Raw genomic sequence first — 121,896 nt, forward strand, 5'->3', positions numbered from 1 at the left:
ACCGCAGTTCGGACAGGATCAGAATTATATTTAACAAAATTTATTAAACTTGTCAAAAATATGTATATTCAAAATAACAAGCATTTTAAAAAACTTTTTTTTATTTTCTACGAATTATATATAAATACGCTCCTTAAAACCAACTCCGATCTGCACAGTACATGCAGGGTGTTATTTAAAGGTACGTACAACAAAATTGACAGTATACTGGAGTTTACCAAAAAGTAATTACAGTAATATATTGTTTAACACGTTCGACAATATAAAATAAAACAAGAAACGTATTATAGTTATGTACCTAATTTTTTTTGTTATTTTAAAACTTTTTTTTGTATGAAATAATTCAAAGCACGGTGTTGCGCATAAAGGAGGGCAATTATCACAAATTTTGCAATAATATTTTGTGTTTTTGCGTTTGTTGGACTGTAGGCATTCTTTACATCTCATAAAATAGGACTTGCGTGGATGATTCCAAAAAACGCATTTGTGTAACATTTGGAATTGACTCCACTTAGGCGACCACGAAAAAGCAACAAGGGTTCGTCTAAAGACAATTCTTCAGAGGGATAGTATTGACTTCTAAAATTTGATAGTAGTTTTTCAAATAAAGGTGTTACTTTATGTAATCTGTTCTTGTGATCAACTAGTTGCCCCTATGAACACCTAAAGCATCTCAATATTTCCTCAAAATGTCTTCCCATGCCCATATGTGGGACATTTTACAAAATTGAATCTGACCTCCTGGGACAGTAAAGTTTGGTGTACTTGAACCTATATGGACTTCTTGACGGCGAATCCCGCTTTGATTTTATACGGAGCTCACAACATTGACGGCATATCCTGCTTCGTCCCTAGACATAGAGCGGCATTAGCCGCTTTGTCGGCGAACATGTTAAAACTTTCTTTTCAAATATTTCAAAAAACTATACATATAATGCTTGTATTTGACTAAAATTTGGTTAATTTCAGTAAACGACTCGATGAGACCGAACACTTCTTTGACGCCATTTTATTATCACAGGTCTTGTTCATTTATCAGTTATAATATATTAAGTGCATCGCAATGTTATCGATAATTTTGAGCAACAATAACTCGAATGCTTGTTGCATTGAAAACGCACGAGTGCTTTAGCACGAGTGCATTTTTCTTAGGCAACAAGCATGAGAGATTATTGTTGTTCAAAATTATCGATTTCATTGTGATGCACGCAATATATTCAACAGATTATTGCAAGAACAAACATTTTAAAAATAATTTTATAATGATTTACGAAGTAGTTTGGTGTGCGATACTATGGCGACGCAAGTAAATAAGAACAGCCATTTTGCAAAATTTGTGTGGGTTTAAAAAACCATGTCCAATTTTCGTTTTGGTCGTAACACGCCAAAAGAAATTGATGATTCTATTACAAACATTACGCCGCTAAATACGAAGAACTCACGAAATTCAATCTGGAGGCAATTTGAGAAGTTTTGCGGTGAACGCAAATATGTTTTTGATGGAAACACTTCCACGGAAAAACTAGCATTCATCCTCAAAGATTGGGGGTACAATATGAAAAAAGTCGATGGTAATGACTACAAAGAAGCAGTAATAAAAACGATGTGGAATGTAACGGCAAAGCAGTTGCAAGAACTGTATTTCAATAAATTTGGTATAAAGTTTGATCCTTTTGTTGACCTGGAATTCAAGGGTAGTAGAAATGCACGCGACGCAAAACGCCGGAACCTACAAATACAACCGGAAAAACGCAAAACTAGTTCCTCAATTTTGACTCTAGAAGAATACAACAAGATTCTAAAGATTTATAACGAAGACACGCCAGATGGTTTACAGAAAATGTTTTTTTATGTGGCTGGATTAGAATTAGCTTGGAGGGGATGTGAAGGTGTTAACGTTACTATCAAACATTTTAAGGAAGAAAGTGATAATTGTGGTTTGCCTACGGGGCGAATAGAATACAATTGTATTTTTTCCAAAACAGCTCAAGGAGGTAGCCATAAATTAACAGACAGCAAATGGCTTGCAACAAACACCACAGATCCTAGAATTTGCCCTGTTAGGTAATTAAATACTGTTTCAAATACAAAATAATAATTATTTTATTATTTAAGGCTCTACAAAAAAATGCTGAGCAAGAGAGGTAAACATATAACCACCGATCGTTTATTTTTAACGCCAAATCCTGCATGGAGAGAACCTAGTTCTGTAGGATGGTTCAAAAATTCACCCGTTGGAAGGAATGAAATGGGGAAATGGACAAGAACCGCCGCAGAAGAAATAGGCATCGACATAAAGAAAAAGAAGATTAGTAATCATTCATTACGGTCAACTGCAGTGTCGCAACTTGCAAAAGCGGGAGTCGGTGAAGAACAGCTTATAAAGATTACCGGTCATGCCAATACTTTCTCCATCAAACCATACCTTCAGCTCGATGGAGATCATCATTATCAAATGATTGACAAATTACGCGCCAACTCAACGGCTATGGAAGAGTCTAATAACAAATCCACAAATTGCGCACCGTCTGCTTTGGTACAAATGTCTAAAAATATAGTTACTACTTCACCAAGCACACAAACCCCTGTAAATTACTACAACTGTACCATAATTAATTACAATTCTTAGTTTCATAATTAAATATTTGGTTAGTAACCTCTTGTTTTTTTTTGCAATTAACTGGTACTTGCTTATCTTATAGTTGGCACATCTGGCTAGTGATAATTATCGGTAGTGGTAATTGCACAGTGTGCAATTATCACGTAATTGTATGCTGATTGGTTGAATTTACAAATATTGACGCGTTTGATTGGTCAGTTGACATCATGTGACATGTGAGTGCAATAATCTCCATAAAAAACAATACCAGAATAAACTTCTTTATCTTTATTAGGCGCTTTCACAGCTTATCTTTCACTGAATTTTGCTAAAAAGGGTTTTCCTCGCATGTGTATCCCATACTCCGATTCCCCCGATTACATTAAAACCCACAGTGACACATGGTAATGCACATTGTACAATAGTTAAATATTCTCCTTCAGTTCTAACTAATAGACTAATAGACTAATAGACGGTTTTCTTTGCTAATCTTTCTTCTAAAAGACTTGACAAGCAAGAAATAATTTTTGACCTTTTACTTGTCATTATCGACATACCCCCATCACCTTAGCCAATTGCTAGGAAACAATTAATTATGTACACCTTACACCTAATTAATATTTGTCAATGGCGCAGAAAAAGTGTGGACGGGGTAAATATTTTTTTGTGAGATTTCTACAATGAAAAATGTTTTACATATGTGGTTTTTGGAGGTGGTTAAAAACACCCTGTATATTTAAAAGAGAAAACCAACGAAAAAAAAGATGTATTTTGAGTACATGCTTAACTTCGACTGTTTATGTTTATACATCGAAAAAATTCTATTGCACGTTCAGAGAACAAGCACCAGTAGCGGCATTTATCTTAAAAGCAAATGAAATTTGATTGATTTTGTCTTTTCAAAACAGAGGAGAGAAGTAATTAGTTATTAAAGATGCAGTGGAGCAAAACGGTTTGAATATTTTTTTGGGTGAAGAGCTCTTGTTATGATAATAATTGTTTCATTATTATTAAATATAGGCAGCCGTGATATTACTGTATTCTCACATTTTCGAGAAAATGAGGTGAACCGTTCTTGATTTGATCAATAAAAAAATTGGAAACACTGCGGGATTGAACCGCGGGCCATTCGTCTGAAAAGCAAACCGCCCCACCGCACGTCCTTTAGGCAGGTTTGGTTGGGTACGTGACTAAAGAAGAAGAAGATTTAAAAAATAACAATTATAACAATAATAAACAAAAACAGAACGGATTCATAAAACACAAGTTTTGGTAACAATCGGTCCAGTAGTTTCGAAGATTATCTGTCTAATTAAAATCTGGACAGACGGTAGACAGACAGGCAGACAAACAGGTGAAAACGGAAGACCTATTGTTTCGTACTCTTCGAGTCATGTAACGTTCAAAAACATTATAGGTATCATTCGTCGGATGGACCTTTTTACGATATACGCCCAGAAAGTATAGTATTTAACATTATATACCAGCATGGTAAAAGGGTTTTTACTGGCGGACAGAAGGATATGACTGGCCAGCCGCAGGCGAGCCTGCACCTTCTGGAGCCAGTAAAACCGTTACCACGCGTATATTGTTGAATATTTTATTTGTTCCTCACTTGTAAATAACTATTATAAATTATTAAAAACTCTATAAATTCCGATATTTGAAAAAACATCGTATGAGCTTTAGTTGTGTAAAAAATAAATAAATTTGGTTGATCATGTTTGCATGATTTATTTCGGTGTCATAGTTACATTTTGTTATTTGCTCAAAACAATTTTTTTAACAGAATTACAAAAATGATGGATTTAGGCGACGTATTGCCCGAAAATGTTAAAAATGCAGCCAGTCAAGCATTAAACAGTTTAAATAAAACCGGTAAAATTACTTACATTATTGCTTTTCACATTCATTGTTTTTCAATTCCTTGACAAATGTTGACAATTGACATTTCGGTAGGTAATACACGTTGTCTTCGTTGATTCACTATTGAAGTCTCTCCAATTGGTTATTATCGTCCGACTTGTCAAAAGGGAAAATATCAAAAGATGTCACTCCCTTCGGGAGTTACAGGAACCTGTAATTAATCCGTTTTGTCACGCGCCAAAACAGTTTGTGCTTGAATTGATATTATCAAAATGTCCAAAAAATATTGCTCTGTGCCCGCTTGTGGGGTAATCAAGGATCCTAGAGACCACAAAATAATGCACAGATTCCCTTCAAACACTGTGAACAAAAGGTTGTGGTGCAAAAAGGTTTTTAATGCTACAAGTAGGTAGCCCCACATGAATCTTTTACCTAAGGGAATGTATAGCCATTAAAACCATTTCAGGTGATAATATTGCAAATAATTTATACATTTGTGGTAAACACTTTGAGAAAAGTTGTTATTATACAAATAAAAGACTTAAACCCGGCTCTGTTCCTACTTTGTTCCTCCATGGTTCCAAGTCACCGCTACCTGTTTCTACTTCTTCAAGCTGCCCAGCAAGTTCTAAACGTGATCCAGAATGCAGCTTCATAATTCCTGAGACACATTCAGGTACCAATGTAAACACCTCAAAGAAAAACTTTCCTACTGTATATTCCTTTGAAGACCATCCACGCCCATGGCGTTGTGGCTTTGGCACCGGTACCGAAATTTTGCCTTTTTTTCAAGTAAAAACCGAAATACATGATGTCAAATTGTGTCAAAAAGTCAGACCACGACAGACATTTAGCCGACATTACAGATTCCTTCCCCTCCCGACGTATGCGCCCACACATGTCACATTTGAGGGATTGGGGAGACTTTAATAGTGAATCAACGAAGACGACGGTAATATAGTCTTTGCCATTTCTATTGAAACACTACTTGTTGATCGTAAATTTGGCAACGTTCACATTCAGACAATTTTCTAACTAATAGCCGTTGTCAATCAACCGAAAGCTGTTACCAATTGCTAAATTTTAAGCAAAATCAACAGGTGGTGTTTCAATAGAAATGGCAAAAGCAATACATTACTTTACAGACAGAATACAATTATGACTTTCCTACCATCCAACTTTTATAAATGTAAACAGGCGTTTAACAGACAGAAACCGGTAAATAAATTAACATCATTAACATTAACATTAGGTATTGTATTCCTAAATTTTAGGGAAAATGGAGTGAGTCATTTCTGATTTAATCATTAAAATTAATTGACTCATGAGCAAGGCGCGGATTAAAATCTCACGCGCTCGATCCAGTGCTACCGCGTCGATACTTTGATTATAAATGTATTTTCCTTTTGGAAATTACCACATAATATAACATTTGACGATAACAATTCTGTGGTCCTGTGGTTGAAAAATTAAAAAGGGCACCGAGTATTATTATTTGAAGTAATATACTCGTAGTAATATAAAAGTAGTTTTTTTTGTAGCCGTAAACAGTCCTAGAGATGCACTGCTACGATCTTGTGGACCAGATCAAAGCGTCCCCGCTATTCGCCGTGAAACACACCTTACTACTTACTTCAACTGGGGGATTGCAGCCGTAAGATTTAATTCCGCGCACTGTTCATGAGTCACCTTGTATAAGTAATTCTAAAAACTATGAGGGCGTTGATAAACCACAAGTAGAGAGTCATAATATTTTGGATATTTCAGAAAGGATTTATTCGACAAAATTTTGAGATGACGTCATCAATTTTTTAGGAAGGGATAAACGAATAAATTTTGATTAACGGTTTACCATGATAATGGTAACCTTAAAACGTTTGCAAGTTTTCAGAGCATTCGGTTTTGCAGTTTCAAAGTTAAATTGCAAAATATTGTTATAAACTTTTACTCCTAATTTTTTTCCAAAAATCTGGATATCTATGTTGAAAATTCGACACGGCTTCATACACCACAAGTGCAGGAATATTATTTTATATTATGTTTTATAAAAAAAAAAAACACTATTGTAAATTTTGAAGATGGCGTCATCCAAATGGCGGTAGGGATGATTGGCCATATTTTTGTTAGCGTTTTACCATCTACATGATGTATGCCTAATTTGTTGTTAAATTTCATATATATATATGAAATTTAAGAACAAACGGTTCACTAGTTTCGGAGATTATCTATCTTATAAAAATCCGGACAGACGGCTCCGGCGTACAGACAAACAGACAGGTAGACAGACAGACAGACGGAAGCGAAAGACCTATTTCTTCGTACTCTATGGGTCATGAAAAGTCGAGCGGATGGACTCGATTACAATATTTCCTTAGCTTACGCTCGGGAAATAAAAATTGAACATTATTTTCAAAACCTCTAAATACTTAAGTTTATCTGATAACAGGAAGTAAACAATTTCATGAAGTACTTACCTTTTAAAAATCTAGATAAACTGCAGTTACTTATTTGGTGTTGTTGATTGGTTAATTCAGGACTGGTGACGCTTTTCCATAAATCCGCGTTCGAAAAGAATAAATGTATCAAAGAATAAATAACTGTATATGTTTGTGCAAAACATTTAAATGAAAACAAGCTATTCTAATTAACTTACTCATTTGATGTTTTGTTTTGACAAAATTCCTGATATAGACTAAACATCAACAGTTTCAATGACGCTGGAGGGTCACTAAGCTAAACTACGATATTTAAAATTACCAGGAAGTCTTCCCAAGAATGAAGCATGCGAAGTCAAAGCCAAGACGATAGACTACGGACCTACTTCCCGAGAATTAACGCCAACATCAATCAACTGATCAAAAAAATCATTGCAAGTTTCTTAAAACATGGTAAAAAAATGGGTCTAAAGCTATTTAGATAGAACTTCCAATGTCCCTGTATAAAATTTAAGCTTGTAAACTATATATTTTTATGATAACCTCTATTATTTAAAATAAAAATATGCGTGGACTGTTAAAGTATAGATACAGAAGCATGCTATGCGTGTGTTTTAAGTGAGTTTTTCCATTACAAAATGTTATGATGATGTCATCAACATTTTAGCAAAGACACGTATAGCATTTTAAATAGGTGCAGTGTAATACTAAGACTAACTAAGAATAACACTGTAACTTAAATTTTCAGAAAATTGGGCGAATTGTAGAAATAATTCTAAAAACTATGAATACACTGATAAACCACAAATATATTGCATAATATTTTGTATATTATAGATAGAATTTATTCGGCAAAATTTTGAGATCACGTCACAAATTTTTTGGGAGGGAGTAAACATATAAATTTTGATTAACAATTTACCATGCTTACGTTAACCTTAAAACGTTTGCAAAATTTCAGAGCATTCGATTTTGTGGTTTCAAAGGTAAACTGCCAAATGTTGTTATACAGTTTTCATTTTTTTTAAATCTAGATATCTCGGGAAAAACTCAACATGGATTCATAAACTACACGTGTAGTAGTATGTTATTTTATAAAATTTAAAATCCATTAGTATGTACAATTTTGAGTTAATCTCCTCACATTGTTGGTGGTGATATTTAAACGAAGGTTGGTTAGCGTTTTTTCCATCTATACGATGTTCATAACACACATGTAGTAGTAGTTTCGGTGATCATCTGTCTAACAAAAATCCACGGAGATGATGGACGGACAGGCAGGCAGACAGACAGACAGACAGACAGACAGACAGACAGACAGACAGACAGACGGACGGAAACGGGAGACCTACTTTTTCGTACTCTAGGGTCATGATACATCGAGAAAACATAAAAGTCGCCACTCGCCCGATGAACTCAATTACAATACTTCCTTGCCATACGCTGGGAAATAAAAATTGGTGGAAGGTTATTATGCAGAGTTTCCCTAGTCTCTGCAGTACAGTTCAACAAATTTCTTCGAAAAATTATAAGATTTCATTTTGCTATTTTTATTTGTTTATGATAACTCCTGTAAGTTAAAATAAACATATGTTTGGATTGTTAAAGAAGTACAGGTAAAGAAGCATATATTTGAAGTGAGTTTTTCCATAAAAAAATTTTGTGATCACGTTGTCGACATTTTACGGCGAACCTATTTTTTCATACATAGTACCTGCATAAAACGCCGAGAACTTGAAAGTAGCCATTCGTCGAATGGATCCTATTACATACAATATTTTCTGTATTAATTTTTCATGAATTGTTTTTACTTAGATGAAATACATTACATTCAAATAATCCCAGTATAGTTTAGTGACTACATTGAAATTATAATTTTTTTATCAGTTTTTCATGTTAAAGTAGAATTTGCCAAGTAGTGAACATGCGGCTTCTATTTATTGCAAACCTTAAAGGAGCAAAGGTTCCATGAATTAGATATGCATGATCACATTTTAGGTTTTTTCAGAGACGTCCGCTTCGCAAAACTTTGTTCCGTTCGGACAAGGCAAAAGCAGGCAAGCGTTGTGAATCATCACATCACCATTATAATTCCGAACAATTTGTTGACGGCTTCCAAGCACTTTTGGAAATAAAAAATCTGTTCACTATTTAGCGAACTCTGTTTTTGTACGAAAGCCAGCGAGCCACCTTGATCGATGTAGCTGCATAAATTGTTTCCAAATTTGCTTGTGATGTAGTGCACACAAATAATGCAATCTGATGCAAAACACTGATTCCTGTATCACTGAATCCTTCCAATAAGATTCAAATTTATTAGAAAATGAAAAGCACTCGCACGTCATGCCGCTCCTGTGCGGCAGTTCCTAGACAAAGAGATGGTAAAATTCTACTTTGTCTAATCGTCCCCACCAGCAGTGTCATAACGTAACCAAAAAGATAGTATATTATTTAATTTTTTTTAAATAACACAATCCTATAGATGTGATTTATGATTTTATGTCCTATCAAGAACGGCTCACCTCACTTTACAGAAGATTTGGAAGTACACTATCCTTATTATTGGTATTGCACTGCACCTATATCTAAAGGGGGTTATCACAAAAAAGAAACAAAATTCGCAATCAAATATTATTATTTATTTAAGAAATTTAATTTGTTTTCGTTGTACCTACTTCAAGGTAGGGGGAGGGGATTCTGTGAAAAGAACCTTAGGTACGCCAGATTTTTCTCTTTCTATCCACGAACTAAAACTTTAAATTAGCACCACCTCTCGAAAAATGTTTAACTAAAAAAGATGTGTAATATTAATATGTATTACTTACAATGTAGTACCTAGCAAATTCGTGCAAATGCACTCATCACATGTAAAACCATAAATAATTAATTGCAGCCACTGGGCTAGCGGTAATTGAACTCTTGACGAAGTACTTAATTAATATACCAAATGGAACGGTTCTGTTGATATAATGTATTGTTATAGCCAGATAAAATAAATGATGAACCTACACGTGAAACATGCAAAGCTGCGTAGTGAAGAGTGGCTCACTATTCGCCGGAAGATTTGAAAAGTAAGACTGAGGGAAGAATCTTGATCATTTCGATCGTAATTGAAGCAGTGTGTTTCAACTCAGTCACTGAATGAAATGGACAAGTAGTACTTACCACCTGAATCAACTGCCTGTCGTAATGTTTACATCTGTGGGCATGATCTACATTCTCGATTACAACGGTTGTTTGAATGTTTACTAGTTCGGCAGGTCGTTATTGGAAGGATCGTACGTTGGCAAAGTAGTTAATAAGTGTTGGCTTAGAATGAGAATGCAATAACAACAAAACCAGCGAAAAGTCCACTTATAATTAGCAAAGGTCGCGGAGAATGCCGCGAGGTGTGCAGGTGTTCCACAGACGATCGGGCGCCCATCTGCATTCCACTTCTTCTCACTATCCACCTGCACTTCTCCAATCCCTGATTTTTGATGCACGTATAGATACACGTCATCCTAAACTCGTGAACACTCCCACTCGTAATCTACTTTATCCGCTTACTCCGGAACAATCCTACTAATTAAACCATTCAAATCTCAGATTACCAGAGAGTCGACTGGCAAACAACACATGTGCGAATGGAAAGTAGGAAAATGTAGGAAAAACCAACGTCACATATCGTATGACTAAGTTTTTGAACACTTAACAGGTGTGAAATCTAATTAAAAATATTACAGGTATAGCAGCGAAACTTCTGGTGTTAATATCTTTTACCGGTTCAAGTCTATCGAAAGTTTTGAATCAGCGATTTAGCAATCACTCATTTTATGCACCTCATTTAATAGATTTCGAAAAAAAATTGTCGGTCTTTTTGTAACAGGAACTCAAAAGTCTACTTTATAATACTTTATTTTGGCAAAGAAAATGCTAACATAAAATCAAAATCCAAGATCATAGTGTAATGAATTAACGATAATGAAGATATAGTGGCGACATTCATAATAGTGTGGGTTTGTTTTACAATTCGGGCCATTAGTTCTTCCCTCTTTTATCTACCTTTTAAAAATAATCACTAAAATAATTCTTAAAAAAACGTAAGTGCTTTCTTTCTTTTTCATGTTATATAGATTCTTACTGCAGCGCTACAAATTTTTTTCAGATGAACAAAATTTGTCAATACCATTTCAAACTGTCACTTTTAACATTTTATCGGCCGTCACATACAATATCCCTAAGTTTTTCAGTGCGATCACGGTGGTACGACTGACATTCTAATGGCATTGTTGACGTAATTCAGTTGTCAAGTCGTGCTCTATCTTTTAGAATACTTACGAAGGACGCACACCCTTACAAAAAACAGGCATACCAAAGGTTTCATTCATAAATAGGCTAAGAGTCTGCACTTCCTTTCTAACCGTCTTTCCTAATACTAATGGGCCGAAAAAAACGTATTCGTAGTATGAATTACAAGTAACAATTAAAAGTTCTACAGCAACAATTTTGTAAGTCAACCATTCATAAAATTTTAAAAACAAAAAATGCACTAGATATGTACACTGCTGAACAAAAAACCCGGACACCTTCATGTTGTAACTTTAATAATATTAATATTACATGAAACTTTAAATTAATATTGAGAAAATCTACATTGATTTCTGAACATTTCTCTATAACTTCCCTTTCATTGTTTTCTCCTGGAACTTGCAAAATAATGTTTACGAAATTTTATTTAATTCCAGAAATTTGTATTAACTTTTGAACTAGTTAGTTTAGTATCCAAACTAATTAGTAGTAGAACTGTGAATTTTGTTTTTCTGGTTACTGCCTGTCGAAGTTTGTATAATTAAAGACCAAATGTACGATAAATGTATATTGATAGTAACAAGTGATGTGACAAATATGAATAGAGTAGTATGTGAGAGATAGATAAATGTTAGTGAATGAATGTTAACTGAATGAATGATGAATTGTGAATATGAATGAGTTAAGAAATATGAATGAATATTACCCTGTGTTCCAAAGTGGGGGTGGCTCTGGCTACCACCCTTACGGGTGAAACAGGTTCCCCGCCAGAGGCACTAACACTGCCATTATTGTCAGTGGTAAATTAATCTGGTGTTGTAACTTTTGCGTGTGAAAATAAGGCTTGAGGAAATGGCCTTCAATTTAGCAAAAAGTACTGTCCATGATGAACTAATACGATGATGGTTCTTACAACAGGAAACAAGAAACCGAAAGAGGTGTACCACAGGACGGGAAGATCGATTTATGCTGATTTCCGTTTTGAGAGAACGTCGTACGACATCGAACATTGTAGCATAACGATTAAGAAATCTGCATGGTTCTACTGTCTCTGCAAGAACAGTCTGTAGAATACTACGGTAAAATAATGTATCATCTCGAAAACCTGCAATGGGACCACTGGAAAAAAGTTCTTTTCTCAGATGAGTCCAAATTTAATTTAAGATCAGCAGATGGGCGAGAACGGGTTTGGAGAAAATATAATAAACGTTATGCGCAGTGCTGCTTTGACGAAATAACACCCTATGAAGGTGGAGGTGGTATGGTCTGAGGAATCCCATAGGACATATCTGGGACGAAGTGGGAAAACACATTAGGAGGCGTGAAAACATTCCAGAAATAATTCAGGAACTGCAACGTGCGACTTTATCTATCCCCCAGAAATTCGTTCTAAACAAAAAAAATATATAAAATTTTAGCTAGTATACTCTTTTTCACATAACATGGGTGACATTTGGTTGTTTTTCTTACACGTATAGTGTACAGTAGAACCTCGATAATCCTAATAATTGGAAAAAAGGTGTGTTCGGATTAACGATTTGTTCGGATCAGCGATTTTTCCAAAAATCTGAAAGGGAATTGAAAAAAAATACACAACTGAAAACAAGTTTCAAGAAATAAACCCAAATTTTATTAAACAAAATTAAAGAATTCTTAAACAACAATGGATAATAATAGATACTTTCTAAAAAAATATTACTCCGTGACCATAAACACGCAATTTTTTTGGAATAAAGACGACGGGATCTATACCCTGAATTTTTTAGAATTTTTAGATGAATTTTTCAAAAAGGAAATTTTCCATTATGTATTCGTATTACCTCCATTATGCAAATTTCGACCCATTCTCGACGATTTTCGAAACTTAACTAAATATTTTCTCTTATAGATTTCGGGTCTCATTTTTTCGATAACTTCAACCTTTTTTCCAGAATTAGTTAATTAATTCAGTGCATTGAAATATCGCAATTTTTAAAAAATTCTAAATATTCCATACAACATGTGCAGAAAGATCTTGCGTCATTTTTGCAAGTAGGTGCATGTTTTCAAGTGCAGTTCGAATTACAGAGTTTTTGTTCGGATTAAAGAGGTATCGACTTCAAACAGCCTCGGTTCGGATTACTGGATGTTCAGATAATCATGAGTTCGGATTATAGAGATTGTGGTGTAATTACAAAATGAAATGCGATTTCAAAATTTTGAAATTGGTCAAAATAAAGTACCTCGATCGTGTGTCAGGGGATCCGCGCCTGAATACCCGGTATAGTTGATTTGCCTTTAAGCAGGAGTTGTGCTGAAGAAATCTAAACCTGCACTACTGCTTGGTTCTGAGGGATGAGTTCTTCAAGCATGACGAATTCGTTGAATTTTTATAATAAACAAAAACGTCCTAAAGTTAGTATTGGACGAGTAAGTCGTCTTTCCTCTTGTTTACTTCGTATAACGGGGAATGACTAATAATAAGACTATAAAAAGTCAGCTCTATTTGCTACTGTTTGATGTAATTTCGGCGAGTCTTTCGTGTATCACTAAACAAATTGACGAACGCTAATTTGTTAATACTGACAAGTTTTATTTTGAAAATAGTTCTATATTGCGGAATAGATTAATAGTGAGTTCGAGTCCCCGTTAACGATAGTTTTGTTTATACTTGGTTGACTTTACTTTTTCTAATTTTCATATCCCACAACGAAGTTTCATTTTATAATATTGAGCCGTTGAAACGCAAAGTGGCGTATGTCAGTTTTGTGAAAAAACTGCAGATTTGTATGCCAAGTGGACACTGTATAAGCAAGATACATATTGAAAGGCAAATTTTTAGTCTCTTTACGAAATTTGCCAAAAAAGTATACTAAATATGTTTACTGTATAACAAAGAACGGATTTCAAACTAAGATAAAGTGGCATAAGTCGACATAAGCCACGTTAAGTTTCAAACTGACTTACGCCACTTTTCCTTCCTCAAAATACATTTGAGGGCAAAACATCAGCAAATAACGAAGGTAGTTGTTAGAAGTGGTTAGATATATAACAGTAGTTTCAGCTACTAAAACCATATCACGCTTGGAAGCTAAAAGCTCAAACAATGATCTCAATCTACATATGTATTTATTTTATAAGCATTAACATCATATTTGTTTTTTGTGTATATTTTTGTGCAATATTACCAATGTTTTGAGGTTTTTTATATTAGAGCCTTGTCAAATAACAAATAATTTAAAGGGCCCGTGAAGGGCGTGGCATTAAAACGCAGGGTGTTTTGGGGCGTTATTGACTCATGAGCCCTCTATAATAACAAACTTAAACCCACCAGATACAATCATTTACAAGTGGCTTCATCGGGTATAATACGGGGATTGGAGTTTAAGACGGGTTAATTTGTCTTCAGTTAAGTAGCTAAATTATAATAACACTTTAGTTTGTATAGCAAGAGTAGAAAATGGCCGTATTATTGGCAAAATGTCGTCACCAAAAAAAAAATGGTTGAAATTATTGAACCATGTGATGCTGTTGGAATTGTGTTTACATGAACAGACGTTGTCGATGTAAAATTAATTCTAATTCGCCAAATATCTCCAAAAAACATAACTTCTTTTATAGTCACTGATACAAATATGTAGCCATCCAAGAGTGTGCATTCTAGGACGTCATTTACCCAAAAGTGAAAAGTCCCAAAACCCAAAGTTATTTGCACAACGTATTTAAAAGAAAGAATAGGTTTTTGGAAAACGTTTATCTAAGTTAGTGGATAGGTATAAAGATTTGTTCACGTAAAACTAATGACTACATAATTTTTAGAACAGTAAAAAATATTGAATATGTACTTTCACCTACCCTTCCTTCTGAGTCAAAATTCATATAAATTTAGCGTAGAAAAAAGTAACCAAGCAAAAAAAATAACGTGGGTTAATTATGAACACGCAGGGAAAGGTAAATTAAGATGGGGTGTCAGTGTTCACGTTCAATAATACCAGTTGTGTCAGGTAATCAAGAGTAATTGTTTACTTAAGGGAGCGGTGCACTCTAAAAATAAATTTTAAAATAATTAATAAAATTGATAATACATAATGACAACTTAAATAATGTTTTACTTTTTTTATTTTAACTGGGATGTGTCGTAGCTCAAAACACATGTTGTTCCTCCCAAGATACATAACACGCCTTCCTAAACAAAATTTTACATTTCACGAATATTTAAGGGTGCGATATTGTGAAGTTACATTGTGTGAGATGTCAACAACATTTGGAACTCGGAAAGAAACGATGAAATAAAATTAATACTTATCTTAATTGCCATACTTGATCAAATCTACTGCATTGTTATTATCAATAATGTTTATATTTGTACAGTATGAGAAAAAACTGGTGCCGTTTTGTCAAAAATGCAGTTGCTGTTACTCTGGATTAAATTTACATTTTATACTACACAACACTTTTTTACTAAATGTGCTATAATTCTACTCACATGACTAATTAATTAATTTATCTACGACTTGTTAATAAACTTACTCTTACATAACTCATTATGATATTATACATATTTGCTGGCCTTATGTTCAGGGATGACCGCCTTTTCCTTTATCCACTAAATAAAAGCCAATTCTCTTTTTGAAGTTCACGTCTTTTATTTTAGCGAAAATTACTGGTTATATAAAGAGAAGTCGCAATTTCTTAAGCATATTTCATATTTTTGCATGATATTCAGGATGATATTATATATAACGTATTTAAGAATACGTCTGCAGTTAAATGAAGCGTATGTACCAGAACATAGTACCATACAACATTATAGATTAGACGTCGACATAATAAATATTTTGAGTCCATTCATCGATACTTAACTGTTATTAACACGACACATATAACAACGCTGTTTATTTTTGCAGTAACGTTTGAGATCTGGCTGTGAAAATGCCGGTGAATGTAAACTGCAGCAGTCGAACAGAATATTTTAACCCGACTACATGTAAATTGCAGCTTTTAAAAATCATGAACGCTGTTATCTTAAGGTTCACGATCAGATCATTCTGTATCTACTGTCGTTCCATCCTTGTCATTACAGCAGTAACCTTCTGTGACAATTAAGTAATAGATTAATCAACTATTGAACAGGAAGTATCGTCTGGAAACTTATATAAACTGAAACTATATAATTATCAATTCATTAAGTTCATTGACAAATAAGAGAAAAAAAGTTGGTCCGAGCTTAGAACCTCGTGGTATCCCTTACTTAATGTCCGTAAACGTAGAAAAACAAAATTAATAGGACAATTTGTTTGTAGATGTTATAGATAAGTTTTGAGCGCTGCTTGTCAAATATGAAACAATGAGATCGTTAGCTTTGTAACGAATTCCCAATCTTCTGAGCGAAATTCATAATGTCGAATGGTATTAAATACCCTTTTATTTTCTGGAAATGAAGTTAATACAAATGTTTGAAGTAAAAAATAAACGAACACTTTGATTCTCACAATGTAGATTGTGGGTTCAGCGCTAAACGCTCTTTAATGCTAATTATTGCCTTTTCATTTTTTTTTTGTTTAAATTATTATTTTCTTTTCGAAAGTACTTCAAATATCAGAAATGCTCTCGCAGCTATTCAAAATCGCATAAGCTTAGCTAAGGAAGTATAGTAATCGATTCCATCGGCCTTTCATGTTTTCTTGATGTTTAGAGTACGAAAAAAGTTTGTCGCCTGTCTTCCGTCTATTACAATTTTAATTATTTATTTTTAATTTTCTACCTATATCCCATGACCATCTACATGATAGTCCTTATCATGTAGATGGTAACACAATCGTAAGCTTGTTTTTAATTTTATAAAATAAAATACTCTTCCACTTGTAGTATATGAATCGATGTTGAATTTTCATCCTAGATATCCAGATTTTTGAAAAAAAAAAATCAAAATTGTGTAACATCTTGCAATTTAATTGTAAGATTGCAAAACCAAATATTCTGAAATCTTGCAAAAGTTTTGAAGTTATCGTAATCATGTAAAACGTTAATCGAAGTGTATTCATTTATCCCCTCGGAAAAAATGATGACGTCATCTAAAAATTTTACCGAAAAGCCCTTCCTGAAATTTGCAAAATATTATGACTCTATTCTTGTGGTTTATCAATGCATTCATAGTTTTTAGAATTACTTGTTCAGGTGACACAAAAAATTAATGAATGAGGTTATTAATTTGTTGATTAAATCAAGAACGACTCACTCCATTTTCCGAAAATTTGGGAATATACTACTGTTGTTACACTTCATCTATTTAATATATGTACGAGATTTGACACCTGATTGGTGGATAGGGGATTGCGCTGTCCGTTTTTTTTTTTGTTTTTTTTTTTTTTAATTTGACCGATTTGTTACTAGACGACTTGACTGATCCAAACTAAAGCTCTTTTGATCTGTGAACTTCCATATTAAGATATTTTAAATTTAGTACATTTTGTGGAATGCACGTCTTCATACATTTTAATTTGCAAAAATCCCGGGTGATTATTAATGGCTGACCCAAATTTATGTGTTAGCAATTCTGAATTATTGGGAGCCATGCTAGTATGTCAGTTCTCAGTTGCGCCTAACAAACGTGTCGAAAAGATGGCAGTTACTGATTTGGTATCACAAATGTCAATTTGACAATTAGGTATGTCATCATTAAATGCTTATGGTAGCAACTTGACAACAAGCAAATCACAAACATTAATAGTCACTCGGTACTTTCTTGGAATAATCACATTTTATTGTGTATCATAATTTTTAACAAAATTTTGTTTGGAGAAATATTTTTTGTCTCATTTTTAATTTCTACTAGTACGGTTAGAAAATTAACATAATTAAATACTGTACTGTGCTGGTATTTAATATATGTGTGTATTGATTTAGATACAAACGAAGATTTCAAAAACTTTGCAACTAGCAATTTAAAACCTACATTGATTCCGTTGGTAACTAATGCGTTATGATTCAGATCATAGTAAGAATAAGCAATAATAAATAAGTGACAGGGAAATACTTTGTTAAGTCTCGAGTTGTGGAAACTTGTAATTACCATGTTTACGTATTTTATACATGAAGGTTTTCTGTCGACCTTGTCTGGTATTCACATCATTACTTTATTTTCATAGAACGCTTGTTCCATACTAAACCGGTTACTTTTGGAAAATGATATCGATATAGATACTTATATGCTTACATACATGAAGAAATACACTGTTATATTATTTAAATTAAACTTATTATATTATTTGTTGCTGACTTTTAAATTAGACAATAGCTCAAAAAAACAATAATAATATGCAAAATTATTTCAGTAGTTTTAAACAAGTTTTCAGTTTGACCGTTTCAGTAATCCAATTGTACTATAATGAGAGGTAGTTGTCAAAAAAATGGATCAACACTTCCCGAGTCTTTGTACACTTGGCACCGAACGAGTTGAGATTGTGACCGCTTTCAATCACGTTCTTAAATATCCGTACATTCTAAGTACATCAACAGGTAGAATAGGATTTGCCGCATTCTCCGACTGGATGTCGCCACATGTCCATCTTCTTTCCTCTTTTGGAAATAAAATAATGTTATCGCAGTCGGCGACACAGGTGTATATGCTATACTTTTGCCTTCTTCGGCACACTAATAACATGCTATATAAAGCTATTGCTTTTTACGCGTTTAGAATTTAAACCGCTTTGGGTTCCCATTTCACATTATGTTTACTGTAAAATACTTTTGTTATGGGACACTCACTATCCAATCATATATGCAATGAGCGGCAATTCTTTAGTAAGTACATTACAAATCGCAATTATAAACACAAGTTCAGTATTATAATTTGTAATAACACTGTACCTGGGTCAATTCGACCAAATCATATTAAATATTTAAGGGATTATTATTTTCTTAATTTACAAGACTTTTATAAATTGATTCTAAACATTGACACTGTTGACTCATCACTGATCATTTTTATTACGTTGTCGCGTTAAACTACGAGCATAAGTAACTTCAGATCAGCTGGTTCCATAAAAAAATGTAAAAGTAATAACTAGATTTTATTTTCTATGAACTGTGCGTCTAAGCTTTTGGTGAATGTCATTACAAAAGACTGTTTCTTGCAAGATCTGAAAATAGTAACGATAGTAAGTGAATGCAAAAAAATTATTTTACATTTTTAATTTTACTGTTTTCATAATTTATTCATAATAACAGACGATATCATTATGTTTTTCTAATGAAATAAACGACTACATTAATATGATATTTCTGCAAATGCAGACTGCAACTTAAATTTTTATTGAGTTTATAAATTCAAAAGTGTATAGTAAATGCAGACAAACTTATAAGACAACACGCGTTCTCTCTCTCTCTCTCTCTCTCTCACACACACTCTCTCTCCCTCTATGTATATAAAATGTACTATAAAATAATAATTAAACTAGATAAAAATAAATTAACCATTTATTGAATACTGGTCCAATTTATGTAAAGGTGTGTCAGTTTTAACATCGAAATTTTAATGTTACGTAGAATTTCAGTTTTATAACCATATTACGTATTTTAGTTTATTTTGCTGAAGAATCCGTCATCTGTGCTTAGTGAATTATTAAATTATCTTTTGAAAAAAATTAGATAGCCCTAAGGATTAAACGATTCAATTTGTCAATTTAAAGGAGTCTGCACATTTCATTTATTTCTTCATACATTTACTTTATTATTTTATCGTCAAGTAACCGAAGATTGCGTGAATTAAATTTTATTTAGGGTCAATATGTGTCATGGAGCTGATTAATAAACGATATTACCTTTCCCACTGATCATAGTGTAGTAAAATAAGAAATTCTTTGTAAGTAATATTTTCACTGCTGATAACTAGGCAAACGTTACTTTTTGCCTATGCGGAACATTAGTTAACGAAGAAAAAAAATACAAAACATGCTTAATGCAACATTCTGCCTTCCCTTAAACTGATTTCTAGGTATACGTGAAAATATGCGAATTCCGTTGCCAATTTTAAAATTCCAGGTGCAATACCTACTTTTTGTTGTGCACGATAACTGGAACGCCGAAAACTGTGTGGCTTTGTGAGCTGACCAGCCAAATTTTGTCGGAATTTCTCGTAAAATTGTTATGAAATGTTAGTGTAACAATAAAGCAGATGTTCCAGTTATCTTAACAATTAATAAAAAAATCCATAAAAGACAATGTGTTATATATGTATTAATCTTCGTGAAAAACAAATTAACGGTTAGAATTTAGAGAGACCACCTGTAGTTAGCAAGGTTAAATTCAATGCCAATTCCTTCAAAAATGTAAAAAACTAGTCGACCCAGAGGAATTTTTGTTGCCTTGACTGTGGATAAATGAATATAAGTAAGGATGCAATGTTATAATTTATTCAGCAGTGCAAATGCAAATACACATATAATTTAAAAAAAGAAAATCCGTTATAACAGTTATAATTATTACTAATAATGATATAAATAAATTCTTGCACGTTAGCATACAAACATACTCTACAGTTACTATCATTTCTACATTATTCACAATTACACAATACTCTGTTTAGAGTATAAAATACTATTAAAAATACAATAATTATGTATTATCCATTCACGATTTTCTACGTAAAGTAGATCCTGATATTTTTTCTTCATGATGGACAAACTGATTCGATTATAACTACTTATTTTTGTTTATCTGACATAATTATCCTGACATTTACTTCGAGGTGGTTTGTTAGTTTCTACTTCATTTATTGAATAAATTTTTAAATTAAATAAACAAAAAGTTCAACCTTGTCGATCTCAAATAATTTCAGTAGAAAATTACAAAAATTTTCTTACTACATACAACAAAAAATTGCAATAAAATAGCTATTTTTGTTAATAAGTTGCGAAATGGTAATGTTTTACGCATTAAAGGTGAAGTTTGTCTGACGAGTTTGGACACCACGTCGCGTGCGTAAGACTCATTTCGCATGTGTTACAAACAAGATTTTTTCTACAACAGCAGCAAAATTTAAAAATAATTATTTCAAATGACAGTTCGAGACAATTTCTAGTAAGGTACTAGTAATAAATGAAGCATGCATGTGCAAACACTCACAATCAGTGGGGAAGATTTTAATCAAATTAATCCACTAAAAACAACAAAGTACAAACTGAGCATAACTTATTAAAAACTGTACCGTTTTGATTCCATAAGATGAATCCCTGGGATAAACAATTGGTACAGACAATTAAATCAGCGATTCTCAAACTATGGAGCGCAATCTCTCATAGACTTCGGAAGAACTCTATAAACGTTTTATTTTTAACTTTTCCAGTGTATGCTGGGAAAATATTGTAATAAGGTCCTTAAGGAACAAATAAGTAGGTCTTCATGTCCATCTGCCTCCCGTCTCTCTGTTTGTCTCATGATTTTATTAAGGAAATACTTGTCAAAACTACTGGGCTGTTTTAGAAATCGACTTATCAACATTTACATAACGTTATCTCAACATTCTGATAGGTAAACCCTATTTATCTTTTATAAAGTAATGTGCTTCTATACTTGTGGTGTATTAATCCGATTAGTTTTTTGAAATAAATTAAAAATTTGCAATGTAATTGAGAAACTATACAAAAAGGATTGCCCTGAAATCTTGCAACCACTTAAAAGGTTATCGTATCCACGGTTAATGACTAATCAAAAATCATTTCAAAATGTTACTGTATAAATGTAAAGTGTAAAAATTATATGGATCTACATTCGTGGTTTATCAATGCACTTACATTGTTTAGAACTACTCATATCAAAAATCTCGAGCGCAAGCGACTGAAATATAGTTTTGGAAATTTCTTTCTACCCTATAAAATTTCACTGGCAATAACGAGGCGAACAGTAGGACAATAGCAAGAGATATATATTTACAACTTAAATTTGTTGCGTGCCGATAATTTCCAGATGTAAGAAAGCAGAATAATCCAGATCCGGACAGGGACCATCGTTACTCACGAACAAAAATGACTATTTTTTTATGAGTACAACTACCTGCTAAATGTTCTTCAACAAATTCGGATGCACTGGTGTGAGCCATAAATATTTCTTACCATTGTACATTCATTACTGTCCGTCTCGTTATTGTAAAATAGGTCTCCCGTTTCCACCCGTCTATCTGTCGTCTCTCTGTGTCGATTTCTATGCTTTACATGCATGTCAGGCATATCATGTAGATGGTAAAACCGAGGGTATAACGCTAACGAAAATTTGTCTATTCATCCCCACCAACACTTTGATACCGTCACCTCTAAATTGTTTATAGTACCAATAAGTATCCAGATTCTCGCAAACAAAATCCAATTTGAATAACAAACTTACAAACTTTTATATTAATATATGTATTAAGGGGTCCTTGCAATAGCTAGACAACGTATAGATAGCTATCCTGTTCGCAATTCAAAGGTCGTGGGTCAGATTACCTTATGTGGCATTTTTTTATTTCACTGTGACTGATATTGTTCATATTTTTACTCCTCAACCTAAGCAAACCAAGGATTGTAATCGGGTCTAAAGAAGGGAAACTTTCATGTTTTGTCGGCATTTCAAGAGGCTCAGAGTACGAAAGCATAGGTCTCCCATTTCTGTCTGTCTGTCTGCTGTCTGTCGTCTGTTTCGATTTTTATTAGACATAATCTCCAAAACCACTGAACCGATTGTTTTACCACACTTTAGAAGCATGTTATAGATGGTAAAACGATTTTGTGTCTAATCATTCCCACCAACAAGTTGGTGACGTCATCTGCAAATTTTTGCAGCAATAAATGTTATTTAAATTTTATAAAATATTATAAATTCCCGTACTTGTTGTTTATGAATACGTAGGTATTAAGTTTTTACTCTAAACATCCAGATTTTTGAAAAAAAAATAACATTGTGTACCATTTTCATCTTTGAAATCGTACAACCGAATATTCTAAAATCTTGCAAACCTTTTAAGGTTATCGGGAAGATGGTAAATCGTTAATCAATATTTATTCGTTTATGCCTTTTACCTAAATATTCCTAAAATACATATAAAATTTGACAACAATTGGTCTGGTAGTTTCGGAAATGATCTGTCTAATGAAAATCGACACAACCAGACAGACGCAAGACAGACGGAAATGGGAGGGCTATTTTATCGTTCTCTAATGTTTCTTTAGCATACGCTCGAGAAGTAAAAATCGATCCAAGATCGAACCCAGGATCCTTCACATTGGAAGTGTTTTATCACTGCGCTATATCCTACTGGAAAAAAAAGTTAATGAAATGCTGCATGCATTTACTTAATGATTATACAACTGTTGCAGTTTGTTTTCGAAATAAGGACTAAAATATATTCACTCTTCTGACGATTTTTATTTCCCGAGCGTAAGCAAAGGAAATAATAGAGTCATTTGGACGAATGGTTATTTTCATGTTTTTTCGACATTTCCATAATTACAAAACCGAATGGTTTGAAATCTTCCAAACGTTTTAAGGCTACAGTAAGCACGGTAAATTGATATTCAAAATGTATTCGTTTATCCCGGAAAGAAATTGATGACGTCATCTCAAAATTTTGCCTAATCCTATATAAAATGTTCAAAATACTTATGAGTCTGTATTTGTGGTTTATCAGTGCATTAATAATTTTTGGAATTGCTTGTACAATGTGACTCAAAAAATTAATTAATGAGTCAGTTTATTTTATTGATCAAATAATGAACAGCTCACTCCATTTTCTGAAACGTTGGGAATACAAGTAATGAAAGTCTTAACTTGCAACATGCACATCGCACGCTTCTTTACCTTTACTTTCACATTACATGCATATTTGTATTTTAACTTATAGGGGTTATCATAAATAAATAAAATTCGCAAAATCAAATGTTATAATTTTTCGAAAAAGCTGGATATGTTGTACTGTACGTACTTCAGGGGCGAGCGAAGTACTGTCTAAATATAGACCTTTTTTTTTTAATTTGCAGTCACTGTATTGGCACAGTGGTTGACATTATACGACCAAAATTATGGTCTTCAAGAAACAACTTGTAACTCCAAACAGTCTCAGCAGCATTAGTTTAACTGTGTATGTTAATTCTCACAGCAAAACATCCTTGCTGGATAGTATACAGTGAACGAGTAGGCCTTAGAATAAAAAATTAGTCTAAACATATTTACATAAAATTTCCCTCACCCCTTAAATATAAGATAAGCAAACAAATCCAGTTTCTTCGATAAATAAAAAAAATTGATTTTGCAAATTTTATTTTCTTGTAATGATAACTTCTATAAATTCAAATTAATATAGAAGCGGATTATTAAACTACTCGCACAAGTAAACAAGCATGCCATGCATACGTTTTATTAATAAAATTTTGTGATGACGCTTTTGCTGGGCATAAATGTATCAGTTTGGATAGGCAAAGTGTAATACAATATTAATTTTTGAGACATTGTGCGTAAGCAATTCCAAAAAATAAAAGGCTATAAAGAAAATATGTGTATAGAAAAATGATGTCCTCCTAATTTTAGATGAGATTCATTTGGAAAATGTTTGAGTTGACGTCATCAAGTTGTTGGAAGGGATGGACAGATAAACTTTAATTGGTGATGTATCATTTTCACGATTAACTTAAAAATACCAGCACAATAAGTGTTGTAGTTTCTAACATAAACTGTCAAATTTTGTTGCATAATTTTATGTATTTAATTTTTTCCCGAAACTCTGCACGAGCTAAATGGAATAATGAACTATAGGTATACGAGAATACTATTTTACACACTTTTAAATACTTTGGATTTACTTGACAAAATTTGAAGTTTCGTCATTACACTTTTGACCGAAATAAACAAATTGGATGATCATCTATAGGCGATTTTATTAGTCAAATCATTTCCGAAGCTACTACTCATCTTATGAAGGAATGCATTTTCGTGGTAATTTTTTTATTATTATTACTATCATTTAGTAATATTTCCTACTCTCCTTTTTATAAATTTCCTAGTAGAGTTCCCTGAAAGATATAAGGCGTTTATGACTTCACACCAATTTGACTCCCATTATAATTCAATAGGCCGTCACAACCGGATGTCTTAAACCCGCTCACCGATACCTACCTGAAAAGACCTTTTCTGGTAAAAGCACAGGGCAGGACTGAGTTTTGCATTTACCGACAACTGCGCCTTTCAATTTACTTCTTTTAAGTAAAAACAAAGTAACTTTGTACTCAATCATTTTTTATTACAGCAAATTAGTTAGAATTTTGACATACACAACTATTTACTTATTAACTACTACTGCTTATTGATCGAAATAGTCACTGTCATCATCACTCGACTCTTCTAAATTAACAATTAACGGTTTTATCAACCGTGCCCTGTACTGGTCTTTTCCTGAATTTATTCTTCAAGAAGGCACTGTGTTTTGTAGCTTCTGCTACAAACCGGATTTCTATTTACAAATACATATGTTTCCGGATCATCGGCAAAATTTTTTGCTACAATATTTCGAAAAGTATTTAAAAATAAATTGCTACAAAAATACTAATTAAATGGCCTATTATTATTAATTTTTATTTATTTGTCACTATTTAGTGTAAGACAATCATTTTTTAAAATTTTATTTATCTATGTATTTTTTATTAAAAAAATTAAGCTTGATAAACCTGTTTTTATAATTTGTAAATAAATTTAGTTGTGTTATTATACTTCTTTTCAATTTTTGGAGGATATGCAACTGCATATCTCTGCATATATTAATAAAGTTACAACATATTTGCATAAATTTCAAGCATATTACATGATCATATTTCCCAAAATTTTGCTGCATACTTTTCGCTCTCTAGTCATGTATTATTTTTAATATAACAGCAATATGAATGTACCCTCTGGATTTGAAACAAAGGACGGTGACATCGTCAAAATTATTTGATTTATCAAAAAACTTAGTGGACCAGTTTTCTATGATTGCGATCGTTCTTATTATAGATGTTATGTTTTTTGCTTTCAGTATCTCAATAATATTTTCAAATGTGCAGAATAATGATTAAATAATTAAGGTACGGAAGAAACGTTAAAAACAAAATTACTCTTAGTCCGGTCCTTCGCGTCTCGGCCGTCCCTGGCACGTGGCATAGTTTACATTTACTAAGCTTTATGAAGGGTCGGCTGTAAAGTACTTTAAACGTCAAAGCCATAAACGCCTTATAGGTTTGAGGAAACTATACCTACTGGGTTTGTCACCTGTTTGGAAATAAACCATTTATTTACTTATTTTTTATTATTTATTGAAGTTCCAATATATGCAGTGCAGATTTTCAACGCGTGAAAGATCTACACTGACCGGCAAAAAACCGGCCACCCTGAAAATATGCATAACCGTGACTACGACCATTCTCGATCAGAGCGACAATTTGAGGGACGTCTGTATAAGAGTTAACGGCATTGTTTTCGCGTGAAAACGTTTACTAACTGCCAAACTTGTAATCAAATGATGAAAAACACTGTTTACAACAACAGCCTCCTGTATTGTTTTAATTAAGAAAATATCGTACTTGGTCTGTTTCTGTTATTTTGTTAAATTTAATTTAATTCTGCGTTTATCTGTCTTCTTTTTTTGCTAATTTGTACAACATTCTTTAATAAAATAACGATCACTAGTTAAATTAATAATTTTTAAACTGGTTTTGCGAAGTTTTTCAGGGTGGCCGGTTTTTTTTTGCCGGTCAGTGTATTTACACCAATATTTTTCTCAACAATAGTATAAAGAAAAGTGTAATACAAAAGTCGTATTCCAGTCCGCACCATTTTTATTGCATGCTGTGGGCAACGAAGGATGAACAAGGTGCTCATCAAGCTCACTTAGTACACAAATATTCATGTTTCACGATTCTGCACTGTCATATAAAAACGCATTTTTTAAATTTTCATCAAAGTACCATGACGGTGACAAACGGGATCAGAAGATGGTGAAAATTGTGAAGCGAAAGTAACTAACTAAAGGCTATAATTAATAATCATCATCTTATAAAACACTTTCAAAGTTCAGAATAGACCAACCCTAATTGCCTTCGAAGCAATACGACAACAGTTCTGTTCGGTACTGTACCACGTCTCTGATATCCACCGGCAGAAGAAATAAAGTGGGTGAGGGAAGTCCGCGAGCAAGCCGGAGCTATCTGTCGATGTCCGTGGGTGGCACACACGTGGGAACCACGTCGATCGTCCAGCCACTGCACCTGAGTATGCAAGAAGCCGACAAGCCGGCGCCATAGCCCACAACCACTCACACGACCTTCAAATCATTTTATATTCACGAAAAAGTCAATCCAGCTTTGCATTGAATCGTCCAGTCTAGTTAGTTTTGCACAGTTGAAAACGTTCAACATTTGTTGCTAAAGCATTTTGCAGTGGGAACATATTTTTTTTATTTCCCTAATGTATTAGGCATTGGCATGTATCAAAATTTTAATAAATACGTACGCAGTTTAAGTTAGCATATTATTTGTACTTCCCGAGCGTAAGCGAGTCCATCGGGCGACTGGTTGCTTTCATATTTTCTTGATAGGCCATTACTCCTAGAGTTCAAAAAAATGGGTCTCTCGTTTCCGTGTGTCTGTCTGTCTGTCTGTCTGTCCTCCGTCCATGATGATTTTTGTAAAACAGATAATCTCCGATTCTCCGAAACTACTGGACCGATTGTTGTCAGATTTTATATGTGTGTTATGAGTATTATGTAGGTGGTAAAACACCAATCAAACTTTGTCTAATCAGCCTCACCAATAATGTGATGACGTCACCTCAAAATTGTACATAGTAAATGGGTTTTAAATTGTGTAAAATAATGTCTTACAGGTGTAATTTATGAATCCGTGTTGAGTTTCTACCGGAAACGTCCCTATTTTAGGGGAGAAAAATCAAAATCATATAACAATATTTTGCAATTTAATTTTTAATGTGCAAAACTGAATGCTTTGAAATCTTGCAGATGTTTTAAAGTTATCATAAGCATGGCAAATTTTTAATCAAAATATATTTGCTTATCCCCCAACAAATTGATGATGTCACCTCAAAATTTTGCCGACTAAATCCTATCTAAAATTATGATGAGTCTATACTACCAATTTTTGAAGAAGTGCATGATAACGAGCTATAACATAGTTACTTCTAGCAAGACGGAGCTACTGCTCATTAGATAAGGGAAATGATTCAGTGGACCTGCAAGAATTCTATGGTGAACGAATTATAAGCAGAGGACAACTAGGACCAGTGTTCACCTGGAATGCACTATGCACAATGTAGGCGCTCTTGCTCTTTTACTTTGTTTAAAAATAATTTGTCTTGAACGGATTATCCAAAAACAATATGATTTTACATTTAAATTTTACAACAATTTATCTAAAAAACTACCTCGAATACTTCGTTAGAATTCTATGTGGAAGATAGAACATTAAAACTGATTTCATCTGAAAAATTTATTAACTAAAATAACAACTATGCCCCAAAATGCAGTATTACTTATGCTGTAGCAATATACTTTATGTTTTTACAATTGATTGCAGAATAATATACAAAAAAAGTAATGTAGGGGCCGATTTTATTGGATGTTTTCTGACATTATTCATAAATTTATATTATAACTAGTTTTTGGTACAGTATGACAAAACATTTATATCGTCTCATCAAAAACTGTTAAAAGTAATCTAATACTAAATCAACTGTAACCAAATTCAAAAACAGTCTACTACCATCTTGATATAAAGATACAAGTTTTTACTATAGTGTACATCCTAAAATTAGACAGGTCATCTTGACAGGAAATTGTTGACGTTATTAAAAAATATATATGTATATAAATAAAAATTAGCAAGTTTTAGCTAAAATGTATATTTGCAAAAACAACTTACTGTCACGTGATTTATTGTTCTGTCGTTGTTTGGTACTTTTAATTAACGATATGTAAAAAAATATTTATGATGAAGTATGAAATATCACACTAAACTGCCTATCAGAGGATCATCGGTTTTAATATTCTTTGCTCCACTATACAGAGCATATTTGAAAAAATAAAGAAATTTATATATCGGCTCTACCAAATTTTCCTCTCCTCAAAAGGACAACGAATGTAATGAGATTCTATTACAATACTTACTTATTATCAGATATTTCTCGGGGCGCAAAAACTAGCATACTTTTGTGTCTAATCTAATTAAAGTTAAATTATAATTGGTTTACTATTTATTTTCGGATATTTTGGACAAAATAAAGTTGTATGCTTTCATTTTAAATTAGCGAAGTGCGAGGCCAACTACAAAAAAATATTTTATTTTGTCCATATGCTCAAAAATAAAAAATCAAGCAATCACGGATGCTTTCGAAAAATATAGATTTTTGGCGGCAAAAGTTGAGTATTGCCATTCTCCGTCAATCTCTTTAGAAATAAACATTAAAATTTGATTCAAAGTTGACAAATAATTGACAGATTAATTAATTTAGAAAAAAGTCAAATGAAGCGGCACATTAATAAAGGAATTTCATTGCACATTAGATGTGAACCATTTATTAACAATCACGGTTGTAATAATGTGTACAATGTGTTAGAAGTTAGAATAATCATTTAAAATGTTTTATCAAGATAAAGTTATTAAAAAAAAACTGCTGAAACATCAAACTGTGTATTTCCAACTCTTAGACGAATGGGTGAAAATAAAAGAAATAGGATGGGTTTCATTCTGGGGTCTCGTAGATCTAGTTGAGAGAAACTCGAACACGTGCAATCGGACCAACCATCAACATGAACTACAGGAAAGGTGCACACCTGCATTTTTACAATGAGCTTGGACACCTGAGATTTCAACATTCCGCGACTTCTTCCAGAGGTTTGCTCATCCGAAACTCATAAACGGCTTCACCAAATTATCAACTCATTCGAATAAAATATTGAAAAATCCGTTCTTTTTGAGAGACAAGAGAAGTAGGGACAATAAAAAAAATCCAAACTTGTTTTTAAAAACGTATATTTAACATGTGAGCCAAAATGTTCATTAAAGCGAAATCTCGGGGTCAGTTAATACTACCGCTGTAGTTGTTATTATTATGGATGGCAAATTAATTGATTATAAAAACAAGTACCGAAATAATGAGATTAACGAGCCGAACCGAGATATTGTCCCACAAAAAATCGAATCATGCATGTTATTATTATTAAAATTTAGTTTCAATTAAATATCACATCAGGTGCAAAGATATATGTTAAAGGGACCACATAATACAAATATTTAATTATTATCACATTTGTTGTTATATAATTTTTTCAGCTGCTTTAAAAGTAAGAATTAACTCATACAAAGGTATATACTTAGAGTTTTGAACAGAAGCAGAAGTTAAAGTATAGGTAAGTCAATATGTCCCATAATTAGAAGAAGTTCGATCAGCTGCTGATAAGATATGAAAACATAATTTAACCCGTTAAAAAAAACTACGAAATGGAGCAATCAAACGATCTGTATCTTGATCGATCTTTATCCGAAATGTGATATCTAACACGAATAGGCCGACTATTTTGCACCTAAAAGTATAGATTTTGGAAAGTTGTTGACAAAATTTGATTTAATGTTTCAGTGTTAGTATTACTACAGCCTGACTCATTGTTACATATTGCGAAGTGTCAAGAAAAATGTTATAATAATAGATATTGTTATTAAAATTAATTTACAGTCCGTTCAAAATTTTTTTTTCAATCATATGTTTATAGTACTGACTTTTAAAAGTAGATCACTTCTTCCAGCAATGGGGGTGGTGTTTGAATTTAATTAGTTATTAAATTTGTTTTTATTGTATTCCAATGTTTTCAAACGTAAATGAGAAATCACGTGTTCAAAGAAGTCTGAAACACCAATTTCTAAGAATTTTTACTTCCTTAGCGTAAGCGAAAGGATTACTGTAGTAGGGTCTATCGGATGACTGACTACTTTCATGATTTTTTGACTTTTCATGAAGCCTAGAGAATGGAAATAGTGGTCGCCCATTTCCGTCTGTCTGTCCTCTGTGTCGAATTCTATTATATAGATAATCTTCGAAACTACTGGACCAATAATTGTCAAATTTCATATTTATTTTTTATTTTATGAGTATCGTGTAATCATCCCCACGAACAATGATGACGTCCGATCAATATATTACGTAGCTAAGGTTTGAAATATGTAATTTGTAACCTGTACCTACTTGTGTTTTATGAATCCTTCATGATTTTTATCACAATTACTTCACAATTTTTGTTCAGAGCTATTTTTTCCACGTGCTTCATGTATACGATATCTCTTTCATGCATGAAATGCGTGATGGTGCGGTAGATTGTCGAACTTGTGCTCTTCCCCCCGTGGGTTCCAATCCCATCTTTACCGAATGATTTTTAAATCACCTTGATGAATTTTTTGCCTACAAATGCAAGTTTACAATTTACGTGTCGCTCACTAGGTCCTCCTACAAATAGAATCTAAAAATCCCAAGACACTGGAATTTTTTATATGTAATTTCAAGTTTACGACTATTCGATTGTGCATCAGTGCGACTGAGAATATTTTAATGAGAAATGTGAAGTATGTTTAATGTTTAATAATAATATTGCAAAACTACAAACTTTATTTTTTTATGTAATTTTTAATTCTTGCATATTCAACTTAGTAGTTGTGAACGTAACACAGATCTCGGACTACAAAGGGTTAATATGCATGTATTTACCTGGTACTTATTTAAGTATAAATTTTTGTTGTTAGTCATTAGTAGTACAAATGCATGAAAACACGGACTTTCTTTCGGTATCCTATCCTACAATTTCTTGGCGAAGTAAGTACCTGTTTCGCTTTGGAACTAAATGGCTCGGCAAGGAAAATGTGACAATCACGGATGCATAAAAGCAATAGTCATTGCAGACAGGTAGGTTGGAAAGTATTATTCTATATGTCACGTCTCGACTTGTATTGTTTCTTTGCGACTATGAGGCGCCAGAGTTACCTGACTGTCGCGCACTTCGCATAGCAATTAGCTTCTTGCTCATGAGCTAAAATCAGATTACTAAGCGCTCATTCTTTTCTGTTAAAGTACGATTAAAAATAGTGAAAGTGATAAAAATCATTTATTATTTCTAAAAATGTAAAAAAAAAATATATGCAAACTTAATGTAAATAGCCGTGAATTGCTTTCACGGCTATTCTGAGATTTTAATGTTTTCACGACCAATTTCATTCTCATCCATCCATATAACTAATGACCACCCATTGACAAAAAAGGTGTTTCTATAACACTTTGCCTACCTAATTTCTACTAGAGCAAAATTTCCAAATATGTAAAGGGTTTCATGTTAAGTACTCATATACAGCCTAGTTCATTACCTAATAAAAATGGGGTGGTCATTTATTAGATAAACATGAATAAATTAGTGGTGGTATTTTATGCATGCAGACAGTACCCAATACCACTGGACAAAATGCCATGATCTATGAGTACGTACACGTACGTTTAACCCTTCACTTTGTAAGTTTTTTATAAGTTACACAGTTTGTGCCATCTGACGGCAACTTCTTAAAACGAATAGTCTCATAAATTGCCGCCAGTTGTTAATACATATTTTGCTGATCTCTGTTCTGATCGAAGTGATGGAATAGAGCACTATTGCCCTCTAACCATGAGTAGATAAATCTACTTAATAAAATCGTGATAAACCAAAAACACCTGACAGATAACGGATAGTACATAGTCACAGAATAATATAGAGATCATTGAGTAAGGACAACACATGCCGGGGCCATTGATGTTTCTGACCCGAATGTTAAGGCGTCTTCGGTGGACGTTGCCTAAACTATTTCTAGATGTCGCCACCTAATTTAAAAAGTATCACAATCGCTTCATTTGAAAATTTAAAAATTGATTCCTGTACGCAATTTACTACACACTAAGTACTTTGCTCAAATCGTAATATCGTGAATCACAAAAAGAAAAGAAAGAAATCTATCTTTAATCTATATAAACGCGATGATTTGTTCCAGATTTTAATTTATTACTCGCACAATTCATAATTCTTTCTCAGTATACTTGTACAGGGTGATTATTTAATCTGTTCACGCCTGGATAAGTCTGAATAGGCAACACATTTTGCTTTCCATAAAGGACAACGCAATGACTGCGAAAATTATGACAAATTAATTCTAGCAGACAAATTATTTTCAACTTTTTGCTAAAAATATTTTTGAATTCCGAAAAAAACGATATGCTTTTCATTTTGAGAAAGTGTGATGGAAATTTCGATCCTGCCGTTCGTCTATATGTATATGTCAGGCGATACAATTCCTTCTAACCAAACATTTAGAAAACTTGAGAAAAAAGTTAAGTTAGGCGTCGTATAGTAATAATGCCAGAAAATGAAGCTGCCCTGATTGAAATTATAGAAGAAAATCCTCACGTGAGTTAACGGGACAACTGCAGATTAGTTAGAGTTCGGTTTGTAACATTCTGATGGCAAACAGATTTCACCCACGTCATTTCAGGCGTTCCAATTCAAAATGAAGACCATTTGATGTCGTACAAATCTTCACATAACACCCAAGATAAGAAACATAAGGCGGACAGTTTGAGCACTTATCATAGGATACCTATTTATTTATTATATTTCCTTTGTATTCGTTTGATGGAATAAATTATTTTGTATTTAGTTTGAATTTTGCCAGTACTAGTTGCTTGACGTCTTTGTTGTCATTTAAGACTTCGTGTGATTTTTGTGTATTTTTATTTACTTACTACACACTACATTGCTAATTTTAAAAGATTAATTGATTGATCAAAGTTGCTTAGGATGTATAATGTGTTGCCTACACGAAACTATTCAAAAATAAAATAATCACCCTGTAGTTTTATGATGATTATCAAAATAATGTAATAAATACCTATAAAAACAAAAAAGTTTATTTCCAAAAAAAAAAAACCTTGCGTAATTCATTCTAATATTTTTTTCATCTTTGGGATTTGTAAATTTGAAACTAGCATATTATATTGTTATATGCCCAATTCAGAACTATGTAATTAGTGACGGTGTAGATCAGAAAACATCTTTAAAAACTAAATGCGTGGACAATTAATTTTAAAAAGAACAGATAAATATTTTGAGCAAGTACAAGTCCCGTTTTCGGAAAAGAATTAAAAATAGTGTAATAACAATAACATTTTGTTCAGTGGCGTAACAATCAAAGTGCGGGCCTGTGTTCTACAACACTGTGGGGCCCCTAATGAACAGCGAAATAAAAATATTTAAAAATACGAGTATACAGTATAGTAACAAAATACAATAATTACCTGAATACTATAATTAAAATATATACTATTATACATATTAGAAACTAGCCGATCCGGCAAACGTTGTTTTGGCATTTCTAGTGAATATTTGGTAGTTAAATAAAAAATTAAATCAAAATAAATACATATATAATATAATTAAATTAAATTATAAATTATACATAAAAATTTATCGTACGACAATGATTATATTCAATAGCCATCTTGCAACCCTATTGCGCATCTGTGGATGAAAGCAAAGATATCGTTATTAAAAAATGGGGGTTGGTGGTAGAAGGGTGAAAATTTAGAGTTATATGTATTTTTTGATGCCAAATCTTAAAAAAATAAAAATAAAAAATGTTGTCTAAAAAATTAAAAAAAAAAAATTTGGTGGGCCACCCTTATCACTTAGGGGTATAAAAAATAGTTTACTAGACCTACCGAATATACACAAAAAAGTTCATAAAAATCGGTCAAGCCGTTTCGGAGGAGTTTGGTTACGAACACTGTGACACAAGAATTTTATATTAGATTATTTTAGAACAAATTTCATTACCATAAAAATGGTTATACTGAGTCGACCTTAAAAGATAGACATGCTGTCGCAGACTTTTTTTTAGAACTTTTATAAGGGAACAATTCCATCATATATGATTTTTATGTAACTTTAACCGTTTAAGCAGCGTAAGCAACAGAAGCTGTCAAAAGAGGAATAATTTTCCCGTTTTTCCGATATTTTTCATTGCTGCTCCACTCCTATTGATCGTAGCGATGTTATATAGCCTATAACCTTCCTCGATAAATGGACTATCCAACACAAAAAGATTTTTTGAATTCGAACCAGTAGTTGCTGAGATTAGCGCGTTCAACCAAACAAACTCTTCAGTTTTATAATATAAGTAAGTATAGAAATATAGATAAAAATGCCCATTTTTTTTTTAATCTCAAAATTGTTTTCTTGTTTTCCAATGGGCACAAGTTGATACAAAATTTGACACATCTAAGCTTCTGGCAATTTGATTTCCAATTGAGAGATTCAGTGAAGATAATCTGCATTAACCCATTGTGTTTCTTAAAAAATTTTTAGTCATTTTTAATTTCGAAAAAGATCTTTCTGCTGAAGCCACCGAAAGAAGTATTGTAAGAAAAGTGAAACATGCTGTGATAATTTCAGTGAAACTAGTGCAGGTAGGTCATTCTGTAATAATTTCCCAGTCCAGTTTTTTATTCTACTTAAAAAATTTGTTGTAAGATACATCAGATATATTTTATTATTCCAAAAAAAAACACCACAAGTACAAAATTAAAATAGTTTTGAAAATAGGAAAGTTTTCATAAAACACAACTGAAACTGCATTTTTTTCACGTCTTATTACAGCATGAAGTTTCACTGTAGATCTGAGGACAAAATTTAGGTATTTTGTTGTCTTGCATCATAAATTAGTCATACTTTTGTCGGATAAAGATTGGTAATTTACTATATGGGGTGTTAGATTTGCCACAATGGGATTGCGACACTGCGACAGGTTTATTAGAAACAGATGCTGTTGCATTTTTGACCGCCGGTGCCGGTCGCTAAAACCCGAATTTATTGAGTCTATGATATTGAGATGCCGCTAAAAGTCCAGCCCTTTGCAGCAAAAAATTTGTAAATAGCAATGAACGATCGATCCTGGGATTACCGCACATTTTCAAATTTTTTATTTGTAATAAAATATATAAATATAGATTGAAATACATATATGAATTTTAATTCATTTATACCGTCTCAGTATATCCACCTGTAAGCAATACCGCGTAATTTTATCAGTTTTTTTCGGTGTCTTATTTGTTATTGGTGTTTTTATTTGTAATAAAATAAATATGGCATGAATTTTCATTCATTTATACCGTCTCAGTATGTCCACATATAAATAAGCACTACCGCCTGCGCTGCCGGCCTGCTAATCTACTATCTGTAGCACAATCGCATACGTGTCAATTTTTCAGGGTCGGCTGACTGAGACTCTATTCAGCCCCGTAGCTACGGGGGGGCAAGATGGGGCTGAGCCCCCCCTAGCAGTTTTGGTTGCCCCCCTTGGAAGACTTACACATTATAAATTTCAAATTAGTTAGTACTAAAATTTCAATATAATGCCGATTGCATTGCCTAAGCAACTTTACTAGCCCCACCCGCCCGCCCTTTATTTTCTTACAGGGTATGTTATTTGGCAATATCACCCTAACGTTGATGTTGACCGTATAAAAAAAATGAACTGTCAGGTCACATTTTATTCCATAGCCTACTACTAAACATGCAAAAAAATAAACTCAAACAAATTGATTGTTACTTATTAGTGTTATTGGCCACTGTACGAATTTTTGACTGCAGTACAGCTGTTTGTGAATCTACATTCTCTGTTTTAACCAGAATAGATCAATTTAATAGCGTAAAAATCGACATTTACAATTATTTTAATGCTCTTTCAAATGTAAAAAAGTAGTTATCTGAGTGTATTATTAAAATATATACCGGGCATTTTTAAAACTGAACATAGGCCTGTGTTCAGTTTTAAAACGACGCTGTCAATGCAGGAACATTGTTGGTTGCATAACCACGAGAAATCGTTTGAGTAAAGCAGAGCTTTTTCACCGAAACTACAGCGTGTTATGCACATGTTCAACAATAAACAAAACCATAAATACGGCAAAAATTTTATAAAACAAAAACTAAATTTTATAACAAATATTCGAAATGACCGCCTCCCTGTTCCAAGCAATAACTAAGTCTGTGATGGAATCCTTGCACTGCATTTCGTACGAAATTTGGATTCAACTCTTGGCAAGCTCTGACTATTCGTTCCTGTAACTCCTGAATTGTTTGAATTTCTACGTGATCATAAATTGTATTATGTAGGTGTCCCCAGACAAAAAAAATCATTTGGCGAAAGATCTGGTGATCGTGCAGGCCAAGCTACAGGACCAAATCTGCCTATCCAACGTTCACCAAATACATCATTTAAATAATTCGTAACTATTCTACACGAATGTGCTGGTGCACCATCCATCTGCAACCAAATATTCTCAATATTTAGTGGTTCAATTTCAGGAATAATATGGTTCCTTAAACTTAAAAGTCTAAGAAATTTATTTGCATTTAAATTGCCATCAATAAAAAATGGTCCAATGAACCTATTGTTTATTAAGCCAGCCCACACATTTAGTCTTTCTTGTACTTGATGGCGAATTAAATTTTGCACATGAGGATTTGTGCGGGCCCAGTATCTGTAATAAGAACATTTTGGCATAAATAGCATTGAATAATAAAATTGTAGAAAATCTGACCGATAATTTTGTGAATTAACTTCGCCATTCCTACTAAATGATGCCTCGTCTGTAAACATAATGTTTTCTAATAGTTATTTACATTACAAGCTGCGTAAGTAAACTTTTTTGTCGAGGTGGATTTGACGGGTCGAGGCAACGCCGAGGCCCGGCAAACCTCCGAGACTTAAGAAAGGAGTTACGCAGCGTGTATTGTATTACGTTTTTTCTGCTACCGACACCAGTAACACTAAAAAGTAATAATTCTAGTAACTAAAAAATATTTAAGAAATTATCAGGAACTCATTGAACGTATTCATTTCCGTTGCAACAAGATAAAAAAATTTGTTTACAAGTAAAGTTTTCTAAAAAGTAGTTGTTCAAAGTGAAAAATGAGTGATTCAAGTCATTTACAGGCAATAGAAGAAGCTGCCAATATTGCTTGCGCATGTCTGTTACCTGAAAAACCGAAATTCCGTTATAATGAAACTTACAACGCATTTTCAATTTGGTATACATCACGAAACATTCAAGATGTTAATGAAACCGTAATGCTTGGTTATTTTAAGGAAAGATTCGAAGCCCGCAAGTCTCCTAGCAGTTTATGGTGTGAATCATGATACAAGAAACGTTGTTTTCTTGTATCATGGTGTGAATATTCAATGCTGAAATTAACGTCGTGTCAGCAGTGGCGGCTCGTGACTATCTGATGTGGTGAGGCGATGATAGAAGTTTGACAATAATAGTAATATTACTTGGTCATACTAGTTAGTAATAATAGAAGTCTTGCCTGAATACCGGTCATTCCCGGGTCAGTGGTAGGTCCCAATAATAATAATAATAATAACACCACCCATAACACATTGAATCAACAATGTTTTCACAAGTCAAAATTTTGTTGAAAGTAGCACTTTCTTGGAGGGATTCGGGAATAGTTGTTGTGTTCTTTTCTAAACGTTTTAAGCCCATGAAATTTTTAATGTGTACTTTGGAACTTTCATGTAATTTTGCACTTCGGATGAAATTCTTTAAATCGTTATATCCCGGGATGCGGGATGTTGTGTAAATATTACGGCAGAGCCATTTATATGTTTCGTAGGTACCAAGTTGATTTAAAAAACTTGGAGTACTGACGATTCTGTCGCTTATCAATGGAAGTTAAATGAATTAACGGTTTTGACTGCTCGATATTTAGCAAAATTTGCCGACGTTCTAGCTCGGTTCGCCGTGAAAACGGCGTTTCAAGAAGCAACATGACGATATCGTACTCGGGATTCATTTTTCACTCACCTGTACCTATGAAAGAGACAATAACACAAAACACCAACACGTGGGTTTTTATTCACGTTCATGCTAATTACCCACGCACCCCGCAACCCTACCGTTCTGTAAAATAAATGGAAAAATGGTTTCATAAGTACGCCGAAATTGGCCGAGAAGCACCGAAGATATCGCCTCAGTTCCGAGCGAACGCATGTATAGGAGTATAGGAGCTGAGCCATGGAAATCCGTGTCTGTGATTGGGCTTCGCTGGTTCAAGTGAACCGACGTTCTGGCCGCTTCAGTTAAAGAACTAGGGGCATAGATCGTACGGTATTCAACGAAAAATGTCAGCAGGAACCGTAAAAAATAAAAAATCATGTACAGATTTCCCATTTCAACATATTTTTGTAACTAAAAATGCATTGAAAACTCTTTTTTAATTATAAATTAAGTCAATCTGTTCTTAAGCTATACAGGCTGACTGCGAAATACATGCAAAAAAAAAATGGGCAATAGCTCACAATATGATTATGTCACTGGCAAAAATTCACGGTCCTAAGTGGTAGCAGTGTCTAGAAAAAATTATTTGAAATTAAATGTAAATTGTTATACGCGCCGCTGGTAATGTTTCGTGACCTACATAATTACTGCAATGAATGGGTAGGGGACTCGGAGTAAGAACCAAAAAAGTAACTTAATCAGGCACTTTTTTAATCGCAACGTGAAAAACACGAAAAGGGCCAGTCATTATCGAGCGGTCGTTGAAATCAGTGTATGGTCCAGTTTTCCAATGTAGAGTGTGTCGATATGGTGGTACAGCATCTCCGAGATCATGGTACCTTCAACCCCAAATTCACGATCGTGGTCGTGATGGGGCAGAAAGGAGAATTTGGATTTTCGCAGCTTGAAGTGCATCCTACATTAAAAGAACACGGTCACATCCATACCATGTTGACAAAGTGCACGGTTTGGAGCCCGCTGATTGTCCACGTTGTGTAACTCACTTTTTGACCGATGGAACTCCACATAGTCGTCAACAAGTACGATTTCAAGAGACGGTTTTCGAGAAACGTGTATTGGTTGGATGAAACAATTGGTTTGTGGAAATCAACAGTGTCCAGAAATTATCGAAGAGCTTCAACAAGTGAAAGTGGCTGCCGCTACTCCGGTGTTTTTTACCTATCAACAAACCTCTTGCGATGCTCTGACGCCTGCATTGCTAGGCAAGGACAACATTTTCAACATTTCTTGTAAAAAGGTAGTAGCATTCTAAGTTGCTCTTATTTCTGTTTCAATAAAGAATGTAAAATCGTTGTGACAAGGACCAAACATCCGTCAGAATCAAAATTACCAAAAAACTTTCACACTGACCTTTAACGATGAATGAGTAAATGAATGAACGAATGATAAGCAGCAAAAAGTCGGTTTTACTTTTAATTGAAACTGAAAGTGTTTGGGTCGTTTTTAGTCGAACGTTTTTCCAACTCTGTTTACAAGGTGGCTCAGTGCCTTCGTGTCGAGGGTGGTTCATGGGGGTTTTGCCCCATTCGATTTTTAATTTGTTTTTTCGATATTTCGGCTCTACTAGGGTGGGGATGCCGTGGTTAAAATATTTGCATATATTTCGCAGTCACCCTGTATATGCTGTGAGGCGCCGCCTCACTTGCCTCATCTGACGAGCCGCCACTGCGTGTCAGTTCTTCTGTTGTTACCTCAATTATATAAGAAAATGTTGGAAGCTCATGCAGTTGATGAAAATGTAACAGTTACTAATTTTGAAATAACTTCAAAGAATAATCCTTTAATAAATATTACTGAGTGTAGTGTTACAGTTAATATTAATAAATAATTATAAAACAAACTATTGCTGTAAAATGAAATTATTGACATTTCTCTGACATTCTACTACTTTCATTACTTTTTTATCCTGGCAGCGTAAGTAACACTTATGCCCTTAGTAACCTACTTATGGAGCTAGCAACGAGGTTGCCCTATTTACTTCACTTACGCTTATATCAGTGTCACTGGAGCAATAAGATTCATTTACGCTATCGCTAGCAGAAAAAAGTTGTTCATTAGTGTTCAGTGAGTTAAACGTCAATTCACAAAAATCCGTCCTCCTAATTTTATCCTCTTCAGTGAGGTATTGATGATTCCTAAATTTATATGGTTTAAACCGACATTCCTTCAAAACTTTTCGAATTGAGAATCTGGAAATACCGAAGTAGTTACTCATTTGCGTTATGGTGGATATTGGTTCCTCTTCAGCGTAGCATAATACGTTTAATTTCATCTCTTCGGTTAAAATGTGACATCAGTGGCGGCTCGTCAGATGAGGCAAGTGAGGCGGCGCCTCACAGCATATATCTTAAGCAGTGACTATGTATTTAATATCTATACTCACTGTCTTAGCAGGGCTATGAAAGTCTCAGCTGACTCCATAAGAAATACATGGGGAGCTTACGGAACGACATAAAGAGGTCACTGGCGTCACTAAAGGTGCTCCGACCTTGAAGAACATAGTTTCTTTTTCATTTTAAGGTTTTCGGTGAACGTTTTGTCTGGTTTTGTCAACAAGAAATGTCATATTATTTACGGAATCATACGGGATGTTGGGTTATGGGGTTAAAAACAAACGTAAAATTTATTTTAACAAAGTAATAGATACTTACGACACAGTCTTACGATAAATGTAAAAAATACTAGAAAATTCCAGGCTAAAGAGGTCAACAAACTGCAGGTTAAACGAAATAGTTTAATTTTCGCTGTGTGCGTGTTTGAGCGGTCCAAGATTTATTTTTAAATTTTAGTGTGTAAAAAATTCTAACTCTAATAAAAACTGAGACGAGGTAATCAAGAGGAAAGTCTTTGCAGGGGTGATGGAATGGTATTTTTGTATGGTTCGTTTTTTAGCCGCAAACCAGTTAACGAATACAGTGCATAAATTGGGAAAAACTCACAAAATATATTACCCACTACCGGAGTATAAACTGCAAAATGTTTAGGTGGCATCATTAAATCGCCAAAAGTCACATCTTCATTGAAAACTTTAAAATGTCACACAATTAAAACAGGATGTACCACTTCGTAAGAATGTGCAAAGTTCACACAAACTTCGCAGAAGTGGTGGTGTAAGAATGTTCGTATTAATGAGTATCCACAAACATACCATAAACAGTTGTGTTCTTTCAAGGTGAGTTTCCGGTAACTCACATCACTTAATGATTGTTGAAGAGGCCGGAATACAGGGAAGATGTGTTGTGGAAGTTTGTTTAAAAGAACACCTTAGCAAATTTTTCATTTCAAATAAAATAGTATTTCACAGTTGGTTCTTGCACTTGTATCGAAATAATCTGTAGTAAATAGTTTCCGAAACGTTCTTTGGAATTCTATTGGTGTGGGATTTATACAATTCCCAAATTGACGCCTCACAGAGCCAAACAAATATGTCAAACAATACTGATTTAGTTGCAGCAACCTTTTAGTGAAAATTGTAAACAAATTGTATTCTGTGAAAACTATTAAAAATAATAAGCAAAATGTTTATGTTCCTGAAGTTGTTTTTTATTTTTTTGTGAGTGATTTAAAAATATTAAGAGTGAATTAAAAATTTTGCAATTCACTTGTGGATAACAACTTATTTGTCAGACTTGTTAAGGCTTTAATAAACGCAGTTTAAAACGTCAAAATTGAATAAAAATGTTTTGCTTGAATATATTAATAATTTATAACAAAGAAAAAAATGACCAATGTCACTAATACATGCCAACCATTTTTATTTTTGTGTACAATTATTATTAGTATTATATGAATCACATACGAATGCTACGAAATATTTGAATCTTCGTGTTTCCCGGGAACGGGCTCCCAAGGTCACACCCGTTCCGCAAATATTGCTGAAGTTTCGTTACTGATCTACTGTGGTCTTAGGAACAGATTGACTTAATTTGTAATTAAAAAAGAGCTTTCAATACATTTTTAGTTACAAAAATATGTTGAAATGGCAAATTTGTAGATGATTTTTTATTTTTTACGCTTTCTGCTGACATTTTCGGTTAAATACCGTACGATTTATGCCCTTAGTTCTTTAACTGAAGCGGCCAGAACGTCGGTTCACTTGAACCAACGAAGCCCAATCACAGACACGGATTTCCATGGCTCAGCTCCTATACTCCTATACATACGTTCGCTCGGAACTGAGGCGATATCTTTGGTGCTTCTCGGTCATTTTCGGCATACTCATTAAACCATTTTCCCATTTATTTTACAGAACGGAAAGGCTGCGGGGTGCGTGGGTAATTAGCATGAACGTGAGTAAAAGCCCACGTGTTGATGTTTCGTGTTTTTGTCTCTTTCATAGGTACAGGTGAGTGAAAAATGAATCCCGAATACCATTTCGTCATGTTCCTTCTTGAAACGCCGTTTTCACGGCGAACCGAGCTAGAACGTCGGCAAAAAAAACTTCCATTGATAAGCGACAGAATCGTCAGTACTCCAAGTCAATTTGGTACGAAACATATAAATGGCTCTGCCGTAATATTTGTACGACGTCCCGGGATATAACTATTTAAATAATTTCATCCGAAGTGCAAAGTTACATGAAAGTTCCAAAGTACACATTAAACATTTCATGGGCCTAAAACCTTTGGAAAGGAACACAACAACTATTCCCGAATCCCTCCAAGAAAGTGCTAGTTTAAACAAAATTTTGACTTGTAAAAACATTGTTGATTAAATGTGTTATGGGTGTTATTATTAATATTATTATTATTATTATTAGGACCTACCACTGATCCGGAAATGACCGGTATTCGGGTAATACTTCTATCATTATTAACTAGTAAGACCAAGTAATTTGCATTAATCACATTAATTTAATTAATTTGATTATTAATATTGTAAGGATCCAATTCGAATTTTTAAATTTCAAACGAATTCCGCGCGCACAAGAAACGGTTAGTGAGAAGAAGGAGAGGTTGGCAACCAACCACCCCAAAGAAACAGAGATGCGCAAAGCGAGGGTGATATTGTCTTGAAAACGGTCACTTCGCTTTGACCGCTTGGAACAAACGGTCGACTTCTTTTCGAGCGCTTCGAGCAACAGGTTGTATTTTTAATTGTGAATTATTCTGTGCCTTTTGCTGTTGTGTTTTGTTTTTCCAGTGTTGATCCAGTTCCGTTGGAAAACCTAGTAGCCCCGTTGAGCCATTGGGTGTTCCTGATTTCTCATCGTTCTTACGACGAGGTTTTTGTGTTCCTGTTGGCGGTAAGCCGTGTCGAAATCTTCGCATCTTTGGAGAGGTATGTTTTGAACACGTTTTCGACTGGGACCTGTTTCGCCGCGAGATTCAAGCCCCGACGGTGCTTCTGACCTCGTGACACTTCGACGCGTGCGCCTTTTTTTCACTAATCTCGTTTTTTTATCTTTCATTTAAAATCCATCGCAGTAGGGCTTTACAGGAAGTGATTTCTAGTTCGGGCCATGCTTTATTTAGCTATATTTGTGAAATCTGTATTTTGGATGGCAGCAAACGAATTGTTATTTTCACCGTTCTTTGTTCAGGCAGCAGCCATTTTGAAGCGTCCATTTTCTTTCTTTTAATCGAGCACATGTTTTAACTGAATCTATTGAACAAAATAACAACATTGTGGGTCATGGGGGGACGTGCCTTTATTCTTTGGATTTAGCACATCGTTTATACAACGCCACAGGATTCATCGTATTTTTGCATCGCATATTTTCGACGCCTATTATTTGGAATGACGAATTCGTCCAACGCCATTTTGCAACTGCAGATTGTCTGCCATGTTTGTTTATGTGTTTTGTTTGGGGGAAATGTATGTGTAATAATGGCCCACAATGCAGCTAAATAATTTCACGTTTGAATTTTAACCAATAACTTGACTGGACACGAATTAATATTAATCACATGTAAATCTGTTAACTTTACAATCTTTCACCTCATGCAATTTGTCTTTGTCTCACAATTTCAGTTTCAGTAATTTTCCTTGTTGTATAATTTGAATTGAACGTAAATTTCCATGCTCTGCAATTTTGACCTAACATGATATTTAATTTGTACAAGCTTATTTCACACCAGATCTTTGTTTTATAAATCTTTGCTAAGTTTTGATCATGTAAATGGTTTGTTGATGAATGTTTCTCTCATATAAATTATCGGATGTCCAAATTTGATCTCAATTAAGAATTATTTGTTGTTGAATGTTCGTAAGAGTGTGTGGCGAATTTAAATGTGGTTTATTGCTCTTTGTTGAAACTTTAACGCTTGTTCGGTTGTCATTTAATGTTAGAGTCATAGAGTTTGAACATTTAAATGAAATTGAAGGTAAATAACACATAACTCGTAGTGTACGTGGGGCGCGCGACTTCTTCTCAAACTGACGGGATTAATCGCGTCACCTGCACAAGTCCGCGGGTTTTGTATAGCTTCAGGGGGCGGTCGCGGGTTTTTAACGCTGCCGGTTTCGTGATAGCCGGGACCCCACTACGGATCTGCGATCGTAACCGCCTCGTTTCGCAGGGCACGTTCGTAATGGAGATGTGCGTGTGAGCAGGCTTTGGTGTAGATAGAATCACCGTCGTGAGGGAGAACAGTGACGATCAGGAGTCCCAACCTCCACTTGTGCTACAACGCCCCCTCTGGGTATTTTGCTGTGCTCGTAAATGAAATTGATATATTTTGTTCTATGTTTGTTCGATCGCCACACTCTCATAATGATTCGGGTTCTGCCATCCAATTTACATATGTGTAGGGTTTTGTATTTGTTCGGTTTTCATATGTGTATGTCTGTCAATTCGCGAGTGTTTTTCTTTCACATATCTTAAGGTGTCTGACATGTAATATGTCGGTGAATAAAACCCCAGGGGGTTTTGGGGAATGAAGACCGATGATGCCTTGGCCCTGCGGACTCGCCAGAAGGGCAATTCGAGCGTCTGTCGTTCTTCGTTTCTTTTTCCTCCTTAGGAAGGCTCCTAATTTTGTCTATTATTTCTTGCGCTCTCGACAGTGTATGCACTTGTATGAAAGAACGTCTTCCCGCCACTTTTCAAAACCAAAAAAAAAAAAACACACAACGTAGGTTCTCATTAGTTAGACGATCACAGCCAAGGCCAAACTTTGAATTTTTGAATTTTTCGCGGGCCTTTCAAACTGTTTCAAGGTCAAATTTTAAGGCGGGAAGTTTGGGTTATCACAGAATTTGTTGCCGCGTGACCAGCATACAATGTTGCATACTGTGTTAGAGGAGCGCATTTAATGTTGCATAAATACTCATGTGTTTTGATTTAGAACAGGCAAAGTGACCAGCTGAAGAAATGGCCGAAAGACGGGAACGCAGCAGCGATAACCGTGACGACCCCGACTTCCGGATCACGGACGTGTGGACAGATCACACGCAAGCCACGACCTCCAAGGGTAGCCGAAGAAGCCCTAGCAGGGAACCGGAACGTTCCTCCGAAGGACGTTCGAGGAGCCCTAGCCAGGAACGCGGCAGACGCCGAGAGCGACGCGAGAGGACCCCAGAAGAACGACGCCACCGGTCCTACGAGCGAAGCCGATCCAGGTCCCACGACAGGGGCTGGAGGCGATACGCTTTGGACCTCGAGCGACGATTGGCGACGACATCTTTGCCCCGCCCTTCTTTTTCAGGCACGCGAAAGAAGACGCTGGAGTTCTTGCGGGAATTCGAGGATTACTGCGCCGAGACGCACACGCCCTCCTCCAGCAAGCTGGGAGAGGTGTTGAAGTGCCTCAAGGGAGACGCGATGACATGGGCGACGGCCAGCCAAGACAGCTGGAGCACCTACGAAGACTTCCGTCACGACTTCGTGGAGTTGTATTGGCCTGCACACCAACGCAGGGCCGTGGCTGAGGAGGTCCGGCGAGGACGTTTTGACCCCCACCGAGACGGACTCATGGTGGACTATTTCATCAACAAGTACGGGCTCCTGAAGTCGCTGATGTTACCAGACAGCGAGCTCGACACCATAGACAGCGTCATGAGGGTGTTCCCGGACGACGTCTGGAGCGCATGGAGCACCATTCCACCGAGGGAAAGGAGTTTTGCCAGGGCTCAGGAGTTCCTCCTTGGACGTGGGTCCGGTCGAGAACGCAGGGACTCTGACAGGGGTTCGCCCCATCGAAGGCGTGAGCGCCGATCACCACCACGCAGGCGTCGTGACGATTCCAGGTCACATGCTCCCGTCCCCGCGTTGCCTGCTCAGGCACCCTTTAACCCCTTTTCGCTTCCTCCGCCCAACACTTCGGGAAACGCCCGGAGGACACGTTGGTGAGGCAAACGTGTCTTGGTACACTTGGAATCGGGGGGACGTGTCTAGAAGAAAGAAGATAAAAATTCGATTGGCCTTCCTTTAGGTTAGCGTTTCCAGTCGCTACGCGTAGCTTCGCTCCGAAAACGCTGGGGGACGACTGTAAGGATCCAATTCGAATTTTTAAATTTCAAACGAATTCCGCGCGCACAAGAAACGGTTAGTGAGAAGAAGGAGAGGTTGGCAACCAACCACCCCAAAGAAACAGAGATGCGCAAAGCGAGGGTGATATTGTCTTGAAAACGGTCACTTCGCTTTGACCGCTTGGAACAAACGGTCGACTTCTTTTCGAGCGCTTCGAGCAACAGGTTGTATTTTTAATTGTGAATTATTCTGTGCCTTTTGCTGTTGTGTTTTGTTTTTCCAGTGTTGATCCAGTTCCGTTGGAAAACCTAGTAGCCCCGTTGAGCCATTGGGTGTTCCTGATTTCTCATCGTTCTTACGACGAGGTTTTTGTGTTCCTGTTGGCGGTAAGCCGTGTCGAAATCTTCGCATCTTTGGAGAGGTATGTTTTGAACACGTTTTCGACTGGGACCTGTTTCGCCGCGAGATTCAAGCCCCGACGGTGCTTCTGACCTCGTGACACTTCGACGCGTGCGCCTTTTTTTCACTAATCTCGTTTTTTTATCTTTCATTTAAAATCCATCGCAGTAGGGCTTTACAGGAAGTGATTTCTAGTTCGGGCCATGCTTTATTTAGCTATATTTGTGAAATCTGTATTTTGGATGGCAGCAAACGAATTGTTATTTTCACCGTTCTTTGTTCAGGCAGCAGCCATTTTGAAGCGTCCATTTTCTTTCTTTTAATCGAGCACATGTTTTAACTGAATCTATTGAACAAAATAACAACATTGTGGGTCATGGGGGGACGTGCCTTTATTCTTTGGATTTAGCACATCGTTTATACAACGCCACAGGATTCATCGTATTTTTGCATCGCATATTTTCGACGCCTATTATTTGGAATGACGAATTCGTCCAACGCCATTTTGCAACTGCAGATTGTCTGCCATGTTTGTTTATGTGTTTTGTTTGGGGGAAATGTATGTGTAATAATGGCCCACAATGCAGCTAAATAATTTCACGTTTGAATTTTAACCAATAACTTGACTGGACACGAATTAATATTAATCACATGTAAATCTGTTAACTTTACAATCTTTCACCTCATGCAATTTGTCTTTGTCTCACAATTTCAGTTTCAGTAATTTTCCTTGTTGTATAATTTGAATTGAACGTAAATTTCCATGCTCTGCAATTTTGACCTAACATGATATTTAATTTGTACAAGCTTATTTCACACCAGATCTTTGTTTTATAAATCTTTGCTAAGTTTTGATCATGTAAATGGTTTGTTGATGAATGTTTCTCTCATATAAATTATCGGATGTCCAAATTTGATCTCAATTAAGAATTATTTGTTGTTGAATGTTCGTAAGAGTGTGTGGCGAATTTAAATGTGGTTTATTGCTCTTTGTTGAAACTTTAACGCTTGTTCGGTTGTCATTTAATGTTAGAGTCATAGAGTTTGAACATTTAAATGAAATTGAAGGTAAATAACACATAACTCGTAGTGTACGTGGGGCGCGCGACTTCTTCTCAAACTGACGGGATTAATCGCGTCACCTGCACAAGTCCGCGGGTTTTGTATAGCTTCAGGGGGCGGTCGCGGGTTTTTAACGCTGCCGGTTTCGTGATAGCCGGGACCCCACTACGGATCTGCGATCGTAACCGCCTCGTTTCGCAGGGCACGTTCGTAATGGAGATGTGCGTGTGAGCAGGCTTTGGTGTAGATAGAATCACCGTCGTGAGGGAGAACAGTGACGATCAGGAGTCCCAACCTCCACTTGTGCTACAACGCCCCCTCTGGGTATTTTGCTGTGCTCGTAAATGAAATTGATATATTTTGTTCTATGTTTGTTCGATCGCCACACTCTCATAATGATTCGGGTTCTGCCATCCAATTTACATATGTGTAGGGTTTTGTATTTGTTCGGTTTTCATATGTGTATGTCTGTCAATTCGCGAGTGTTTTTCTTTCACATATCTTAAGGTGTCTGACATGTAATATGTCGGTGAATAAAACCCCAGGGGGTTTTGGGGAATGAAGACCGATGATGCCTTGGCCCTGCGGACTCGCCAGAAGGGCAATTCGAGCGTCTGTCGTTCTTCGTTTCTTTTTCCTCCTTAGGAAGGCTCCTAATTTTGTCTATTATTTCTTGCGCTCTCGACAGTGTATGCACTTGTATGAAAGAACGTCTTCCCGCCACTTTTCAAAACCAAAAAAAAAAAAACACACAACGTAGGTTCTCATTAGTTAGACGATCACAGCCAAGGCCAAACTTTGAATTTTTGAATTTTTCGCGGGCCTTTCAAACTGTTTCAAGGTCAAATTTTAAGGCGGGAAGTTTGGGTTATCACAGAATTTGTTGCCGCGTGACCAGCATACAATGTTGCATACTGTGTTAGAGGAGCGCATTTAATGTTGCATAAATACTCATGTGTTTTGATTTAGAACAGGCAAAGTGACCAGCTGAAGAAATGGCCGAAAGACGGGAACGCAGCAGCGATAACCGTGACGACCCCGACTTCCGGATCACGGACGTGTGGACAGATCACACGCAAGCCACGACCTCCAAGGGTAGCCGAAGAAGCCCTAGCAGGGAACCGGAACGTTCCTCCGAAGGACGTTCGAGGAGCCCTAGCCAGGAACGCGGCAGACGCCGAGAGCGACGCGAGAGGACCCCAGAAGAACGACGCCACCGGTCCTACGAGCGAAGCCGATCCAGGTCCCACGACAGGGGCTGGAGGCGATACGCTTTGGACCTCGAGCGACGATTGGCGACGACATCTTTGCCCCGCCCTTCTTTTTCAGGCACGCGAAAGAAGACGCTGGAGTTCTTGCGGGAATTCGAGGATTACTGCGCCGAGACGCACACGCCCTCCTCCAGCAAGCTGGGAGAGGTGTTGAAGTGCCTCAAGGGAGACGCGATGACATGGGCGACGGCCAGCCAAGACAGCTGGAGCACCTACGAAGACTTCCGTCACGACTTCGTGGAGTTGTATTGGCCTGCACACCAACGCAGGGCCGTGGCTGAGGAGGTCCGGCGAGGACGTTTTGACCCCCACCGAGACGGACTCATGGTGGACTATTTCATCAACAAGTACGGGCTCCTGAAGTCGCTGATGTTACCAGACAGCGAGCTCGACACCATAGACAGCGTCATGAGGGTGTTCCCGGACGACGTCTGGAGCGCATGGAGCACCATTCCACCGAGGGAAAGGAGTTTTGCCAGGGCTCAGGAGTTCCTCCTTGGACGTGGGTCCGGTCGAGAACGCAGGGACTCTGACAGGGGTTCGCCCCATCGAAGGCGTGAGCGCCGATCACCACCACGCAGGCGTCGTGACGATTCCAGGTCACATGCTCCCGTCCCCGCGTTGCCTGCTCAGGCACCCTTTAACCCCTTTTCGCTTCCTCCGCCCAACACTTCGGGAAACGCCCGGAGGACACGTTGGTGAGGCAAACGTGTCTTGGTACACTTGGAATCGGGGGGACGTGTCTAGAAGAAAGAAGATAAAAATTCGATTGGCCTTCCTTTAGGTTAGCGTTTCCAGTCGCTACGCGTAGCTTCGCTCCGAAAACGCTGGGGGACGACTGTAAGGATCCAATTCGAATTTTTAAATTTCAAACGAATTCCGCGCGCACAAGAAACGGTTAGTGAGAAGAAGGAGAGGTTGGCAACCAACCACCCCAAAGAAACAGAGATGCGCAAAGCGAGGGTGATATTGTCTTGAAAACGGTCACTTCGCTTTGACCGCTTGGAACAAACGGTCGACTTCTTTTCGAGCGCTTCGAGCAACAGGTTGTATTTTTAATTGTGAATTATTCTGTGCCTTTTGCTGTTGTGTTTTGTTTTTCCAGTGTTGATCCAGTTCCGTTGGAAAACCTAGTAGCCCCGTTGAGCCATTGGGTGTTCCTGATTTCTCATCGTTCTTACGACGAGGTTTTTGTGTTCCTGTTGGCGGTAAGCCGTGTCGAAATCTTCGCATCTTTGGAGAGGTATGTTTTGAACACGTTTTCGACTGGGACCTGTTTCGCCGCGAGATTCAAGCCCCGACGGTGCTTCTGACCTCGTGACACTTCGACGCGTGCGCCTTTTTTTCACTAATCTCGTTTTTTTATCTTTCATTTAAAATCCATCGCAGTAGGGCTTTACAGGAAGTGATTTCTAGTTCGGGCCATGCTTTATTTAGCTATATTTGTGAAATCTGTATTTTGGATGGCAGCAAACGAATTGTTATTTTCACCGTTCTTTGTTCAGGCAGCAGCCATTTTGAAGCGTCCATTTTCTTTCTTTTAATCGAGCACATGTTTTAACTGAATCTATTGAACAAAATAACAACATTGTGGGTCATGGGGGGACGTGCCTTTATTCTTTGGATTTAGCACATCGTTTATACAACGCCACAGGATTCATCGTATTTTTGCATCGCATATTTTCGACGCCTATTATTTGGAATGACGAATTCGTCCAACGCCATTTTGCAACTGCAGATTGTCTGCCATGTTTGTTTATGTGTTTTGTTTGGGGGAAATGTATGTGTAATAATGGCCCACAATGCAGCTAAATAATTTCACGTTTGAATTTTAACCAATAACTTGACTGGACACGAATTAATATTAATCACATGTAAATCTGTTAACTTTACAATCTTTCACCTCATGCAATTTGTCTTTGTCTCACAATTTCAGTTTCAGTAATTTTCCTTGTTGTATAATTTGAATTGAACGTAAATTTCCATGCTCTGCAATTTTGACCTAACATGATATTTAATTTGTACAAGCTTATTTCACACCAGATCTTTGTTTTATAAATCTTTGCTAAGTTTTGATCATGTAAATGGTTTGTTGATGAATGTTTCTCTCATATAAATTATCGGATGTCCAAATTTGATCTCAATTAAGAATTATTTGTTGTTGAATGTTCGTAAGAGTGTGTGGCGAATTTAAATGTGGTTTATTGCTCTTTGTTGAAACTTTAACGCTTGTTCGGTTGTCATTTAATGTTAGAGTCATAGAGTTTGAACATTTAAATGAAATTGAAGGTAAATAACACATAACTCGTAGTGTACGTGGGGCGCGCGACTTCTTCTCAAACTGACGGGATTAATCGCGTCACCTGCACAAGTCCGCGGGTTTTGTATAGCTTCAGGGGGCGGTCGCGGGTTTTTAACGCTGCCGGTTTCGTGATAGCCGGGACCCCACTACGGATCTGCGATCGTAACCGCCTCGTTTCGCAGGGCACGTTCGTAATGGAGATGTGCGTGTGAGCAGGCTTTGGTGTAGATAGAATCACCGTCGTGAGGGAGAACAGTGACGATCAGGAGTCCCAACCTCCACTTGTGCTACAACGCCCCCTCTGGGTATTTTGCTGTGCTCGTAAATGAAATTGATATATTTTGTTCTATGTTTGTTCGATCGCCACACTCTCATAATGATTCGGGTTCTGCCATCCAATTTACATATGTGTAGGGTTTTGTATTTGTTCGGTTTTCATATGTGTATGTCTGTCAATTCGCGAGTGTTTTTCTTTCACATATCTTAAGGTGTCTGACATGTAATATGTCGGTGAATAAAACCCCAGGGGGTTTTGGGGAATGAAGACCGATGATGCCTTGGCCCTGCGGACTCGCCAGAAGGGCAATTCGAGCGTCTGTCGTTCTTCGTTTCTTTTTCCTCCTTAGGAAGGCTCCTAATTTTGTCTATTATTTCTTGCGCTCTCGACAGTGTATGCACTTGTATGAAAGAACGTCTTCCCGCCACTTTTCAAAACCAAAAAAAAAAAAAACACACAACGTAGGTTCTCATTAGTTAGACGATCACAGCCAAGGCCAAACTTTGAATTTTTGAATTTTTCGCGGGCCTTTCAAACTGTTTCAAGGTCAAATTTTAAGGCGGGAAGTTTGGGTTATCACAATATTATTATTATTGTTATTATTGTCAAACTTCTATCATCGCCTCACCACAACAGACAGTCACGAGCCGCCACTGTGTGACATCTCCTATTTCTTTGATGATTGCTATTGACGACACATCCTCTTGCATTAAAATTTTTAATTATGTTCCAAATTGTTGCGAGAGACGGAATTGGCCTAGTAGGGTACTGTATCGAAAATAAATCCCTTACAATTCGTATGCTACTACCAGCTTGGTACCATTGCAGTATTTGAATTTTTTCTTCTGTCGAATACATTGTGTGCAAGCAGCTTTGACATTTTAGAAAACATTTCAAAGCATTCTATTTGATTCTACTTTTTTAAACGATGGACTTGTTGTAATGTTGGTTGCATTACAGTTGCAATTGACTGCGTCGTTTTAAAACTGAACATAGGCATATGTTCAGTTTTTAAAAAAATGCCCGGTATACATATTTACATGAAGCTCCCTCTGTCGACAAACTTGCCCCCCCTGAATAAGTTTTCTAGCTACGGGGCTGCTTCAAATACCTGTTAGGTATTGTATATCGCGGCCCTCACTGAAGCTTGGCTGCCTGTAAAAATTCAGATTCGCCTTGCAGAGAGAGTCCTCTGCATACATTGTGTCAGACTCGGTGTCAGACATTCAGTTAAAGCAAATATTTCTGCTGGTATGCTTATCCAGTGACATCGACAAATTGAGATTTGCCTCGTCCAAGTAAGTATACGTTGGAGCCTAATACTTTCCTGGAGACCCAACCGTTCGCATAGCAGGTGATCCAGCCCTTTTGCATCATGAATTCGGTATGTTCCTTCCACTCTTCCACTGGAGGTATCAGCACTTTGTATGAGTGGTCTGTCACTACAACGGAAATGTTGCCCTCAACATCCATCCTGAAGATGGAGTTGGTTTCCACTAACATTCTGGCAATGGTCCCATGGCTCCTCTCGTTGTAGTGTCTTTCCACTAACCAGAGCTGCAGAGTCTTAAAAATCCCAACCTAGCCGTCTCTATCACCGACAGATGAAGAGCAGACAGCCTGACTAGTAGGTATTTCCATTACAGCCGCTGGTGTGGTTCTCATTGCACCTGTTACAATAAGGCAGGACAGACATTGTGTTCTGTTCGAGCCAAAAAAGTTTCAGCTCACACTTTCATCGTCGAGTTCTTCCAAATAACGACACCGTAGAGGATCACCGGCCTTACCATACTGGTGTATAGCCAATGCATTACTTTAGGTGTTAAACGCCAAGATATTTCTACAGTTTTTCTGCACGTCCAAAGTGCTGACGTTGTTTTCTTCATCTAATTTGTTACGTGAGTCCACCAGGAAAGCTTGTAGTCCAGACAAATGTCTAGATACTTGACTCCTCTGTGTATACGCAGTGTTTTTCCAAAGAGTGCAGGGTCAGATTACTTTGTCAAACACCCCCTCTACATCCAGAAATGTTCCAAGTGAGTAAGATTCACCTTCGAACCTCGCTTCAATCGCCGTGGCGATTTGATACAGGGCGGATTCAATATACTTTCCCACCTAGTAAGTATGTTGATTAGGATGCAGGGGTATATTACCTAGCAACTCCCCCCGAACATGGCTGTTAATCAGTCGTTCGTAGTAAGTTAGTAGGAACCACAAAGTGTCTTCTATAGACACCATTAAGTCCCTTGATGGCGTACGCAGCAATCCCAGCTTTGCAGACGAGTCCTTAGTAAGGGTCTTCTGAAGTCTTGCTGCTTATGGAAGGTTGTCTATCTTCTCACAAAAGTCCTTCCATCTGTCTGTTTTCCTGCTTAGAATTGCAGATTTGAATTCTTTCTGAGGCCCTTTGTAGAGTTGGATGATTTGTCAAGTCAAGCCCTATTCCAAAGCGTCCTTGCAGTGTGTTTCAACGTACTGAGAGAGCCTCGTTATCGCTGTTCCATTTCTAGGCTCCCGTTCCGACTGTCATTGAATACTAAATCGGATGTATCGATGATCCAATGAACTTAGTTCTTTCGATATGTCAGTAATCCTTTCCCTCATTTTAGTGACGAAAGTAGGTTCGTTTCCATGGTTCAGAATGTCCAAATCCGTTGTAACAAGGTAATTCAGAAGAGCCTCCCCTCTGGAATTGACAACAGAACTTTCCTACACTGTGTGGTGTGAGTTCGCATCGCATCCTACGATGAGAAGCCGTTTCTTACCTTTGTTAAAATCTAGTACCACCGTCAGCTCAATTGAGGGTGGCAGCATGGGTGAGTTATAAGCACTGAACGTCAAAAATACCAATTTGCGCTCATTATTAACGTCCGCCCTAAGCGTAGCAGAAACGAAGCCATGCAAATACCTACGATTTTACGGAGATACAAAGTAAAATCGGTTCATCTTTTTTGGAGTTACAGTGCAACAGACAGACACGCAGACATCAGCTGACGATCTTGCAATGGCTGAGGGGATATCATGAAACATATCAAACATAGCTAAGAACAATCCCGATTAAACCAGCTTTTAAATAAAAAAAAACACGTTAAATAAAAAAATTGGTCTAAAGAGTTTAGACAGTACTTCCCTCGCTGTGGGAGACGTGACGACTGCATGCCCATTACTCCTATGTTTTTTTTCGCATTACATTATTGTAGCTGGGCATTTTAAAATAAATTGAATTAATTTTTTCAATTTTGTCATTTTTTTTCTGTGATTGCTATGATTGCGTATTAAAAAAATTGGTCTAAAGAGTTTAGACAGTACTTCCTTCGCTGTCGGAACTGTGACGACTGCATGGCTATTATGTTTTTTTTTCGCAGTAGATTTCAAAGCATTCGGTTTTGTAGTTCCTGAGTAAATCAATAAAATAAATTTACGCATTCATTAATTTCTTTTGAGTCACCCTGTATATGCAAATCCAAAAAAGATGAATGGAGTGATAAATCACAAGTACAGACTCATCATTTTTGTACAGTTTAGATGGGATTTATTCGGCAAATTTTCGAGCTGACGTCATCAATTTTTTGGAGGGGATAAGCAACTATATTTTGACTTTGACTAAACATTTATTATGCTTTTTGTAACCTTAAAACATCTGCAAGATTTCAAAGCATTCGGTTTTGCAGTTCCTGATTAACTCAATAAAATAAATTCACGCATTCATTAATTTTTTGAGTCACCCTGTATATGCAAATCGAAAAAATTTGAATGATGATAAATCACAAGAAGAGACTTACCATATTTTGTACATTTTAGTTAGGATTTATTCAGCAAAATTTGGTGGTGACGTCATAAATTTTTTAGGGGGGAGACCAAAAAAATTTGGTCAAAAATTTACCATGCTTATCATAATTTTAAAACATCTTCAAGATTTCAAAGCATTCGGTTTTGTAGTTCCTGAGTAAATCAGTAAAATAAATTTACGCATTCATTAATTTTTTTGAGTCACCCTGTATATGCAAATTCAAAAAATATTAATGGAGTGATAGATCACAAGTACAGACTCATCATATTTTGCACATTTTAGATCGGATTTATTCGGCAAACTTTTGAGCTGACGTCATCAAGTTTTTGGAGGGGATAACCAAATATATTTTGACAAAAGATTTATGATGGCTCTTTATAGCCTTAAAACATCTGCAACATTTCAAAGCATTCGGGTTAGCAGAGTAAAAATTAAATTGCAAAATGTTTTATAATTTTGATTTTTTTTTCCAAAAAGTTTCGGGTAAAAACTCAATTCGGAGTCGTAAACTACATGTGTAGGACTATGTTATTTTATACAATTTAAAACCCATTTACTATGTACAATTTTGAAGTGACGTCATCTCATGAGTGGTGGGGATGATTAGACAAATTTTGGTTAGCGTTTTACCATCTGCATGATATTCCTAATATAAGTACAAAATTTCCTATATCTTCGTCTTCTAGGGGTTATGAAAGGTCGATAAAATGTAAAAGTAGAGAGTCGGCCGACGGACTCGATTACAATACTTCCTTTGCTTACGCTCGGGAAGTAATAATAAACAATACAAATTCAAGTCTTTTGTTTTGTTGCATTTTGTACAACTTGTGTCGGTTGTAAAATGAATATGATTCTATTATTATTATTATAATACTAATACTATTTATTTTGAAAGGATGATGCAGCCATAAAATTGTGACAACTTTTTGTAATTAATACACTACCAAATATTCGGCTAATTCACTATACCTACAGGTGATCAAAAAATCACGGACAAGCTCAATGGTATATTGTTGAGAAACCACTGAAGATCCGAAAAAAAGATTAAAAAATTGAAATTAAAAATATCACTGAATCAAACTTTTGAAAACATTAAACTTCAAAGCTGAAGAATTAACTTCGTAATTTTATGTTTTAATGTGAATTTAACTGAAAGTCTAAAATTCCAGTACAAATTGTCTAAAATCACATCTGGCAACGATAAAAATGAATTCATGCTTTATATGTAATGAAGCAAATTATATTAAATTATTAATAAGTAAACATTTAACATATACTGTGATTTAACTGTGTATTAAGACAGGCAGAGAACCTATATTAAAACATATCGGAATTAATGTGTTAACTTTTCAATTTTGAAGTTAAATATTTTCTAAAGTTTGCTTCAGGGATTTTTATAACGATTTTTTCGAGTTCTTCAGTGGTGTTTCAACCACGTACTGTCAAGGTGATTCCCGATTTTTTTATTATTCTGCAAATTATCCATTCCATTATATTAATAAATCTCAAAAACAACTGTGGTTTCGTTTTTCTTACTGTTTAACTCTAGCAACGCATGCACAAAAAATCATACATGATGCAGTTGCTCAATTGTTTTATCTTGCTCATACCATTTCTTATTCTTCGCTTTATACACCTACTGCGTTCACATAAAGAAATAAGGTAGTTGAACTATGAATGTTCTTTGGAATAGAACTGTTTTCGTTTGTTCTTATTAGCGACAAGTATGTAGTTCAATAAAACATATCAGCTTTTCAGTGTTACTCTTTCTGGACTGCTGGTTTGTAAGTTGAAATATTAGAAATTGTCATTCTTTAACGGTTAGGTTAATAAAAATACATAACGTCAAAGACTCAAAATATTTAATACTAACATAATTAAGGCATATTACAGTAATTATGAATTTTGCCTTCAAGCATGACAGCCTCATAGGAGAGGAAAGGCACTGTCCACTTGGTCTCCATCATTTCATATGAACATACTTGCTTTACATATACTTCATATGTATTAGGTTGACGCAAATATTATTACAAAAATAATAATATTTGAATTAAATTTAAAATAAATTCTATAAATAATTAAAGAAATCCTACATATTAGTGATTCATAATAATAAAGAACTGTTCCTGAGTGCAAAAATATAAATAATAAATTGGATCATAATACAACCCATAACGACTAAAATATTGACTAAAATAGACCAGGTATTTGATGCTAAAACACATTTTCATGATAATCCTTTCAGCTTGAAGTGTTGCACAATATACATAACAATAACAATAACCTTTAAACAAGTGATTTTCTAGTTAGGCAACAGGAGAATAAATAGAATGAAATAAATAATGATAAAAGATATTAACATTAAACACAACGCTAGTCATGCTCATTAAAAACCCTAATTTTTAGTATACAATATTGGAAAATTCCTAAACAAGAAAGACATACATCAATCAGGACAGAACAAAGTCTACCTCGACTATTATATGCAGCAATAAAGAAATAAAAATAAAAACACTTTCGAAGATATAAAACTTTACATAATAGTCAACATTATTTTAAGCAATTCTGTAATTGAGAACACTAATATATATTTTAAGTAAGAAATGTTAACTATTTAATTGCAACCATTTATATAATAAAATTTCTTTAAATATTGAGACCTGTATAAAATCATTACACCGACAAAAATTTTATAAGTTACAAAAATCTATATACTCTATGTACAAATTTTTGGTATTTTAATTAATTAAAGATTCAGCCTAAGAAGTGCACTTAATGATAACGATTATTCAGCTAAATGGAACTTAGAGTAAATGTGATCATCAAACAAGGTTATCAGCATTTTAGGGTAAACATTTTATCACAATTACAGTAACAGTGAACCTAAAAATTCGTTTTTCTTTAATATTATTGCATAATAAACAATCGTATATACACAACACAATTATTAAAAAATCCTTTGCGGTTAAAAACATAATGTTTAGGTCCACTGATAATGTCTTTTGAAAGATCACATTACTAATAAAACTAAAGTGATGTACAAATTTTGTTAATAACCTATCGATTAATCTTACTCTTCTTTGTCTTACTAACAGCAGTTGAATCTACAGCTTTTTTTCTTTTACTTGTCGAAGCTGAAGATTCTATACTTGCCTCACTTTCATCGATTTTTCTTTTTCTATTATTTTTTGATAAAGGAACTAAAGGCATAGGATCTAAATCGATTTCTTGTCTTTGTCTTCTCCTGATCCGTTCACTTCTTCTTGTCTGAACATAAACTTTCCGTTGTCGGCGCCTAACAACTTTCGTATCTACTGAATTTTTATCAGACAACACAATTCCACTTGAACTCGTGGATTCTCGCATAACATCACATTTAGAGCTGGAATCTGATGTCCTTACAATCACAGAATTAGAGGGTGAAACAGTTTCAGGATCTAGCGGATTTGCACTCATCGTTTCCAAAAATTCAGTGACTCTCTTCTCACCGAAATTAAAAACGTTGTCTACGCGCTCTGCCGAATTGACTTTAGTTTCTTTAGAGTCATCAGTCTTTTTGACGTCAACAGACAATTTTGGTCCACTTTTAAGAGAGCCTTCGCTCGTGAAACTTGACGAAGAAGTGCTATTATTATCAGACGAACTCTTCTTCATTCTCCTCCTTTGAGCGAGTTTTGCACTTAGAACGTCTTGCAGCCTGAAGCCCTCCCGCTGGGCCTTGTGGAAAGCATTGAACGTTGTTTGGAGGCTTTTCTCGGCAGCGGTTCCCAGCAGGATATCTGGTGTCATAAGAGGAGTCGAAATGAAGTTCTGGTTACCTTGAACCCAAGTATTCGTTTCCAAGTGGGTCATTCGTAACCTCTGACTAGGATTGACCGTAAGCAAGCCTCTTACCACCGATTTGGCTTCGTTACTTACTCCATTCCACGCAGCAGAATGAAAGCTGAAGTCGCCCTCTTTAATGCGTTCCATTATGGACGAGACGCTTTCGTCTCTCGACCTTGCGTGGAAAGGAGCTTTTCCGCTTAGCATGGTGTACAAAATGACACCTAAACTCCACAGATCACAGTTTTCGTCATATCCCTCTGGATCACCTTTCAATACTTCGGGGGCTGCATAATGCAACGTGAAACATGGAGTGTGAAGCGACTCCTTTTCTTGTTTCAACCTCGCAAAACCGAAATCTATCACTTTTATCTCTGCGTCGTCATCTTCCGATGTAAAGACGAGATTTTCAGGTTTTAAGTCTCTATGTACAACACCACGCGAATGCATGAAACTCACAGCCGATACAAGTTTTCGAAGTATTCCAGATGCTTCCGATTCCGTAAACCTTGATTTTTTACGTATACGTTCGAACAATTCACCCCCTTTTAAATATTCTAACACCAGATACGTATGCGCCTCGTCTTGAATTACATCGTATAAACTCACAATGTTGGCATGACCCTGACACGCTCGTAGCAGATTGATTTCTTGAGAACAGTCTTTCTTTCTACTCACAATTTTGACGGCGTATTCTTTACCCGTCTGCAAATTAATACACCGACGGCACACTGAGAAAGTACCGTCGCCCAGAATCGGTTCATTTAAATCGATATCGTAAGTTTGGAAGAACGGGGAATTATTTATTTTACAGTTAACCAATTTGGTACTGTCGTGTTGCTTGGTCGGTTTCAGTATTTCCTCTGAAATCGCGTTCTTAGTGAACAAGACTGAAGGTGCTACATACGAATATCCTTTAAATATTTTATCATAGTTTGGTGGAACTACAGCTGGTGAATCTGTAGGAGGCATTTGAGTGAATTCTTCGCTAAAGTTTGACACATCTAACTCGCTCCTGAAATTAAATGTTCATTGTCACTACCACAATTAACAAAAAATACTGCAGACATACCTAATTACCGGTTTAAAGGGAGCGGGTATTTCTTTCCGTGCTAATTTGCTCCAGTCTAAACTTTTAAAGAAAGGGTGCTTTTTTAATTCTTTAGCATCTCCCTCACCACCGCCAAGTCTTTTTCTGGGGTCTTTAACTAATAGTTTGCTTATAAAATCTGCAACTTCTTTGCCTAACGCTGTAAAAAAAGAAAACATTAAAATAAAAACACTGAAATAATATTTAAAACACTTACTTTCAGGTATTGGTGGAGTTGTCTTTAAAATTCGTCTGGAAATTTCTTGCTGTGTATTTTTTTCACCTTCCACAGTGAAAGGGGACGCTCCTGTTAATAATTCGTAAGTAAGTACTCCTACCGACCACCAGTCAACGGCCTGAAAAATACAAACATATACATATATACAAGTGAATTAAATAACATAATTATTATACCGTAAAAAATGAAAAACCAGTAAACAAAATAAAATGATTGTAACTACTTTAGTAAACAGGTTAATTTGGTAAACAGCTAGACTGATTTTTAATCGGTTTATTTTTTATATCGTGTTCTTTTCTTTCCTTTAGTAACAACAAGTCAAACAGGTATTTTTAACAGATTAGTGTCTAAAGCATTCCATTGTTTTAACAAATTATGTTTTGTAAATGACATATTTTCCTTTTACTGTTAATTATTATCAATTACTGAAGTTATTTCATGTTACTAAGTATTAAATGGAATTCTATTTTGATAATATAAAGACAGGTTGTTAATAATTATTGCACTAAATATTAGCCTTGGATTAATAAGTGCCTGCATAGGTCATGGTTATTATTTAGATCAATTGTAGTTTGTAATATTATATACAAGGCCCGATCTATCGTGATAACGTTACCAGAGTTGAAATGATTGAAATTAAATTTAAAAACGCAAAACCTCAAACTAATGGTAGAAAAAAATAATTAATTGATACGCTTTGGTGCGTCAATATATATAGATATCACGAACACAGCTTATTGTACCAATACAGTAAAAAATACTGATTAGGTTTAGTACTTTTGGTATTTCTTTTTGGGTTATTAATAAATAACGCAAAAAATGGTGTAGGACCTCATATAAACCACAAGGTGAGTTGGTACAATGTTTAGCGTTTCTCGTTAAATTATGATACAGTTTACGGCTCAAGGAATCTTCCAAGGAAAAGAGGCTAATGGGACAATGTGCATATATACGTAACTCAAATATTTTTGTAAAATGCGTGACGCCTTAGCGTACCACTAACGTAAAGAATTAATAACTAATTCATTTAATTCATGATCACAACACTTTCATTGTGTTCAAAATGTCGTAATAAGTAGGTACAATAAACATTGCGTATAATATGGTTCGGGCTCGATCAATTGCTGACACACTTTTCTGACCCAGATTTCAGCAGGATTGCAAATGTTTTGCACACTTGTTATTTCATGGCAGCACACACATTTTCAATATTAGCTTAAATATCACGACAGACATTCTATAGCGAAATATGCCAAAATGTCTTCTCATAAAATACAGACTGTGTTAATACTGTGTCTTAAATATCACTTGTTTAAAATTTTATGCAGGTACTTGGCTTGACAACATTCAATACTGAAAGGACACTTTTTACTTTATTGTAACATAGTGTAGTAATGGTTCCTGTATTGCATAACCCAATACACATCAAGGACTTTCTAATAATAAAATACGCTCTTTCTCTCTTGTTTACACGTTTGTAAGTAGTTCATGATTAGTATAATAATTTATTTTATTTTATATAACATGTCTGCTCTCGTGGATGCAACAGTTTCATTTAGTCTAAATTGATAGGATTTCTCGTAAAAGGAGTAAACTATTTTATTTAACTTTGTATTAGCTGTGCACTCTACAGGTTAATGAATGATGTTAAGGACCTCACATTTGGTTAAAAACATTTCTGGGAAACTACACAAAAAAAAGTTATCAATGGTTAATAATGCTTTATCCAATCATAGACAATAGTCTGATAATGTTTGATCCTATCGGGCAAAATTATTTTTAGACTAACGAACTGCTGGCATGTGGTGCGAATTATTTTTATCCGTGCTTTCTATTTATCGTTCAACTGTAAATAAACATTTTTTCGATCCTTGGGACGACTGGCATTCGCGTGTGCAAGTGACTGTGGACGATCTGCATATAGGTGGAATTAACACGCCTAAAGTCTACAAACTTAACTGTATGGAAGAATAACAGTTAACTAAATTGATAAAAAATCCACTCGATTCCGGCCTGCAAGTACACTGTAAAACGACAGAAGTGGGTCAGATTCGAAGCCAGCCAAGTGGGACGACGATAGAAACAGACACTTGAGAAATGCCAGACGAAGAAGGAAGATTGAGCACTGTTAGCAGTGAAAGTAGGATATGCTGTTTAACAATATTTACATTACCTGAGTAGTTCCACCATTACTGCAGCTGTTTTGAAATTCGCCGGTAATTATATTCGCGAATACTGGAATCGCGATTAAATCAAAAATAAAATTAATTGAAGTGATTGTACGGTTTCTCATTTACTTGAAAAACGTAGGTATGATAAAAAATAATTACGGACTTCTTGTTTAAAAAGACAGTCAGTCGAATAACGCATCTCCAAGATTTTCACTAAAACAATTAAACATTCTGAGTATGATCCCACGTTCCTCTGTAACTGTTCTTTTGCTCACTTCCTGAACCTGCTTCGATACAAGCAAGAATTGCTGTTATGAAAAGAATTTACGATTAACTGTCGTAACACTTTTAGAGAGGTACAGTGAATTTACTCTCATTTCTCGTAAGAAGGTGTCGTCTAGCCGTAGGCTAAGAATACCCATTAATTTACACATCAAACGATGCACAGCATGGTTGGTTACAATAAATTGGTGGTTCAAGGACAACACATGAATCTCTATATGAGAATCGCGACAACCGCTATAAACTCTAAAATTATAAACATGAATAGTTTCTTAATTTGTGCTTAGCACGCTTAAGAGGAAGACAGACACTCGATAATGTTCATCTACGTTGCAAGTTTTTATTATGTTTTTTCGTACATTTAACCGTTTTCGTTTCTGAAAATTACATTATTAAACTGAAACTGTAACGCAACGTGAATTTTCATAAAAGTGATTTTAATTAAGAAATGTGTAACTATGTTTACGCTTGTACAATGTGCATCTTGCTAAGGCATTAATTTACCTGTAAACTCCACCTATAGAGGTCGACATTATCTAACTAGGTTTCTAGGTAACCAACTTGCTCAAATGGGTAATAAGTTGTTTTCATTAATTCAAAGTGTAAAAACAATTAGTTAAAACACACATTTCGAAGGAAAATGTTTTTAAATAAAAAAAAATTGTCAAATATTTAGTACACTTCAGAAGAAAGAGCAAAACAGCTGTCTACCTGCGAAAATCTTTCGTGCTCGTGAATCATCAGAAAGACATTGAAAGAACGTGTACAAAGAAGGCCAGGTGGTTTATACAGTGGCGGATTTTATTATTTGAAGTTTTACTTGCGCACCATGTGGTTTATCCATGTTACCGATTATTATTTTATTTAGATTAATAAATCGATAATTGGGAAGCACGTGCCCGCAATTACTAGAATATAATCATTAGAGGTCAATGTTTAATGTATTTTACGAAGGCAGTGGTGAAAAGTTAAAATAAAATCAAGCTGGTGATTTCAACAACTAGTACGACGAAATTATATATTAGTGAAAGTGAAATTGACCGCGACTGATAGCGCATTATTAAGCATTAAATCTTTAAACCAAAATCTAACCTAGTTTTCATTGGCTACCGATTTGGGTCAACTTTACCCAAGGGGGATGGTTCGGTCACGCACGTAGATTCTTTGAAAGACCATGTTAAGCAATATTGAAACGACGTTTCCAGTAGTCAATACATTAATACTATTTAATTAAATTGGATGGTAATTATTATTGACACAATGAAATTATTATACACATACAGTTAAAGCTTTAGAATTTTTTGTTATAGTTAGAGAATTATTGTGGATAGCTGAACGGTTTATGAGACGAACAAAACACAGTTTTTTATTTGCAACTGGTCTGCTGTCAACAGATTTTTAGTCCGCTGTTTTTGCATAATGGAATGGTTTAACGAACAGATATGCCGTTATGCGAGGTTAACATGTATCATTGTGCTAACATTTATTTCCATATGTATTTTTGTGTCAGACTTGGGAAGTTAAAGATGTTCTTTTTTTGTCCTACCAGAAAATAATAATAATAATAATAAAAAAAACTCTGTTTTGGGCTGTAATTTTTATGTATAAGTATATTGATGTTTTAAATAAGTTTAATATTCTATAATGTAAATGACAAAAAAATACTACATTTACATACTACAAATTAACATTTGTTGTAGGCGAAGCAGCTACATGTTATTCCGTGTGAGGTGAAGAATTAATAATAGTAGACTCATAATAATTATTATTATTGTTATTACTTTTAATCAATAATATCTGATAGATGTTTCTCGTTAGAGAAAACACAAAATTAAATTGTAAAATGTCTTGTATGTAATAAAAAAGTTTTGGGAACCCTGCATCTTATTTATATATGTTCTGGAAAAAATTCAAAATTGATAATATTTACTATTTTTTACAAATAAAAAAGGCAAGTCAATTTATTGCAATAACGTCTCTAAACTCTACTAAACTGGCGGCAGTTATTTTAATGGCATTTTGCCTAAATTTAACAGGATACAATAATTTATTGTTGTGCAAATTTAAGTCATTTCAATAAAATAATTTTGTTATCACATAACTTTGTAGTTGGATTGTAAATAAATGTTCTAAATGAAAACAATGATAAGAGCCACTCTCCATCCAGTGTATCACATATGTAATTACATTTTTTGAATTATGGCGTCATATTACTACATCAAACGATCGCTAAAAAATAAGAATTTAAAAGAAAATCTGGAGATTATCTGTCGTCCAAGCTGATTAGCGATAAACCACAAACTGACTACTGTCGACAAATCATGTCTGTCGTCATCTGCTGCTGATAAAACTGTCATTCGAGAACGATGTCAATTGGTAAACTTACGATATCATGTCCCTGAGTTCCTCCTTTGACAACTTCCGGTGCCATATATTCGATTGTGCCACAAAATGAATAGGCGCGCTGATCACTATCTCCTTCTCTTGGTAATTCCTTGCTTAGTCCAAAATCTGTTAGAACAATGTGGCCTGATTCATCGACTAAAATATTTTCTAATTTGATGTCTCGGTAGATTATTCCCAACTGCAAAGAGAAAAGAAAAGCGTCACAAGAGGTAGAAAAGTGTACTTACTTTAAATTTTATTACGCTAATAAAACAAAAAATAAAACTTTCAAGGAACACTTTTTTTGCTAAAATAACACTCAATATGTATTTGCGTTACCTTGTAATAAGGGAAATTAAACAATTTTAGTACAGGTGTCCGTTAAATGATTCATTGTGGTAATTTATTGCGATTGTTAAGTCAATTACAAAAATGCCGTTTAACATGAGTACGTCTAATTTTTTAAATTTCTTTAATACATATGCCCTCAATTATTTTTTGACTGTTTATGGTTACATTGAATCAAAGATAAAAAATATGTATAAACTGTACTATATTATGTTACAGTATATGTTTCGAAGAATACAATGACTACAGTTGGTAGGTGCCTGCTTAAACGTACCCCTGTTAAATGTCTTGTGAACTACGACTAGACTACCAGGTGTTGCAACGATTCAACAGGTTATCGGGCGATTTTAGTCTTTATATGCATTGTTTATAAGTGCTGTGCATATACCATATTGCAACAGCTGTGGTTTGGGTACCCGCTTTATGTGCTGTTAGAGAGTGATGTTAAACTCTGCTGTCCGTCCGTCCGTTGGGGAATACATTTTAAAAGTGCATAATGTTTCATTACATTATGAAAGCCGATGATGATATTTCGATTGCTTGCTAATTATAACCACTGAAACGTGATACGAACCTATTTTCCACTGTTTCGAGATTTTATCAAACTGACAAAGATTAAGACCGTTAAATATAAACGGGGACTACTCGTTACTGGTTGTTAGTTTACAATTGTTTAATGGTCTGTTTACTATCATTGTTTGCCGTTTTTATATTGTCAAATCACACAATTTCAAGTCCAAAATGTGACAATTAACCAGTAGTAGTAATAACAAACCGTTTATGCATACCATCATACCAACGTTAAGAATGTGTTTCGTCCGGACAATAAAAACCAACACGTGTGTGACTACTATGTGATATACTTAGTCCGTAATAAGGAGGTCAACGACATGATTCTAATAAATTCTTTAATTTGTTGTCACAAAAACTTTACCTATCACACTATGTACATGTATCAACTAACAATAATAGCTAGGACGGAAATATGTACAATAACATTAGAATAATAAACATACATGTACACATAAAACGATTTTCCTTATCATAATGATACACTTACCGTATAAACAAAACATTAAATCTCCTACAAAATAACGGTTTACTTTTAAATAGCTAGATGTAAAAACTTTCAACAGAAAAACGAAATTAATTATCAGTTACAGACAAAACTAAATGTTGTTGTTACTTGCAACAGTAATCCTTAATACAAACCACTACACAGTTATTCTGTCGGTAATGGTCTATGTCAAAGTGCGTTGTGTTGACATGGAAACACCAGATTTCTGTTATGGTAACTGCATGTCTTGTTTAAACAAAAAGGCAACAGACATATAAGTCTGAGAACTCATTAAATGATGAATCTGGTTGCGATTTAAGATGAGTAGCCAGGTGTTGGAAGCAACAGTTATGCCATTCAATAGAAATGTAAAAATTTGTACAGTTAATAATTATAACAAAACTTCCTTGGCTTAAAGTACAACCAATACCGCGTATATACCTATATACATATTTATCTGTGTCTTTTAATAAAGTTTTATTTAAAGTTTTGAACATATCACCAATATTTTGTTGCGTATAAAAATGGCAATTTTGATATGCATCGATCAAAGCTAATCATTACGTTACTGATTTGGAAAAATTTGCCGAAAATAAATGGGACGTTTTTGAGAAAATTGGTTCACACATATTTTTTTTGGGGGCAATTGTAAAACTCTAATGGGGTCTTTAAAAATTAAAAAAAAGTCCAAATTATAAAACATGGTTCTTAAACTTTTGTTATGTTACTTCAGGGCCGAGGGAAGTTCGGTCGAAATAACGTTAAAACACTTTTTTAATTGGGACAACAGATTCATTAGGTTTTAGAATTTTAGGAAATTTAGGAAATATGTATACATTAATCATAACCACGAGTGTCACTACAGATTTTGAATTTTTTTTCTAAAATGTACATAGCCCCTATAAGTATTATTGACATTCGTCATACAAATTACATATTACATCAAACTCGTAAAAAAGCGTTCAATTTTTAAATTTAATGCTGCCAATATGTTAAATATTTGTACTTATTAATTATTATTACTATTATTATTTATGTTTGGGTTGTATGGTTATAAGGATTTAAGTGCTGTTGCAAATTAGTTTATCGTATTAAACTATTCAATAAATTAATTGTAAAATTACATTTCTTTTACAATCTGGTGTATTTGTCTGCAAATGAATAGATGCACAAAATTTATTGCCACTGAAATCAATTTAAAAAAAGTTTAACGCAATTAATTTTTTCTCGATTTTGGTTGAGAATATTTTTCAGGAGTGTCGGCTTTACGGTGTACTTCAGTGTGTGTACCATTAAACTACATTTGGTTTTAAGTCTACCACCTGAGGTAATAAATTATAACTACTCCTATTACACTAAACAGTAGTGTTTACAATTTAAGGGTTAACGACCCAACGAGTTAGACCCATATGTTAAACACTAACATTAACTATCGCTGTAGGGGTTGATGAAACATGCGGTGTAAAACACGACACTCCCAATTTTGTGAAAAATTTATTAGATATTATCATTTTCACTTCAGTCTTTTTATAATTTTGTAACCCGCCGTTGTATAAAAAAGGGGGTTAAAAATTTGAAATAAAAGAACGTGACTAGGGAATATAACTAATATTTGGATTATCTTTATCAAAAAAAAAAAAAAAAAACTATGGCACTAAAGGAACAATTTCGGTACAATATTTGCACAAAATATAGGTAAATACGGCGTTAAAAAAGGAACAACCCTGCATTTTGGGTAGGCAGCGATTTTTTTTATGGATCGTAAATGTAAAACTGAGTTTTCGGCACTGGGGCCACTATATTGAAAAGAATAGTGCAATTGGTTTTTTGATTTATTTCCGTAAGCGTGAGTACGACAAAAATTTTCTAAGGGGAATTTTTGTAGACATGTAAATTATCTATAAGTTTTATTCCTAACTTTTTGGCGCATTAACAATAAAAACGTTATGGGCAGAAAAATATGAAAAATTTTGATGGAGTCTTCTGAAATCAATTGTGCAAAACCAAATGTGGAGATGTGGAAGCTGGCCCCTCAAAAAGTTGTAGATAATTGTATTATCTAAAAAAAATTTCGATTGCACCCTTCTTTTCAAGATGACGGCCGAAGGACTGCACTCCCAGTTTCAAAAACTATGTTTTAGACTCATGGCCCTTACGAAACCCCCAAGAAATAGCAGCCTATCCAAAATGCACGCTCTCATGCCGAATTTACTGTACTAATAGGTCGTCAGCAAAAGCTGCACGAATAAACTGCATTGATGTTTGCTTCAAATTATGAAATGCAGTTAGAAATGTAATGATGATGTCGCTTTTTACCTTAAACCAATTTGTATTGATTGGCCTAATCTTACCAAGTTGCGTAAAAAAGTAATTTTAAACGCGGTATTGGCATACTCTCAAGGCCTTTTTTGATCGCGTGGCATTGTTCATTTTATTGAGAAGGATTAAACAGCGAATTAAATCAGGTAATGAAAAATCATAAATCACAATGACCTCCGATATGATAATAAATAAAATTTTGTTGCCGAATCATAAATATATTATTAGATATGCAGTAAGTACAGTTCGATCATGAGGTATTTCTAATTAAGTTTATACTTAATAACTGCGTATATGCAAGTCATAAAATAAACAAAATTTCATTTCATACAATTCTTAACTGAAACGTAAAAAAACATATTCATGGCTTGTACAATTCAATAATAGCGTATTAATATTGCTTCAACTAAGAACAAAAACTGTAAAATGAAGAGTTTATAAGTGAAAGTGTGATTTCACCGGCTTTTGACAATAACACAGTAGTCATTTATAAGAAATCCTAGCGAAGAAATTCCACTTGCGTTAGGGAATTTAGAAGGCGACCTTGGTTTGTGGCATTATAAGAACATGTTATGTTTACCGTTGCCATATCAGTTTGGTATTTTCTCTTAAGGTCTTACTTAACTTAAAACCGATAACGAAAAAAGCACAACATTATGCGGTTTAAGTAGATAAAGTGACATCTTGGTTCAACGTTAATCAATTATAATAGCTGTTTTTCTGTAGACAAAGTATATATTCCAATAATTGAATTACATTCAATTTACAATTTAATTCAAAGGTTAATGTGTTATGCGCCGGCACCGTAGAAAATACAGAACAAATTGTCCGACTGTTAGATGTTGTTCAAATTACAAGCTATCCCAAACTTCAATAAGAAACCAAATTACAGAATATATTAACCGATAATTTTAACTGCTTACTATTCAACAAGTAAAACTGAACTTCGAATGTAAATAACTTAATTTGTTTTCTTTGTCATCTACTAACTGAAGGTTGATAAGCATACTACCTGACACAAACAATTAATAAAAATGAGTTTACTTAATTCGGTAAATGACTTCTGTTTATCAACCAGATTCAAAAACTCTTTTGTTCTATTTGTGAATAACCTTTGATTGCTGTATTACTTTTATTGCGAAGGACATTCTATTTATATCTCAACGTACGGTCAAAAGCAGACATTTTAAACAAATATGAAATGTTTCTTCTTTTTGCTTTGAATTTGTATGAAAAATATTTGCGTCATTTTTCCTAAGTAAACACAATATAATAACCACAACAAGCAAAGGTCACCGTGCATGTGTCTACAAAGAAAAACAAAATTGGAACAAGGTGTACTTACACTGTGGAGGCGTTCTAGTGCTAAAATAATTTCTCCTATATAAATGCGTACTTCGTCTTCTGTGAAATGCTCTCTTTGGTATAAATGTGTAAACAGTTCTCCACCGGCCACATAATCTGAAAAGAAAAACATATTTTTAAACGAAGTTTTCAGGAATAAACAATAATGGATAAACATCACGGGGATTTACAAAAACAAGTTGGTAATAATAAGTTTCAGCAAAAATACGTGACGTACAACTGCGAAATATTCAATATTCCACTGTTTGTTATAACGTCAGTATTAATAAATTCATTGTTATTACGTAATTACGTTCGCATTTAACTAACAACTGTAATACAAACTTCTAATGTACGTTGGAGGAGTACAGTTTTTGAGTTCTTCGGAATAAAACAACACGTTATAGTCATTAGTATTCGTTTTAAATAATGTCCGCAGTTTATTCACGCATCCTGGTATCAACGACCATTTTCAATTGTCGACATTTCACATTTCAGTAATAATTGTTCGTAAAGACTGCATACTCGCGAACTGTGTTATTACGGATACATAGCCTGAATTTCTGGTTGAATATCCTTGAAAAAATTCCGTGTAAACAGTCAGTTTCCATGTAGCTGCGATATTAATATAAAATGAAGAATTGGTAATATATCAACAAGTAAGGACAGCAAGGTTCTTTCTGCAGAAAAGTTAGGTTATTCTTCATGCTCAATAATGATTTCAATAAATATGTACTCCCAATTTACAAATTTCTGTAACTATGCTTTTCTCCGACTTCTTGAACCTTAATTTGTTAAATGCAGTAGATATGCGCGTCTATATACTTGGCTTTTTAAATGTAAACGATAAATAAAATTCACCTAGTATTTTTTTAAATGAAATCTTATATGCAAATATTTAGAAAGAAGCTTTCTCTAAGCGAGTGCTTTTTATTCTCTGCAGCGGGTTTCTTTTATCTACTACTAAAATAATAAAAAAATTTGCATACAAATACCACTGAAACTGTTATGTTATTTATAAACAATTTTTGTATAAAGTACGTTAAATAACGTGTGGTTAATAAAAATCGACTGTAAATAGGTGCTAGATTTTTAGTTTTCTTTCATAATACCCGAGCGTGAAGAAGTAGAACATAAGAACAGTTTGTTTATACAATGTCAACTGAGGACTGACTTTTTTCTTGACTGTCCACAGCACAAGGGCAGCTCATCTTCTTTTTCTTTTAATTTTGGTGAAATTATTTACAGCGTATCTTTAAATTATGTAATATCTTAATTATTCATGAAAATTCCGGAATGCTATTTTTACCATCGTTTTAATTTACAAAGCCCTATGATTCGTAGCCAAAACATTGTCAATTGGAAATAATATACAGTAAAAACAAATTGTGTTGAAAAGCCGGATTTATTCGACAAAATTTTTACCATTTAGAATAATCTTAAAACGTCTGTAAGATTTCACAGCATTCAGTTTTAAATTGTAAAATGTTGTTAATGTTCATGAATCTGTTTTCCAAAAATATGGATGTCTAGGGTAAAAAATTAAGACGGATTCATAATCCACTAATTTTGAAACGTAATTTTATAAAATTTTGGTAGCAGTTACTATGCACAATTTTGAGGTGATGTCATCATTCTGTTAGTGGGGATGATTAGACAAATTTTGGTTAGCGTTTTATCTACACGACTCTCCTAAAATATATATAAAATTTGCTAATAATCGGTTCAGTTGTTGCGGAGATTAACTGTATAAATAATCGACACAGACGACAGTTTCCGTCTATCTGGAAACCGGAAACCCATTGTTTCATATATCTGGAGTCATGATACTTCGAAGAAACATAAAAGTAGTCATTCACCAGATGGACCCCATTATGGGTTCGATTACAATACTTCCATTGTTTACGCTCGGGAAATAAAAGAATACATTTTCAAAAATCATGCCATACAATAATTATTGCCTTTGCGTCACGTGCATTTTTGAGTTCACCATCATCATCAGAAATAGAACTGATACTGCACATCTGGATAACGTTCTTATGATCTACTTGGTACGTTTGATTATATAATATCAATGTCTTATCATATATAGTGTATCCCCGGATTGAGTTCAGAAGAGGAAAAAAACTTTATTTTTCATTTTACAAAAAAATAAATAAAAAAATAAATAAATAAATAAATCTACACCAAATAAATACAAAATACGAGCGAATATAAAACCTCTCAACTTTTTCTTTCCATTTCATTGATAACACAGAAATTATCCGAGTTCTTTTGACACGATATTCAAAGTCACGAATACTGAAAATTGCTCTATTTATTGGGCAATTAAAACTTTAATATTATCAGCTGTCCTTAAAATCGAAAAAAAAAAAACAAAAGTAACTGATAACTGGAGAGCTAATAGTTGTTGAACATCCATAAAAAACAAGATTACAGACAAAAATACAAAGGCTTGCTAAGAATTTTGGTTTAATGACCACAGCGAAATCCCTGATAAAAACAGGACTAACTGATTTCGGTTCGCCAGATGGAGATGAGATGGACACGTGTAAAACATCAAACCAAAGGAACGCAACTTTTGGATGTTGACGCAACAGATTTGTCAAAATGCAGAAATTTTTCGTGAAGACCTTCGAACCCTCAAATGTCTGCTAGAAATACGCCTGTACCTCTATGATATTTATGTACACGTGAGTTAGGAAAAGTTTTTATTATTATTTTATTATTGAATGGATTTATGAAAATTTCTTGACATCATACTGAATCTCAATCTGATAACAGCACTGACATTGTACAGTGTGTATTTGCCATTACCTACAATTGGTAGATAAGTCACATTTTCCTTTTTTGACAATCCTCTAAACATTTAGGTGGTTGTTTCACGATTTTGAGCATATTTCTAAAAATCACTCTGATTTTGGAACAATTTATTCTTTAGGTTGCTTAGTAAAAAGACACTTCTACAAAATACAAGAAAATTACAGTCAAACAGATTTGATACTTGATGAAAACAACAATTTTAAAAGTATTTACATGAACGATGCTTACTTTATTTCAGTTTAAATACCATCAAATGTTTACGGTAATCTAGGTAACAGGTAAAATCTTGAAACACGGAGTATAAAAATTGTTTCATGTCTCATATTAATCAATTTATACACGTAATTCGTTGCATTGGCAACATTTACGACATTCAAATTCAATGAAATATCAGCATTGTGAATTCCTTCCAAATAATTTTCAAATGTTACCTGGTTTATAAAAGAGAAAGTGCATAAAATATGAAAGTGTTTATCTCACTTACTTTCACTTGATATTACTGTTTACAAGACTTTGTAATATTACCTTGGAACTGTGAATTCAGCAAATCTGTGGCTACATGCGACACGTGTTTGTAAGTATATAAATATGTATTTAGTATTCCGAGGTAACATCGCGTTAATAATCTGAGCTTTCCAGAGAACTAAAAGTACTTGAAACTTAATTATGTACCATTTAACATTATTGTATGACTTTCAACTAACCAGCAATTTAGAAGGTTGCTGTTATTTACCATCGAAAAATTATTTATCCTTTCATTGTTTCCGACATGATTTGACAAAATATAAAAATATAAGAGAAACTCCTTTGTATGGATAAATGACAAAATCTTTGGCAACAATCCATGCACACTTTCGTACACAAAAATCAGTTCATTTACCTGCAATAATTCAGTTTGACCTTGCCTTGGCGATATTTTAGTAGTTGAATATGACATGACAAATTTACTTGTGGACTGTGATTCTTGAATCCACCCAGGTTGAAGTTGGACATTAGACACAACAGAATATACTCTTATTGTAAAGGGTCAGTAGCAAAAAGATCACCATTAAAATGCTATTTAAATTGGGTCAAACAGAAAATGTATGTGTTGAAAACATAAGAACTGAAAGTTATAATATCTAAACTATTTAGGTTGAACAACTGTTCAAATTCCTTCAACTATTGATAAACAAATGTGATAAACCTGAATTTGTCTTTCGCCATGGAATTAAAAACCGTAGGCTAAATAATTCTATGCTACTAGCATATCTAAATAAATGCAATTTGAGGATTGTGTATGAGTCAGCTGAGAATTAGTAAAGAAAAAAATTAAACATGATTGCCAACGGCAAGGCGTACCATTGCATTCAAGAAGTGAAATGACTCACGGGCCACTTCCAGGGGAACGTAAGCACTGCCAAATGAATAATTTCCGATGAAACTCTTTGCCCACATAACGAATTTTACACTTACACTTCACTTGCTGTTCTAATTAACATCTGCACGTTTTAGTACTAGTTACACTTATAATCGGAATTGTAATAACGTATCAAAATTCGGAAGTTCAGATTCGAAATTTTGGGTGCACTTTAAACTATGCATGGGGATAAATTAAATGAAAAGAAATGCGTGTGCTGAAGAATTATGAAATTTTTACTGTTGTTTTTTTTAATTATTTCTAAAAAACGTTCCTCAACCTGAGCAAGCATCCAGTCTTGATAGTCAATTTTATTTTCCTAGTGCAAGTTAATTAAAGTTAAAATTTCACATTTTGCTGACGTTTCGCAGCTACCGTCTCTCTGTCTGTCGGTAACAGTGTCTTCATTATTATTATTTATTAGACAAAAAAACTTCGAAGCTACCCGACAGATCATTGTGAAATTGTAAGTGTGCTTAGATTGTAACACTAACCAACATTTATTTGTTCATTCCTACCAAAACTTTTATAATGGTTCGCAAGATTTTGCTACATAAATTCTATTTAAAATGTACAAAATAATACGTCTGTTTCTATGTCTGTCTAGGTTATTAATATGTACATCCGTACGATAATTTTAAAAACACAAAATTTATTGCGCTGAAATTTTGCATACGCTTTGGGCGTTCCTGAAAATTTTAGGTGAAACGTGCACAATAGAATGTTCCTCTACATTCTCGTTTCTGATTATACTTTTAAGTAGTTTGCAGTGTTAAGCATTATATTTTATTGCTTACAGAAAGAATAGCTTTTATAATTTTTCCACAATTTTGAGGCCACAATGCTCCTGTTATTAGTACTGTCCTGTACGCATTGAAAATTGACATATTGCCCCATTAAAAAGTTACCACAATTATTAAAACGATCATGTTATACCATAATTATTATATTCCTAGATTTCGTGGTCACATTTGTGCAACATTTTTACTTGGCCCACTTCATTTAGATTGATTCTATGAATTGTCTATATTACATTGAAAAATGATTTTTCGTGTCATAGTTTACACAATGCAAGCAATTTTACATAATAATTTAATAATGAACAACTCAAGACAAAATTGAAGCGGAAAAAAAATTAAAAGCTATCCCATTTGACAGTGTCACTCCACTTCAGTGGACCAAACCTTGACAACCTACTTTCGTACTTTCAAAATATGTAAAAACGATTGTAAAATATATGTATAATGATGCATATTTTTTCAAAAGAGCTTTCTTGGAATATATAAGTGTATCAAATTTGTTTTAACTTACCAAGAATTAAGTGCAATTTGGCATCGGTTTGGAAGGCATAATGTAATGTAACTAAAAATGGATTGTCTCGGACGGCTTCTAATACTTGTCTTTCTGTTTTTGTATGTTCAGTGGTTTTCTTCTTCTGTACTATTGTTGCTTTCTTCAAAACTTTCATAGCGTAAAGTCGGTTGTTGTCGGCTCCACCACGTTTTCGTACCAGAAATACTTTACCATATGCTGCAAACAGAAAATTTTTGTTTTAGTTTATAAGTTCATTAATTGTATCAAAATATTCAAGTAAGGTTGTTAGAAAATATTTTTAATTAAAATCTGTCATCGTCTCAATAAAATGTTTTAATATTACAGCATTTGATAACGAAAATTTTAACAAAAATTTCATTATAACTTTGATGCCATAAATGTAGACTTACAAAAATTAGCATTATGCGATGATAGGTAGTTCAAATAATAACCTACAATAAAGCTCTCGAAAAAACTTCGCAACAAAGAACAACATTAGCGTCAAAATTTTCAGGAGATGCTATACACAAACGTGGGTTTAGCCGAAATGGCACCATAGTCTGACTTATATGTCAAGTGTCGTTCTGTTTTGGCACTTAAAGTAGTGGCTAAAGCTTCCAAATTTTAACAAATCAAGTGTTGGCTATTGTTGCGAATCCACTTTGTCGATAAGGCGGCTCAAAAAAGACTGAGTCCTACATTTCTTTGGGGATTGGGATTCCTTATGAACCTACTACGTGAACTCTGTTTCCAGGTTCTCAGTAATGTAGACAATCCTTTATAAAACAATTAAATTTTGTTGGTAAATTTGTCTTCTCAGTTTTTATTCAGGCGCAAGCATTTCCGGAACCCATCTTACTGACAATGCCCAATTCATTGTGTAAAATATTTCAAACGTTTCCTTTTGATACTCCTAGCTCATATTCGATGAACGAGATTCTGACTAGGTACTAGTGTTTCGACGCTCTTTACAATGATTCGTTTCTTGTTTCTTAGTTTTTCGAAGTCTCGCTTGAGTCAGTATCCACATCTACCCCGTTTAAATTTTCAGACGAAAATTTAAGTTGATAAAAAGAGATCGGCAATTTTCTCAATAAACTGTAACCATTCGCTGATGGACAATTTTCGACCTGATGTCTCTCTTTGTAAGAAATGTTATCAAATTTAGATTTTCTAATAAAAACGAAAAAATAATGGTACAACAATCTATTGACACAAAAATCAAATTAATCAAGCACGAACACATTAGATGAAACTACGTAACAGTAAAGATTATTGGTCTTGTAACTAAGTAGGTTATTTGATTACCTTTTTATTCGTTCTTCTTTTTGAGTTTCAGAAAAACGTGATGTAGCGGTCATAAATTCACACAATTTATTAAATTAATGGTACTTCAATGGCATTGTATGTCTCTTTGCATCTCCTTAAACGAGAAATTTTAAGGACTTTATTTTAGATGTGAGAAATGAATTACCTTTCACTCTACATTTCGATGTCTGTTAAATAATTTCATAATGAAACGACAGTCACCACGAAATCATTTTTCTAAATTAATATTTGCAAAAAAAAGCTACTGCAATAAAAATCCCTCATCTCAGATACAACAATAATCTGAATATTTAGAAACTGAAGATAAATACAGTTTCATTGCTTTCTAAATACAATTCTAAAAATAACTAGCAAATTTCCTTTCTTCGGAAATGTAAGTAATAATTTGAAATAGAAGCTCATCACGGCCATATACCTGGGCATATAACATGCACTGTTTTTATTTTTCGATAACGAAACTTCTTAGATGTTTTAAAATAATTTATTTAAAAATAAAAAACGTTTTCTCAGACATATATGGTACTATAAAATTTCCATGTCGGTAAATCCCACTCTTGAATAATTCTTTATATGCGTATTTTCCAATGTTCGAATACCCCAAATGATATTAATATGTTAAGATGAAATCGCTAATCTACTTGCACCAGCGAGAGTGTAACGACCTTCCTCTAAGGTCGTACGCAACACTGACCACGACCGTACTGTATCAAATCACCTGTCCCGCATCTACTGAGTACTACGCACCAAGTATGTCGCACAATGATCGTCTTTCTCTGAGCCTGATTGGTTTCAACATCACCTGAACTTTACCACACTACACAATATAGTATGGATGTATGTATATCTGTAGACATCCACATGCGACAGTAACCTAGCAGGACATTGACATATATTGGATTTGGTCCAAGATTAGGCTTCAACAACGTAGCTATTTTATAATCTAAATACTATATGTATTCAACTTCGATTAAAAAAAAATATCGTTATTAGAATTTGAAATTTGGAAGTACACAATCAGTGACCGCTTCTTGTACACAATACTGATCTCATTTGCAAACAAACGGTGACATATTTTTGGGTTCTACGGAAGTATTTTTGTACTTGTGATAAAACGGTGATAGCCATGCAGGTTTTGTGGACAAGTCAGTTACGATATCACTTTAAAATTTACGTAAAGTAAAAAAGTCATTGAAATGATATAAATTACAGGTTTTTCTTACTTTTTTTCTCACGGCCTACGCCATTACAGAACTGTTAAATATTTACACTTTATTTAGAAATTGCTTAATAACCTACTGTGGAGTTGAAAAATTGCATAACAAGAAACTTAACGTTTTGTTCTATTTTCAATTATAAAATCATATTAAATATCAGACCCACGTATTTCTCTTTGTAAATTTTATATCTATTGTTGCTGAAATTTCGGTTAAATATAATTTATTGTACTAGTTAATGAATTTTTATTGAAACAATGTTCTTGATTTTTACAGAAGGCATGTTTTTCAATGTCGTCAGGAAATCTATTGGTCCAATTTGCGGAAGAGTGAAACCTTGTTAAATTCAGCATTGTTAAAAATTCAGAGTAAACAAAAAATTATTATACTTTGCAACGATGAATATATTACAACATGCGCAATAAATTCAATTTTGTACAAAAAAGGGTAAAATCACTCACCTCCGGTTCCAAGTACTTTGAGTAAATCAAAGTGAGACATATTGACACGATCCACTCCAGAAAGATTAACTGCAACAAATGAAAAAAAAAAAAAAATCAGCACAAATGTCATCACAATATATATACAATATTGTATAATTTGAAAATGGGGTGTTTACTAGCTTGTAGATAAATTTGCTTTTTTTTTTGAGCACCAAATGACCTTGTTCATTTTTCACTCAAAGATAGAAACAAATTAAGAAGCACTAGAATTATCGACGTTTGTATCACATATTCAAGCACAACGACGTGAATCTAGTTCATTAAAATTTTAGACCTTTATTACTTTGATGACTCTTTAATATCTGCAGAGAGTATTCTGTTGGTTGTGATATTGTGCAACTTCGATTTATGATTTACCTTTTTAAAATAAAGTTATTACCATATTATAGGTACAAAAACAAATTTAGTAGCGCTAATTACATATTAATCAGTTGCAAGCACTTTCTCTTACTAATTTCACCATACTTGTTTCATTTACATCACTAAGAAATTGAGGAAAAAATACACATAAATAACCAATTATATAAAAACGTTTGGTAAAAATGAAACTTGTACCATTTACGACTTTTAATGTCCATCGTTTTCCGGTATTTTGACCGCTATGTTACTGCACGACTGCTAGTCAGATACCCACATCCTTGCAGACATCTGCCAGTTGTCAAGGTGCTAATTTTGATCTTGTTTTCAAGGGTGAATGCACTACCCCAACACCATGTAGGTAGGTATAACTTTTTATGTGTTCGTTCTGTGCAGATGGTGATTGTAGCTTAAAAAACAAAATTTACTTTTATTTATTTTTTGGAACAAATTTCTTTTATATATTAATAATTTTATATGTTAATATAATGAATGTCTATAATATATCGATCATTATTTAGCACGGTATTGTTAATAGATAACAAGCACGTTCAACATACTATAACTATTATTACTATATATTTTATATTACATTAGTGCTTGACAATAAAATGTAATCATTGCACGAAGAAGAACGCCATGGAAAACTTAATAAAAATAATGCTACTTTCGAAAATCATTAATTGGTAAATATCACCACCCAAATATTAATTTATGGTTTTAGTTTTTAAATTACTAGATAAATGAATATCAAGTTTTAACATAATTTACACATATTTATTTTTAATAGGTCTTTAACTCAATTCAGCAGCCAAAACGTTTAACTGATTCCTAGGAAATTACAAAGAAACGAAAAATAATAATAACTTGGGGACTAATTTTATTATACTCTTAGACTTTGTGTCACACTCAGCGCAAAACAACAATATAGATAATGTAAAAACTTCTACTTATAATTATTAACTCTGAAGGTCTGTTTTAGCACGTGTAAACTCACTGCGCCAGTTCAAGGCTTGCAGCGACAAAACGTATAAAACTTCATTGGAATACTGAACGTTATCATGTGATAGGAACATACTATTTATGACAAGATAAATACAACATTGCGACAAATCATATTTCTAAACCAAGTGATGTCCATATAACTGAAAGTTATAAACTTTTAATCACTTTTATATGCAACATTTTCGATAAAAAAAAATCACGAAACAAAGAAAAAAATCCCTTAAAGCTGGTCTGACGGTAGAGGCAGATCGGCGCAACTAAAAAAAAATACGTCGTTTATTAAAAACATTTAGATATCCATATACCTTCAAGTCAGCAGTCACAAATAACACCTTTCATTCTTCAATGATCTCCGTCAATGTAATAAAATAGAAATTTGATTTAGAATGTAGAATTGCACCTCGAATTGTCTCCATGCAACAACCAGGAAAATAAGGATACCGTATGGTGCAATTTTGTCCATCAATAAACTTATTTTTTAATATGTTCGTATTAAAAATTCACTTTGCTTATTATAGAAGAAGTGTGTCAATGTTATGTACATTTCGAAGAGAGGACACTTACTATAACGTTGTCCCCGTTAGTATTAAATCCAAGTCAGGTAATCAATATTCATTGGTGTTCTTACACCTCTCTCTTCACTCCAATTTACTTCAGTGTGTTTAGTGTAAAAGATACAAAAGTAAGCTCCACATGCACATGGAACATAAATATACATATATTCGTAATTAAATCCACTGAATTAACGCTTCCATTTCTTTAGTATTTGGCACCGAGAAATAGTGTGGAGAGTATATCATCATCAGTAGAAACTTTAATATTCATAGGATGGAATTAATATATTTCAATGAGGCGTTCTAAGAAGGACGTTTCCTTTGAATCATGAAGTTTAAAGAAATGATGCTTGAATAATCATATATTGAATATTATGTGAGACTGGAAGGTTTAACACACCTTTCACAATTTTACAACAAAACACGATATAGAATATTTGTTTGTGTGAAGTTTGCGATTTGTGAATACACATAAATGTAAAAGTAATTTCTAAAATCTGTACTGCACTAGACAGATGCATAGATAGTACGTCTCGAAAGTTAAATGTAGGATGGATCATGCTGACAATAACATCGAATATTAACATAGACCGCATCTATAACATACATGCTGTTATGGGTACTTATTGATACGAAAATGTCTCGAGGTTTAAATTTAAATGCAAGTAAGGCGGACAATATATTGTTATATTATTAATTAAGAAACTTTTGGTGTATTGCAAACCTTGGAGTGTTTGCACACAATTCAAGGTTGATAATGTTACCTAACGTATTTAGCTAAAAGTAAGGTCATCTGCAAAATATAAAATAACTGTACGTTTTGTAGCATGCCTTATCTGTTTTATAATTAAACAATAAAATTGGCATAAATGTAACTGATGACATTTTTACTTTATCGTCAATAAACCGATGAGGTATGTAATCAAGAATATCGTATTATAAGATGTGCACCTAATTCAACATTAAATGTATGTAATCTTTAAAAATGGCGAACCAAGATTCGGTTGATTTTTGACAACGAAGTATTAATTTCATTCTCGCAAGTTACACGCTGAACACTAAAGATGGATGTTATGTGGATAAAACTGGTGCAAGTGACAAAACAAATGCACTCCACCTTGAACGTGTCAGGTATTTTACGGAGGGCAACAACTAAGTAAAACACGGGAAAGGTGGAATGTGTGATTTCGTCCTGAGTTGAAAACCTATTATCTGTAACATTATTAAACATCTGTTCTTTGATTCAATCCCATGTCAGGTCAGGTCTCAGTTCTGAAAAACGCAATCCTGTACTATTGACGTGACAGAAATAATTCTTTTAAGTCAAAAATTTACAACAGCAAACAAAAAGGTATGTGTGTACGTATATTAAACAAGTTTTAATGTTGTTCGAAACATTTTTTATGGTCATTTTTATTAAAACTTAAAGTATACTGGAAAAAATCCGCTGAATGTTGTATTAGTAACTTCTAAAATTTTAAGGGCCAGTTTATAATTTTTCCAAACAAAATATTATCTAGAGTACACAAAGGGTAATAAGCTACATATACACATACATAGTACGTGCCTCATAAATTACTGTTTTAATAGTTTAGTCATGCACACAATAATAAAACGCACACAAAAATATTACTAAAATTTTATGCTTTTTAATACATTTATATGCATTTTCAAGCAGCTACGTTTCTACATAACAGAGCGGAATCAAAAGAACTCCTAATTTTGGTTCAACAAATAGTAGTTTAATTTTTAATGCAATTTTTTTAATAAGTACAGGAAGTCTTTCTTATTGCGTCAAGGACAAAATCAAACTGTATCCAAACATTGAAAGAAAGAATGTCTAATTTATGATGTGAAACTTACAATTTCCATTTCAGGAAAAAATCATCGCTTTTCATGACCTGCACGCAGATTATAAACACAAGGAAGAGACACTATTTTGGAGATTCCGACTTCTCTAGGCTATGCAGAATTCTGACATAAACAGGTACCGATCCAGGTATAACTTATATTGTCTTTTTCAAACTACCTGCATTACAGAAAATCTTAGTGTTGAGAGGCAGATCAGAGGCGTGTCGTCATCTAGTCGTGTTTTCAAAACAAATTGTTTTTCACTTCTTCATCTTTGGTGCATAACAAGAATTTCAGTTATAGCAAATTACTTTTATTTGTTGATTTATTGGCAATAATCAATCTTTTGGTTGACAGCGTTTCATACAGATTAAAATAGAATTATTTCCGGTACAAAAATTTAACGCACAACCCTGAAAAGGGTGGCAATCTTCAGCTACCTTTGACGGCACTTGCGGGTTTCAGCACGAAGCCATTTTTTTGAACCCTTACTCTTCTATGATCTCCCCTAGTCTGGTAGACGTTAATTTTATCATACGATATCTTTACGACTTGATTTAAATTTCTCAAATTCTTCAAAGTTAAGAAAAAAAGAAACAAAATCTACGAACGATGCTATGATTTTAAATTACAGCTGTTCTGTCTAAAATGCAGGCTCTTGTGAACTGACTGCTTTATAAATTTTTGTTGTTTTGATAAGAAAATATGTAGAAATGATATTATTTTATATATTAAAAATACTGAAAAAATATCTGCAGTTGTTTAGGTCAACGGGCCACAATAATTTATCGGAAGGCTTATTAATGATTTTTATTAAAAAGATACGTCAGTAATTTTTTGGTGGGGATAATATGAACAATCTTCACACTAGTTATGAAATAACTAAAATTTAAAAGAAATTAGCTAATACAAGTAAGCATCAATCACATTCCAAAGAAATTTTTCAAAAAAAATGTATTCTTTTTAGATGGCATCCTTACTTTTTTGGGGTAATAATTATGAATATATTAAGTAACTCTAATTTGCATACAATACCACCAATCATCTGTTTACCATATTCGATATAAACTTAAGAGTAGAGATAAACTACAGGAGGAATGATATATTTAATTACAATTCTTCGATCTCTGGGTTTTTTTGGACATAAAAATGAGGCTTTGGATACATAAATAAGAAGTGAATCAAGAGAAAGCTGCATTGAGTTGTAAAATCAAATCTACATCGTACTGAAGGTGCAAGTGTTATCTCTGTAATGTGATTTACATACTTTTATCTCATTAAACTCTATTGAAACATAAGGTGATTTGGAGCCAAAGACCCAAATAAACGCTAAAATAAATAAGACTTACAAGAAGTAGTTCTTCGGAAATCAGCATAGCGTTTCTAAGTTACTTTCTTATAAAACGAAACGAAAATTTGTTTTGACCCTTTTATCGTAACTAATTGAGAACCTGATGATTGAAAATTGATTACGGTTTAACCGTAAAGCCAAGTTTCACATATAGTTTGACTGTGACTTTTTATAGTATTATAATAATAATTAATGCATGGCAACACAACTAATTAATGTTAAAAAGTAGTGTTAACTGCAAATTATGCGGTTCGATTAAGAAATTATTAAAAAAATATATTAATTAAAATATTATAATACCAAAGTATAAATCTTCATTTTGTACAAAGCAGAATTGTTAGCAATTTATATCTGTTATATATTTATATTTATTATTGTAATTGATGATAATCTCAACTACAAATTTGTTAATGTTTTTATATTAATTTAATCTTTAAACTGTTTACTTCTTTGTCAAGTTTTCTTCGTTTATATTTATGAAATTAAGTGATTTTTCTATAGTCACCACCTTATCTACTGTTCAACCGTTAACTACACAAACAATTTTTTTAGCAAGACCACTGTAGAATGTCAATGCTGTTGTAACTAAATATGTACGTTAGAACGAAATATCCCATTTTGTTCAATTTCATTGTGAATTACTGGGGTTTTGCTTTAATAAACAAATAGGTGACCGACCACCACCGATTATTTTTGCAAGCAACAGATGGCAGAGCATAATCAAGTTGTTCTTCAATAAACATCAAAAATGTTACTGTAAATATAATGATTTATCATTTTTCATGAACAAAAAAAAATAGATATGATTGTGATTTGAAAATTATGCTATACACGATATTCGTTTCCGATATCAGTAAGCGTAATTGTCTTCACCTGTGTAATGGTTCAGCTGTTTCAATTAAATATATACAGGGTGTTTTATCTTTGACTTACCGTCCCCCCTATTCTTTTTTATAGAGATAAACCACTAAAACAACAGCTGCATATTGTCACAGAAGAAATATTATGGTATAATTAAATGTAACGTGTGTCAGTACCTTTAAAATGCTTTTTTTGTGAAAATTTTAATCACATTATTATTGCATTATTCAGTTTGATTTACAAATGCGGTAGGTTTTAAATCGCAGAGGAAACTCACCTAAGATTTTATTAAACATGTTACAAAATTTTACATTTCAGAAAATTGTTTTCAAATAAGTCAAGGTCATGAGAAACAATAGGATCAGCATTTGCATGCCGTACATCCCTAACAACAATGTTACAACTTCGCAAACGACTAACTGAATTCTCAGTTTTCGACATTCCAACATTTAACGCAAGTTTAATTTTGCAAAAAAGATGCGAAAAAATTCTCTGAAAGTTTTATAGGGTTTGTTACGTTGAAAAGTCAGTGACTTTTCGGCAGCATAGCCGTAATTTTGTGTTCCAATGGTTTAGTGACCGTTTGCCCCAAGGCTGTAGTCTTACAATATTCCAACTTTTGTGACTGATAAAGGATAATGGACAATAATTTAACAGATAAATACATCTATTTGGAGTTTTCCTTGATAATCTAGGATAGGTAGCTCGGTTTTAGGTGAAACATTCATTTATTTAGCTATTTGAAACTTCTTGAAGAGATTTTAAAAAATAATAAGTCGAATGAAATTGCTTACAGTGGTAATTCTTAAAAAGAACAAAACAGCAACACAGTTTATATCGATTCTAAAAAGCGTCTGTTGCGAAACTTTCAGTGCCATCTAAAGTAAAAATGAAGAAAAAATGCATGTCCTATTTTCAGAGCACACCAAATAATATGGCAACAATTTACTTTTAATCTTAAAAAAAGAGAAAATTGTATTTATAAATTAAATAAAAAGTTTGGGTGCCAACGCCACTCTTCTACTAATCAGGACCTCATTGACTCATTACATTTTACTTTCACCATAAGTCGATATCTTCAATAATAAGTGAAACATTACCAAAAGCTGGTAAACACTGCAAAAATTGAAGTATGTGTCCGTGAGGAAATTATCAAGAAAATTAAAATAGCGAGATTATAAAATGTGTCAGAATTGATTACTATAAGAGAGAATATATACTTCAATATGCAATTTGATTACACACTACTGAATTAACTTGATTAAACTTAGTTCATGAAATAGTTATCAGTTTTCTGCTATCGTCTAAACTCGATGATGAAATTTATTAATTCTATCACATTTACTACATGAAATAAAAATGAATTTATCTAACGTATTTTGAAAGAGGTGCGCATTATATTGCCCAGTTGTTTTTAACGCGTGCATTAAAAAATTACTTTGTAAACTATCTAATGAAAATGTGTATGTATGGACTGATGTGAAAGTGTCTAATTTATTTAGCATTTCACAGCCCTTAGAATACGAACCTTTAGGTTTCCGTTTTGGGTCTATTTAGTATATATATCCTATATTTATTCGACAGAGGTAATCTCGGAAACTAGTGAACCGAGTATTTTAAATCTTAGTGCACTGTACAAGCTGCCGTGAAGATTAATTTTATTTATTTTTTTATCTTCAGAATGTCTCAAAATGTGGAATATAAAATTTCTATAGGTTTACATTTTTTTTATAATCGTTCAAAAATTTGTTTCAATGACGTTCTCACTTTTTGAATGGACTCAGAAAATGAACTTGAACTACTAAATAAATGTTCAAATTCATTTCTTTTTGGGGCATACCATCTACGTAGCTTGAAATTGCAGGTGATATGTTAAACCACAAGCAAAAAACCATACTACGCTTATTTGAAAAAATGTATATTCTGACTGGATGCCATCAACATCTTGAAAAGCAGTGTTTTTCCATTTTTACAATAATTTTAAACGACTGAAAATTTCAGTCCGGTTAGTATTTTGGAGGTTATCTGTATAATAAAATCATTAAGAGACAAAGACAAACCGAAGTGAAACATTTACATTTTCATATTTTGTAAGTTGCGCTATGATAAGAAAACAAATAGTTTGTCAAAATTTTACCCAAGATCGTACCAATATGGTTGGTTATAATGTAGACAGTCTTTATTAAATTACTACTTTACTACTTAAATTATAAGGCCAATTTTCATTATTCTTCCTACGATTTGTACAAAAAGAGGGAACGGAATCCACATTTTATATTTCTAACCCAGACAAAGGCCATTAAGTTCTTCTTATATTATTTAATACATAAAGATCGTTTAAATTAATGTGTGAATTTGATATTTGCAAATTTTAACGCAAATCGCGCTTAATTTCTGGTCAACTATGCTTGTAACTTAAATCCATCTTGATTTAAGTTAAGTGCGCTCGCGTACAACATATTCACACAACATATGAATTGCAAATGTAGGTAAGCTTTGTCCGTAGTAATGAAGTCTTGAACTCAAAAAAACAACAGTAAATACTAAACTGATATTAATATTTTTAGAATTTCTAAAACTAGCTAGTTTTGACAAAAATTCGGTGATTAAAACTAGCCCTTCTATTGACCTATTATGGCTTAGCTGAATGTTTTTACTATTTAACGTATTAGTGCTAACACATACCGTGAGATAGAAAGTAAAATTAATTAGAACAAAATATGGGGACACTAACCAAAAACAAAGGTGACAAGAAACTGTGATCGCTTTGACTGCATGACATCACTTAAGTGAACAGCGATCTTTGCAACAATGACATCAATTTTTGTGTTTTCACAGCCTGTTCCAATTCGCTTCACACAAACAGCGAATTAATACTTCAATATCTTGTCCTTTTCCTGTTCTTTTTATACTCAAACTGGTACTGACACTACGGCTCAAAAATTTTCAAAATTCAACATTTTTACCTATTGCCATAAATAAATAATAAATTACACAACTTTATAAAATAAGATATCTGTAATTTAGCCAAAATAATTTTAAATCATACGATCACTTAAAACTTAAATAATGACTCCGGGGTATATTCCCCGATTTACAGGTAGACACCGCTTGCTGTTGACTGTATTATTAAATTTGCCTAAATATTAAATAATACAGACGGGAAATATTTAAATCCAGATTAATACTTCTAGCTTTAAGTAACAGATACCCTGCGGTGACCAGTAATCCCTATTTGCTAGTTTGCTCGAAATGTGGAGGTTCATTTCGGAAGAGTTTTAGGTTTGAAATTCTTTGCAGTCATAAAGCCCAGCTACTGATATTTGGAGGTGACTTCACTGCGGGTAATGCGCTTAGAAGGACTTATTGTTTAGCCCCGCTGTAAATATGTCCATCAAGACTGCGTTTAAAGAGGTTTACAAATTTTTCGAGTACGGCACCGATTCCCTCGCAGGTAAAGAAACATTCGTGTATACGACCGTTTATTACAGTGAGCGGTTATCCGGGCTGGTAATAGCCCTCAAGACGATAGAGATTAGTGAAGTCACTTCCAAACATCATAACTGCAGCTGTTGATTTGAGTCCTTTTCTACTAATTTCCTAGACGGATTGTAAATATTTCTTGTTGTCAGGACTTATCTGGATGGCATTTTAATTGCTATCTTATTTTGATTCACCAGTATGTATTTAAAGGTTACGGTCTCTTTTATGCTATAATTCATTTACGGTAATTATGGTGTGCTTAGGGATGCATACAATGTTAAACGAAATATTTATTTCAAAACTAATTTGCATATATGTAAATCACGTCTACAAGGGTTGTATGACGTCCTGTAATGTCCTGCAGAAAGCGAAAAGCAGGTCGATTGCTAAAATGCATAAAAGGTCGACGTGCAACAAAAAACAATAAGTTTCGCCAAAAATTGATAGTTAAATATGAAATATACATGAAAATGATAATGTTTTGCACAAAAAAACCGTACATTTTCCTTGATATTTGCAAATTTCACAAAATGCCAACCTCATTACCACGTTAATACTGACTTATTTATTTGTACATCCAAAGCTGTTTTACTCATGTTTATAATGTTCAGCAACAAAGCATAAACAAAACATGTTGGTTTATACCTTTGAAATAATCCATTGTTCGTAAATGTTGGCTTTATGTGTTCCTCACAAAGAAAATCCGTAACTCTAAGTAAAAAGGGACAAAGTGATCGAAGATATTTGCTTTACATTTCAAAAACTGAAACATACATACTCATTTGAACTTTTTAATAGTCTATTCAATCAATTCAAATCAATAAAACATATGGCAAGTGAGTTATTATAAGCAACAATCGGGATACAATGAGCTATTTCAACCATTGATATCGAAAATATACTTTTACCCCATCATATATATATTTCGTATTTATTTCATAGCGCATAAATAGATGTTCAAAATGCCTTTACCTTTTTCGTGGGGAGACCTAACTGGGTTTTCAAATTCCTCGTCCTTGTATTTCATTTTTTTAGGGCAATCACTCGAAGTAGTACAAGTCCTTTTACCCATGTTGAGACAACCATCTGTGTCAGAGGAATCACCTTCGAAAAAGCCACTTTCTTTGGTTTTTTTATGGGAACGCATTTTGAGTGTCAACAGATTCAGTTCTTGGACTTAATTACACGAAATACATATTTACGAAAAGCGTGACTGGACTGTGTCTTTTCGATGTAAAAACATTCGCGAAAACTTTCCTGGTGTTCAATGCTGTTTAACTTCACTTGTGCTTGGTGCTATCACAAAACTAGGTCGTAACAGTAAATTTGATTCACATGTACCGTTTCACAATCCTAACCGTGCCTTTTCGGAATCTCACAGATTGTAGGAAACTCTTTTGTATGTATACAATATCACTATCACAATCTTTTGCTTGATGAAATTTGTCAGGTTATGTCCAAACTTCAAACTTAACACATCGTTTAAAAACCACTTTGTCTCTTAGTTTATAAATTTCTTACATATAAGGAAGATAGTTTCAGGTAAAATTAAAAAAACATGAGGTAGTAACTAATTGAGAAAAATTGAAAAATCGAACTTAACACAACCGATACACGCGTCTACAAGTAACTGATTTAGACAGTTGTCGATTCCATGTTGTTTCTATTCCCCCTCCACTTGTAAGGCTAAAGCACGACCAATGCCGCACTTTCTAGCGTGCGCAGATAATATTTCCTCGAATTTGTTTGGAAAATATTTATTACAACCTTGCCAAATAGTCAGAAAAATAACAACAATAACCGAAAATTATAAAACTTCGTTATTTATGTTACAAAACAAACTAGATTCAAGATACTTGCGTACGAAAATGAATTGCAAATTTTAAAAGTTACGACGACGTACACGCAAGACGCAAGCCACTTCGGTTGCATGTGATGACAATCAGCTGTTTTCGAGGTCCTCAAATGTTTCGTCATTCACATTCAGTTGTCACTACACAAGTACAAAGTTAAACTTACATTTTGTGTTTAGATTAGTTTCTTTTTACCAGAGATTAACAAATTATCTTGGGGAATCAAGTTTTACAATAAAACGTAAAAACCCTTGAAAACTATCTCATCTGTAATACAAAAAGTCGCAAAAACAAACAGTGACAAAAAATTGTTTTGATGTGTGCATGTCTGTATTTGCTACAACTCCTTTAAATTTTAAATTTATTACTCAATATTTTACCTGCTCTTTACACGGTTACTTTGTGTTAATTGACATATCAACAGTTAAAAGCTGTCTACAGTTAAAAAATAAATTTTTAAATGTCTACTAAATCAATTCAATTAAAAACTGATAGGATCAGTTTCCTTTATCCTAAACAACAAACGGGAAACGATTTTAATCACAACATCTTGTTAAAGATAACATAGTTTAATTGTTGGTGTAAATAATTCAAATTCTTATCACATATTTCATATTTGTTAACGAAAAGCAAGTACCGTATGAAATGTTTTTATTATTGAAACTACATGATTTGATTATGCAACCAGCTATACACACATCTAAAACTTAGTTCATACTCGTTTCCTTTAGGTGAGAATTTGTGAAATGGGACACTTATAGTTCCCTCAAACATATTTGGCGTTTATGACTTCACACCAATTTGACTCCCATTATAATTCAATAGGCCGTCACAACCGGATGTCTTAAATCCGCTCACCGATACCTACCTGAAAAGACCTTTTCTGGTAAAAGCACAGGGCAGGACTGAGTTTTGCATTTACCGACAACTGCGCCTTTTGCGCAGTTTTCTATGATTGCGATCGTACTTATTAAAGATTTTATGTTTTTTGCTTTCATTATCTAAATAATATTTTCAAATGTGCAGAATAATGATTAAATAATTAAGGTACGGAAGAAACAAAATTACTCTTAGTCCGGTCCTTCGCGTCTCGGCCGTCCCTGGCACGTGCCATAGTTTACATTTACTAAGCTTTATTAAGGGTCGGCTGTAAAGTACTTTAAACGTCAAAGCCATAAACGCCGTATAGGTTTGAGGAAACTATACTAAGTCATTAAGTCTACAGTCTAGGGATAGACGAACGTAAAAACAACAACAATAAATATATAATAACGAAAACTCACAAAAAGAACAGTTTTAATGAAACCAAACTATTGGGTCCGGCACATATTAAGGGTTATTTTTTGTTTAATAATAATAATAATAATAATATTTATTTGTCCAACAGGTTAACATAATGAACCTAATTAGAGGACAAAAACTAACTAACTAATTTATAATTATGCAATCAAATAAACATTAATAATGGCAATAAAAGAAAAGAAAATTAGATGAGGATACGAAAAAGGAGTAAAAATTACATTATTTCAAAATAAACACGTCTTCAAAGAGGTTGTCGGCGCAACGGCACATTGTTGTAACTGGAGCACGGCGGAGGACGTTGGTGCGAGCTCTTGTGGTTCGGAAAGTAGTTGCGTGCCTAGATGAGATTCGCGGTATGTTAAAATTGACACAAAAAAGTAAATCGGCGCAATCAATCTTATTATTAACAAGTTTAAGTAAAAAATTTGCACATAACTTATCCCGCCGCATTAAAAGTGACGACATTTTATGACGTTGTATAAGACCACCCATATCTGTACCCCTTTGGGGATAAATGCCATCCAACTTGAAGGAGAGAAACTTCAGAAATTTCTTATGAATTCGTTCAATTAAAGCATGATGACATAAATACAAAGGATACCAAATTATTGTTGGCATTGTCTATTAGTTGGGTAGGAATTCTGGATGTGCCCTGTTTGAGATGCAGAAAACTCCATAACTGTGATGGGTCTGATTTGACGTTTTGTTCTACACGACTTACGTAAGATCGATAACCATTGGAAATTTGAATTTTAATTCTTGCTCTGAGCCTTCTAAATTCGTTATAGTATTCTGGGTTATTTGTTTCCTTCCATTTACGTCTTAGAAAGTCTTTAGTTCTAATATCACGTCTAATCTTTGGAGATATCCAAGGAGGAAATTTCGAAGAAGCAGGCCGATACTTAGGAGCAGTCAAATCCATGGTCATATAGAGCTTAGAATAAAAGGTGTCCACCGCTACGTTTACATCAACGGCTTGTTTAAGAACTGACCAATTGATGTTATGAAGATCATTATAGAGCTTAAAAAGGTCAACTTTCCTCCAGTTGTAACAAGAGTTTGCTGCAGAAGGAAACTGATCGGTATGTAGGCGAAGAGGAAATTGTAAAGTCATGTGTAGTCCCGGATGATGAGGATCTTCATGTAGGAGAGGCGGATCAGAGTGTTTAACTGAGATGTCAATGTTAAGGTCTGAAAAAATTAAATCCAACATGTTTCCATTAAAATTAAGAATTGAATTACTCTGTACAAGTTGACCAGTATCACAAAATTGTTTTAGAGTGTAGGTTTTAGGGCAGTTAAAGCCCTCCTGTATAAAATGGGGCACATTAAAGTCACCTACGAGTATGATTTCACCGTTTAGTATGAACGTTTCTAGCGCATTAAAAAACAATTCAAAGTCATGAGACGATATGTCCGGAGGTATGTAGATAACAATAAGTAAGAATTTAAGGTTACCAACAGAACATCTGCAAATAATTATATCAATCAGTGGAACCATCTCGGTTAAAACCGTAGTGTCAACAGCATCAGCATTGATAAGTTCAGAGAAAGCAGCAAGAACTCCACCACCCCTGGTGCGACCTACAGTGGAAAACTTTCTGTCACATCGTACAACATGATAGTGGGATGGAAACAACTCAGTATTATAAACAGAATCATTCAACCATGTTTCACTTAACGCAATTATATCATAAGACAAGTCACAGGAACTGATGTAACAATTATGTGATTTGGAAACTAAACTATGAACATTTTGATAATATAAGGTGAAGGAAGGTTTGCCTGTATAGTTTAGAAAATGAGCAAATTCGATTAAATTATAGTTATTAAAGTATAATAAGTTTTAAAATTGTATGTATTTTATACTTTTTAAATACCTACTAAACCTCATACTTTTTACTGAGATAGGTACCTACCATAAGGCGTAATGCATACAAACAAGTGATTTTATTTTCCTTGTGTAAGCTAAATCGTTAGTTTAAAAAAAAAAGAGAAAGAAATTGTGGATATCTGGACGCCATTTTAAAATTCACGCTACCTAGACTAAGTTGTAAATTATTATAAATTATGTTTTAAATATAAATAAGAATATTGTGTTTAAGCTGATTGGTTAAAACATATCTACATTAAAACTCTAAAATAAAAATCTGTCGTACTCGTAACATTGGAATGTTTCTTACAAAAACAGGACTAAACTATGGATTATTATAATCTGTCTTTGATTGCATATTGCCTAGAACAAGTGGTTATATTCAGGGTTATCCTACATCTTTCAGAAATCATACGCATATAAAATGTATAATATAGTGCTTTAAGAATAATACTTTTTTGTAGATTTTTAATCGCTATAAAACAACACTTTTTCTTTTATCTAAGAGAAATGACTTTTTGTCGATTATACATAAATAATAAATAACCAACTTTTACAATATAAAATACAAATAAGAAATAAAATCATTTTAGTATATTTCGTCATACATTAATTATAGCGCATTCTAGAATCTATCAGGTTAGTGCGATTCATCATACGTTTAAATTATTATTACTAACTCATTTGTGAGGTTTTTAAAATTATAAAGTAAAATTTTACAGTGAATATTTGACATGCTATGATTGATTTAGAGAACTGAGTTTTCTCGTATTCCCAACAGACATCAGTTGCTTTACTGCTATCAACTCGAGAGGAATCAACCTTACTGATACGAATTCTTTAAAATTTTAAAAAGTCGAGGACCGTATTTTAAATTTCACTCAACGACCAACGATTTTAACACATTAATGCTACCTAGATATATACCGTCGTTTCCAAAAAAAAATCGGGCAAATGACATTGACATGAATGCATATTCCCATTGCTTTTCACTAATCTATGACAACCTGACCATCTTGCCCGAAATTTTTTAGAAAAGACTAGCTTAAAAGAATCAAAATGAATATAGTTCCACTTAACTTGAAATTGAAACTCTAAAAATAACAACACTATTTTAAAATAAAATCAAACTGAACACCTGCCAGAATTTCGAGTAATTAACAACTTTGCTCGTATTATTGTTAAAATTATGCAAACAATTTGTTTATGGCACTGAGATGTAAAAATAATTATGTTGGTTTATCAACGTTCATTTTCAATTCATTACTACTTAAGCTTCTTGAAACTACTTTTAAATGTATACCTTTGTCATAAGAATTTCAACAGCCAAGACTGGAGATGTTTAATCCCGTAGCTTTTTAGTTTCTCTCTCAAACAAAACTTAGAGACAAACAAGTGGTATTTATGTCAAAATATTCAGGAGAAATTGACAAATCAAGTGTACGTTATTGTTGCGAATTCACTTTGGTGCTAAATCTCGTTTGTGACTTTATATCATGTCGAACATTTTGCATCAATCTTGAATACTGGTAGAGATTAGCTTTATATTGATAATAATTTATAGCTGCTGTTATTAGTGTCTTAACAGACCATAGGAATAAAGTTCCCATAGTAGTGCCAGTGGATTTAAAAACTCAATTTGTACTGAATGGAACTAAACACAAATCTACGACAATAGGTCGCAAACAATTAATCGCGCGACAATTGATCGCGAACAACTGATCGCAAGACACTTGGTCGCATGCGACAAGTGATTGCAGTGTCAATTGATCGCAGAGACAATTACGATACTTAGGTTGCAATAATTTAAAAAGTGGGTAAGGTATAAACACTGAATTAAGAACAATTTTATTGTATTTAGTTAGTTGAGCAACCAACTTTGTAGTCGTATTTTAAACATTAAAAAATACGAGTGGTTACTTCTTACAGAAGAGCTTTATTAAAAAATGTAATCATCTTCTAAAAGAAATTATTACTATATTTATGGTTGGTTCTTTTACGTATTAGATTATTCGAATTAGCTAATTACTGAACAAAAAAATATTGGATTGGCCAGATTTATTAAAAAACTATATAAAAAACATAAGTATAGTACATACAATAGATATCTAATTATATTTTACAAAGTCATAGGCTTAACTGAATGTTGTGTGAAGTGGCTCTAATATAATCATGAACTGTGTATTTCTCACGGTTTTGGATAATGGTTTTTATACGTTTCGTCAAATCTTTGTAAGTCTTTTTCTGGTGAACTACATAGTTACCAGCCAAAATTTGATCACTTTTTAATTCATTTGAACAGTGTCTCGTTTTTAAACATTTAATAAACCTCCACACATCATTTTACTATTATTACATTGAATTTACTATCAAACAGAATGTGTTTGCTACCTATATTATTGTTATACGAAAGAGTTTGTTGAGAAAAATGTTGTTCAAATATCAGGTGGTTACTTGTTACAGTTCGGGGGTTTTTACCAACCTTAGAGAAAGTTAACGAACTCAGGTAAAAATAATAATCGTTAACTTTACCTGAGGTTGGTCAAATCCACCCTTAGTGCTATGAATCTTAGAAAAACCATATCCTAGAAGTCCTAATCTTTCAGAATTTACTGTTCAACTGCTTTAAAAACAACACCTGAACTATTGCAGGGCGAGAATGGTGTTTACCTAAGTGTAAGTATTTAATAAGTAGACTCAAAGAGTAAACCGAAATTTTTCCAAGAAACAACATTCCCAGCTGTACTTGTTTACAACCTTAAAGAGCTTGGAATTTTGAGACAAATATACTATAGAGTTTAGCTTAACGACCACCTCATTTACATATTTACTTTCCTCATATTTCCGGACAGAGACTTTAAAATGCATCTAATCTTGCAGTTTTGCAATCAATAGGACATTTTACTTCAGCGCTTTTAGTAACTGATGATAGACAGTTTAATAAATTAATAAAAATGTCTTAAAAAGAAAACTGTTTTGTGCTTTTTATTCATTCTTTCGAAAACGAGGACCTTTGACTCAAAATAAAAATTATATCCGTGAAGATTTTTGTATTGCTAATAAGTAAGTGTACATATATTCCGTTCAAAACTTAGAAAACAAAGAGCCTTTAAAAAATGCCCCGAATTGAAAACATGTGACCAAGTGAAAACAGATAAATGTTCATGTTATTTCCTAAATTTTTGTAAATGTACATTTTCCGTACTTTGTTGCCTATGATAATTATATCATTATTTTTAAAATGATGTGAGTCAATAATTCAATTATGAATTCTTTTCACTTGTTCCAAGGAATGCAACAACTTCATAGCAACATACGAATGTTATTATTCGATTGTCAGATTTTGTTAGGGATTCAAGCAAAACTTATTAATAATAAAGAAAGAAGTGTTTCAAAGTTTTTCCAGGGGAAAGGTGAAAAATAGATGCAGTAATCAGTAAAAGGCGCATGAAGCCCGATTGAATCTACTGAAGTTTTAAGACATGTATTATCTAACCAATGGTAATGCTGGGTTCCTTATTCACGACTTGATCACGTGTTTTATTTTCAGTTATAATATATTAAGTGCATCGCAATGTTATCGATAATTTTGAGCAACAATAACTCGAATGCTTGTTGCATTGAAAACGCACGAGTGCTTTAGCACGAGTGCATTTTTCTTAGGCAACAAGCATGAGAGATTATTGTTGTTCAAAATTATCGATTTCATTGTGATGCACGCAATATATTCAACAGATTATTGCAAGAACAAACATTTTAAAAATAATTTTATAATGATTTACGAAGTAGTTTGGTGTGCGATACTATGGCGACGCAAGTAAATAAGAACAGCCATTTTGCAAAATTTGTGTGGGTTTAAAAAACCATGTCCAATTTTCGTTTTGGTCGTAACACGCCAAAAGAAATTGATGATTCTATTACAAACATTACGCCGCTAAATACGAAGAACTCACGAAATTCAATCTGGAGGCAATTTGAGAAGTTTTGCGGTGAACGCAAATATGTTTTTGATGGAAACACTTCCACGGAAAAACTAGCATTCATCCTCAAAGATTGGGGGTACAATATGAAAAAAGTCGATGGTAATGACTACAAAGAAGCAGTAATAAAAACGATGTGGAATGTAACGGCAAAGCAGTTGCAAGAACTGTATTTCAATAAATTTGGTATAAAGTTTGATCCTTTTGTTGACCTGGAATTCAAGGGTAGTAGAAATGCACGCGACGCAAAACGCCGGAACCTACAAATACAACCGGAAAAACGCAAAACTAGTTCCTCAATTTTGACTCTAGAAGAATACAACAAGATTCTAAAGATTTATAACGAAGACACGCCAGATGGTTTACAGAAAATGTTTTTTTATGTGGCTGGATTAGAATTAGCTTGGAGGGGATGTGAAGGTGTTAACGTTACTATCAAACATTTTAAGGAAGAAAGTGATAATTGTGGTTTGCCTACGGGGCGAATAGAATACAATTGTATTTTTTCCAAAACAGCTCAAGGAGGTAGCCATAAATTAACAGACAGCAAATGGCTTGCAACAAACACCACAGATCCTAGAATTTGCCCTGTTAGGTAATTAAATACTGTTTCAAATACAAAATAATAATTATTTTATTATTTAAGGCTCTACAAAAAAATGCTGAGCAAGAGAGGTAAACATATAACCACCGATCGTTTATTTTTAACGCCAAATCCTGCATGGAGAGAACCTAGTTCTGTAGGATGGTTCAAAAATTCACCCGTTGGAAGGAATGAAATGGGGAAATGGACAAGAACCGCCGCAGAAGAAATAGGCATCGACATAAAGAAAAAGAAGATTAGTAATCATTCATTACGGTCAACTGCAGTGTCGCAACTTGCAAAAGCGGGAGTCGGTGAAGAACAGCTTATAAAGATTACCGGTCATGCCAATACTTTCTCCATCAAACCATACCTTCAGCTCGATGGAGATCATCATTATCAAATGATTGACAAATTACGCGCCAACTCAACGGCTATGGAAGAGTCTAATAACAAATCCACAAATTGCGCACCGTCTGCTTTGGTACAAATGTCTAAAAATATAGTTACTACTTCACCAAGCACACAAACCCCTGTAAATTACTACAACTGTACCATAATTAATTACAATTCTTAGTTTCATAATTAAATATTTGGTTAGTAACCTCTTGTTTTTTTTTGCAATTAACTGGTACTTGCTTATCTTATAGTTGGCACATCTGGCTAGTGATAATTATCGGTAGTGGTAATTGCACAGTGTGCAATTATCACGTAATTGTATGCTGATTGGTTGAATTTACAAATATTGACGCGTTTGATTGGTCAGTTGACATCATGTGACATGTGAGTGCAATAATCTTTGTAATTTTTATTCATGTTTTATGGCTATTGTACAACTTAACTCAGTTGACATATACCTAGTGAAACTTTACAGCTTCATTATGGCAACAATGGACAATAATAATAATCCTTGCTGTTCGGGTCCATAAAGCTTACAATAGTCAGTTTGACTTATAAGGGGTGGTTTGGCTTAAGCTTAAGTCAAAAGTTTTACTAGGTGTATGCCAAGTGAATTTAGTATAACGTTTGAGAAGTATTATTTGTTACTATTTTACAAAACTATGGAATGCTTAAAACAGATGCACTATAGTCTTTCACAGCCTGGAAGTAAAGTTCAACTATCGCTATTTGGAGGTGACTTCACTGGGGATTAAAGACTTATTAGCACTTGGTTTGATTTATTGCTTAGACCCTGTTGTAAATGTGTTCATCAAGACGACGGTCTGCAGGGTCGGACCGGGCCACCGTGGCCCGCAGCGTACTGTTTTTTTACATACCAAGGCTAAAGATGCACTCCAGTGGTCGAATTTATAATACATCTATTACGGTCTTTTTTTTTTGTTGCAATATTTGACTCTATAACAACGGAAACCTGCCATAATAACATTAGTTAGCCTGGGGAAAACTATGCAGTAAGAATTTGTTTTTGTTTAGACTACTGTCAAGTTATTCAGTCATTTTGAATACTTATTGAAATGTTGATAATTAAATCAATATTGTGTGTTTTACTGTTTAAATAAAAATTTGTGCAAAGTCCATTATGTGGCTTCTTGCTTAATTTGTAAAATTTTAGCTTTACTTTTTAGGATAATCTTTAAAAATGTAATTAAAAAGAAAATAAATAATTTTGGTTAGTTTTGGCAAAATTGGAATATTAAATTAAATGACGTACATATCTTTAAAATCGGTTTCTCCAATACTTTTGGGTAAAAGAAAGCAGGGTATTAAAAATAACTTTTTGCTATAACAATCTTCGAAGTATACCTACATCATTTTGGACCAAAATTTTTTTATTTCTTCCTTATTTTGACGAAGGATTTTGTATTTTTTGAAACTGGGCTGAATGATAACTCACATTATCTAACACAATTACAATGAGGGATGATAATTAAAAATTAACCGGAATAATGTATGTATAAACTGAAGTGTGGGGTCCCTAGAAATTTCCATAACGGTCTATCTTGGCAATTGGCTTAAAATTCTTGCATTTTTAAATGCTATTACCTTTAGTGAGGCTTGGTTAGAAAATCCTATTGTATGTTTATACTTTCTTCTTAGAAAATCAGAGTCATAAAAACGGAATAACTTTTGATAGCTTAAACAATCTGTTAAATACTTCAGAGGATGGCAGGTATTTACTTCATGACTCCCGAGTGTCGGTACAACAAAGCGATTTGTCTTAAATTTCTAAAACTTATGGAAGAAAGTCATAAAATGGTAATTACGACTACCTGTCTTCTGTTAGAGAAATGACCTAGGCCTCTTCTTATTGTTCGTGAAACTGCAAAAATTTCGTCAACATAACAGCTTTACCGTCGATTTGTTCGATTACATTTTAAGAGTGGACAGGAGAATAATTAAATATGTGGAAAATTGTTTATAGCTCTTTGCGGTTTCACACAAGCACTGGAGAATTTACGCTCCAAAACATATATTTTTTCAACTATTATATGTATATATCTTTGAAAATAACATATAGTGTATTCACTAAAACGAGTTATCCCGTCAAAAGAACATCACGTGAATCTACGATGCTCCGTTCAACAGACTAGTGTGCTTTCCGTATAATCACAGTATCAACAACTTATTGGCGCCCTTTTTTATATTTTTTTCGGAGGAGAAAGCGCATTCACAACAGCCTCCTCTGCAGAATGATAAGTAATAAATATTGAACAATTGAACTGCAAAATGTTTTTCCCTAAAGTGCACCTGGGTGAAGTATATCTCCATCGAGACAAGATCTGACCGATGAAAACGCATAATTCGACTGTCCACCTGATGATCACGCCAATTTGTTTGTTTTGACGGGGTGACTTGTTTCGATGAATATAACACAGCCTCCTTTATGCAGTGGCATATCTGAAAGAGTTCCACGGTTTTAGTGCTATTTGGGCCCAGAATCTCTGACAGACTGAAGAACCCATTTTTTAACAATCAAAAATTTTTCGTACATTTAAATCAAAAATATATTTACTGTTTATGACAAAGTTAAAAATGTAAATAATAATCAGTCTTTCGTCGAAAAAAATTTAGTTTTAATATTCTTTCGTCGTGCTGTATAATTCAAACAGCCGATTGTTTCAAACACGTTCCAGCTACTCAATAATTTTCTAATCATGGCACATACTTTTTTATGTATGTAGATTTCTTGGTATTTAGGTTTATACGACATTAATTTTTTGTATAATGGGTATAATCTTAAGAATACACTGGTTATACAGGGTGTCTCAGAAATAAGTACATTAATTTTAATCAGTTATAGAGCTCATTGAACTCAACAACTTTTTTTAGTAGAGTTTTGTCAAGAACTTTTTAATTATCAAGTTAAAAATTGTTAAAGTTATACCCCAATTAAGGTTACCCGCCCATGGATCCTCAGTCACCCATGGACACTAATAATTATTATAATGAATAATTTATGGTCAAAAACAGTTACTAGGATACGTATTTTCCTAATCTTGTCAATGTGACAAACATTTAGAGAGAAATTGAAAATCCTGCTCCCTGATGGCGTACGGAATTTCATCGGCCCAAATGTGGGTGTTGAACACCTTCCCTCGTATAACCGACCTCATCAGTTGATGGTATAAGAGATACAAAATTTGCTTGTTCGTTTATTTTTCTATTAACCCACTCACAAAAGTTTTGCCTACGTGGTAAGTCTGTTAGTTTCAATAACTGAACTTTCTGGTCCTGAAAGGGGTACATTTGTTCTCTGAGTATCCTCCAAATACTACTCTTTGATACATCACACTAGACAGTGATGCGTGCTAGTGCCCGGTCGAGCTTCGACACTCTTCAAAACAGCCGCTTCAATATTAGCAATTCTATTACTACGTAACTTACCCCGATCCTGAGGTGCAGGTTTAAAAGATCTGTACTCTCGAAAATGCTGCAACGTTCTTAAAACTGCGCACATTTGGCAGACGACGATTTGGGAGGTTTTCTGAAAAAATTCGTTGGGCGCGAGTGCCGTTTCCCCGAGCTTCACCGTACGTTCAAACGATATCGGTGCATTCCAGATTTGAAAACAAAGCCATTTCAACACATTTCGTCTATAAATTAGAAATCTGTACCCAGCAAACTTTAAAGAGACAACGTTTAATAAAAACATTGACATAAAAATGATTGTCAGTGTCAAAACTGTTGCTACGGTACCTTCTTCATTGTTGTAGTGTTGCTATTATTTAAGTTATTATTTAAGGTGAACATAGACGGCTCGTGAATATATGGGTGGGAAAATTCGAAATTCGACTTGAGTTTTCGAAAAAATGCTAGATAAAAAAGTTGTTCCGTTTCACGAGTTCTGTTACTGGTTAAAATTAATGTAGTTATTTCTGAGACACCCTGTATAATACCGTGCGTTCATTAATTTGTTAGATCAGTTGAGGCTGTGGACGTAAAATTGACAGATTTTGATTGTCTTTGATATATTCAACCGCGTTAGTGTTTGAAACGTCAAACTTTCAAATTTTTGAAAATAAAAGTGCAAAATGGTTTTCTCTGTGGAACATAAAACATTCAGGATCGAGTCCTACTTCCGAAATGGGGTTGCCATTGAAAGCGAATGGCATTATTACAGTGCTGCTGTTTTACAAGAATTCCAACAAAAATTTCCTGACTTTAATTTTATCGTTGCTGATTGTTACATTGTTGTTAGAAACACTGTGCGAGTATTTCGTGAAACAGGTAGTGTCCACCACAAAAAAGTGCTGGACGACGTTGTGTACCAATCAAGTCATAGAAGATGTTGAAGAACGCATGGAAAATAATCCATCAACTTCATTGACACATCTGTCGCAAGAAGTTGGACTTTCCGTGGGTACATGCCATAAAATTGTGAAAAAAACCTTTTTCTGTATGAACTTCATGCCTATCACGAACTTTTGCCGGCTGATTTTAATAGACGTATTGCCTACTGCAGATGGTTTCTTGAACATCGCAATGGTAACTTGCTGGATTTAACACATTCTTTTCTGATCAAGCTTGGCTACTGATTTTGTGCCAATTTGAATCACAATTATGGGGTTTTGTTTTGTAGGTTATCTTAACTATCAAAACATGAGATCTTGGAGTGCTGAAAATCCATGTCTTTCGTGAAACAACTCCAACCTGTTAAAACTGGTGTATGGTGCGGAATATCTTGCAGGCGTATCATTGGACCCAAATTCTTTGAAGAAAACTTTGTTTTCGCCTTTAAAGTAAACTTACTCACAAATTTGCCGAAGTTGTTTTCTTTCATTAGTTTTTCTAGTTTTCAACTAGCAAGAGCTAACGTTCGTTTGTAAATTGATTTATCTCGGTATGCAACCAACACTACCGACATGTGTGTTTGTTTAATTGCATAATCTGAAAAGAATCCGAAACCGAGAAGACACGTTCAAAATCGCACATCATTCTTTGATCTAAATAATTAATGAACATACGGTACAATATCAAATGGGTAATTATAAATCAATCTTCCCAATTACTTAGCGTGGCGGTTACAATCAGTCTGAATTGTAATGTGCTTTCCAAGATACCAGGTAATATTTTTAACAAAAGAAGGTAAACGGAATTAGAGTTGAGACAAACCTATTCTAAATACAATGATGAAAATGAGATGTACTTAAATTATAGGAAAGGACAGATTTCTACCTGTAATACATAATTGAACTAAAATATACACATAAAACTCTATGGCCTTGAAAACGGATAGAGATATTGAAATTCTGTAAACGTCATTTATTAAGTAAAGTAGCTGTTTCGATTTGATAAAAAAAAACGTCAATTTTTGAAATTGGAACCGTAATTCGGATATGACCCAGAAAATTATTCAGGAGAAGTTCTTCCCCTAAAAATTCCAGACGCAACCAGAAATACCTTCGATATTCATACCATTTTTAAAAACAAATAAAGCATAGTTATCCGCTTTGTGTAAGAACATTGAGGCAATGCCAGATATTATACCACGTTAAAACTGTAATTTCGGCAGAATTGATGCAAACAAGTGATATGGTGAATTGGTGAGTGCTTCACGTTTATATAGAGAACACTATCCGTATAGGAGACACCTCGACGGGTTTTTACTTTGAATGTTACTCGAGTAAATTCGGGGTTAAAAAGGGGACAGCCGTGCAATTTGGGAAGGCAGCGATTTTTTTATAGGTGTCATAGGTGGTACACAGTGAGTCAGTATAAAACTGAGTTTTCGGGATTAGGGATGCCATGACCACGGTGTATAATAAGTTAGGTGTTCCGACGAGCGCGTGAAACGTGTCCCCAACTAGTCACAGATTTGGAGTGAGAGAAACAGAAGAGGGCGGCCATCATTTAATCGCAATGACGGGAAAGAGACGGGAGAAGTATTTGTCGGAATTAAAGCCATTTAGGTCAAAAAATCATCAAAATTAATTATCCGTTGTATTAAAATAAAAACTTTAAACATTGTTAAAATACCTAATAATTTATTTAAAAAGATGAATGTAAACTCGTTGTTAAAGATAGTTCTTTTCGCCTTCACATATTATATTAGTTTCACTCACTTCTGTTCGTTTCACAAGGCAACTAAAAAATATCCATTAACCATTATCTGCTTTACTGTTTGAGAAATAAAAATTTACCATTATTCCGTAGTCTACAGTCGAGACTCTTTTCTTTTTTCTGCACATGCCTTGGTTGTTTTCTCTTGTTCGTGTTTATAAAATTGTTTAATTAGCATAATTGTGTAAAAATATATTGCCTTTGAAAATATTTCCATTCTATGCTCTTCACAATAAAAAGGAAAGTAAATAGTCATAAAAATTTTTGTTGCGAATAGCTCTTCAATTGTTGCATCGAATACATCCACAAAATTGATATATTTCATAAATATCCCTTCCACCTATCGGAACATATTAAACATTAACAAATCTGGATGGTTTAACCACCCCCTGGATTTTGTACTAGTAAATTCAGATGTATAGTGGACCAAAAGCTATAAGGTTATATGGCCATCATAAAATCATCCCATTGTGTCGAAGTTAAGTTGTTTACAATAGAAAAGGTTTTAGGGTCGTAAATAACGTGTCCACTGCAGCTCGACCGGCTATTGTGGTTTCGTTCAGGGACGGCTTTCACTAAATATGAAAATCCACCACTCCACTATTTCTTTACTACCTGCAGCCGCTGAGGGTTCCGAAATAACCACTCGCTTTGAAAGCCGGCCCTGTTAAATGTGAGCAAGAAATGTTTAGAAGACGATTTATTGCCAACCGGTAAGCTTAGTGCGAACCACACAAAGGGGGTATTTATTTGCGGTCAACTACTTTTATGATGGTCATATAACCTTATGCCTTTTGGACAAGTATACTAGAACATGGATCTTCTTTGTTATATAACTGTTCACGGCAAATATTACATTTTGAAGTATTGTACAATTTTTTTGCCACAAATCCAGCTAAGTAATAAATGATGTTGTCAACAATTTTAGTTATAGTGACATCTTCAAATAGTTGTTCGCCTAATTCGTTAATCGGTGAATCTGTATCTAAGATATATTCAATTTTCCTTTTTATTTTCTCAACATGATTTTTTCCGCATTCTGGTATTTGTTTCAAAAATACAGGGTGTCCCAGAATTCGCGCCATTCCCGTGAATGACATGTTCCCTGTCCCGAACTGTGCCGTAATTCGCAAAAAGAATTGTCCAGGCTTTAACCGTGTGAGAACTGGAAGGCGATTAAGTTGACCAATAGAGAGGCTGCTTTTATATCCGAACGTTTCTATGTTCAAAGTTACCTATGCCAAGAACAAAAAATCGGGTAATACTAAAGTTGAATGAATTTTTTCCGAATCCCCCTCCGTCAACAAAAGGAAACATAAGTGTGGTTATAAATTTAATCATTTTGACAATTGTTTGTCATAAACTGTCACGAAATTCATCACTGACCTGAAGAGATGCTTCTGCGCCAAAGATGACTGATTAATGTACACAGAGACGTCAAGGTTTACTTTAAGGCAAGTAGCATGAGACAGAAGTTATTTCTGCTGCCATTCTAGTTAAATTGTGTTTAACTGGGCTGTACATGTCATAAGAGAAGCTGTTTCATTTCATCGTAGGCAAATAATACATTTATTACTACTCTACATAGTGTAGATACCGAAGAGCAGGTATTAGAAGTCATTTTCTTAGAGCCCCGTGAATAATGTGTTGTTTTTTTTAACGAAAATTAGTACATTTTCAGAATTCACTATGCATCATATGCCTGATATTACGCATCGTTATTTCTAAAAAAGAGTACCACATGTCCATTCAAAGAACGTTATTAAGTGTACTAAAACATAAATATCGCTTTCGATTTTCAATAAACAGTATCAATTTTTACTGAACAGCTTTGTTGCTGATACCTAATCTAAGCAACGAAAAAAGAGACGAGACTCCACTTCTCTGGTGTATTAAGATCATAGGTATCTGCTGTGGTGTCAGTCATGTGGGGGAGATACTGAAAACTGAGACTTATTCAAGAATAACATTTATGTTGCAAAGTTGTGAGTACTTTCTAGAGATTGAAAAGATACGAATAAAAATTATAACAAAAATCGTAGTTGCATTTTTTTTTAAGAACAATACAAACTATAAACAAATCAGTACCAATACCACTAAGTTATTGATGTCTTATTCATACTAGTATAAAGAATATTTGGAAATGGGTAGTCGGTTGGTCGCAGATGCTGCACTCTCGTGTAATGGTAACGATGCAGTCTTCTCTCTTGAAGGATACGATGAGTGGTCGATCTTGAGCATCCACTCATTTGCGCTACGTAGAGGACACTTCTCCTAGGATCCGCTTCCATGTTTTCTAACACTTGCTCTTCAGCACCTACACGTACATTCCGTGGAGCCCCAGCACGGCCTTTCCGACTAGGTTGAAAAGATCCATCTTCTCTTGCTCGATGTAGCAATCGGTGAAACACATGTTGGTCTGGGTGCCGACGATTATTCACGGGGCTCTAAGAAAATGACTTCTAATACCTGCTCTTCGGTAGCTACTCTATGTAGAATAGTAATAAATGTATTATTTGCCTACGATGAAATGAAACAGCTTCTCTTATGACATGTACAGCCCAGTTAAACACAATTTAACTAGAATGGCAGCAGAAATAACTTCTGTCCCATGCTACTTGCCTTAAAGTAAACCTTGATGTCTCTGTGTACATTAATCAGTCATCTTTGGCGCAGATGCCTCTCTTCAGGTCAGTGATGAATTTCGTGACAGTTTATGACAAACAATTGTCAAAATGATTAAATTTATAACCACACTTATGTTTCCTTTTGTTGACGGAGGGGGATTCGGAAAAAATTCATTCAACTTTAGTATTACCCGATTTTTTGTTCTTGGCATAGGTAACTTTGAACATAGAAACGTTCGGATATAAAAGCAGCCTCTCTATTGGTCAACTTAATCGCCTTCCAGTTCTCACACGGTTAAAGCCTGGACAATTCTTTTTGCGAATTACGGCACAGTTCGGGACAGGGAACATGTCATTCACGGGAATGGCGCGAATTCTGGGATACCCTGTATTTTTGAAGTCATTAAATGATAACGAATGATTGCATTACTGTTTTCCTGCATCTGTGTGCAATTGCCAAGTTTCGGAGGTTTTAATAATTTATAAACCGATAACATTCGGTATAGCTGCAAAAAAGTTATAAATGAGGGATGTCCATTGGCACAACCTGTTTGTCGAATTGTGCCGAGAAATCTCTGCAAAAAATATAGTTTATGTGGAATAAAGAAAAAATACATATCGCATTCAAAAACCCTCTGAAAATAAACATAACACATAACCGATAAAAAGGGAGTAATTGTTTTAAGTAAAAATAAAATTCAACATAAAATGCCTACTATTACTATAGCGACGACCAGTATTTTTTAGTGCAAAGTGTTGTTCAAAAGCAGCTCATTACTGCAATAAAAGAGCCATTCCAGTAAACACTGTTTCTACCCATTTTTATTGATAAATCAAAAAACAAGTAAAAAATCGCAGAGAAAACCTAGCAAAATCTGTCACACCTACAGAGGGAAAAAGCCTGCCAAACGCTGCTAAACAGATCTGAGTGAGAGGTTACAGGCCGCCGCTGTCTGTCTCTCTCGACCGCTCATCGTGACTAAACCGGCGTCAACTCGATGTACGGTGAATACGCTTCGTCGTAACACCTAACTTATTATACACCGTGGCCATGACCAATCCCTTTACGAAACCAAAAAAAAAATCGCTGCCTACCCAAAATGCACGATCTCATGCCGAATTGACTGTACTATTTATTTTGTTTTTGTTTTTAACCTAACAATTGATGTTTCTTTCCAAATTATCAAAATCAAACATTTAACTATGTTTTAGTTGTTAAAAACAATGACGATAGTAAATATCAAAGACTGCTATCCAACTGTATTGTTAGTTGCGTTTTAAACTTTTTATATGTAAAGTTTCTCATGAATAACCCTGTGCAGGTTTGGTTTTGATAATTTGGAAACAAACGCCAACTGTTAAGTTAAAAAAAAAAACAAATTTTAACCAAACGCTCGTCAAAGCATCTGTGAAGCACTCACCATATATCAAAATCACTCTGCATCAATACTAACTAAATGTCAGTTTAGCCTGACAGTATCTGATGTTATCTGAGTATCAATGTTGTTATTTACACAAAACAGATAACTATGTTTTATTTATTTATTTTTTTTAATATCGTGAAATATCAAAATTGTATTTCTGGTTGCGTCTTGAATTTTTTAGACGTGGATCTTCTCGTGAATAACACTGTAAGTAGTGAAAAATTTGAAATACAATGTAAAGAAAACGTTAAATTTGTTAATGTTGGACATAAGTTACACTTTGAAGAAAACAGAAACTTGGAAAATTATTTGGTGCAGGTAATTGATTAAAACAAAAAACAACAAAATAAAATAAACACTGAAAATAAATCAAAATTAAAAAATCCAAGCGAAACAAAAAAATAAATTCTCAACATATGTATTAACAGAATTAACATAAAAAAATAAATTCTGAAGTATTTACTATATTTATAACAATTACAGTATATTATACTTACTTGTTAGCGTGTTCAGTTTGGTGTACTTTTACCCAGAATACAAATATTTTGATTCGAGTATAATTCAGTTAGCTATTCCTCTGGTGGTTACAAAACATATACATTTAGGAGATTTTACTAAATGGTTTTACTTAACTACGCAATTTATAAGAGAACAAAAAATGCTAGTTTAAAGTAACAAAGCTTCTAACACTTTGAAGTAAATTTCTTGTTTTTATACTAACTAATTATTAAGTACATTAGTTAGTAAATTTAGAACAAACTAAACAGTGCCAAGGACTAATACATAACTATGTGGTATATAACGATATTCACTTTTTAGAAATTTACATTATGCACATATCTTGTGGTAAGTGTACTATACCGCAAATAGAAATGAATATGGGATTAAAATAAAAGTATGAACTTCGTCAAATGATGTTCATTACCCTTCTATTTGCGAATAAACATCTACACAGGAGAAAGATGAAGATGAGTCAAACGAAACAGCAATTCTTTGGAAGAATTTTTTTATGAATTTTTTGTATACAACGATCAATTTAAACCAATTGTTCGTTATAAAAAGGATGAACATTGGACAAAATATTTTTTGTTTTTATACAACTAATGATATATATTATTTTGGTTATTTCTTCAATTTTCTAAAAATAGTGGAAAGTAAAAAATAAACGACGATACCTAGGAAACAAGTATCCACTTAAAAGCAAAAATTTCATCATTGGAACATGAACAATTATTTCTGGGAAAGTTGTAAGTATTAATTAAGAAACTGTCTTCAACATCAATAACATGTTTGATGCAGTCACTTCAAAGTTTACAATCAATTTTCCCGGATTTTTACTTCCCGAGCGTAGGCGAAAGTCTGTCTGTCTGTATGTCTGTCCGTCTGTCCGTTCGTCTGCCATCTTTTTATTAGACAGATAGGTAATCTCCGAAAGTACAGGGCCGATTGTTGTCCATTTTGTATTTATATTACGAATAGATGGTAAAACGCTAACCAAAATTTGTCTAATCATCCCCACCAATAATGTGATGACGTCACTTCAAAATTGTACATGGTAAATTGGTTTTAAGTTGCATAAAATAACATAGTCCTACACATGCAGTTTACGACTCCCTGTTGAGTTTTTACCCGAAACGTCTAGATTTTTTGGTAAATATTTTACAATATAATTTTGAATCTACAAAACCGAATACTTTGAAATCTTGCAGATGTTTTAAAGCTATAATAAGCATGATAAATTTTTAATCAACATATTGAAAAAAAATTGATGACAATCTAAAATATCCAAAATATGATGAGTCTGTACTTGTGATTTACCATTCCGTTCATATTTTTTTGGATTTGCTCATACAAGGTGACTCAAAAAAATTAGTGAATGAGTCACTTTACTTTATTGAATAAATCGGGAACTGCAAAACCGAATGCTTTGAAATCTTGCAAACATTTTAAGGTTATCGTAATTATGATAAATCGTTAATCAAAATTTATTCATTCATTTATCTCCTCCCAAAGTTTTGTTGGATAAATCCTCTTTGAATTATGCAAAATATTATCACTCTATACTTGTGATTTATCATTGCATTCACATTTTTTAGATTTGTTTATGCAGGTGGCTTAAAAAATAAGGAATGAATCACTTTATTTTATTGATCAAATCAAGAACGGTTCACTCAATTTTCCCGAAAATTTGGGAATACAATACTGTTATTATTAGTATTACATTGCAGCAATTCAAGGTAGCATATGTGTCTTTGCAAAAATGTTGATGACGTCATCATAAAATTTTGTAATGTTTAAATTCATTTGAAACATTCGTGCAGCACGCTTCTTTACATTTACTTTAATATTACATGTTTACATTTGTTTATTTCAACTTATATGGGTTCTCTTTCTTATTTATGGATAGGGATTTACTCCATTGTCCCCATCATCAGCTTCGACACAGTGGACTTATCATAAAAACAACTTTAAACTGGGAGTACATTACCAATGTTTTAATAAAAATCACCTTTAGTTGTGATTTATCAATAATCGGAAAAAATGTAACGTTGCGGGAGAGGGAGTCGTAGAAAAAGTATAGTACGCGACTCGGGGGTAAGGCCAATTACACTTCTCGTGGAATTATTGCGCTCGGCTTCGCCTCGCGCACAGTTTTTCCACTCGTGTGTAATTGGCTTCTTACCCCAAACATGGCGTAATATACTATTAACAGAATTAGAAAAATGATGGATTTAGACGACGTATTGCCCGAAAATGTTAAAAATGCAGCCAGTCAAGGATTAAACAGTGCAAATAAAACCGGTAAAGTTACTTACATTATTGCTTTTCAATTCCTTGACAAATGTTGACAATTGACATTTCGGTAAGGTAATATTATTTTTCTACTCCCACATAGTAATCCATGAATTACGAACTGTCGAGCCTCATAGTAAAACCATAGTTACACCCACTGGCATGTAATGAATGAACAGGCACGTAATATATATATATTACGTGCCTGTTTGAATAGTTTCCATAGCAACTATAAACATTTGCTTTCCCAAAAAAATTTCTTCTGAAAGTGATTCTTCATTATAGATCGTAGAAAAAGTATATGACACAACTCTGGTGGTAAGCTAATTACGAACTCATATTACATCACTCGCTCGCTACGCTCGCTCGTGTGTAAACTTCGTTCGTAATTAGCTTCTTACCACCCTCGATATGTAATATACTATTTTCTACAAGCATTTTGTTACTTAGTGATTACCGACAACAAATGATCTACCGAAATCCGTTGATTACGCACAACGTGCGTTTGGTTTTCGTATCAGGCACACGTGCGCAGCTTTTTCAGTCACAAAATTTTCGCTATTTTTTTTAATAAAAGACATTCATAATGCTTTTCTAAAATATTTTTTACTAGTAACAAAACTTACAATTTACAGAGAACTAAATGTGAATACACAATTTGAACCATTCGAAATTTGTATTGCTGAAGATTTACCAATAATCTTATTTTCTTTATCATCACCTGTTTTCTTGGTTTCGGTGACAACAATATTTTCACTGCAACCTCCTGCATTAACTTCTGACATCTTAATTATCCGATGGCCTTCTCCAAGAATTTGGTTAGCTGTCTTCACTTTATTTTGAATTGAGTCCTCTACGTACGTTTCTGCCGTGCTTGTCGATCTCCAGCCGCCATGCCGTTTTAACTGGAGAATATCTGCTCTAGCGTCCGCCAAAAATGTGGCTGATGATCTCCTAAATGCATGACCTGTATATTCTGCAGGATTTTTTAGATCAAGATATTCGGCTATCAAAGACGGTATTTTTCCTATGGTATTAATTCCAACCACTTGTGTTGAACGCGTTTCATGTCTGTAGTTTACGAAGAAACGCTTATGGCCCGTGTGTGTAGGTCGAAGAAGTGCATATTTTCTATAAACTTCCAGTAAGTTGATCTCTTCTGTATCTCCAATAAATGTTCGGCAAATTTTAGTTTTCGTATCTGGGACCCTAATTATTAGAACAGCGCTTCTATCTTCGATATCATCAGTGGACATGTTAGTCAATTCTGCTCTTCGCAACGCACCGGCAACGCCGAAAATGAAAGCTACCTATAAATGCAAGAATTTTCAAATGCACACAACATATTGTCAAAACGTACCTTCATCACCAAGTATTTACTATCCTCAGCTTTTTGCAGAAATTTATAAAACTCTTCTTCGGAAAACACTCGTGATTTTTTAGCTTTGTCACCATCGTTCTTCCGTTTCAAAAAGGAGACTAATTTCGAAAAATTACCAATGCTGACATTGTGTCTTATATTCATCGTTGATTTCAACATGGAGTTATGACTCCACATGCTAGAGCACTTAAATCCTTTTGCCTTCTCCATAAAATATGCCAACAGTACACTTTCGCATACTACATTTTTCACGTTCTTCTTTTGACACCAAGATTGAAATTGTTTATAAACTATTTCATAACGCCCCTTTGATTTTATGAGAAACAACTCTTCTACTGCGGCGCTTGCCGCTGCTGCAATCTCAGGAGAAATATGATTTCCTGCTTCTTCAGAATCAGAATCAAAAGCAGAATTCACAAAATCCATAGTATTATTGCACTTGTTATGCTTTCTTGTTTTCAGAACTCACAAAATAACGAACAAACCATATACGTCAAAAAATAAACAAAATTGGCATTGTTTTTTTTTACAATCGGGCATGCATCAAGGTGTCGAGTTAGAACAGGTGAGTTTATTAATGAACTGTTAAATGATTACAATTATTTGAAATTTTCGAATTTGAAATATCGCTTGTAGAAAAAACGATATTTATGCCTCGAATGGGAACTCAGATTACAGTGCTTGGCCCAATTACAAAACTCGGCTTCGCCTCGTTCTGTAAACCTTGGCCTGCGCACTGTAATCAGTTCGTTCCCCCTCTCGATATAAAATATACTATACCCTACTGATCTTGCATACACGATACAGTTATGACTTTCCTACTAGCCAACTTTTATAAATGTAAACAGGCATTTAATAGACAAAAATCGGTAAAAAAAATTAAATTCGCAAAATAAATTTTATAATTCTTCATTGTACTTCAAGGACGAGGGAAGTTCTGTCGAAACAACTTTCGACAAATTTTTTCATTACATCCCGCAGTTTTCGCAACTGAAAAATTGCAGTTGCGGAAAGGTGCGTCAGATCATATGCTGCAGAATTGTATTTCTAATATTCGATGTAACAAATTAATTTTTCTGCTGATTTCGATTATAAGTATGTAGGTAATTATTTTTATTACTCTTTTTACATGTGGGTAAGGCGGTAAGAAAAATAATGATTATGCCAACATTCTAGAATCATATACTTACTATTGTTATAGAAAATAGCAACACCAAAATTAATAAATACTTTTCGATATCAAATGAAAATTTGTAATAACCACATTCTTCTATTGTGACACAGTGTTTTAACTTCATAATGAATTAAGAGAATAAGTATCACATTTATTATTGAAATACGTATGTGATATTTGCATTTTTCTATTACTCCTATTAGATATGCATTTTTGATTAATAAAGTGAATACTTCGTTAACTGTAACAAAATCATAAAAAGTTAAATATATGCTAAAATTATTATTTAATCCTGACAGTCCATACAGTTTTGCTCCGCGCTTCATGCTACGAAGGACGAATCCACCCTGGAGAGTCGGACAGTCAGATCAAAAACTGCAATGTGCTTAAATGCATTTTATAATGTGGTTTATAAAACGTAGCTTAATTAAATTGCCAAGCGGTTAGTAGGTAATTTTCAGCTGAGCCTGACAGCCAGCTGTGCAAGTAATTAAAGACATTGATTTTTTTTTAATAAATAATAAATTCAGTAGCATGGAACTTGATGTTTATGAACTATTTGTTCATAAATTAAGACCATGTCCCGAAATGAAAAAAATAGTCTTCAGTAACTCTCGTGGCAGCAATAAAGGTTTCATTAAAACTGGTCCAACAAATATTATTGGCTGACCGGTAGTGAAACAACAAGCAAACTATACTGTATTTCACAAAAAATTACATACACTTTGGAATTCCACAAGTTACAGCGATATTTTTAACATGTCGGTACGGCTTTACAAAAAGATGATCAATCTGAAGAACACAACATTGCGTCATTTAAACGAAAACCACTTGGAAAAGGAAGTCAAACTATACTACATTCTCTTAATTCGGCTTATCGTAAAAACATATACAACACAATGAGACAGTTAAAAAAAATAGGGACATTATTAAACGTTTAATTGACATGATAATTTTTTTGGTTACACAAAAAACAAGCATTTCGGGGACATGACGAATCACAAATCTCTCTTAATCAGGGTATTTTCAAAGAATTAGCAAATTTGTAATTAAAATTGGATGATAAATTTAAAGTTTTTGGAGGAGTCTTCAGTATTTAGTGGTCTTTCTAAAACCAATCACAACGATTATTTTAGAAGTATTTTTACTTTATTTGTTACTGTTAATTTTGTTGGTATTTTAAGAACTTATTTTTTGTTTTACTTGGCATTTTTAATTTTACTTTTATAATAATTTTCCAAATTGCTACTTTTTCTAAGCATAGTTATCTCAACGATTTAGAATTTGACGTTTTCTCTTCATGTTATTTTGAAATCTTCACATGTTGGGATAATTATTTGACGTACTGCATTTCTATAGACTCCTAACACATCCATGACCCTTTCTTTTCCTTCCTTTTCCTCTCCTGGCAAGAGTTGCTTTGACCTTCTCGCTGATTTTTGCTGAACGACATATGTAATATTTACAAAAAAATATATATGTAATACACATAAAATATTTGTTATATTATGCTGAGTGACATGCAGCACCGAAACAAAAATACTTTCTATATGGCTATATATACAGGGTTGCTAAAAAGTATGGATACAGCTAAATATTTTCAGAACGGGGTATCAGAAATTTGGTATACAAGTAAAAGTATTTGAACTCTAAAATATTATTCAAATTTCCATCAATATTTGTTTTTTTAATAGCCCGAGGCGTCAAATTTAATATTTTTGAAAAAAGTTTTTTTTTCTGCATTCAATAAATGTAACACGTCGTCCTTTAAATGCGCTAAAATGTAAAAAACAATATTAAAATAGTACAATTTGGAAAAAAAAACCACCTTTTTTTTATTAAAATTTTTACAATTATTATAAACTTTTATTTAATTTTTATATCAACTAAAGAACTAATGATATTTTTTTTTATAGATTACTTGAGTCTCAGTAACACTTTTAGATGAAACATTAACTAAACTCTTGCTTGAAATATCTTTTATTGCTTCAGTGTTGGACTTGGTTCATTTTTGCAGTGGATATTATAAACAAATTAATAACCATTTTATCTTTAACTACCAACACAATTTTATATCATTTTTATGAGTTACCCTTAGTTACTGGTTGTTTGTTTCACTATAAATTATCTCGTCGTCTGCCAGTTCAACTGGTTGTGTTACAAAAGCTACTCTGGTGGAAGTTGCTTGTGGTAAGTTTTTAAAATAATTGTAGTGAACTGGAGTAATGTAAGGCAACAAGTCCTGGATATTATTTTTCTTGTTTGGGGTTACAGGACGAAGGGTAAAAAATCAATAAAACAAAAAAAAAACACTAGCTAAGAATCACGACAAAAATACAAAGAATTATCACAATTTGGACTTGATTAATGTTTCCATTGAACGTTCTGAACAATAATTCACAGTGTAAAAACAATGTTCCCTTAAAATGGGTTTTAAATATGGATTTAGTTAATTATAGAATTGAAAACTATAAATCGTCGGTAATTACTTGATAAATGTAACTCAAAAATGATTATTTTTGGATTTGGTCCACTTTAGTTCTGAACCCCTCATCTATCGACCAGTGTTCTGAAAAAATTGATCCGTAGTTTCCCACGAAACCTTACATTTTGTGGAACCTCATGTACAGCGTAGTTGTTATGACGCTGAGAACAAGGAAACTTATTCTTATTACTGTCTATAATCTCTCTAGAGGGAGCAATTTTTTGTATTACAAATTCGCATTTAAAAATTAATTTTTGGGTAAAACTGTCAACTGCAAAATAGCTGAATATTTGCAGGGTTTACAGTTTTTATCTACTTAAATCGAAAATTTTTAAGAAATACTGTTTCATCAAGGTTCAAATTTTCGACGATTTGACATGAAACAACCTATTTGTGAAAACCCGAATGGAAACGGTTTTATTTATGCGATAATAACTGTAACCACAATGCGGTTTTAAGTATGTGTGCTCGTTCTAACGTTATTACTAAATTAAATTGAAACAAAACGATAAAATGCCACTGGAAAATAAAAATCAATAAAAAAAAATATTTTCGCTTCGTAGAATTAGATGCTGTTGTCTTAATGACTGCGACAAGCGATACATGAGCAACACATGGGAATACGAACTGCTCAAAAATAAATTCAAGGTGATTAAATAACACGCTAAAGATTCACATAAGATAAGATACATGTTCAATATTCGCAATACATACAATGCATCGGAGAAAATAACAGGTCCAGCAAGCAATAAGCCAGAAATACTGTTTCTAAAAACTTTAACCGTAATTTAAATGTATAAAGAAGAAACACCTACACATAAATATTTACATTCTCATGCTGCAAGCGTTAATCACTGATCGGTACTTACCGTATGTTATATCGTGTGTCACAGTCTCAGCCAGCGATACAATCACAGTTTGTGTCATGTTCCTGATAGACGGTGAGGTTCCAGGAGATTTTGACAAGGGCTTCGGAGTTTTGGTGAAGGCCTCGATGTCATTTTCTTGTTTAGCCGCCGAAGGCTCCATCGTGAACTTCAGCCACCACCTGTTGCTAAACACAAACACCCACTGACCCCCAGAATGTAAATAAAATTCACTGCAACTTATATTTATCGTTGTCTCTTACAACTGTTTTAACGTCAAAATTTTTTAGGTTATATCAATTTAATTTATATCAACAAATCATTTTTTCACATTCTTCGTGTATATTATTAGTACGTACACTTTAAATTACGAAATTATTCTCTTTAGAGATGTGGACTAAGGATATCGCAGTAGGCAAGTCCAAGTCCGCACTTCATCCAAACTAACTTTTCCTTTCACAACTAAATAAAGTCTTATCCCAGTTTCAGCCAACGCACTTCATAGATAATACTTGGTTCGTGTCTCCACCTTTCATTGGAAATATTTGTGTAAATATTTGCAGAATGTTTCTAAATGTGAGGAAATGAATAATCTAAGAATATTCGCCTTGCTTGCTAAAAATATAATTCATTCAAACCATCGGCATGTCGCATTATCGTGGGTATTTCTGTGCCCGCGGAGATGGCATTGAAAATATCAAAGACAAAACACATTTCACGACAATGTTGTCATTACTGAACGAACATTGACAAGGTTCTGTATTTTCAATTTCGGATTTATCAAATTTAAGTAAAACCGTATTGAATTATAAACATTATTGTATCTATTGACTGATTTATTTTTAACTTTATCAAACAAGACCGCGCATGTTTTGGCGCAAGCGAATTAATCGGGTGTTACCCGAGCGTCTTTGGTAGTTAAAATAAATTGTACCTAATTATTTTTTATCTTTATTAAATAGATGCTTCGTCGCTTCGAGATAGAGAAAGTTGACGTTTAACTAACCTTGAAGAAATTTTTGTTGACGAATTATTATATGATTTGTGGCTGTATCGTATCATATATTTCAATTTTTGAAATATAAATATAGCCAAAATTATGAACGACCATGTAAGTATTGGAGATCACAACAAACTCTTTCTTTATCGTAAGTCGCGCGCAAGACAATTAGCAACATTTTATTTTCACAGGATTAGGGATCTGTAAAGGTCTAAAAATAGTTTATTTCTATTAAGAAACATGTTGTTAGATGACTCTCGTAGTTTGACTTTGTTAAATACTGATATAAGATTAATAAACTTTACAAAAATAATTATTTATGATATACTGAAAGTGAGATTTTATTTTGAGTGTGGAAGTTTAAGGAACGAACAAAATAAAATCACTTTTAACATGAATATCGTACACTATTTTTTATAAAAACACTGTAAAATGCAACAAAAACGCTGAACTTAACTTTGAATTATTAATTAACTTTTACTAAGGAAATCAACAACATCGCGGTAGATGTGAAACAAATTCATACAAACTCTCAGTATGTTGTTAGCAATAAACAAAATGTTCATAAATGTTTACAACATGGATACTGAAGAAAACGAATAAAACGATGTAGTACCCGAGGCAATCGAAAAAACAGCCAAGAGAGCTACCCTCGATTTGCTCCCGGCGAAGTGGAGGCAGTAGTATGAGATTGCTTACAGCCGATATTTTTATGAACAATTTTACATTTAAAACCGTGTTAAAAGTAGTTTACTATTAACACTAGTGGCATCAAGTGACACGTTTAATAGTGTTTGTTTAAAAACTTTTACATTAATAATAATAATAATAATAATGATAATCTAATTTATTTACAACAAACTATAAACCGATAGTGGATACAATGACACACAGTGTAAGATAACATACAAAATGGTAATTGCTAATGATTAAGTGATAAAAAAAAATGTCTGCAAGTTAGTAGACATTTGTGGCACATTCAGTGTTATTCAAAAATATGTCAATCATTGGTATGTACATACGCAAAGCAGTGTAACGAACAGGGTTTGGAACATTTACCTTCAAGCTTATCACCAGCCTTGAAGTAAATTGACATGTGTGGGGAAACCAAAGATTGCCTGTAAACGACCAAATCATTAAATAAGTGAAAAAGTCGGTACCTAAAGTATTCCTATCTTTTTTGCGGAAAAGCAGAAATTATAATGTTTGTACTGTCGGCCAGGTAAATAATAGTACAATACGAAAACATCATCATTTAAACCAAAAAAAGAGTTCACTCAACATAAGAATAGCAAGCACATTGTCACAAACATATTAATTACAAAAAATATAAAATAGTTCCACAATATATTCAAATAACGCCAATTAAATTTCGCAAGAGGGTCCTGTTCATTAGCAATAATGCCAATGACCTAGCTTAGTAACGTTGATTTTAATGGGGAAGAGTCGAGTTGTTACCCAGAATGGTCATGGACATTATGTGAAGTTTGAATTGTCACCCGGGATGGTACGAGTTGCCTCCCGGCTGGCAGGTGCAAAAATTTAAAGCCGACGTCAGGAATTAAATTTCGGTTTCTGGTAATTTTCCCAACGACAGAAATTTTAAGTAGAATTCTACAGACATCAGTTTTTAGATCTCTTATTAAATTATGAAATAGATAATTATATAAATATATAACTTATATATAAATTAGAAGCGTGGAGGATGCTGTTAAAAATATACGGCAATAAAGTATTATACAAAGAAAAAATTTGTTAAATATTAAATACATAAATTAAGAAATATGTACTTATATGAATCGACTTTGTAGAGATAATATCGTATCATTAAAGAATCGAAGAAATAATATTTCTATTAATTTGTATGTAGATATGTAGAGGCCAAAGGACATTTTTCTTTCCCTAGTGTAACTTTCAAATTGGTATTAACGTTTAAATCTCATTGTTAATGGGTATCTATTCAATTGCGTCCATTTTACACAACTAAATTTATTGGAAAAAAATCATTCAAGATGTGTCCTACTTTATTTTCACCGCCACTGTATATTTTTATGTAGTTAGGGTTTAGGGTACAAGTGAATAAGCAGCTACCTACTTAGCTGTTGCGTGCATTATTATACCGGAACCTTTTTTAGCTATGAACCTACACCATAAAGTCCCTACGTTCAGTTTGAAAGAAAAAATATATCAATACATTGGAAGTAGGAAATATGTAACCAGTGTTACCTAAAAAAATACAGACCTAATTTTGTAGACCAAGAAATTTGAAAGTATCTGGCATGAAGTTAATGAAGACATTAGGTTTTTTCTG

At 34.0% G+C, this 121,896-nt stretch overlaps 4 protein-coding genes and 1 long non-coding RNA gene across 6 annotated transcripts; 3 read left to right on the top strand and 2 right to left on the bottom strand.

The window, feature by feature from the left end:
• Positions 1-41,448: 41,448 nt before the first annotated feature.
• Positions 41,449-42,640, top strand: LOC135135149 (uncharacterized). Its single transcript, XR_010281448.1, has 2 exons — positions 41,449-42,223; positions 42,278-42,640. It is a non-coding gene; the product is annotated as an uncharacterized LOC135135149 (long non-coding RNA).
• A 2,644-nt stretch (positions 42,641-45,284) lies between these two features.
• On the top strand, positions 45,285-48,616 carry LOC135135274 (uncharacterized). Its single transcript, XM_064064302.1, has 2 exons — positions 45,285-45,749; positions 46,395-48,616. The coding sequence occupies exon 2, from the start codon at positions 46,421-46,423 to the stop codon at positions 47,396-47,398; it is 978 nt and encodes a 325-aa protein (XP_063920372.1). The 5' UTR covers positions 45,285-45,749; positions 46,395-46,420; the 3' UTR covers positions 47,399-48,616.
• A 222-nt stretch (positions 48,617-48,838) lies between these two features.
• On the top strand, positions 48,839-52,170 carry LOC135135275 (uncharacterized). Its single transcript, XM_064064303.1, has 2 exons — positions 48,839-49,303; positions 49,949-52,170. Exon 2 carries the CDS (start codon positions 49,975-49,977, stop codon positions 50,950-50,952), a length of 978 nt encoding a protein of 325 aa, XP_063920373.1. The 5' UTR covers positions 48,839-49,303; positions 49,949-49,974; the 3' UTR covers positions 50,953-52,170.
• A 6,294-nt stretch (positions 52,171-58,464) lies between these two features.
• LOC135135447 (ribosomal protein S6 kinase alpha-5-like) lies at positions 58,465-119,431 on the bottom strand. 2 transcript variants are annotated; one of them, XM_064064500.1, is made up of 8 exons: positions 118,589-119,431; positions 80,219-80,287; positions 77,212-77,430; positions 71,680-71,795; positions 66,612-66,809; positions 61,752-61,890; positions 61,517-61,694; positions 58,465-61,459 (listed from the first exon to the last, which is right to left on the bottom strand). In XM_064064500.1, the coding sequence occupies exons 1-8, from the start codon at positions 118,746-118,748 to the stop codon at positions 59,677-59,679; spliced, it is 2,862 nt and encodes a 953-aa protein (XP_063920570.1). In that variant the 5' UTR covers positions 118,749-119,431; the 3' UTR covers positions 58,465-59,676. The 2 variants fall into 2 exon arrangements, with proteins under 2 accessions (XP_063920570.1, XP_063920569.1); XM_064064499.1 differs by lacking the exon at positions 118,589-119,431 and adding an exon at positions 90,695-91,651.
• On the bottom strand, positions 113,309-114,884 carry LOC135135240 (uncharacterized). Its single transcript, XM_064064261.1, has 2 exons — positions 114,040-114,884; positions 113,309-113,989 (listed from the first exon to the last, which is right to left on the bottom strand). Exons 1-2 carry the CDS (start codon positions 114,484-114,486, stop codon positions 113,309-113,311), a joined length of 1,128 nt encoding a protein of 375 aa, XP_063920331.1. The 5' UTR covers positions 114,487-114,884.
• Positions 119,432-121,896: the final 2,465 nt, after the last annotated feature.

The sequence above is a fragment of the Zophobas morio genome, unplaced genomic scaffold (genome assembly GCF_036711695.1).
Source record: "Zophobas morio isolate AGI-343-1 ecotype UQ-CSIRO unplaced genomic scaffold, CSIRO_AGI_Zmor_V1 ptg000024l, whole genome shotgun sequence".
Lineage (NCBI taxonomy): Eukaryota > Metazoa > Arthropoda > Insecta > Coleoptera > Tenebrionidae > Zophobas > Zophobas morio.

What these genes read in the sequence shown, in the direction of transcription:
- LOC135135274 (XM_064064302.1), top strand. Translation starts at nt 46,421, where the DNA reads ATGGCCGAAAGACGGGAACGCAGCAGCGATAACCGTGACGACCCCGAC.
- LOC135135275 (XM_064064303.1), top strand. Translation starts at nt 49,975, where the DNA reads ATGGCCGAAAGACGGGAACGCAGCAGCGATAACCGTGACGACCCCGAC.
- LOC135135447 (XM_064064499.1), bottom strand. Translation starts at nt 90,869, where the DNA reads ATGCGTTCCCATAAAAAAACCAAAGAAAGTGGCTTTTTCGAAGGTGAT. An exon ending in TAGGTCTCCCCACGAAAAAG is followed by an intron (nt 80,288 to 90,694) that starts GTAAAGGCATTT and finishes CATTTGTTGCAG; the next exon opens with TTAATCTTTCTGGAGTGGAT. An exon ending in AACTCCACCAATACCTGAAA is followed by an intron (nt 61,695 to 61,751) that starts GTAAGTGTTTTA and finishes CTTTTTTTACAG; the next exon opens with CGTTAGGCAAAGAAGTTGCA.
- LOC135135240 (XM_064064261.1), bottom strand. Translation starts at nt 114,486, where the DNA reads ATGGATTTTGTGAATTCTGCTTTTGATTCTGATTCTGAAGAAGCAGGA. An exon ending in GTAAATACTTGGTGATGAAG is followed by an intron (nt 113,990 to 114,039) that starts GTACGTTTTGAC and finishes TTGCATTTATAG; the next exon opens with GTAGCTTTCATTTTCGGCGT.